At 43.9% G+C, this 118,617-nt stretch overlaps 7 protein-coding genes and 1 long non-coding RNA gene across 13 annotated transcripts; 3 read left to right on the top strand and 5 right to left on the bottom strand.

Moving 5' to 3' along the window:
• Nucleotides 1–17,880: 17,880 nt before the first annotated feature.
• tmem154 (transmembrane protein 154) lies at nt 17,881–22,237 on the bottom strand. 2 transcript variants are annotated; one of them, XR_010878223.1, is made up of 7 exons: nt 22,177–22,237; nt 21,979–22,023; nt 21,690–21,848; nt 21,400–21,454; nt 20,633–20,734; nt 20,275–20,317; nt 17,881–19,078 (listed from the first exon to the last, which is right to left on the bottom strand). XR_010878223.1 is itself a non-coding variant. In XM_067250503.1 (7 exons), exons 1-6 carry the CDS (start codon nt 22,214–22,216, stop codon nt 20,286–20,288), a joined length of 408 nt encoding a protein of 135 aa, XP_067106604.1. In that variant the 5' UTR covers nt 22,217–22,231; the 3' UTR covers nt 17,881–19,078; nt 20,275–20,285. The 2 variants fall into 2 exon arrangements, 1 of the variants encoding a protein (XP_067106604.1); XM_067250503.1 differs by having other exon boundaries at nt 20,658–20,734; nt 22,177–22,231.
• Nucleotides 22,238–24,570: 2,333 nt separating this feature from the next.
• tma16 (translation machinery associated 16 homolog) lies at nt 24,571–26,380 on the top strand. Its single transcript, XM_067250123.1, has 7 exons — nt 24,571–24,646; nt 24,744–24,853; nt 24,942–24,979; nt 25,098–25,182; nt 25,293–25,441; nt 25,538–25,580; nt 25,864–26,380. The coding sequence occupies exons 1-7, from the start codon at nt 24,644–24,646 to the stop codon at nt 26,048–26,050; spliced, it is 615 nt and encodes a 204-aa protein (XP_067106224.1). The 5' UTR covers nt 24,571–24,643; the 3' UTR covers nt 26,051–26,380.
• A 146-nt stretch (nt 26,381–26,526) lies between these two features.
• On the bottom strand, nt 26,527–34,647 carry marchf1 (membrane-associated ring finger (C3HC4) 1). The gene is made up of 7 exons (XM_067250325.1): nt 34,561–34,647; nt 30,902–30,952; nt 30,582–30,661; nt 29,242–30,021; nt 28,956–29,136; nt 28,690–28,843; nt 26,527–27,685 (listed from the first exon to the last, which is right to left on the bottom strand). Exons 1-7 carry the CDS (start codon nt 34,645–34,647, stop codon nt 27,360–27,362), a joined length of 1,659 nt encoding a protein of 552 aa, XP_067106426.1. The 3' UTR covers nt 26,527–27,359.
• Nucleotides 34,648–40,435: 5,788 nt separating this feature from the next.
• On the top strand, nt 40,436–41,496 carry LOC136956919 (uncharacterized). The gene is made up of 2 exons (XR_010878249.1): nt 40,436–40,545; nt 41,160–41,496. It is a non-coding gene; the product is annotated as an uncharacterized lncRNA (long non-coding RNA).
• Nucleotides 41,497–44,400: 2,904 nt separating this feature from the next.
• On the top strand, nt 44,401–47,245 carry apela (apelin receptor early endogenous ligand). The gene is made up of 3 exons (XM_067250806.1): nt 44,401–44,758; nt 45,982–46,068; nt 46,702–47,245. The coding sequence occupies exons 1-2, from the start codon at nt 44,683–44,685 to the stop codon at nt 46,065–46,067; spliced, it is 162 nt and encodes a 53-aa protein (XP_067106907.1). The 5' UTR covers nt 44,401–44,682; the 3' UTR covers nt 46,068; nt 46,702–47,245.
• An 839-nt stretch (nt 47,246–48,084) lies between these two features.
• Nucleotides 48,085–53,535, bottom strand: tmem192 (transmembrane protein 192). The gene is made up of 6 exons (XM_067250853.1): nt 53,368–53,535; nt 52,981–53,130; nt 52,298–52,559; nt 52,023–52,145; nt 48,443–48,548; nt 48,085–48,311 (listed from the first exon to the last, which is right to left on the bottom strand). Exons 1-6 carry the CDS (start codon nt 53,392–53,394, stop codon nt 48,197–48,199), a joined length of 783 nt encoding a protein of 260 aa, XP_067106954.1. The 5' UTR covers nt 53,395–53,535; the 3' UTR covers nt 48,085–48,196.
• Nucleotides 53,536–54,029: 494 nt separating this feature from the next.
• LOC136956296 (LIM and calponin homology domains-containing protein 1-like) lies at nt 54,030–74,246 on the bottom strand. 4 transcript variants are annotated; one of them, XM_067250188.1, is made up of 24 exons: nt 73,966–74,246; nt 70,026–70,096; nt 69,791–69,860; nt 69,495–69,601; nt 69,363–69,393; nt 69,007–69,117; nt 68,188–68,312; nt 67,938–68,008; nt 67,133–67,322; nt 61,078–61,116; nt 60,391–60,520; nt 60,148–60,305; nt 59,269–59,980; nt 58,849–59,160; nt 58,613–58,724; nt 58,449–58,474; nt 58,115–58,228; nt 57,829–57,921; nt 57,453–57,723; nt 57,277–57,370; nt 56,865–56,933; nt 56,424–56,532; nt 56,103–56,205; nt 54,030–55,790 (listed from the first exon to the last, which is right to left on the bottom strand). In XM_067250188.1, exons 1-24 carry the CDS (start codon nt 74,095–74,097, stop codon nt 55,765–55,767), a joined length of 3,276 nt encoding a protein of 1,091 aa, XP_067106289.1. In that variant the 5' UTR covers nt 74,098–74,246; the 3' UTR covers nt 54,030–55,764. The 4 variants fall into 4 exon arrangements, with proteins under 4 accessions (XP_067106289.1, XP_067106288.1, XP_067106290.1 ...); XM_067250187.1 differs by lacking the exons at nt 67,133–67,322; nt 67,938–68,008; nt 68,188–68,312; ... (4 more) ...; nt 70,026–70,096; nt 73,966–74,246 and adding exons at nt 61,633–61,977; nt 62,414–62,755; nt 63,028–63,321; XM_067250189.1 differs by lacking the exons at nt 56,865–56,933; nt 67,133–67,322; nt 67,938–68,008; ... (5 more) ...; nt 70,026–70,096; nt 73,966–74,246 and adding exons at nt 61,633–61,977; nt 62,414–62,755; nt 63,028–63,321.
• Nucleotides 74,247–74,951: 705 nt separating this feature from the next.
• uchl1 (ubiquitin carboxyl-terminal esterase L1 (ubiquitin thiolesterase)) lies at nt 74,952–79,016 on the bottom strand. 2 transcript variants are annotated; one of them, XM_067250103.1, is made up of 9 exons: nt 78,914–79,016; nt 78,774–78,785; nt 78,059–78,187; nt 77,502–77,643; nt 76,991–77,076; nt 76,619–76,666; nt 76,446–76,515; nt 76,307–76,365; nt 74,952–76,166 (listed from the first exon to the last, which is right to left on the bottom strand). In XM_067250103.1, exons 1-9 carry the CDS (start codon nt 78,944–78,946, stop codon nt 76,083–76,085), a joined length of 663 nt encoding a protein of 220 aa, XP_067106204.1. In that variant the 5' UTR covers nt 78,947–79,016; the 3' UTR covers nt 74,952–76,082. The 2 variants fall into 2 exon arrangements, with proteins under 2 accessions (XP_067106204.1, XP_067106205.1); XM_067250104.1 differs by lacking the exons at nt 78,774–78,785; nt 78,914–79,016 and adding an exon at nt 78,727–78,764.
• Nucleotides 79,017–118,617: the final 39,601 nt, after the last annotated feature.

The raw sequence follows: 118,617 nt of genomic DNA, 5'->3' as shown, positions 1-118,617 counted from the left end.
GAGCTCCGGTTACCAAGGAGCTTAGGTAACATAAAGAGGTGCAGGGAGCCTGAGGAGTGCAAGGGCGGGGTCGAGGCGACAAAGAATTGGATGATACACTTGATAAGTGGTTACACAGAAAGAGAAAGAAAGAAAAAGAGCATTCCAGCATATCGTTATTTCTTCACAGAGGTAGATTAGTTTGGTCAAACTGGAGACCTTTGGCAGCGATGGGAGAAAATGATGCAACAACCGTCGTCTGTGTGGGGAAGAGTGGCTCACCTTTAGTAACGTCTGTGTGACATGTGACATGTGCTGTAAAGACTATATTTCTATTGCAAGGGGTGGGGGGGTTAGACAATGGAGCAATTCATGGCACAATGTCCGCCAGGCATATGGCTTCATCCATGTGCAGAAGATGGGTTCCACTTTCTACGTTTTCTTTTGGGAAACTATTTTTCCCTCTCATCTCTTGAATTAATATGGTGTGAACTGAAAAAGAAGATCTAAAACAAACAAAAAACTACATCAGACGGAAATTAGATGAAGGTACAAGTCTAAAAGCGAGAGGTGATCATGTATGTGTCTCCAGTGGTAGCACATCAAAAGAATATAACGTCAAAGTAGAATCCTGAGACATGGGGGAGTAAATGGAGTTTGAAAAGTTGAAAGTGTTCTTGTTTGGCCTAACTCACTCTCACCTCCTAGGCCTGTAAACATTATTTCATGATTGTCCAATCGCAACTTTGACATGAAATATATATAGATTGTATTTATTTATTTTTTACCAAAAGAGACAATAATATTGTACAGCAACATCTGGAATTGTTACAGCTCTTCTCACGACCCAGTCTTCATTCCTCTCCCTCTGCAGTCTTCCAGCAGCTCTAAAGGGCATTTATCTTCATTAGACCAGACAACAAATAAACAGGCACTGGTCATTGTGCCAAGCATTCTCTTAATCACTCTCTGCCCTCTTCTCCTGCACAGACTGCTTTAATCTGTCCCAACTAGTTTAACATGACTTTCAAATAATTGTAAGATTGTTTAGGCCTAGCAATAAAATCTGATATCAGCATATATTGGATCAGATACAGATGCAAGAATCAAGAACAAGCTATAGCCTAGTTGTTTAAGACCTTAAATCAGTTGGGAGTTAGGAACATTTACAATGGTCCGGGTTCAAGCAAAGCAAAAGCACAACAGCACATTGCAACAAAGAACACATCTGTTTAAGCAGCAAGTAACCTTTAAACACTGGGTCTAGAATGTGACTTCATGGGTGGAGAGGTAAAGTCCTAAACCCATCAACAGCTATTCTCAAATTCATTCTCAACACCAGAGGGAAGTGGGAGATAAGTTTTACGCAGGCATCAGGATTCATCTCAGCTGCTAAAATCCAAGACTGTGGTGTTTTAAATTCTGTCGACACAAAAGGGCAGACCTTATTTTTTTTATAAGGTGATTGAGAGCAGGAGCCAGACTGAAGCACACAAAGGGCTTTCTAAATGGAACATTGCCACAGACAAACAAGTTTAAGTAGCCAATTCACCATACAACCAACTATACTTTCGGTTGGCTTCTAGTCACAGGAGTTTAATCGAAATTCAATTCCTCTTGTAAACCCGAACAGCATGCAAGCAAAGCTACAGCTCTAAAAAAGAGAACCTCCCTCAGAGCAGTGATAAAATACCGACAAAGCCAGGATACAACATGTTCCTTTCACAGTAAACTTGGAAGTGATTTGCTCCAGGATGCTATGAGAAATGTGAAGATCCTACATCAAATTCCTATCCCTGCGTTCCTTGATTAGATTGAATTATCATGAACGCAAACTGCAAAATAGCAAGCAGAAACAGAAACTTTTCAGTCAGGAGGTTACTCTGCAGAGGAACATCTGGAAGGAAAGAGACATTGAGCACATGCATGCATGTTGGAACATGTTGTACAGCTGTTAGCCTCCCTTATTTTATTTATCCTGACGGTCACGTCGCAATCCGCCGATATTGACCCAACAATATACCTATAGACGCCTGTAGAAGTAGGCTATTAACACTTAGCAAAAGCTTCTGCCCACTAAGCTACAGACCACGTCATGGCATCTGGTCTTTAGTGGCAAGAGTCAACTTGCAATCGCAGAGGCACTTGCTAGAGACTTGAAGTCAGAGAGTGAACTACCATGTATGTCTTCTCCATGTAATAATTCACATCACCACTGGCTTATTCGTGGAGGGCAACATGACCCTAGGGCCCTAAGAACTCAGAGCACAAGGTGCCTACTGACTAAAGTCAAGAAGGCATCCCAACGGAACATTGAGAGAGCCCTGTCCCCCCAAAAATGCTTAATCACTCAAGAGTCCCTGATGAAAACAGAAGAGCTCTTTCACCTGCTCTGGCCAAAGGAGGAAAAAAAACACAAGGTGAGGGGACTTTTTCAAGAGTGCCTGACAAACAGGCACACTGGTCTTCATTGTCAGGAGCTGAGGGCTGTCATGGCAGCAAATGAGAACTGTGGGAATGGCTGTAGATGGGCTGATGCGGAGGCGACAGAAAGCAAAAGCACTACCCATCTCTTAAGTATCCTTCCTCCATTCTGGACTCACCCATCAAATTACCAGGACTTAATGTCTGCTCATTGTTGATAGAATGTAATGCAAGGATGCCACTGCATTAGCTAGCTTCATGACGTGCAAAAGTACTTTCTTTTTCATTGGCATTGTTGACTGGGTGAACGTTCGTCACCATACGAGAAGACGTAGGGGTCAGTTTACAGTGGTGTGTAATCTGGACCTCCCATGTCAAAACCTCTGTCCTTTCTCATACCATGTTATTCTAGATTGCCTAGCAACACTTAACTGACTCAGGAGAACAAACCATTTTGAGAAACGTTTGCCAACCTCAACCCCCAGTCTGTATATCATAGGCTAATCATAACATGCCTCCCTTTTCCATTAGGTAAAATAATACTTGTTTTCAGAATTCGAAAACAGTGAAAGTTGAGCACAATGTGTGTCCTTCAACAAAACCCAAAATATTCGCATCTGGACTACTCGTAGACTAAAGTGTAGTGCTGCACAGACTGTACCGCAGCTAGCAAAGAGGCATGGCTCGAGCTGAAGAACAATTCCTTGAACCTGAGCCCAAAGAAGCAGTCTAGCTGCGTAGGATATTAGCAGTAAAACAGCTTCACTGACATACAAGCATGAATTAATAACAAAACCTTTAACCTGAAATGAGAAATTAGTAGATGTTCACTCATGGCCATGGTTTACATCTCTCAGCAACATGCAGGCTGACTGTAGCTGTAGAAGGGAAAGGACATCTGGTTGTCGTGGCAGAGCGTGGGCACAGATTCCTTTTTTTATAATAAAGATGCGTATTCCCTGTCCATATTAGTCCAGCTAAACTGGGCAGTCACAGATAGCCTTCTCAGCATGTAAACAAATAAAGTGCTAGCAGGCTACCTTAAACAAAAGCCTCTTTATTCAGCCGTATAAGAACACTAATTAAATTAGATTTCAATGCTTTATAGTGTTCTCTGAGGAGCCAATTGTAATGACAAGCCAGCCTCCTGACCTGCTAGGCCATGGTCAAGAAGCACCTGATAACCTTGCAGTCATTAAACATGTTTATCCTAAGAAACCAGTGGAAAATCCAACCCAAGGAGTTGGGTCACATTCCTACTCATTATACACAAATTGTTCCCTAAAACGGAACAACAAGGTTCTTTTCTCTGGGCCACTTCCATGTCTATGTATTAAGACTATAGGCCTATAGAAAACATCTATTTTAAAAGGTAGACCAGAATAGATAGTTAAAAAAAATCATTGGAACAAAAACATCGGCCCAGTGAACATTTTCATCGCTTGAACGGTGAGACAAATCTCAATCAACTATAAAATTGTGGTGTAAATGTACACAGCCGTTTCTGATCAAAATGTATTGTGCTCATTGTCCCTTTCTCAGAATGCAAGTGGTCTAAGAACACTTTCGCATCCAAGCAACGGCCATGCCAAAGCCAGCCTGTGCACTGAGGTACCCAGAGGTAATACAGGGGGTAAAGATTCCATGAAGACCTAGTTTTTGTACTATTAAAATGCAAGGGCTCACACATAACCTGACCCTACACAGGATTCAGGCTTCCCACATTGTCTAAAGGAATGTCCTTTATTTACTGGTTAAATTGAGTTTAACACTGGTCTGGATAGTGAAGATACGCCACTATGGGTTGATTAAAGATTTAGCATCCTCACACACACACCAGACATGACCTGAATGCCAAATACAGCAACATATTCTTAAGAATACAGCTTTTATTGTCGTGATAGCGTGTGAGCGGCAATCAATCCTCTCCGCTCAGAACATTGGAGGAATAAAAGCCAAAGTCAGAGCAATCGTAAAAAAGCTCCCAGTATCTCTCAAACAATAATCCTACTTGTTATTTTTAATCTGTTGATAAAAAGCGTTTGTCAAGAGGATGAAGTTAATACACACAACCACCATGTGGATCTGGAGACGGCTGCACGTCTGGGCCACATATTTTCATTTACATTTAGCAGACGCTCTTATCCAGAGAGACTTACATCAAGTACAGGGACATTCCCCCGAGGCAAGTAGGGTGAAGTGCCTTACCCAAGGACACAACGTCATTTTGCATGGCTGGGAATCGAACTGTCAGATTACTAGCCCGACTCCCTAACCGCTCAGCCATCTGACTCCTATTTGTGGCTTTATACTGTGGATGAAAGAATTGAGCAAGGTTTATGGCTAAGACCGTAGCTCCTATAGCTCACCAGTTGAGGCTGTGGGTCATCTATTGTATACTGAAGTTTATTCCCTGGTATTGGTACACTGCCATGCATCCCCCATTACAAGTACCAGCCATCCAATTAATGTCCTGCTGAGTGTTTAGTCGCCCAGCCATGAACATACAAAAGGAACAGATTATCTCGCTCAGCAATTAGCAGAGTTTATAACTGGCAAAGGTGAGAGTGTGAGCTATCAATGAGATTATGTTAATACAGCTAATTGGCATCACATTATACCAAAACTATTGGAGGTATTTTAGATGTAATTGAAACTAATTCAACTGTGCCCAATCAAAAGAGTTGATGAACAAGTGACAAAGAGAGTGAGTGACCTGAAATGTTAAACTGTCATGTGTCAGAGTGTATAATTAGTCTAGTGGTGTGTTCAATAATGTCCAAGTGTAATTAATAGCAGAGTCTGGTCCACTGGTTCACAAACACAAAATGCTTGTAGCATCAGCTAAGATACCAAGAGTGGGGTGATCCTGATGGGTCACAGACTTTAGGGTCATGTCTGACCAAGTACAAAACATGACTTCTGTATCTGAGCCTCCTGAATTTAATTCAAGAAGAAACATTTCTAAGAAAAACAATCCTTTTGAATTCAGGCTATGGGTTTGAAAATCGCCATACACATTTGCTATCCACAGGATCCCACTTAATTTCTGAACCCTCCATAAAACGAGTGCTTTCACTCTGCTGTTTAACACCCACACTTGCCATACCCCCAACACTACATCAGACCACTTTGAGAACACAGTTATACAGTACGTTGACCTGCACTGCAGATCTCAAGCACATATGAACAATCCGAATGGATGCACAACAGTGATGTCTCTCACGCAGAGAGCAGAGGTGCCAGATAGAAGCAGCTGTTGGCTGGAGTCAGAGACTGATACAGGAGAAGCCTGAAATGGGGGCTCTTCGAATTCATCAAGGTGCTTCGGTATTGAGCTTAAATATAGAAAGCAACATGTAGGCTGTTGTTGGTTCCATGTTTAAGGTTAGGCCTGGCAGTGGGTTTGCAGTCAAATACTGGCAAAACTTGTATTTTGGTGGTGTGTCGTTTAAAATCAACACAGCAGACAGATTTACTACATTGTATGGTAAAATGGCTCGAAAAGTGGACCAAAAAAAAAAAAAAACTATAAAACACACCCCTCCAAGTTTTGGTGTCTCTCACTTGTACATTACACAGCTCTCCCACGGCTGACCTTGTAGAATACAGGCCAATACAGAATCATGTTTCTAACGGGGAAGTGGTAACCATATTCCTCTGTCAACTACCTTGACATTGCTATCAGTGGGTGTAAGGTGATTGTGTGTTCCTCTGAGAACTGGCTGGCTTGTAGTTCCAGTTTGGCAAAGATGTGTTGGTCCACAGAAGATAATGATTTGTTTACAAAAGGATGCCTGGGGAATACAAAGTAGGGGGAAAATGTTCCCAGAGAGAAGAATGCAACCCAGTAAAGGTGCTACATCCCAGAGGAAATCATGAAGGAAATTGAGAGGAGAAGGACCTGCTACCATGGCAACTGTGATAAGGCAACAGGTGTCATCTGTGAGGCTTGTTTGTCCAAATCTTTGCTAAGGTTTAAGCTAAGGGAGGAAAATAGAGACTGGACAAATATCTGGCTTTTGTGATTAGATTAAGGTAATGCATCATGTAAACAAAAAAGCAATGCCATGTCATCTTAATTTGCTCTGTGGAAATTAGGGGGATATTTCAGTAGAATGGAAGGACAAAGTGAGTGTGTGTGCATGCATGCATGCCTGCAATCATACAATGCATGTGCAGGGTGTCAAGGATAGACAATAGCATGAAGTAATCTCCCCAAACAGGGAGGACATGTTTTTTTGAGCAGTTCAGAGATAAGACACTGTGAGAATACCCCTATTGTGTAGCGGGAATATGAAAAGGACCCATTTCCTTCCAATAACATCAACTTGGCTGCTCATTCCCTGGACTTCTCTAACAGAGGCAACAGAGCGTGTGTTTACTGCACACGAGTTGAGGGAACCTGTCACCAAAATGCATAACAGCTGGAGGTGTGAACACAAACTCGCTAGCAAAACAAGTCAACATACAGACTCCATTTACCTGGCTTGAACTCGACTCTGCAAAAGAGGGTGTTCCCCACTAGAGGAAACAGGGGCCAAACCTGGGCCAGGGGCCCTGGAGAAGCTTAGAAGTTTTGCAGTACAACGAGTTATCTAGAGCACAGCAGAGCGCTCTGCTTTGAAGTGCTGAGCTGCAGACTCTGGACCGGGGAGGTGGAGGAGGGGAGGTGAAGAAGTACACGCAGAAACAGCCACAAAGGAGATGTGAGCCCTTCAGGAATGCCAAAGAGGGTGAAAACTGCTGGGAAAAATCAATTGTTGATTTATGTGTGTCTGTTTCTTTTATAGGTCTACGTTTAGAGATAATCTATCCTACCCCAACTGCTCACACAAGTCCCTTTGTTGCACACAGTGTTTACAGTGGCACGAAAGCTGTGAGTCGAAAACACACACACACACAACTAAAAAGTGAAGACAAAGATTTGCCATTTTGGATGAACTAATCATTAAGATATCTTTAGCTGGCATGTTGCTCCTATGGCTGCTTTTCCTTTGGAGAATAATCTGGAAAGCAGATGGTTGCCATGGGGAGAAAGTTTGGCTGGGCTGAGGAACATGGGATGGGGGGGGGGGGGGGGGGGGGGGTGTAGAGAACCCATCATTGAGAGAGCAAGAGGTATAGGAATGGACAGATTGTGTTGTGCTCGTCTGTCTATCTATCTGTGTATGTCTCCCTACTGCTGTACTCTCCTTGGAGGATTATCCTCACTAATATACCTTAAGGCACTTTGACTGAGCTGCCAGCTGTCCATCTCCACAGCCCTCGGACACCCTAGTACAGCCCTGAGCTGGGGCCGTCCACAGAAGGGCAGCCACAACCTACATCACACTTGGCAACACAACGCCACATTACAGCACGCTCCGTGAATATATTGATACATTGGTGCTCTAGTGTACAAAACAGTTTAACAATGGAACTTTCTGACATTGAAAAGATTGCTGCGTGTCGCAATATATAACGCTATGCTACATTTCGACATAGCAGCCCAGCATCGACAGGGTACGGCACACCAAGCACAACAAGAGCCCCAGCCATGTCCCAGAGCTAGCGGAGATACTACCAAAACGCTGTGCAACATCAGGCCAGGTTACTCGATGACAAGATCTCAGCAGAGAACTGGCAGAGTCCCAGTAATACAGCATGAAAACATGCTGCTGAGCCACTGGGCTGGGAGAGCCTGTTGCGTGGCAGAAGTGTTGAAACACCACAGGCTACTCAGTGTCCCTGACCCTCCATGTAAGTATGTGTGTATTATCGCAGAGCGACTTGTCTGCTCGTGTTGATTAAGGACTAATAAAGGAGTCCCCTCTGAGAATGTGGAGGGGGCGGGGGTATGGCATTGATGGTATGAGAGGGCCTGCTGAGCCTTGTTGAAAACCTTCTCATCAGCTGGATCCGAGGTCCTCTTATCCGCTTGAAGCAGTAAATAATTCAGTATCCACAGGGAGCGGACTGTGGGTAGGGCCCGATGAAATCCAGAATATTTTTGCCATTTCTGGAATTCTCCAGGATTCAGGGCACAGATGTTTTTGTAACTAATGTAACCTGAATGATAAGAGGATACAATGAATTGGAAAATAAAAACTAATTACTGTTTACATTAAACTATTAAATCATCCACTACTTCTAATCTAGTGGAAGTAGTGGCTAATTTCTGTCTTCTAGACAAGGACTTGGTGTGTCCCAAACACTAGATGTTTTAGAAGTCAATTTTTATTTGCATACACACACAAACACCCAGATCAGTATCACAATAGTGAAGGGTAAACTAAACTACAATGGTGGGCCAGACTATTTCTCAGACTCAAATTCTTGAGCAGCAGAAGCGAAGGACGGGGACGGGGGGGAGACTGACCACAACCAGCCCGCTGTGAGGGAGGTCTGCATTCACAAAGACAACCGTTACCATGTCAACACACAACCTCTCCTGGGGGGCCCTGCTTTCGGGGTTGGGGGGTGGTGGGGAGGTCTTGCCATCCTACACCTGCAGTTTAAAGATAGTTTCCGAGGAGAGAAGAGTGGGGGTTAAGGAAGGTATGGGTGTGTAGGGAACGGGGGAGGGTATGATTGTGTTTGGGCAGGGGGTGGAAAGAAAAGGAGCTGTGTAAAAGGAGGGCTGTATGGACAGCAGCATCAGCCTGGCAGCCACTAATAGCCCACCACGGTGTGAACAGAGGGGAGGGGGACTCGCTTAAACAATCACACTTAAGTGGGGACTCCTTCAGAGAGTGGATACAAAAAAAATAAGATTCTCTCTCTCTTCCCTCCCCCTCCTCCAAGGACATCCAGACTGCCACCAGCCAACAGGGCGATATCTGTCCTCAGTGAAGTTTCCTGTCTCAAGGCTCAACGTGAAGGACATGCAAGGGACCATGCAGCTGTGAAAACTTTCAACGAGAGATCAAGGAGACAACACAAAAGCCCCTCAGCGCCCGAGCAGGACAATGCTAGGGTTTCCCTTTCACTCGCCATTTCAGTGTCCCCATTCAAACCGGTTCCAGAAGCTCTCATGGTGGTAATCCTTTTAGATAACTTGGAAAGCAAGAAAGTGAGGGAAGAAGGGATTTTGGAAAGGAGGGAGAGATAAGGGGAGGGTGGGGGGGGGGGATTTAGGACTTTCTTCACCTTTCCATCTACAAAATCACAAGACACCTCGATTACATCAGATCTACGAGATGGTTGTGCGACAGAAGGCTTCTTCCATCAGAAGCCCAACCCTAGCCAGCAGGTGTAGGTCGTCAGACTTATCGTGAGCCAGTGGCCACATGCCGTGCATCAGAAGAACCCCACCGTCCTGTGAGGGAGACTGGCTGGCGGGCAGACTGGGTTACCACAGGCCGGAGGTTCCAGCACCACTCAGCCAGAATCTAAAAGCATGCTAGCCTTTAGGCTGAAACAGTTAATGGCACATGTGTAAACTCCTGGATGGAGTGTATTTCTAGTACTTGACTACATCTTAGTTGGTTATATTGGGCTATTCTGATCATATGTCCCTACCAGAATAAGATACCATGTCATGTTAGGGCTATCATATTGTGATCAGAAGGTCGGCGAAAACTGAACATCAACCGGCTGTCCATATATTGACTTCATGCAGGCTTTCATTACAGCCACAGCCCACGGTCTGTGTGTCGTGCCACGTTCACACTAGCCGCCCACATCAAAGCGGTGGTGTCTGTGAGGCTCCTCCTGAGTGTTCCTAACCCAGCCCAGAACCGCATGGCAGAGCCCCTGAATTATTTACACTGCCCTCGCTCTCTGCAGATAGTGAGACCGCATGGGGTCGTTCACAATGGGAGTGTCGTCTCGGTCTGACTGGGGCCGTGCACGCTGGCTGCGCCTCTAGTTCTCATGACGACACCTTTCCAGATGTCACGCTGGAGTGGGAAGAGGAGAGGAGGAAGTGTCATTTCATCTCCGTCCTGATGCGTGCTCACTGAGTTTGACGCTGAAATAGATTACCTTGTGTACAGACTCGGAGAAAACGCATGTTGTTTTGCGGAGGCAGCTCCGCGTTCCAGGACATGCAGGATGGCAGTTAAATAGCTATAGGCGGCTACACTGGACGGCTCAATGAAAGCAAAGCTGAGGATGACTGATAGTAAACACCGTTGTCTTATACAAAACACTTGGGGTATACAAGGTATCTGGGTTTTCTAGAACACCTGGACATCAAGGCACATCGCCCCATCCCCCTTTCATCTCCCCGTTGTTTTGGCAACATGGACTTCAAAGACAGGAAATGACACCATTGGTGAATGGGAATGCTTTTAGCTGGGCCCAGGGGTCAATATACCAACAGCCACAGGGTGGGGGAATGTGAAGCTTTTTACAAACACTAACTACCAGGCTGCGCCCTGTGTCTGATACTGTGGCTGGGCACACAGTATCAGACTAAACCAATTAGGCTTCCAACAGCTGCATCGCAAATTGACAATGAGCACATATCTTATCCCCAAAAAATGTGTTTTTCTGCCTAAACACATCATAAAAAACAAATGTCTTTATTTAAGTGTGTTTATTGATGTGCACTCAAGGATGCAGATTCTCTTCTGATTATCGGCAGCAAACAGCCGAGCTGCACATGCCGATGAACTACGTGTTAAGCTAAACCACCAAAACAAATTACCATACCAGTACAATCTCAAATATATTTAACCTTACCAAAAACAAGACAACTGTCCCGGCAGACTCACAAGACTAGATTAGTTAAGACAATTAAAGCCCACAATGGCATGAAGCTTCAGCAGAGTGTTTGTATTCAATTGCTGTAACCGTTGAACTATTATCACTTGTCTGACCTGATTTGGGCTGTGAGTGAGGAAATCCCTTGGTGTACCAAGGAATGAAAAGAGATTTTTTTAGCTCATGATTCAGTGGAAATGTAGGTCTTGAAGCTGTGTCAACGCATTAACTTATAATCTGTTTGAAAAGACACAGATGTTGCTGATGATAAATAAACGGTGTCCTTTCCCTTAAACTATGCAAAAACTAATCTCAACAAATCTTGGACTGACCAACAATGAAGTCAGCAGCATGAGATGCAACATCCAACCACAGAACCAGGGAGTTCATGATATCTTTCCCTGGGTGGATCTCATAATGGTGCTGCAGTAGGTTACACTTGTATCATAAAGGATTATTAAGTATTGCTTGCCCGCACACTTGCAATTTTGTATACATGCAGGAGCATGAAGACAGAGACTGAGGGCCCTCCCTTGAAAATCATGCTGGCCCTTGGTGTGGAGTCCAAAAAACAAATGGGTATAGTGAAATAAAAACAGGCGCATGTATATCCCTGCAAAAGAAAACAATTGGCGTGATGTGCGACGTGGTTGACCCTTGACCGAGTGTTACATTTATCCCTCTGCTCGTTACCAATATTTCACAGACTGCTTAGCCATTATAAAAACAGCTCTCAGCAGCTATCTCTACAGCTCTCACTTCCTGCTTTTCAGACAACAGGATTGTGTTGTTTGAGTCCCTCATACCCTTTTCCAACAACATGGAACGGGTTCCATTCCTGATGGTACTTAATTTTGAACCGTTCAGAGCATTTCGACCAAAAATAAAATTGGTGCGGAACCACAAAAGTTGGTTCCCAGCTGGATCCAAAAGGCTGGCGATATTGCGACTGTATGGGGCCGTTCACAAGGGGAGAGTGGCGTCTGGGTCTGACTGTGGCTGTGAGCACTGCAGTTATCCCTCAGGACAATTACGGTCTTCCTTGACCTGAAGTTCGAACTGTGACCACAGCAGTGGGAGTATCATTCTGCAGGTTGGAAAGAAAGGATGGAGAAGGCAACAATGGAGAAGTCAAGTGAGAAATTGTAAAAAAAAAAAAAAAAAGAAAAAGAGGCAATGGCATGCCGACAAAACCCAATGCTTGGTGACTATTTGAGGTCCTGAGCTTCCAGAAATGCTAGAAAGTGGCATGAGAAAGAGTAAGCTGTATGCCAAACTAGTTGTGAGTTGGCCAAGGCTGGGTTCACTTGAAGACAATAAATAATTATTATATTAAAAAAATACCCAACATTGATGGCTGACCATCCTTGATTACAATGGTTCTGCTCAAAAACAGTTCACTAGATAGGACCACGCATACAAAAATATTTAACAGGTTCAAGTACCAGAGTTAATGTGGTGGGAAATGAGCATTACAGACCTATAGGACGCAGTGCTCCATTCTGCTTGTCAGCAGAGACCCTGGTTTCACTGCCTAATCGAGGGCAAAAATGCTCATTGCAGAGCTAGAGGATCCAGTCCTAATTGCAAATAAAGTGAAGGAGAATACAGAGGAGAGTTTATCAAGGAAACGGGTGACAGTGCAGGAGGGGGAAAGTACTCCTTCAGAAAGGAGGAAGGAAAGAGGGAAAGGGAAGGAGGGTGTGGGAGCAGTGTTCAAACAGAGACAATACACTAGAGATATGCTGTCTGTAGTAAGGTACAGTCCTCTCAATTCATGTCCACATTTCCCCAAGAAGATTTAATTTCCTCTGAAGCCATCTCCCTCAAGACAGTTGTATTGTAAAATGTGTAAAACATACAATATGACAAATCCGGTTGCGGTGTACTCTATTTGAAGGTTAAAACTGACGATGACCAAGGTATGGTCCCAAGCAAAAAGTATGACTGTAGACTGAATTGTCAGATTGACTGGTTTAAGACATGGTGTTCACACTTTGCAACTATCAACAGACCAACCAACTAGGCCTAACCTGCCTGTTGGCCAGGTTAGGACAGTAGAATGACTTGCTTTCTTGTCATGCTTTATGTATTGCCACGGCCAAGCTGCCACCAAATTCAGTTTGACTGATATTTAGGCAATCGGACACTTTAATGACAGTGTCTGTATTAAATCACGTTTATTAAACATGGATTGTTATAAATGCTGCAGACAAAAAAAGAATGGTACAATACATTGAACAGTTTAAGTAAGAAAATGCACTCTGTATGACACCCTACACTTTCATAACAAAGGGCGAAAATGAACTTAAGTCATTTACTGAACACAGTCTTTCAACCACTCCCCTCCAACAGGAGGCTGTGGTCCATTAGGACCAAAACCCTGGGGCACAAGAAGATTCTCACCGGCTGCAGCTGGCCTCTTCAACAATGCCCGGGACAACAAGGCCACTGACACGGATAGCAATCCTTGTTCTTATAACACTTGGCAATAAACCTGTTTCTGATTCTGAACTAGGCTAGGCGTCATGAGGTCAATGAGGATACTGATCAGAAATATTTTCAACTTCCAGCTTTGCATTTCATAGGACTTTGTCCACATGTGCATCAGCATTGGGTGAAATATGTATTTGCAGTTGAGAATTAGCGTTCCTGTTAAGGGTCTATAGCCTACAACATTGACAATTGCCTTGGGATTGAGTAACGATGTTTAGGAAAGCATGGTAGTCATCTTATTGGTCAAGCTGTTGCATAATAAACCGTCTCCTCAACCGTAAAAGTATGATTTGACAGACACAAAATATTCAACTAAAATAGTTCATTCATGTTTTATTCATGTTCTAACATATCGAACATGCTTGGTGACAACTTAGGCTAGGCCACACTTCGAACACTACTTGATGCCAGCATGTGCGCCGATCACTACGAATACTAGCGCACTTCTCACGTTGCAGTCTTGCAGCCATCAAAACTTTTTGACTTCACAAAACTTTTACTGCTCTGCCACAACAACACTGTATCGAACAGTGTTATGCTCACAACCACGCCGGTCTTTATTGCTAACTAAAAAAGCACGCACAAACTACAGTAAGTCAAGCTTTAAAGATGTGTTAGCTAGCTAGGTATCAAGCTACTTTAGACAGCTAACTAGCTACGATGAAATGGAATGCTACGATTCAGCACCGAAGAAGAGACTAGTTAGCCAACGCGGACAAGTTTGTTAGCTAACGAGCTATAAAGAGCAAGGTTAAATGTCGTTATCACTGGTTCCTATCTTACCTAACAGCGCATGGATTACATATGAAAGCGAGCCAACATTACAGAACCTAAAGTTGTGTGGACAAGAACAACATTGTTCAATACAACTGATATCTTCCGGTAGTCTGCTAATATTAGCAAGCATAGGGGTCCAGACAGTTTTTGCAAAAGATAGCTTGGCTCAGCTAACGTTACTTAGCTCCAGCTAGCATTTCATCTGTACCAGGGTAATGAACGCAGTTCGCGGTGTTGAAAGGCACACTGTGGTCAATAGACCTTAAACCTACAAATTGCACTGTGCATTGCTTAACATCAAACATGACATTAAAATGCTCATGTTAGCTAGCCAGCTAACTAGCTAACATCAACTAAGGCAGGCTTGCTGACGAATACTCGCGAGCTAGCCACGTTAGCAAGTACGCTAGCTCTGCTACTAGCTAGCCAGAGTACACGGCCCTTCGTTCTGTTGTCTTTCAGCACATTGCTGGCTAAATAATCGTCAGTTTTCATATACCAAATCCGCATTTACCTCAGATATTTGGAGACTTTAGACTGTGAATAGGGAGAAGGTTCCCCTTAGAATATGTCCACGATTGTAGTGCTCCTGCCTCCTCCTCCGGAAAAAAGATGATTTATTTTACTGCTGTGAGGTCCCGGCCACTTCGTAACCCTCCCCAGCTAGCCAACTGCCTGGCTAACTCAGGTGCCGTTCGATGACACTCTCACTTGTTCGGCTTCCGCTTCAATGTACAACGTAAAATAGTTATTTTCTCAGTTGGACGACTAATACGGTTCATCCACCGACAAAATGTATCTCCGATACGGTGCTTGATTGAGACTGCGACTACAAAAGCAGTTTAGAAAATGGGTCTCCTCAAGTCTGTGCTTCTCACGCTCGCTCTACACTGCGATGAAAGCTCGCCCCTTGGAGCGACCGGAGACAGTGAGAGTCGCAGGATAATGATTCCGTTTCCAATTTGAGGACGCTAGACTTTGACGTCATACTCTGATCATGTGTGTGTATAAGTGTGTTATAGCCTCATTGTGGTGTTTGTGCGTGTGCGTGTACGTGTGCGTGTGTGTGTGTGTGTGTGCGTGTATTTATCTACCTAGATATCTATTTATCTACACTACATGAGAGACTCCAAGAGAAGATTAATACCGGTGCATAACAGTGTAGTTGAAGTCTACCTTGGACCAGTGTCTGTGCTGAAGTGAATTGATGTACCATTGATGTAACAATGCATGTGCCATGCATTGTTAAACTTCTTCATAAGGTCATAAGACCTTAAACGTCTTATGTTCATTTCTATGTCCAGTATCTCAATCTGCCAGTGGGAGAGACTCTTAAACCCTGAGATATCACTAAGCACCAAAGAATGTGATTCTGAGAAGCATGGAATTGATACTGGCACTTGGCCAAAGATAGCAAAAAAAATATGCCTTGGAGTGTAAGTGAGGGAGAGCTTTTCTGGGCAGACACATTAACTGAGAATGTATATGTGAAAAGTTGCTAAACCCAACATGATTCCTTATGTGAAAGTGCATCAAAAAGTGTCATATCTGTCCTTCCCTTCAGTGTTAACCTGGATATGAAAATTGTGGATATGGGGATTTTTTATTTATTGAAATGTTTTTGTGTGAGCCATGGGCTATATAGAACTCTTTAATATGAAAGAGGCAGGGGTTCCATTAAATGAAAATTGAACAGGAAATAGCACTTTTCTGGTATTTTCTGGTAAGTCCAGTAAGTCCAAGGAGAGTCCCACATAACTACACACATAACTTAGATTTGCAAGAAGCCATAGTAGGCTGGACTAGAGAGGAACAAAACAACAAATGGTTTCCATCTGTTTCTTCTCTCCAGCATTATCTTTCACATTTGCAAGTATCAAGCTATGTTTGGCTTAAAAGTTAAGCAAGGCATAAAAAACTGTATTCTTTTCTTTTTTTTCTGAGGATAAATTGGAAATAGACAATGTCCCATTCTCTTTACGTTATAGATTTAAAGAAAAGTACGAGTTGTGTTCGGTTCAGTCTGTGGAGTCTGTGTGCCGTCCAGACAAAGTCCATATCCAGTGTGGTCTGCTGTTCAGTTTAAAGAGATGAAAGCCAGGCGGTTGGGCAACCAAAACTGCCTCAGGGAATCCCAGCATGAGACATGGTACTTTTGTGTTATAACTTCAAAGGTGGTTTTCCCACAGAATCAGATGTCAATACGTGTCTTGGCTCCTAGACATTCTGAACAGGCTTAACTTTAGGTTGATCCCAGTCTTGGACAGAGGGAGGAGGCCTGATTTTGAACTCTTGGCTGCCACCACAGCATCCCAGTCCCCATCCCCACCTCAGGGATGAAGTTGGAGACTGGGGATGACAGGGTTATTGACCATGTTGCTAGTTAGGCATAATGTGCTGCACAGCATAGCTAGGCGTTGTGAGGCTTCGCATGCTGGTTCCGACACAGCAGGGACCAAGGCTGGAGGCTTGTATGCTAACACATCACACGCTTTGGTGTGTGCTGTGCGCTCTACTCAATACAAAATGATTATCTTCTTTCTGTGGTTCAGTGTAATAGCAATAATAAGCCGCAGAGATGACAAGATGGGGGAGAAGAGGTCAACCATAGCGTCGCTGCTCCCAAGAAGAAGACAAACATGGCTGATTGTGTGAGAGAAAACTGATAGGGTGTGTGACCATCTTTAATGTCACCTCAGGGGCAGTCAACTATACAGCAGTTTGTGTATTCAGTGCAGGACAGAACTAAGCAGAAAGAAGTAAAGTCTTGTAGTCATGATGCCAGGGCAGGGTGTACAGGATGTACAGGGCAGGTACACATTTTCTTTCCCTCTGAGTAGATGCTATGGTAGGTAATGAATATGAAATGTGTCGAATGTGAGTTACTTTGTCTGATTCACCCAGTGTTTGGTTTATGTTGTTTGTATATATGTTAGATCACCTTGGTTCAGAGGAACTTCATCTACAGCATGTACACATGCAAACCAGTTTGACTAGAATCCGTCCAGCGAACAATACAGTGAACACCCTTCCTTTGCATAAAACACAGGCCACGACACATATAGCTTGGTCAACAACTAAAAAACTTCTACAGCCATCTTGTGTATGGAGTGATGTTGGTGTCTATTCGAATGGTCCAATGGTCTATAACTGTGTTTGATGTGTATACAAACAGAAGCATATTCACACACATGACTGTACAGCACTCACTCACACATGAAAAAGCACACTTGTTCTCTTTGTAACTAGTGACTCAGACAGGGGATGTCAGGGGAATCCAAATATTTAAGAAGTGTTCCTCAACTTACTAATTTATTTGTGACTTGTATTTACAAACAGGATATCTGAGTCTGTACTGTTTTCCTTTTGAAGACAGTACATTCGATGCAACTCCTGACAACCGACCAGGACTAAAACCAAAACCAAATTAAGGCTATGGCAATGATCATACACAAATGTATGTATGTATAGTCATGTCCAGGCATTGTAGGACAAAGTATAAAATATAAATGCTCACTGACAATACTTTTTTATATTTACAATAAAGAATGAACTGAAATACTGACGATTTCGCTCAAACATCTGGATGTGATTTTACACAAAAGATTAAAAAAACTGTGTACAAGAACAAGATTGGTGGAGGATATATTAAACAAACATAAAAAAATATTTTAACAGAACAATTACACAGAAAATACACAAAGTAAGGATCTGTAGGAAATTCCTGAGTACAATAACTGGGCTGGTATTGGCTCTCGGAAAATCCCCTGCAAAGATTATTGCTGTGATTTTTTCCCTCCCATTTCATGCACCAGAGAAAACTATTTCTCCATTTGATCATATATAAACCAGCCGCCCTTATAATGAAAGGCTTCTGCCATAGAGATGGGCCACCACATACAGAAAAGTAGAAGCAGAAGGAAGTGATCTGGGGAAAAGAAGCAAGTCAAAGCATGGTCGCCATTTTAGCTATCGTTAGAGGGGAGAGTCTTTGGGATTGGCAATCTGGTCTACACTGTCAGTTTACAGCTGACTGCTTATCTGTGCAAGGGAGAGAATGCAAACAGAGCATCTGCTATCTCTTGAGATGTAATTATGATAGTAATAGTTTTTTCGATGTAAAAAAAGTAGTGGCAGAAAGCTATTTTATTTATGGGTTTTTCCTGACGATATCCTGAAATCAATTTACATTCAAAGCACCATAAATTACAGTATGACAACTGAAAATAAAAGGCAATCAGCATGATCACAAACTAGAGGGTATGAAACAATGAACAATGCAGGCTCAAGAATGACATAATACAATATTACAAGGGAGAAGCAACCAGAATTCAACTGGTGAAATCTCTATTGCCACATGCTATAAGTAGGGGCGAATGGTACTGATTTTATGTTCCAATAATCTTATTCTCATAATCTTTCATTTGTACAAGTTGAGTTACCCGAGATTTCACATTTGGAATTTAAGAATAGTCCTCCCATTAGTGTCCCATTAGTCTCAGTGGAGTTGTTTCCTGGGAATTGTGGGTGTGTAGTAACATAGCTGTAACATAACACGCCTTGAACGTTCATAGAGCTGATAACAAGCAACTACACACAGCATTGAGGGACACAGGGTCCTTTCCTGTGGCCTGCTCGGACCATGTCCTTAGTCTCAGGCAGTAGGGGCGTGCAGGGTGAGAGAGAGTTGAGTGTCCGTGACTCTAATCCCCTTGAAGGAGGAAGGGGACAAACAGGAAGAGACGTCAGATCCCTGAGCCACAAGTTACAAAGTTTGAAGATCATTTTGGGGGAATGATGAATCATGGAGAATTAATGTCCCTTTCTAATTCTATACATGACCTGCCTGCAAGAAGCCAATTTACTTGTCTTTTTTTTAAAGCATACAAGCCAAAACCACTTCCAAATTAATGATAGTGAATACGGTTGATAGTTTGGTACTTATCATCAAGTCTTCAACACAGATCTGATTGTTTTGACTTCTGGCCTGAGTTCATTGATAACCCTCAACTACTGTGCCACATTCCAAACAAAACTTCCCTGGCAAGTAAATAGCGTGTGAATAATGTGAGCTCATAGTTCATTTCATGGACCACTAACCCCAAACCCATCCATACCACACACACACGGAGAGAGGGCATATTTCTGCTGCCTTACGCCACACTTCCATGCATGCCTGTCGCAATCACTAACAGATGTCTTATGGTTCCTGCCTGAAAGCATTACCAAGGCTGAGAACTCAAGGGTCAGAGTTCGCCAGTTAGAGCTACTCTGTACCTGCTGTACAAAAAAAAAAATAGCTGGATTGGTAAGACTTGTTTACAAAGAGTGGTCCTTTATCCAGGGTCAAAGGTCAACTTGTGTATTGTTGACTCTATTGTGACCAGAAAAACGAACCAAAACCGAAACAATAGGTATCAAGCTACTTCATATTGTTTTTGATGGTCACTATGGTGATTATTTGCGTCCATGAGAGTAGGAAGTTATAGGACTATTGTTTTTACTCATCAAATGGTTTCCCATGCTCAAGTTTCATTTTAGTGCTGGTATCAGGTCATCAGCTTCAGGTACTATTGACAGTTGGCTCTTCCCTCTATGTTAACTGTAAACCACCGTGGGTTTGGGTTTGACTTCTTGTCTTATCTTGCAACATTTCCACATGTTCGCTGCAACACCTTCTGAGAAAATATTTACCCTTTGGCCTAGTTATTATTTATGACTGCATAAAGTAGGTTTAATTTTTTTAGTAATTGTTTGCCAAAGTAATTTGTTAAAACTCACAACTCTAGACAAAAAGTTTTATATGCCATGATGTTAAAGCAGTGTGGGTAAACGTCATGAGCATGTTATTCATCACATACAAATGGATCCAGTAGGTCCACACTAGCTTTGACTTCTTACACTCACCATAAATATGATTACGCTGGCCCAGAGTCCACTCCAGCACCACCTGTAGAGACAAGTAGACATGTATGGTACTGCTACATCATTTTATCACATGAATCAAGAATGTGAACTTTCAGAAGAATCTAGTGAGGCCTAGGTAAATATTTTTGTTCCTGCTGATTTTCAAAAAAACAAACCAAATCTGAATTCCTGTGAGTTGTATTTAAGATTTATGATTGAACAGTTTTTTCACTAAGTAGCCACAGAAGAAACAAATAGAACAACTGCGACCTCTGCTGGAAAAACCTTCAGCCAAATGCTATTGCATGCGGTACAAAATAAATCATCCTCATTATTGATATATTGTTAGAGCGTGTACCTTTTGTTTTATAAGAATGACGTACCATCTTTATTCATCCATTGCTCAAGATCTTCCATCTCTAACTCCAGAACAGAGGGCACATCATCCTCAAACATGGGCCTGGAAGAAAGCAGCAATGCAATTGAATGGTTCGTTTTTTTATAAAAAATAAAATTTTCCAAATAGTCTTCCCTCTTTGGACTTCTATTACAATCTATTGTATCTCCTGTTTCCACTTTTTGTACTTTTTGTAACTCTAATGACTGACACAGGAGCTTAGGCTACGGAATGTCAACTTTGTTGTTGATGCTGAAGAACAGCTTTATCTTTTAACAAAAATCATCTTGAGATGCACCTCAACACGTGACTAGTGATGGTTCCTGCGGTCATTGGGTATTTCAACAATCAGACATCCTCTCACCCAGGCAACCCAACCAGGGTTGAGCAAGCCCCAGCTTGTGTCCATGCAGGTAGGACTACCTCCCCTCCCCCTTTAATGGCCCTTCGCAAAACACACTTGACATTGAATTTATTGCATTGCACGTGATGACAAACCTACCAGTGTGGTTGTATGTGGTTTGCTAGTTGCTGCTAAAATGCATAACCGGCGTATTTGCACAAATCCATCAAACACACAAACATACACAGACACACCTCTTTAAACATGCTTCTTCATGCCCTCTTCCTTAACAGGAAACACAAAACAATCTTTAGGATCAAAAAAAGACTAAACTGATTGGAGATCAAACAAACCAAGTATCCTTTTAAAGCAGAGTAATACTTACATTGGAACTTTCTCAGAACTGTGATCATCCAAATAAGGATCTTGTTTCCCATTTTCTAGAAATATAAACGTACATTTAGGCTCACTTTATACATTTGACTGTAATTCTGAAGAAGAAAAAAAAAGCCAGGCGAAGACATTTACCTTCTAAATCACTTTCTGTATTGGCCGACTGTATAATATATAGCTTTATTGGTAAATATCACATAAACAGCTGTCAATCTACAGTGGAAGTTAGTGGAGGGTTTGTGTTTATTACAAAAACAACATGTTTACGTGTGCCAGACTTACCAGAATCGCTAATTTTCCCATTCAATCTACGATGAATCATTATACCAGCCACAATAAAAAGGATGATCACGACCACCAAGATGACTGGAACCAAAATAATGATGGGATTTAGACCTTCTTCATCCGATGAAGAGCTGGGGGTTTCGTCCCCTAGCATGTCTAAGAGGAGAGGATTCAAGTTAGAGTGCAATATCTTTGATCATAAAACCACAAAAAACATGTTTGAATGAGAAGTGGAAGTATGAAAAGGGAATGGGACCTTCATGTCTTTGGCCTTTTTTTAACATACCTTTACTATTGTCTGTTATGTAGTCTCCAGAACCATGCCCTTCAACTGTGAACAAAAACATCCATAACAACAAAACAAAAACACAATTTTATTTAATGCCCCTTATTAGCAACATATGGATATTTAGTAAGGTAAATGAATAACAAATGACCATGTTACATGAGCCAGGAAAACCCACAGGATCTGGTGCAATCTCACCTAAAGTAGTCTGTGATGAGAGAGTGCTTGGTGTGGTCATCTCATTACCTGTTGGGACCACTGAAGGGTTAGAGCCTAGGATTAATACAAGTGAGGAACATGGACCAAACCATGAGTGTTATTTGACATCACTTTTAAAGTAAAGATGAGTACACATACATAAATACACATTGTTGGAGATAAAAAGGAGTAGATGTTTATTACCATCATAATCTGGTTCTTCATTGTCAGGTGTTTCTGTTGTCACTTCATCAGGTGATTCTTCCTCATCAGTCTGACACAGCGCTACAATACAAGACCCATTGCTTAAATGCTATAATTCATTTTCATTCAATTCAGTCATCCTGACAACCACCACTTAATATCCATTTGTTATCAAAGATATCAGTGTCCAGTCTGAAGACTGAATCTTGGCCGTGTGTAATGTCACTGAATGCCACAGACTGATATAATCTGTTGCTCGTTTGGGCTGAACCCATGATTAAAAATAATAGATTCATTTAGCATATGCTTTTATCCCAAGCACTGTACAGGGGAGGTTTGACTGTGCAAACTCTTCATCTGCAGTCAAATTGTCTATTACAGATGTACCCATCCCCTTTTACTTTGAAAAACTGGATTATGTTCTGTACATCCTATGTGAAAGTTTGTAGCCTGTTTAATGAAAAGGCTAAACTAACCGATAAAGAATATGAGGGGAGTTCTGAAGCGTAATACACAATCAACCATTACGGGATGTTGGCCAACCAAGGTGATGAAAACTGCTGATGCAAGCAATAGTGAAATCTGACTGTGACTATGACTCTAAATTTACAGGAAGTCTGTCTCACTCTTGAGGCAAGTGAAAAGCAGGACCATCTGCATTTCCGCAACAGTATGTGTAGCTGATTCTTATCATGTGTGACTATTTCTCATTCAAAACCAAGCAGCTGAAACTGAATAGACACAAAGACAGTCAAGTAAAAGCTGTTTTAAAAGACTCAAAATACAAAACATTAAAGTCTACTATAAACAATATGTTCACACTAAACAGCAGGTAAATTATGTTGGTAACTCAGATAAAGAGCAATCAAACAGAGCATTCAAATGGCACAACACAGTTCGGCAGCGCGGCATGTACTTGAAAAGAAGACCAATAGAAACTCTGCTGTCACTATTCTCAGTTTCACTGAAAGGCATGTGAGGGCACTTCTTACCAAGCAGGGCAGAAGAAAGTTAGAGGTAGAAACAGAGAGAAAGAGAGACAGAGTGAGAGAGGGAGAGAGAGAGTGAGAGAGAATGAGAGAGTGAAAAAAAGAAAGACAAACAGACCAGAGAAGAGACAGAGACACCTACCATTGCCAGCCAGACAGGCGATGAGTGCCAACACCAGCAGCGGGGTCCTTCCCCACCAGTCTCTCCTCATGTTTCCAAGGGCTGGAGCAGACTTAGAGACATTTTGTACCTGTTTCCTCCTCTCACTGCCTGTCATGGCATCCCACTTCCTGATCTGATAGTTAACTCACCTACCCAGCTCTACAGAGGGAAGAAAGAGAGAAGAGAACACACCCCCCACGCATACACACACATTTACACACATCGTACACACCCAGCCAGTTCACTCTTTCGGATGTGATGCAATCAACTGTGTGCTTGTAGCCACAAGCCTGCCCCTCATCCAAAAGCAGTAGTACATTCTTACCAGCCCAGTATGTGTTCATACCTGGGAGAGTAAAGAGTTGAACAAACTGAGTACAAAAGGGGCAAAGCTGTTGCTAATAGATTCAGTATTGGTATGTGGTAGTTATGTTTGATCTTCAAGGAACTAAAAACAACAACAGTCTGATTACAGTCACCATTCTCTGCTTTTCTACGTTCCGACAGCTTATCGTGTAAAACCTAACGATGTTTGTGACAAGTTTCAACTTGATGTCACAGGTGAATGATTTCTCAGTGCTTGAAACATCACAACAACAGTTTAAACAGTGCTTCTTTATGTTGAGAAGAAAAGAGAAAAGAAAATACAGGAGAAATAATTCAAGACTATTTGGTATTGGGTCTGTGATTCATACATAACCCTAACCCTGTCACAAAAGAATACTAGGCCAAAGGTCACATAAATCAGCTTAATTACACAAGTAAAAGTCAGGTATTTATTCAAGGTTGGAAATGGCCGATCAGTTTTCCTTTTTTCCAATGTCCCAATCCACATTGCTTGTCTTAATCACAATTCACCAAAAGAGGTTTGAGAGAGCCTTAAATGAACTGACCTTCTTCGCCAAAGCGACTCTCCTCAGACTTCAGTTGCAGCAGACGATTTAGTGTCCTACAGCGCCTCTTTGCGGTTTCAAAATGACATTCCATCAACGGAACGATGTCGGCCGAACAACGTTCAACACGGAAGTATTACGACGAAGACCTTTCCGGCAGCACCAAACTACTACACACGTGTAGGCAGTACTTAAACTGGTTTTGAAGAAGCTCAAACATGGTAAAGACGACAGGTCTTCTTGGTAATATATACAGTAATATAGCAATTACTAGTAATGTTTAACGGTGCAATTTACATCCATGTTTCTCTGTTTTAGCCGAAAGCGCAGAAGGGAAAGGCTCCGGAGAAGAAAAAAGTGGTCCACCCGTACAGTCGGAAGGCTGCTTACCTCGCCCGAGAAGAGATCCGATTAGAGAAAAAGGATAAGTGGGTAACTTTATAGTCATTTTAATTCATCTGTATTTTATCTTGTAACGGCTTGTGTCTAACATCTAGGTATTTATTCCCGTGCTAGACAGAAGACTGAGAAAGCTACTCGTCTTAATAGTATTGGTGAGTGACAGCTCCCTCATTGAAACATTTCTAAATTAATTTAGTAAAAGCTTTTTTTTCTAAAGCTACGTCCAGGTCGATGCCACCTCGTTAATGATGTGTGTGTTCATGGCTGTAGGGGAAAAGCTGCTGTGGTTCCAGGGCCAGCTGGACTCTACAAAGACAACCTATAACAAACAAGATGCCTGTGACATTATAGAAAGGTGCGTGTTTGTGTGCTCAGCTCACCACTCCACATCAACGCTACTAACATTCACAAATGAATCCACAGGCTTCATTTTGTTCAGTGTGCCTGTGCGTGTGTGTGTTTCAGGTACCTTCACAGATTTGACTCGGAATTGGAGCAGATCGAGCTTGTTAACGGGATCAAAGGAAGACAAGGTCGTCTACACGGCGCCCGGGAAACCGTTATCATGCAGACTGTCGAACGGGAAAGAGCTCAGTTCGATGGCAACGGTTTTGGTAAGTGATACACGTCCCTTCAAAATTCATACTTTCAGTGTAGTGCCCATCTGTGCTCTCGAAAATAAGTGTTTCGTATTTCCAAACCCTCTTCAGAGATTCCAGATCTCATCAACGCCAAACATCTGAAGACTTTCAGGTGAGCATACATGACTGGGGGCCTATTCAGCCGCATGCTGGCTGCGTCTTGATACTTCCCAAACCATTCAGCCTTCCTCTGGCCTTTTATGTGAACATCTGAATAGTAGAATACATTAGTACAGATAACACAATAGCTTGTTATTGGGGTTGATGGTGAAGTGTTCAGTGGAGTGATGAAGGAAAGGAGACCCAGTACCTGACCTTTATTGGATTGGGCAGGAGGGAATGTATTGTGGTAGGTCCGTATGGAACTGTGAGTTATGATCTGATTGGTTTACCAGCGCATGGAGTGGCGACCTGAAAAAACTTCCCAACATCAAGCTACGGAAGTTCTCCAGCAAAGAGGTGAAGAAAACGAAGGAAGAAGATGAGAAGGCAGCAGACAGAGAAGAGGAGGAGGAGGAGGAGGAGAAAGAGGAAGGTTCAATAGCAGACTCTGATTCAGAAGGACTGCCGGAAGACTTGTAAATACTTTGCATTTCAGAGACTTGAGGACCTCTCAAGACAAGACATCTCAACAGCAAAACAAGAGGTACTCTACAGTTTGAGGAATGAAAAGACTGCAAAATCTTCACCCAGCCTGAAGTTTGATGAGGGGCTGTGTAGGTGAAACTCTATTTTATTATTGGTAACGGTGTTTGTGCTTGTATGGAATATCAATACAACATCGGCAGTGCGGTACTGCAGTACCAAGACTGTCCAGCAGATGACAGCAGTCATCAGCAGTCAGACTAGTTGGATTCCAGTTGTCGGAAAATTAACCGGGATGTGTAAAAAGAAATGTATTGTTGAAATGATGATATACATTCAGTGCTTTATTGCAAACAGGTACATATGCAATTTGAATAATCTTGTATTTTACTCAATTCAGATGATTATAAAATTTTGCAAAACCCAGAAAAACTAAATTGAATTTTCTCAAATCGTTAAGGTAATCAAACACATTATGTATTTCCTTTTTTTAGCTCAGTGAGAGTATTAACTGGTAAAATGTGCCAATTCAACAAATGCATAAAAAAGAGGACATTTGTTCACTGAGAACATCTGGCTGTCAATCTAGAGGCAGAACCCCACTGTGTGTCAATTAATAAACAAGAACATTTGAGCATAATACAAAACACGGAAGACACAAATTTTAACTGAACCATTAAAGTGATTGATAAATGCAAGTTACTTCCAGTATCACTTTAATCAAAAGCTGCATATAGTGAGAGGAAATGATCTTCTTTGGCTACTTAGTACTTCCTGTACTCTTCTAGGAATAATCTACACCCTGGTAGGGATTCTCCTAGTAACACTTGACCTGTCATGTTTTTGGTTTCAGTATTACTACTGGTTGCACTACTAGGAACTTTAGCTACTGTAATCATAGCATAGCCCAGCATACAGGGTCTCTGATTGTATACTTCACATTTGGACTCTGGGGTTTTTAGGCCCTGATTGGCTGGAGAGTGGGGTTAGCATTAGGCTAATGCGCTAGCACCAGCATCGACAGAGTATCAAACTCTGAGCTGCACCCTGTTACCCTGTCCCTCAGTGTGACTGCGAACTGACACCAACGATGGTCCCATTAATAGCACAGTAGCCTTCGAGATACCTGTCTCCCTAACTCCTATCCTCTTCCTCATTCACTCGGGTACATGAGGAGACGTCCGTAACATGTTGCTTCTACCTGTCGGGTCCAAAACGAGTGACCCTATTCTCACCCACTGAAAAGTGCACTAGCTACAACACAGGGTGTGATTTGGGAGTCGGGACAGTTTGAGGGGGAGGAGCCTCAGACAGGGCTCTCCGCCGGCGCCACCGCGTCCTCCGTGGTCAAGTCAGAGTCTGACTGAGACTCCTGGCTGCCTTTGGAGAGTTGGCCCATGGGAACCGCCACAGTGTCGTGCTTCCCATTGGCCAGCGTGGTGATGGGAGGAGGAGCCTGCACAGGATGCTGGGCTCTCTCAGAGCAGTTCTGCACGGTGATGATGCGGTTGAAGGCTTTGAGGCGACGCCACAGCTGGAGGTAGACCTTGCACTGGATGTACATGAAGATGAGTCCGCCGGAGGAACTGATCCCCACCACAATCAGCTTGGTCCAGAACGGCCATTGAAACACTGTTGTGGGCGTCAAATGGGGACACCGTGCATGCACGCACACACACATCATTCACACAAACACATACAACACACACACACACAAAAGGGTTATGCGTGTATTGACGGGGACCATAATAACTGGTATAAACAATACCTGAGCTGCGCTTACCCTCTGTTGTACTGTAGTTCTGTAGATTTAAGCTCCAAAAATAGTCTGAAATCAAGAGTAAGTGGTGGTCTCCTTATTTTTACTGTCTCTAAACAATCTGTCATTAAAGGGCAACAAATTAACTTGAACTTTTAGTAAATATATTTATACATATTAATTAAGCATTTAATAGAAACTTGGATAGACCTCCATTTACACTTGCACTATCATTAGACCTAGTTAATCCCGGAAACTGTTACAAATCACAAAAGATGAAAATGAATAGAACAATACCGTTGCAGTATAATGCAACGGTATAACACATCACAACCTTTTGTGTTAGTGTTTGTATGCCAAGTCATTTTACATGTACGTGCCAATTACACACACAGCAGCAATACACAAAGCTATACATGCATGTCCCATCTGTTTTGTAATTTAGAAAAGAAGCTACATTTTATGTGAGGAAAAGTGGATGTACAGCCGTGGCCAAAAGTATTGGTAGCGGCATACATTTTGTGTTTGCAAAGCTTGCTGGGCCTTGGCATAAAATGACTGCTAACATAATTTCAGTCATATCATCAGCCAGTGCCGGTCCTTCCTGCAGGCGATATAAGCAGCCGTGGCATGAAGAGGGGGCAGCAATTGTCCACGACTGTAAATGTAATATATTCAACCTACGTGTAAATAAAGTAGTCTTATACCCTGGGACATGCTAATTCCATGAGTATGTAATTGATGGGCAGGAAAACGCTTCAAATGTTGAGCGTAGCAGTATTGTAGGCCCCGCAGATTGAGATTCAATTCAATGTTAAAACATTTTCATCAAAAAGCTCTGTGGTCAAACTCTAAACTCCGGGCTATGTCAAGAGACACTGACCATAGCTTTTGCCTAGACTGATCTCGTCGATGGTCCTTTTGACCAGAACCTGGACCGACCACAGCACGCAGATGATCGCAATCAAGTGAAAGACCACCGAGCAGAAGATCTTCCTTCGCTCACTGGTGGACATCTGTAGCTTCTCCCACTGAGACAGGCAGAGCAGAGAGAGAGAAGAGGAAACGTGGATTTGTAGTGGCAGGAAGGAACTGGGGAGAAAAGCTTACCCAAGACAACATGTGATGTGTGTGTGTGTCTACCTTGCCTAGCGGCTTGAGCTGTGTCTCCATGATGAAATCATATTTGCACAGTTCACAGCATCGCGTGTCTGAAGACTTGATCCACTGGTTTAGACAGGCCATGTGGACGAACCTCATACTCCCCGTGCACCGGCACGGCGTTATCAATGAGAACTCCTCGTCCCCCTCACAGTGACAGATTCTATACACAGGATACAGAGGGTTAGGATTGAAATTCCAAGAGGCCAGATTCACACACACACACAACATAAATGGACTCTCACCACACGCATTTGCACACACTGACCTGCAGACCTCCATTTCATCGTCAGACCCAGGTTCCACTGTGCCGTTGACGGCGCAGTCGCTCCGTGTCGTCGGCACCGACATGTCCCCACCCCCAGCCCCCCTCTCTTGGTAGCGCTTGGTGATGTGCTCCTCCCCTTCCTCCACCAGCGAGGAACTCCCGGGGCTGCGAGACTCCCCGTCCAGGCGCTGGGTCCCGCCCCTTTGGGAGGCGCGCCCCTCCCTTCTCGGCGCCCCACCACGTCGGCTCTTCAGTCCCCCTTGCCCGTTTTCCACCGGAGCCTGGTTCTCCTTGTTTTCGCGGCCTTCGTCTGAGCCCACCGACTGGAGCTCCATTATCTCCCCCCCGTCTCCACCCCCCCCTCTCCCCCCGTCCCTGTCTCGGCTGCTCCCGCTCCGACGCCTGCCCCTCCGAGCCTTCTCCTTGCTCCAGCTCCGCGACTGGCGCCAGGTCTCCTCGTCCTCCTCCGAGGACTCGGACTGCGGAGGGATGGAGCCGCGGTGGCGGACGTGCTCCTTCCTCGGCTTGGAGCCCATGTCCCGTTTCTCGGCCCTGTCGGAGCGCTCGCTGCTGGGGCTGCGCTCGCGGTCGGGCGGAGGTTGGGCGATTGTCTCGACGGTGGCGGTGCAGCTGTCTCGCTTGGGTCTCTGCCGCCGTTTCACCTGCTTCTTCTGGGAGGAGCTCTGCTTGGTGCTGGTGGCCGCCATCGCTCCTTTCTGAGGAGGTTTCTGAGTGTGTCCGTCAGAGACATCCTCCTCCAGGCGAGTCAGGGGGCCGGTACTGAGCATGGGCACACGCATACGAGTCAACACAAACATACACACACACACACAGACGGATACACACACACATACACACAGAGATGGATACGCACAAACACACACATTCAGACAGATGCACGCACACACACACATACACCCGGAGACGGATACACACACATGCACACAGGCAGAAACACACAAACAGAAAGGTGGAGAGATGGAAAAGTACAAGGTGAGGTGAAACACAGGCAAGACACATGTGTGATCAAACATACATGTTTACAAGCTGGGATTCAAGTATTTGTACCAGTACAAATCTGCCTATTCTCCTGTAACAAGTCTTGATATTGAAAAGAACAACATTCTTGAGAAGTTTATTGATTTAGGATGTCCTAACATTAATATGGATCAAATAGATCAATGTTTCTGGTGGTTGAAAGCTCTACCGTGCCTCCCTCTATATATATAACCTTGCCGTGTGCTTATGGACACAAGACAAAATGGAGGCACAAACCACAAGTAACCCGTGTCTGGAGGAGAACAGTTAACAGGGGTAATTGTATTGGGCGACTCTCATACCTGCAAATATCTTGAGACGAGGGGGTGACTGACATACGAGTCACGGTGGCCGTGCCCAGTCCCGATGTAGAACTGCTCGCCTGCAACCAATTACAGAATGGATTTACGGGCCTCCTAAATGGACTGGCCTAAAGCCAGGAACCAATATTCGGTGGCCAATGGTCAATAAGACTGAAATAATTGAAAGTTAACCATTTAAACACCAACCTTGAAATCTTGACTGGCTACATTTAATTAGCCTACTGTAATTCTATCTGTGAATGGAGTATAACTGGATAAGAGACATTGACCACAGACCCTTTTATGGGTTCAGTGGTTACCTTGGAGATGTTGCTGGAACGACTCCCTGAGCGTCCAGAGGCCTTCCCTCCCTGTGGAGAGAGAGATGGGGGGGGGGGGGGGGGGGGGGGGCATAGAAAGACCGGAAGGATAATAAAGATCATTTGGGTTGCATTTTACATGGCACTTCTATCCAAAGCAATGTACAAATAGTGAACTCTGCTCCTAGATAAGAGGAAAGGAAAACATACTAAAGTAGCTTGTACAAAGTTGACGTCAACTCAACCACATTCACCCACTTATCTTCTCTTCTCCTCAACCTCAGTCAACTCCTCCACCCCGCTCATTGACAGACATCCTCAAAGCTAAATTGTCTGTCGTCATGTGATTTCAGGCGCTTCGATTGGTCGGTACAGCAGTGTCCTCTGAGATAGTTGGCTGCTTTTTTAACTCCTGGCTGATGCCAGGAGTCAAGAGTCACGCTCTCTCCCATGTGTATCTGTGACCTCAAGTAAGACGACCAATCCTCTTAGAGAGGGCCGGCTGAGCGGAAAAGGAGCTGTGCTTCACCGATAATCTATTTTCAGAAACATTAAAGCGCTTTTGGCAGAACGTGCCGGACTGTTGCTGTCTAAACTTTACTGCTGGACAAATATACAGTACAGTACACACAGCCGACTGCAACCTTTCACTCGGTCAACAGTCACATTTATTATTGATCATCCGTCAGTATCACGAGGGTGACTTCAGATCGCTTGTGTGCCAGTCGTTCCCTTTCCAAAACAACCAGTTGTTTGGTGACCTAGGAGCAGCCTACTTAAGAGCTTCTCTCCTGGAACTGGGTTAGGCTGGTTTGATTGTGATGAGGGGTCAGAGTGATCGAATTATGATAGCACTGGAGTAAGTTTAGTTACTTGTGACGGATTGGTTTACACCTGACGGGAAGAATCTATGGCCCAAAACCAGCAAGGCAGGGACTTCTGTCTGTGTTCTAGTCTGTGTACTAACTAACTCCATTGGCTGAAAGAGTAGGCTTGCTGTAGCACAATGAACAGTGTATTATACTTCTGCTTTTTTAATACTGTAACTAGATCTTGGGGTTTTCAAAATGACATGAGTGTCATAACAGTTGCTTGGTTGTGTGTGTGTACGTGTGTTTTGTCCTCTCCTTCATTCTCGTAAAAACATGCCATGTGCCAGTCCGGACTGGTAGCAGTGCAGTGTTTAGTAAACGGGGTTCAAGTTCAGTATCTTGTATTGGCATCTCTGAGCTCAGGGTAAGACCTAAGGGTCACTTCCTGTCATACCTGACTGTAGCTGAATGTTCATTATATTGTTCTTAGCCAAGCGTAAAACCAGCAGCTAGCAGATCTTATTGTATTTGTGTAGGACTCACCACCTTGACTGATTAAAAATAGACACGAAGTAGATCCAAAATGAAACGTACCCTTTTTCTCACAAACATGCACACACACACACACTTTGCACTGGTTCTAGACACATCACTCAAGTCTTTAGATATTTACTGGTTATGGTTAAATTGTCAACTCTGTACCTGCCCCATCGCTGTCAACTATCAGTAAACACCCACATAGACAACATACTAAAAAATACACACATATGACTACATAATCACACACTGTCAAACAGTGTATAATCATAAGCTGATCAAGGGATTTACTTAGTCAATTTAAAGTCCGTAGTCTATAGTTCAATTAATCCACACCACCTGCAGTCAAAAGTTGCCCATGCGTATATGCTGGTTACATCCCTAATAATGGCTGTGAAGGAAGCTATGTTTAACTGACTTACTACATGGTACAACTGTGACTGCCTGAAATGACCGAAGCACATGAATTTTCCGTCCCAGCAGGGTACACGTTGCGACAACAACTGGTATTTAGAACAATTTGGCCCTAGAGGAGAACCCTCTTGAAACATGTTAATTAATAGAACCCCTTTTTTCTGAGGGCTCCTCTACAAGGACACCGAATTCTACAAAGTCATCTGAGAGTGCAGGCCTGTACGCTACAAAAAACCTACACCCATCTTCTTCATCTTGGAATATGTGAAGTTTCCTGAACAACTTGTCAGACCCTTCAGAACATCTGAATGTCTAGGTAGAGCATAACATATACGGAGGAGGAGGTCAGATGGCTGAGCGGTTAGGGAATTGGGCAATTAATCAGAAGGTTGACGGATCAATTCCCGACCGCGCCAAATGACGTTGTGTCCTTGGGCAAGGCACTTTACCCTACTTGCCTCGGGGGAATGTCCCTGTACTTACTGTAAGTCGCTCTGGATAAGAGTGTCTGCTAAATGACTAAATGTAATATAAATATACCTAGATGCCTCAAGAAAACATAAACCTTCACCAGAACCAATCACAGCCCAGTACACTTCCACCCTCTTAAAGGCTACAAACCCCACACACCTCCTACTCTGCCAATCAGTCATTGAGCCGCTGCAGTTAACCAAAAGAGTAACTTCAATAGCCAGTATCTATTCAGGATTCACTTCACCATCACATACCTGCCTCTCTGCTCTGTCAACCCTACCAGGATCTGTGTGTAAGGGGACATGAGAGCGTGTGTGTAAGTGTGTGTTGATACTGATGGTGACGCAAAGATTAGTTGGTGTATGAGGCTAAGCGATATTTTGAGTTCTGCCCTTGGGATTAGTCATTTATATTCAGCGTGAAGGTTGGACTGATGGCTAGGTAAACTAACTCCACACACACACACACACACACACACCTTCTGCATTTACCCTCATCTCCCACTAGGCCAGACTGGACCATATGTAGACAACAAGAACCCAGCAATCAGAATCAACTTTATTTGCCAAGTAAGTTTGCACAAACAAGGAATTTACTATGGCAGGAAGGTGCATACGGTAAACATAAAAGAGTAAATATAAAATGTAGTATGTATGTATCTATTTCTCTCTCACTCTTTCTCTTTCTCACTCTCTCTATCACACACACACACTTTCTCAGTAAGTGAGTGTGTGAGTAAGGATGGTGCTAAAAGCTTGATGCAGTGACTGTGTGTGTGAGTAAGGATGGTGCTAAAAGCTTGGTGCAGTGTGTGTGAAGGTGCGAACGCCAAGTCGTCAAACAGCACCTTAGCTGAAGCAACACACTCAAGCACACATCTGCTGGGTACAAGCTGCCAACCCTACGTGATAGGAGCTGACACTGCCAGTGGAAACCTAGCAGGATTAGAAACACACACGCACACAGACACCAAGTCACGGAGCGCTCACACGTGAACCTTCCACCCCACCCCACCTCCCTTTCTTCTGCCACAAAGATCAGCCTTCAAGAGAAACATTGAAGATCAACCATGAAGATTAGTCAGGTAGAGCAACCATGAAGCTCAATCGTGACGATTAGTCAACTACAGCAACCATGAAGATCGACCATGAAGATCAGTCATCTAGATCAACCATGAAGATCGACCATGAAGACCAAGCATGAAGATCAGTCATCATAAATATTGAACTATTAAGGGGCACACAGAGCTCTCCTACTCCGTAAAAGTTGTCATCTGAATGTTTTACTGTAGATATCTTTGACCGTACTGTTACTACGGCACAAAATATGCACAAAATATAAAAACACACAAAGTCTCATACTCCTAAATGCCCCCCTGAAGGTCTAAACATCCAAGTGAGAGGTGAATGGTGGGGGGCTTACCTCAGTCTTGTCTTTGGAACGAGAAGCACTTTTGCCGTTACTCGCCGTCTCCTGAACCGGCACCACGGAGATCTGGTGTACTGGCATTCTGCTGTTCAAAGCGTTGTTCCCAGGTTATTCCCACAGCATTCTCAACGCCGCACTCCAGACTGTCCAACTGGTCTGTCTGCTAGGTCCGGGTCCCATCAAGGGCTGTATGAAGAGCACCCGGAATGCCGGAAGTCCTCAGCGCTGGCCCCTGAGCATCGAGAGCCGAGAAGGAATGGGATCAGGTCACCGTGGTAACCCGGCAGAAGGCTCTGGAAACGGCAGGTTGTGAAATTGTCATGACGACTGAGAGAAGCTCAACAACACCCCCTTCCCCCCACCCCCGTTTGCGGTGCGTGTGTGTGAGAGAGACGGATAGATGGAAAGAGAGAGAAAGATGGAGAGAGAGACAGGGAGAGAGATAGAGGAAGAGAGATAGAGAGATAGTTAGGCACAGAGAGAGAGAAACCCTTAAGTTAATCTGTGCTGTTACCGGATTGACCAGGTGAGTTGTTCGCGGGGCGACGGCAGTGTCTGGCTGAGAGGGGTGGAGTCAGGAACAACATGCCTGCTGGGTAATAAGATTAAATTAACCTCAATCCCTTGCAATGGCCAGTGTGGCTTATCAGCTTACACAACATGACTCACACACACGAACACACACACCACATACACAAAAGGCTGGCAGATATGCTAAAAACCAGGAGGATTCACAATATGTTGACATATGCTATGCGATAATCTTCTTTTCATTGCTTCAGTCTAGTTCTCATTAATGATTAGACATGTTGTGTGACTGTATGTGGTCACTTGATCGTTTACTGTCAAACTTCCTGAGAATGCTTCAGCACAAATATAATAATACTGGAGTGTGTTTTACACTGTGTGTGTGTGTGTATGCTAATGCATAGCCAAATCCTTCTCAAAATTGAGTGCCAGCCCTATGGACTAAAACAGACATGAACAGACTGTCTGTAAATAGTGTTACGGTGGTATAACAATAACAGTGTGGGGATGCTAGGGTTAATGTATACTTTTTATACATTTTTTTTTTTTTTTAAGTGTTCAATGTTATATCTATGTTATCAAAGATGGGCAAAAATACATCAAAATGTATTTTGATACAAAATACCCCTCAAATAAATGTATTAAAATGAACTACAAAATACTGGTGCCAGAAAATTTAACAAAATACAATACATGTATTTTGTATTTAAAATATAGGAAATACTTTTTCTGGATTTTCCGTTTTCTAACAATTTGGTATAGCAGAGCATTCAGGTTTGGGCTATATAATGTACATAAAGCTCTGGTGAACCCCCAAAAAAGAAAGAACAGTCACAGAATGTCAGTGTAACTAAGCCAAGCTATTAAAAGACAACAACTTGATTGATTATGTTACATAATCAATACATACACATAATTTGTTTTATTTATTTATTAATGGGACTTAACAGCCCATAAACTTACAAACGTTGATATATTTATTCATTCAATATTGTCTCAAAATGATATGATAATGTTCTTGTGTGATTTTTTTATAATAATAAAAATTCAAAATTGTTGAAAATTCCAAATTCTCTCTCACTCTCAAGCTTTTGTGACGCTTTGACAAATCCATGTGTTTTCCCATAGGCATAGGGGAGTGTGTGTGTGTGTGTGTGTAATCCACACTACCTGCCCCTCCACAGGGATGCTAACACAATAGCAGTGTTGCATAAGTCCTTGATAAAGTCCACTACTGCACCTGGAGAGAGGACCCTCCACCTGACGAGGCACACAGACTCTCCCTCACACACACACAAACACACACACTGAGGCATCAGAGGATGAGTAAGGACTCACTCTCACACACTCACTCACTCAGTCAGTGAACAGGTAACTTAACAAGTGAGTTGAGACCCAACCACTGAGTAGCCAGTTTAGTTGCCTTTAAGAACCACTAACTTTTCCAATATTTCTGGGGTTAACCGCCTCTTGTGCGGATTGAATGTAATTCTTGCAAACGAGAAGTGTCTCAACCGGAGCTGAAGAGCGGAGGGTTGGGCACTGGATTATAAGGCGCACTGTCAATGAATGGTCTATTTTCAATATTTTTTCATATATAAAGCGCACCGGACTATAAGGCGCATTAAGCGAAACAAAACAGTCAGATAAGTCAGTCAGTCAAACTTTATTAAACGTGTTCACAATAACTCTCAACATTGTTGAAACGTTAATGAGCGTATTCACAATAACAGTCTGATACCGCTAAATCGAACGTTAGCGTATTCACAATGTAATATTATGGGGAAGCACAATATGTATTACTCCGCGGCGCTCCTGACTACGGTAGCCGCTCTGGATTATAAGGCGCACTGTCGTTTTTTTTTTGAAAATTAAAGGCTTTTAAGTGCGCCTTATAGTCCGGAAAATGCGGTAATTTCAAAATGGAAACTGGTTGAGAGTCAACTTCTCATTCTGTTCACCACACATACATATATACTCGCAGACAAACCCACATAGACATGCCTATAAACTAGGTTGAACCACAATCAAGGGGGAGGCATACAACCAATCTCAGGGTGTGAATAATACACTTAAAAGTAGCTTCCAAATGACCAGTTACTGGATTTCTTGAGTTTTTTGAAGACAGTTGTGGGATGACAGATGAAACATCTATGTCACATGTCTGGATGGTTCCATTCTACTGACATTCTGAATGCCAACAAAAGGTAAGCCTAGGGTTGGAGCATAATGCTATGTAACTTACATTTACATTTAGTCATTTTGCATTCAATGTTTCCGAGGACCAAAAGGCTCATTGCCGTATTGGTTCAATCAGGGGCGCAACTACCCAGTGTCACAGGGGCATGCAGCAAAAAATAAATAAATAAGTGTGACTGACATTGCTCAACAGAACTTCAAACCAAACTGGACATTTAGTTTTGTGTGGTATAACTAATAGAACTCCTACCTGATGTCATCACTGGTCTCATCTCTACTTGATGCCATCGCCGACCTCATGTCTGTCTCATTTACTCCTTGCTGTGGTCTTCTTCACTGAGACATATTGTCAAACATTATGTATTAGATTTTCCATATTAGTTTTTCCATATTAATAATATTTAAAAAATGAATCTGTTAGTATCAAGTGGCTACCCCTACACTTCCACCTAATGTTAGACCTACCTGTTGCCCTCCCCTGTCTTTCCTGATCCATCATCCTTACACATGAATGAAATGAACTCACTGTTAAATATAGCAGCCTAAATTCAATTTTTGAATCAGCCTAGTGATGGCATCAGATAAGACAACTATTATGCAGTAAGGTTGTGCTGCTGTTGAAATTACATGCACATTTTGGATTTTTAAAGTACAAATATGGAGAGCCACTTAGCACAGACTTTTAAAGAGAGAGATGTGACCCTGTAATTACAGCTTCCATGTCACCCAAAATATGTAACTATAGCCTGGATGTTTTCCAGATTCTTGTCATTTAGGCTATAGGCTACCTTATATTTTCCAGTTTTCAGCTCAGCAACCTCAGTTTAACATATTCTAAGCTAGCCGTAAACCCCCATTTGGCTGCTACATTCCCAGTGTTAACAAACGCTAGCCAGTCTGTTAACCCTTGTGCTGCCTTCGGGTCACATGACCCAAAGGTTCACAACGAACCATCGTTATGTTTACCCAATTTTCCCCAATACAAAAACAAATAAAAATTATTTTCTTTTAACCTTTGCAATGTGGGGGGTCTGAGACAGCCCACGGTTAAAAGAAAATACTTCACTTTGTTTTTGTATGCGGTAAAGTTGTCGCAATACGACGGTGGGTCACAATGACTTATGGGTCAGAATGAACCGAAGATAACACAATATTTGCAAGCCTCCAAGCACAGGCGTCCCACTTCAAATTCTACCTGTTGACTTTCACCACCATGCACTTATTTAACTTCTGTCGCATCCCTTGACATGCCATCTCATTTTCCCTCTTTCTTTTTGTATTTTTAGCCCCCGACAGCTTTTTTTCTTTACCCATCTTTTTCCATAGACAACTCACTACTCCTACCTGCTCGCTCAGCGCTCAAGGCGCTCCCGCTCCCTCTTCTATGTAAAAATGTTATGATGGATTCTTGAGATAGGGCGCCTACTCTAGCCTGTTAATCCTTTAAAATTGTATATAACATCGGGGAAATGCAGAAACGCACAACAGCAGCTATATATAGAAAATACCCCCCCCCCCCCCCCCCAAAGCTCTTATGTAAATTTGGGATATTAAAACCCCCTCCAAAATGAAATAAAGTATTGGATTTTACTCCAATAAATCAATAAATAAAAATAAGGAATTAGAAATGTTTTGAACATCTTTAAATGACTTGTATTTGTGTGTGCATGTGTATCTGTGTGCGTGTGTTTGTGCGTGTGTGTGTATGGCTTGTGTGTATGGCTGTCTTTCAATAGATGGCATATCTGTTTACAGAGCTGGAGCTGCTGACAATTGTCTTCTCACTGTTGGTCTTTGGTCTCTGTACTCTCACTGGCATGATAAGAGAGGAGTGCTCACACACAAAGGGTAAGATTGTTCAAATAAACACACACACAAAGAAGACACGTACCAATGAACATAAATTTGGAGTTGTTGCCAATGTATCAAATATATTTATGAAACCATTTTTGTATTTATTATGCAAATAATAATAACAATTAGTAAAAATACTCATTACTTCTTATGTCCAAGGAACTACATTCTCAAAGAGAGTGGTCATTGTCTGACTCTTGGACAGGAATCTGTCACACAAATCTGCACAAGTCCCCGAAAAAGCTTCAGTGATGTGTACAACTGCACAGCTTCATCCAATCAAAGACAAGCGGAGTGTGGACTTTGCTCAAGGATGTACAAGCCCTCCAGGATCAAACATAGGAGTGGCTGGTGATGTCATAATTTATAATAAACAAACACTTTTTAAAACAACCATTTTGAAACATCAGGTATTTTTTCACCACAAAGCAGGTTATGCAACATACCCAACTCCCCAGCTGATTCCTAACTTTGCCAGTAAATTGTTGCAACATGTTAGCTGGAGAGTTAACTTGCCCAGTTAACTTAACTTACCATGTGTGTCCTTATTCATGTGTGTGGGATCAACCAATCTATTTCTAACAGGTAAGACCTCTTCTGTTATTTGTGGCATCTGTTGGAAATGAGTTAACTGTTTCGTTTCCTGTAATTTTCCATGAAATAATGTGCTGCAATGGAATGTGACGGGTAGCGTAAAATGTGTGTCCTTTTCTACACTTCCTCAGTGAAAATGAAGGACCTTGTTCATCGTTTGGGGGGTATTTCAGAAAGCAGAGTTAACATACTCTGAGGTAGACTGTTTCAGAACAGGTGATAAAAGTTTGTTCATTCAACTCGGAGAAGCCTGAGTAAAGCCCGAGCACCTGGATACAAAAATCCCTCATTAATGGAACACAGATAACACTATTCATCATAAACCAAAAATAATTGTAGCACATTGTATCTCTGACTATCTGCCAATCTCGTTCCGTGTTTGTGTTCCGATCTGAGAGAGCATGTCCACGTCGTCATACAAACAATGTGAGGGCACAAACGGAGATTTGTGCTTCAAAATCAAATAGCTCTTTTGAGATAAGGACATGACTTGAGTGAACTTAAATAACTGTATTTTGATCACTTTCGTAAGTGGGTTCAGTTAGAGCCCAAACCACTCTGAGTCATTAAACATGGTGCGCAGCAGCTGTAGACAATAGCCCTTCTCTGTGGTTGACAATAGTACTGCAACTGAACCTCAGCTGTTGTATATTTCCATATGTATGTAATTGTGTTTTTGTTATGGTTTTCTAGTTGCATGAATGGAGTTGCCGTTCTCTGGCTTTGAGTTAACCTTCATCTTCATCGCCTTCTTCATTGTTTTCATTTATAGCCTGGCCTCAATTTGCACACAGCCAGCTAGAGGTAAGCAGCTGCACACACACATGAGGTCCGTTTAGGAAGTAATACCGACTGTCCTTACACAAACAGATATGAAACATACACATTCACATGAAATGTTCACACATGCATTTATACTACTGAAAACTCAAATCCAGGAGGAGATGAGAGAGGAGGAGAGGGGTGAGAAGAGAAGCCTAAAAAAGAGTATATGAAAGCAGCGAAGAGTACAATAGAGTACAGTAGAGTATAGTAAAGTCCTCATCAAGTACTCATCAATGATGAAAACTTTTGTTTAGAAACATTTTTTGAAATTTTTCTTTCAACCTTTTGAAACTTTTTTTTTCCAAAACGTTTTTCCCACACACATAGTGAAAGGAGGAGATAACCTTTTTTTAGGAAAATATTTCTTTCAACCTTTTGAAACTTTTTTTTCCTGAACTTTTTTTCAACCTTTTGAAACTTTTAAAAATATATTTGTAAAATATATTTTTAATATATTTTACATTTGTGTAAGGACAGTCCTAAGTATCTCCATACACACACATACATATTTATCATTATACTGGGTTTGCTTGTGTAGGCCTGCCTCACATGTATTATTGTGCTTGTGTGCATGGGTGTGTGTTCATTTCTAGAAGAACATCTATGGAAGGCAAAAGAGAAGTTCCAAAGCTTTTCAAAGAGAAAGCAAAAAGTGATCGTCAAACAAGCAACTCGACAAGGGCCTTAAATCATTCACACAGACACAGGAACACACTCTTAACCATGTAAAGACAAATACACCAACGGCTGCCACTCTGCTGTAACAGTTTAAATTCGACACTACGCCTAACTGACTGTTGCAGTGTCATTTGGTAGCCGCTAGGGGCGTTTCTTTACAATAAATGTGTTCATCATGGTTTGATTCCCATGCATGTGGTATTCATGTGAACCTCAGAAGGTTACAATAAATCCCTTGGAATTTGTTGACAATTGAAGCGGTCAAATTACTAAATGTTAGGGTTCCTTCTACCTCTATGCCCCCCCCCCCCCCACACACACACACACACAAACGTACACACACACACAGGGCCAGAGTGGGTGCCTACAAACTTCTTGTGCAGGAATAGTCTGATTTGAATCCAAAAGTCTTCACATAGCGGATCATTGCTCCAGTGGTTTAAGACGAGGCATCAGTATCTGACACGATAACACAACATATGTATCACGTGTTTGCTCGTACACATACTTGTCTGTGGAGGTGTGTGTGCATGTGTATTAGACGTGCAGACTTATTCATGTGCATATGTGTTCATTGGTGTCCATACTGAACAATTGTAGTTGACAGGTCTTAAGACCAATTAGTGCCTGACAGTCCTCAGCACTCATTAGGCTAGACGACCTGGCAGCATGACAAGAGACACACCAGTCTAACGATGGGGAATTTAACTGACTCACTAGGCACAATCAACACACAAGGCACACATGCACGCATAGCACAATTCAGCACACATACACACTGAACACATCCCCGGGCAAATGTCACAATGCGAGCAAGGATGCTGAATTACTAAAGAAACAATAATTATACTGGCTCAATATGGGTTATGTCAGTGTGTGTGTGTTGGTGTGTGTGTGTGAGTGTGTTTGAGTGTATGTATTCATCTTTTGGGATTGGTTGGCAGTGTGCCATTAGGCTTGATGACTGACCTGTTCAATGGAAATGGTTTGGACCACACAAGGGTCAAAGTACATGTGTGTGTGTGCAACCATAGGGAGTATTTGAGGAGCCGAGGTAATCCCTGTTGTAGACATACAATTCATAAGAAGTGCCAACATTACAACACACACACCCATACAGGGGGTCAAAGGGTACAGATGACCACGGGCCCAAGGCACGGGGGGGGCCATGCAAAGGTTGACCTTTCAATATGATTTAGTAAAACAATTTACTTACTGACATATCATTGATAATACATTGTAATGGGGAAAATGTGTGTCAGACAGCCAGTGAGAGAGAGACAGAGAGAAAGAGATAGATAGACAGACAGACACAGACAGAGTCTGGAAGAGATATAGCACCAGTCAGTGTTGTAGTCATGGCTACCAGGTGGCTCTAAATAACAAAGGGTCCACGATTAGCATATTCAAATAAGGAGTATAAAAGTTTTCTAAGACAAAAGCAGCCAGTGAGAAAACTGCAGCTTTGCAATGATGGAAAGAACCTAAGACCTCAGCATGGCCACAAACATATAGAATCCACGTGTGCCTGTGTGTGCGTCCATAAGGAATGTCTGGCACTGTGAGGGACATTTTTGCAAACACCATAAAGCAATAAAAATAACATTTCTAAGGGCACAAACACACACACAGAGAGGCGCACACCACTCAATAACACACCACACCCTACTCCCCTCTTTCTCCTTGTATTTCTCACTTAATGGTACAAGGGAGTTGATGGTCCAGATGCTTGTTCAAAGTCTTGGCGGCCATCTTGTGCTCCTGGTCCATTAGTGTCCTGCTGTTTCTCTAATCCTCATTCACATGTAATGGCGAACATTTCATCTTAATGTGTTAATTCATTAGCAGGCCAACTGAATGTAGAGAGGTGCAGTCCACAGGCCCGGCTGTTAGCACACACGCTAATGAGTCCTGTACTTTGCAAAGCCACTGGGTGACATAGGGTTAACACCGTCAGTCCGTCACACTTGCTCCACCTAATCAACTGTAGACTGTGTTACAAAAAGACACACAATAAGAGAATGCCAAGCTCATCCAATAAAACTATGACAAAAATCAACATATCTACAGTGAACAGTAAGAATTGATTTGATTTGCACGCACACACCCAACCACACACGCACGTGCAGAGACATGGACAGACCTAAAAAGCGGTCCCAGATGCTCTACTGTTCTCATGGGTGGACCCAGACTGTCGTTAGTTAGTTTAATGCAGCGGTTGGACTCTGAGCACCCAAGAGGTGAACAGCCTGCCTTAACCCCCTGGCCTTTCTCTCTCTCCACCCAGCCAAGGCCTCATCCCCTCCAGTCATGAGATGTGGAAGGCCCTGGGGGAGGGGTGTGGGGCAGGGGGGGGGAGGGCAGGGGCAGGTGGGGAGGGCAGCGGTAGGGAGGGTGGGTGCGTGCGTGGGGGGAGGGGCAGGGGCTGGGGGAGAGAAAGATGGAAGGCGAGGTAGAAGAAAAAAGTAACAAGGTCACATGTGTGACTTCTTCACTCCCTCCGGTGTATTCCATGTAGTCCCCCTGTAAGCTTCTCTCTCTCTCTCTCTCTCTCTCTCTCTCTCTCTCTCTCTATCTATCTCTCTCACCCACACCCTCACACACACGTAAAATGAGGCAGTAAAGTGTGTGTTAAGGGGCAGTTGGAGGGGGGTGAGTGGTATAGGGGGGCTTCCTGTCATTTGTATCACCCCTCTACATATGGGGTCAATATGTGCAATGCAGAGTGGGCTGCATGTGTGTGTGTGTGTGTGTGTGTGTTAGAGAGAGACAGAGAGAGTGACTGTGTATATCTTGTCAATTATGGCAATTCACACATTTGGGCCCAGGTATTAAGTCATGTTATGTCTGCAACATATAGATATGGGTACATACATATCTGTGAGTGTGTGAGTGTATGGGGAGACAGAATAAGTGGCAGGTTCATGATAGAATTAATGAAGATGGTTGTGCATGTGGGTGTTGGGATGAAAGAGTTTCTTATGTGACATCATAATTATATTATTTTAATACTAGAGGGCATTGGTGTTTAAATGTGTGTGTTAGAATAGTGTCAGGGGTGGGGGTGTGGGGTTGAGCCAGCCCTCCCTCCGGTGGGTGTATAAAGGGGGGTGTGGGGGTAAGGCAGCTTTGTCACTTTGCTCTCAGTCATCGAGACAATCACTGGACACACACATTCCATTGGGGACAGACTGGTTGTCTACAGAAGAGAAAAGAAGACTGAAGTCTTGTTTGATTGTCCCGCGAAACTCAAAGAAAGACGTGCACAGAGAGAGAAAGAAAGACAAGAGGCCAGGAAGTCTGATCAGCCTACCCAGAAATAGAGACTCATCCCTGGGGAGATTGAGGACCATCCACACCTGAGGACCAAATCCACTTTCAGCTCCTGGATCTTTTTTTCCCCAGTTCTGACCCTGGATCAGGAGCTTTGATCCAACCATGAGGATCCTCAACGTGCTCTACATGCTGCTGCTGCTGGTGGCCGTTCTAGGATCAGCCTCTGCTGCGAGGCCAGGTAAGAAGTGTAAGAAACACGCATTGCCCTTTGAAACAAATTGCATTTACATGTTGTTGCCTATAAGCTACTGAGATGGTCTCTGTATTCTGATGTAAAAGCCTAACCGCAGTAGCTGTGGGGCAGCCCTATCGGATTCTTGTACGTTTGTAAAGGTTATTCGTTGAAGTTCCTTCGTCATGTACGTTTGCTTACTTCATATCAGTTTGTTAAACGGCACACTTATAATGTGTACATTTTCGTACAGAATACGTGTTTAAATGTTGATGCGTTCTAATTCTAACTGGCGTGTATGGACCGCTGCCACCTGTCGAAGTAAACTCTGAAACACGAGCATCAATCCGAGCTTTCACAGTCCGGTTACAACAAACGTGTGCACTATCCACCGCTCCACTGAACTAAGTTTACACAGACATTTTTAACAGGATGGGGGAGAATGTTTTCATTCCAGCCTGTGCACAGATTAGAGTCTATTCAATACCAACTCTGCCAGCTGGCTATCGTTAAGCCTGCTGGTATTGGTATTATTGTCTGTATGTAAGAGAGAGCGTGTGCGTTTGTGCACGCGCCTACTTGTTACTGAGAAAGATTGAGCGAGAGACGGAAAGACCGGGGGACCGCCGTCGACGCTGAGGCTCAGCAGCAGTTCCCACCGGTCCATTGTGCTGTCGACGGTGCTCCAGCGCGCTATTGTTAATCACGGTGTTAAACGCAATGCAAATGCCCCGGGGCTGATTACCATTCATGGAGCGGGAGCGCCCACGACCAAGTGTAAAAAGCTTACCTTCAGGCCTTCTGGGTGATGGTTGTGGTGGTGGAGGAGGGGATGGAAGCACGGACGAAGCCATAAACTTATCCGGGGGGTTTATATCTTCCTGTGTTTGACTGTCCGCGTGAGAACCGGTGGGAGTAACGGTGGGTTTATTACGGAGGTTAAAAATAATAATGTGCTACGGTTCCAGGTTTATTAGAGGAGGTAGCTACTTATCTTAATGACTACAAAGGCCCACTCCAACAATAAGTTATTGTACCTTGTACACGGGTGCACCTGTGTCGTTTATCATCGAGATGTAGCCTACTTGTTAGTTTGTTTGACTTGCATTAATTGTGACATTCTTTAACATTAATCACATAGATAGAAAGGCTGTTATGTGAGGTGTTGTTTCAAATACCATTCAGTCTGACTGAACAAAACAATCTAACTCCAGCTTGTTGTGTTGCAGATTTCCTGAATGTGAGGCGAAAATACAGACATCACTGTCCTCACAGACGCTGCATGCCTCTCCACTCGAGAGTGCCCTTCCCCTGAGGTGAAGCACACGCACAGACACACATGCTCACACGCACATGCGTGCACACACGGGGTGGGTGTGGGGTTGAGGGCACATAAAAACCAGCCTAATTTAAATCAGTCCGCCTGATTACTAATCCCACCTGTGTGTGTGTCTGAAACAGTTTATGAGCTGTCCAAGACTTCTGATACATGGCCTAGAGAAGCGGGTTAAATTGGTGGCAGGTGGCAGTTAGTGAGTGTGTGTGTGATTAGTGCCAGAGGTGTGTATTCACGCACAACAGGAGTCCAAGCAGATATACACTCCAACATAAATCTCACTAACAACAGAAGGGAAAGTATATCATGTGTGAGATGGGGTTCCAGTGTTTTAAACAGAGTGGGGGTGAGCAGTGGTGTGTGTGTGAGAGAGAAAAAAATGGAGAGAAAGGGGAGGGGTGTTCACTTTAACATTCTCTAGGAATCATTGTTTAACAGGGTCACTGCCTTCTCACCCTGGCTCCTCCACACACACACACATTTCTTGAGAACACATTCTGCACTACATCTCAGAAGCAGCCTTCTGTCATTCTGAAATTGTTTACAATTGTTTCACTCAGTCATCTATGATCGAGGCTGCATTTTAAACAATTTTACATTGTTTTCTCTAAAGGTGTGAACATGAAGATGCTAAGCAGAAAGAGAGGTAGGAGTGTCAAGGGCAGTTGGAGATCTTTTCCACCTTCCCTCACACCAAGTCACCGGACCAAGGCGACACCAATAGAAGACTCCCTCAACACCAAAGAAATGGACTCCAACCTGCCTAGTAACTCACAGACTGAGCTTGTATTTGGTTTGTCCCCTCCCAGCTTCTTGATGTGATTGAGCTGGAGACTGGACAAAGAGAGTGACATGGATTCTATAGGCCATCTGGAATGTACTCCTCCTTACCTGCCTTCGTGTCCTTCACTGGTGACAAATAATAGATCTGTGGTCCTGTTCATATTCAAAGTCCACAAAAGTACTACTACTTATGATAGTCCAATTATTCATATAATGTAAATACACCACCAATGTGTATGAATGGACATTTGTATGAATGTATCAAGGCAAATATGTCAACAATATCTCTACAATGTCACCTACAAAGTGTTTATATGTATGTAAGGCACTTCAAATGTTTTAATGAATGAGTTTTAATAAAATTCTGTATTATCTTACTGGCCTTGACTCACTTTGAGGGTGTGTTTAGAAATATGACAAAGGTAAAAGGAGAGGTGGTGTCAGATAACACTGAAGACGTTTCCACAATATTTGATAGTTTTCCACCTCCCAATAGAACAGATTTCCAACATAATTCATATCAACACACAAATTCACATTTATTGAAACTAGTGCTCACAGTTGCAAAATCCATTACTTCACACACATTCCGTTATCAGCATAAGAGTACCCAAAAATACACTATCTTAGCAGGGTTAAACGCTTACACACACACATTAGCATTCTCTTAGTACAATAACCCTTACAGCGTGGTGCTCCAGTAACCAAACCTCATTCCCTTCTTCTGCCAATCCCCCCCCCCCCCCCCTCAGTGCTTTTGGCTTTGTCACATCACAACTCGGCACATGATACCTAGAGCAATTGTCTATTCTTTCTCTCTCACCCTCACACACACAGGTCACTTAGGGTCATCACACAGCAATAAAACTCCTCCTCTCTGATCTGTGACCCACATCCCCTCACCGCCACCACCACCACCTACTCCTCCTCTTCTATCCTCCACTCTCTCCTCCATATTCTTCATCCCCGACCTCTCATCCCTCTCTCCTTTGTTATCTGTCCATCTCTGTCAGCTGATCCAGCTCTTCAAAACACACCCAAAACCCTCTCTCTTTCTCTCTCTCTCCGTGTGTGCACAGGTGTGTGTGTACAGAGCTCCCTTTCTCAGTAAACAGTGGATATCTTCCGTCAGTCTCTAATCCTCCCCCTCAAGTCAGTCCCTTTTCCAGTAGATATCCACCCCCACCCCCGCCCTCCCACCCCCAGCCCCCACCCTCCCCTCATTCTTTGTCTACTCCCTCTAAGCCGAGCCGGCAGGACGGCCAGCGTGCTCACAGGGCCGACCGTGGAGTAGGTGGACGTGAGTGGAGGTTCAGGTGGGCGGCTCAGTGTTGGGCGGTCAGGTTGAGCAGCCTCTTGCTCAGCAGGGTGTTGTGTTGCTTCAAATATTCTATCAGGTCAGCCTGCTTCTCCACCACCTCCTCCAGATTGGAACCTTCCCTGCAGGGACACCACATTTGGGGCATGGACAAACGAGTACAGTGGGTGTGTTAGCACGTGTTTGTTAGCACGTGTGTTTGTTAGCACGTGTGCGGGTTGTAGGTAGAATAGAGCAGTGTGTGTGTGTGTACCTGAAGCCAGTCTCAGTAGGCAGGCTGGTGCGGCTGTAGGGGTGTGATTGTTCCTCCTGACTGATGTCCGGAGCCGCTCTCTCTCTGTTGAACCGCATCACTCTCACTGTGGAGACAACATGCATACTCTTCGTTAACATGTGGCTGAGCGGTTAGGGAATCGGGCTAGTAATCTGAAGGTTGCCAGTTCGATTCCCGGCCATTCCAAATGACGTTGTGTCCTTGGGCAAGGCACTTCACCCTACTTGCCTCGGGGGAATGTCCCTGTACTTACAGTAAGTCGTTCTGGATAAGAGAATCTGCTAAATGACAAAATGTAAACATGCAACTTATTTACTTCCTCCATCTTTTTCACACGTGCACCCACACACACACGCCCACCCTGCTCGACCACACACACACAGTCTGTGGGCCTTTACGAACTAATAAACTATTATCAGGTGTACACAAACACACCTCTGTCGCCTCTCTCCCTCACTCTTTATTTCATTCTCACTCTCTTTGACACACACTCTGTCTCTGCCTCACTCACACACACACACACACACACACTTTCTCACTGCCTCACACACACTTGAGCTGTTGTATCCTGCACTTAAAAGTCCTTACGAGCCCCCGTATCCTGCACTTAGGAGCTTCAGGTCTCACACCCCTTACATCTACTTTTATACAGGGGAGGAGGAGGGGAGTTCTGAGTGTGTGTGTGTGTGTGTGTGTGTGTGTGAAAGGGAGTCAGAGGCTGCTTAGCTGTAGTTGAAGAGGTTCACTGAATTTTAATAAGGCACAGTATACATTATGTGTGTGTGTGTGTGTGTGTGTGTGTGTGTGTGTGTGTGGAGACAGAGAGGAGGTTTGGCTGGATGTCGATGATGAGAGTCATTAACTGGAGGAAAACATCAGGGAGGTTCTAAAGACACTGGCATCTTGACCCTGCTACAGTACTGCAGGTCATCACACACACAATTGAGAAATACCAGGGATTTTTGCATAATGAGCCCTATTTGTGTGTGTGTGTTTGTGTAAATACAGTCTTATGGTGTGTGTGTGGGTGTGTGAGAGAGAGAAAAGAAGAGAGGCACATTCCTGAGGTTGCAGAGAGGAAGTGGTGGAGGAGAGCATCACAGAAAGTTAGAAACAAGGAAAAGCAATCAATTGCCAAACTCAAAAATGAAACGTATTCTCCTTTCATATAAAAGGTATCTCCTGAAAGAAAAATGGATGTTGTACATGTCACAGAGAAAGGGAGAGAAGAGGGGGATGAAGAGAGGTAGAGAAAGGATGAGGAGTGATGGATGGATGGTGCTGTAGTGGGACAGAGGTGATGCATTTCACACGCTGCCGTTAGGGGAGCGCGCACACACACACACGCGCACAGACTAAAGTGTAGAGAGTGGTATCATGGTCCGATTTGATCTGAGGAAGTTGAATCCCTCCGGTTGACGAGGGTGTGTTTTCAGGTGTCAACAAGCTTTGCGGGGTGTTAACGGCTCCCACTGATGTGCGTGCTCACTGCTAAACCCTGCGCTGAGGGCTAGCTGTCCCCATTCATCCTCATACACTCCAACAACGATGCTAATGCTAACCCCTGATGCTTGTCTCTCAGCAGGCCTCTAGAATCATCACAATCGAACCAGCATCTTTGCTTCAAAACATATCTAGGAAAAATGTACGCGTAACAGTACACCTTTTCACCTGTCCTCCAAAAACAATTCTAGTGGGGTCTTTTCCCTGGCCTGGGATCAGATCATTTGACCTTTAATCAGTGGTGAGAGGAAACCCTAACCTGACCCCGGAGCTGCCCACAAGAGGCAACTTGACCCACCCCCCCCCTCCCCGGACACACACACACACACTACAAGGGAGAATGAGAGGTAGTGCATCGCGTGTGTGTGTCAGCATCAGTGTGTTGTCACTGCACCCTGGAGTGCATACAATAAATTCAGACAAAGCCGAGGAGCGGCGTATTCCGAGTTAACCCTTTGAAGGACGGAGCGACACTTTGATGTGTAGGGCACATGCAGGCCTTTAGAGGAGAGTGCATTCATGTTATAATGAGAGAGGCAGATACATACGGCAAACCTCAAAGACACACTCAACTCACTTGGTAACACACACATACGCACACACTCTGTGCCTCACTCCATCAGTACTGCCTCGTGTCTGTAGTGCACTTCAAAGGGAAGGGGTTAAACGAGGCCTTCCCTGTGGGCCCTCATAGCTGCAGGCATCGAATCTCTGACACACACACACATAAAACTGCTTCACTTCTATTTGTTAAATCAAAGCATACAAAAGTGCTTAATCTTTCTTCGTGTAGATTAACACATTATTTCCTGAGTTGGCTGAACTGAAACTGAGCTGATTCGAACCTTTTGGTTGTGTGTGCGCGTGTGGCTGGGCAACAAGGCGTCGCTCTGCTCAGGTCTAGCCTGACTGCACTGATCTGACCTGGAATGCAAGGACGCACACACACACACACCAAATAGCAAATCACCCATACAGTAAACAACAGGACAATGCGGGTGTGTGTTCAAGTGTGTGTGAGGGTGGAGCGGGAGGAAGGCGAGACTGTGGCCGGGCTAAAGCCTAATGCCCACCTCCGCTCTGAATAGGGCCTTCTCTCATTCTCCTAGCCTGCAGTGTCACTGCCCTATCTCTACCTTCAGGCAGCCACAACACGGGCCAATACAGCCCCTTCCACATAGGTTTCCTTCCAATGCTGTATCTTTAATAGCAATATCCTCTGATTGCGTGTGTTTAACGGGAGCTTTCCTCTCGCGATGGAGGTGAAAACGCTGTGCGGATGCACTCACACACGGTGGCCGACGGTGCAATATCATATTTAAATGACAAACACATGAAATGCTTTTCTGTCGTGTTTTATGGTGAGGGAGGGCAGGGGAGTAAGAAAGGTGATGAAAGCAGAGAGGGGGGTAAAGATAAAGTTGGAGATAGAGAGAGCGAGCAAGAGAAAGAGAGAAGAGAGGGGGGAGATAACGAGACAGAGACAAGAGTTAGGAGATGGGCTGAGGGATGAATGGCTAATTGTCATACCGCCGCCTGTGTCTGAATAGGGCAGGGCCCAAGGCATTGTGATGCGGATGTCCCTGGAACAAGGACGGGGGTTAGCTGGGTGTGTGTCGTAGGCAACAGTGTCTTTCCAATGGTAGCTTGTCTAATTGCTACCGTTTTAATTCAGGCATTATCCCCCACCCAGATTGGGTTTGCTTTCGTGCCGATCGTGGCATTTGCCTACCCCCCCCCCCCCCCCCCCCCCCCTTCCATCGTTTCAGACGCCTTTCAAAGTCAAAGAGCGGTGAGGAGTGCATGTCCGAGGGTGTGTGGGGGGCAGATGGCTGAGCGGTTAGGGAATCGGGCTACCAATCAGAAGGTTGCCAGTTCGATTCCCGGCCGTGCGAAATGACGTTGTGTCCCTGGACAAGGCACTTCACCCTACTTGCCTCCGGGGGAATGTCCCTGTACTTACTGTAAGTCGCTCTGGATAACAGCGTCTGCTAAATTACTAAATGTAATTGTGTGTTCCGTACCTGTGTAGATGACGAGGGTGCGTGTTCCGTACCTGTATAGATGACGAGGCATGGCAGAGAAACGAGGAGCTCCAATCCCAGAATGCTGAGCAGCACGTACACTTTCACGGTGGGTTGTAGATCCACACACAGGGCTACTAACACAGCCACGTTCCCTACACACACACACAGACACAAACACACACAAGCTCAATTCTCAAAGGGATGTCTCCACCTTGTGGTAAAAAAAGAAAAGAAACTGCCACTCTGATCTAAACGACTACGTGCCGAGTATGTTTGACGTGTTCTTGAGTAAGGGAAAACATACCTGTGGAGTGCACAGTGACAGGCAGGTGTTTCAGCCCCCGGGTGTCTCTATAGAAACGGAGGTATCCTCGGTTCCTCGCGCTACTGTGATGGTGCTGGACGCAGACGTTGAACAGCAGCACCAGCAGCCACAGTCCCACCTTCCCCAGCACGATTACGTTGTCCCCCTGTGCAGTCCCCAGCAGCCTGATGCACTCGTCCTCTCTGCCCAGTTTCAACATGCAAGCCACCGCCAGAGCCACTGCCAGGGCAACGTACGCCACCTGGAACACGGGGAAAGTGGTAGACACACCTCACATGAAAATGAAACTGTGTGTGTGTTCATCTGTGCGACTATAGCCTACATGTGAGCATTGAAGACAGACAATAATAACAATGCATGTGTAGTTGTGTATTTACAGAAGGTGATAGTTGTGTGTGTGTGTGTGTTTATGTGTGTGTGAGAGAGAAGGAGTGAGCACGTGAAAGAGAAAGGGAGAGTGAGAGAAAGATCTTATCTCACAGGGGGTCATCACATCAGGTGTCAGTATAGATTAATTCCACCCTGTCTTGCTCACACTGGATTCGAACCAAGGGTCCTCTAACACACAACGCAGCAACACCCTCTCATACACTGTGAAAACCTGCTTCACAACCGTCGGTACTGGGGAGTGAGCTTAACCAATTCCGGTCGGTTACACTTACATGTAGCATTGATAGAAGGATGGCAGTGCAAGGTGTAGATATGCTCTGAAATTCTCTACGTATGGCAGAATGGAGAGCATCTGGTGAGATGAGCGGTCCGTCCACCAACGGGTCATCTTCTACACCGGTCACATCTAGTGAAGTGCTGGCCTGATACACATGTGCGCACACGCATAAACACACACCACAGCAGCTAACTAGGTCAATGTGTCAAGTAGGAAACTAGGATAGCATTCCGTACATTTGAGTAGACTACACCTCCAGGGGAAAAATCTAATACGTCACACATTTTTTTAAACAAACAGAACATGTCTATAATAGTGTACAACACAGCGGAAATAGCATGCTAGTTCAAAAATATGATAGCGCTAAGTCAACCAGACATACTCCAAGCGACGCTCCTTTTGAGTCCATTGGGTCTGCCGTCTTCGTCACTTAGCTATCCCTTGTAGTAGTAGCCTGTCGCAAACATAACACGAATCATTTTACATGAATACGATCTTTCAGATCCCTTTTGGTTTTCAAGAACGTAGATCCTGCTAGCTCCTTGAAGACGTTTTCACGTGACAACGGTGACAGCATATAAACTTCCGGTTTGGCGAAGCGGCTCTTGTAGCCTACCTCTGTTCAGTTTATTGGCGGTTTACATGCTCCATTACCGTCTTCTGGTATTTATTTTTCACAAACCTTCAAATTGAAGAATGTTAAGAATATGTATGTTTATGTACACCACTTTCAAACTGTATTACAAAAATATTTCCCAATATCAACTTTCCCAATATGGTTCTAGCATGGATGTGAAATTCTCAAAAAGGCTGTAATATCAGATTCATGAACTGCAGAATAAATACTGCATGCTCATATCATGTTGGCCTAATGTTATTTACTTTTTGGAAAAACATTAGATCATTAAAAGGTTTGTGGCATTAAACATTATTTTCAACAGTTTAGTTGGTCTGTTCTTGTCTTCAAAGTGTGTTTTTCTATTATATTAAATCTGCAAACAAAATAATGAACACAAACCAATACACGGCCAACAGATGGGTGAGATGTTGAAAATATTTTATTAACAAACAAACACTTGCTATAAAAGCCATGAAACCTTCCAGTTCAACAATTCATGTAGTTGTAGTGGTCAATATGGAACTACAGATCTAGAATTAACTCTTGTCTCTAATCCATCTCTGAAGCAGTTGGGAAAGAGAGAGGAATTGTGCCTGGATTCATGGTTTGGAGCAAGCGTCCCCCAACACAACCCTATTCAGTCAAAACAATTATCTTATCTCATAGTAACGTGAATCTCTCCTCTCCGCTCCCCTCATTGGCTCCTCATAGACACTGATGTAAAACCAGTTGTGGAGCAGAGTCAGGAAGTAGCAGTTCTTATTGGTTTCTTGCAAAGGCAGGGTAGAGGAGAACCAATCAGATGAACAAGAGGGGCTGAGATGGCAACTATGCGTCTGGTTGTCTTTCATCTGGCCATGCTGGTGGATACATTTTTGACAAGAGGGATACATCCTTTCTGCTTCTAGTGTAGTGCTGCACTTTGCACACACAATCTCTCTCTCTCTCTCTCTCTCTCTCTCTCTCTCTCTCTCTCTCTCTCTCTCTCTCTCTCACACACACACACACACACACACACACACACGGACAAACTGTGCAGTGCCCAGCTCAGTCCAATTTTTTCCACTCGAAAATATCTAGTAACATTTATGGGGACCACTTATTTAGGATGTTAGAGAGAGAGTAGCTCTTGATTTCCCCTTGTGTGCCAGCTCCCCATTCCTTAAGGCACTGACTTGATTACACTACTATCTAAAGATGCATTAACACAACATGAAATAGGTGTTTTAAAAGAAACAATTCCATGCATTCCCGTTCTTACTATAATACATTACAAAGATTATAAATTCTCCAGCCCTGTTGTGCTAGTGTTTGCTGTCTAAACATTTCAAAATGACGAAGGTGAATCGAATGAAGATGTTAGATAAAACATGTTATCAAGAAGTCAGCGATTCCACAAGGCCGTCAGTTAAGCCCAGCTCTGAGCAACACCAGGTCACCTGACACACAGGTCACACACAAAAACAACAAGTTATATTGGTTTCACATTCATGCATAATTGTAAACAAACAAACAAACAAACAATAAAACAAGTACAGATAAAAGTACGATGATTAAGGCATTACGATGGTCAAGCTACTATTTTGCTTTGCAGAGAGACTGGAGATGGTTTCTGAGCTGGCATGCTAGGGGTTGATGAATAGCCGTACATTCACTTTGTACTCTTGTCAAAGACACTCGTGGGCCATCTAAAGACATCAGCATTAGACAGTAGCATGAAGAGTTAAAGTGTGTGCTCGTCATAGTTCTGTAGATGAGTTTTGATTGTGCTTTAGTATTGCTTAGCATTGTGGACAAACCCACACAGTCAGGTCTGTCAGGTTGGTGCAGTCATATAAAATACTGTGCTACTGGTATAGAAATAACTGTGTGCGTGTGTGTTTGTGCGTGTGTGTTTGTGCATGTGTGTTTGTGCGTGTGTGTTTGTGCATGTGTGTGTGTGTTTTCAACGTTGCCACCCAGCTTCTGTCCCCAGACCTGTGTGCATTTCCATTTGACTTGAAAATTCCAGAAAGTTGAGTATTCCAGAATGTTCCAGGATAATCTTAGGACTACATTTCTGATTGTGGAATAAGTCCAATGCTCCAATCAAAATGGAGATGGTCAGGACTTGTCCAATCAAAGCCATTCTATGTTGCTATAGCTCCATCACCTAGGCTATCATAGCGTGGTGGGATGACCTGCCGCTGAAAGAAAACAGAAAACATTCAGATGTCATGAAGTAAAAGCAACCACTTTACACATGGACAGTTCAATAACATGTGAGAGGATCCAATGTGTCCCATTGGAGTTATATGTACATTTTGAAACATAACTGGCCTAAACAACATAAAGAATCTGGTTTTATGAACATGAGTGCACGACCTTGAGGAAGTCAGAACAAACATGGTAGAAAGATTTACGACAATTATGATGAATGAATGCTGTGGCGTAGCTAAGAACAGTAGTTTGGTGTGTGTGTTTGTGTGTATGAGTGTGTGTGTGTGTGTGTATCATACCACAGGAGGTTATGTAGCACTCATGACAGTTCAGGACCCCATTCCGTATCCTCACGTCTGTCCCAGCCCTGGTCGTCCCCAGCTGTCCTTCACACACCCCACACTGAGAGGGAGAGGGAGGGAGAGAGGTGCAGACAGGGGCGAGAGGGGAGGAAAAGGGGGAGGTAGAAGGGAGAGAAAGGAGGTACAGGGGTGAGAGAGAGAAATGGGGAGAAGGGTGAGGAGAGAGGGAGGGAGATCATTTTATCATGAACAATTACGGTCCAATGTATATATGTGTGTGTGAGTGTGTGTGTGTGTGAGAGTGTGTGTGTTGAGTACCTTAAAGCACTGGATGTGGAAGAAGAGTCCCAGCGTGTCGATGATCATGGCAGCTCCCTTCCCCAGTGTCAGAGAGCAACCAGAGCACAGCTTCTTCCCACTCACACATCTGCACTCACACAAACACACACCACATGCACACACACACACACACACACACACACACACACACACACACACACACACACACACACACACACACACACACACACACAGACAGACACATACGGGTGAGGGAAATTCAAATAATTATCTGTAACCATTTGTTGTTTGCATATTTATCTATATTTAACAGCTCATAGGACACATCCACCCCAATAACAACACAACAGAGACAGTCCATAGCATATTAAATCAGTGTCTGCATGTGTGTGTTGCAAGAGAGTGAAAAATACATTTAAAGCTTGTGTGTGTCCGTGTGTGTGTGTGTCTGTGTCGTACCTGCTTGATAAGGTAGGCTGTGGTGATGACGACGGTGAGTGTGTTCCTACAATGTCATGAGAACCAGACCTGTGGACATACAGCAAGCCCATACAGGACATTCACACTGGCCCTCTGCTACAACTCAAGCAGCGTCAACTCCATGAAGCATGCTACAGGGATATGATCAAGCATGTGGAGTCGATACAATCAGATCATTAATCAAAGTAGTATGTTTCCACATTTTGGCAGTACAAGCAGAGAGACGTGTGTGTGCGTGTGTCAGTGGGGGGAATGTTATACTTCTAATGTAGCTGCATGGGGTAAATCAGTGTTGGGCTGTGGAACACAAGTACATCCACAAATATGCTTGCACACACACACACACACAAATGCATACAAACATGCACACTGCACACACACAGACACACACCTCTTAACTGTACTGGGCTGAATAAGCTGTGCGTTGCGGTCCAGAGATGAGGTTTTCCACAATTCCTGTTTTCTTTCATTTTCCCACGATGCATCTGCAGATATAAAACATGTTTGGTAACTCAAGGAAATCAGTATGTGTGTGTGTGTGTGTGTATGCGAGTGTGTGTATTTTACCTTGGACAAAGCGTAGTTGGGACACCCCATGCTGGTCCTCGCTCATCATTGGAACTCTTTGGTTGTTTTGCTGTGTGATATCTCTTGCTTCTATCTCTAGGTCTGGCTGATCCAGTGTGATCGTCGCCATCTTGTGGCTGACCGCTGTAGCAGCATTTGTTTTTGTCAGAGAGTCCTGCTGAGCAGACGAGATTGCTTCTACCTGACTGGGCTGTTTTGACAGAGTGGACAGATTAAGAGGTGCCGCAGTCTCCTCAAGTATCTGTCGCTCCTGAAAAACAGACATACGCACGTGTAAATATAGTTTGCTTTATCCTACGGATTGCTTTGTACAAGAACAGCCTTGTGCTCGTAATGTGTTCAAGGTTGTGCGTACCTCTTCGTTGTGTCTCCTCTCATCCTCCTCCACCTCCCTCTGCGCTCTCTCCCACTCCTCCTTCAACTTCCCCTGCTCTCGCTGGTACTGCTCCTGGAATGACAGACAGATTACAGACACACACACACGCGCCATGCTCACATACAGACATACATACACACTACGGACACACTAACACGTACGTACACGCAAACACACACGCTCACACATACACACACACACAGCCGCGCTCACAAACATACACACACACACACACACACAATGCTAACACACACTCCCTGAGTACCTGTAGGAGGCGCTCTTGTTCTTGCTGCCACCTCTCCTGGCGTTTGCGCTCCTCATTGGGGTCCCAGACCCAGTGATTAACACGCTTAGCCAAGTTCAACATGGGGGTCTCAATCTACCCAGCCCAGACATAGACACACACACACACAGACACACACACACACACACACACACACAGAGGAGAAGAACACAAAGGGAAAGGACAGAAGGAGAGGAGGGATGAGAGGACAGGTGTTCTACGACTATTGGACAAGTCTGGAAAAGGAAAGGTAAAGTTGTGGCACAAAGGAAACTCCAATCACACAGATGGACTGAGGGATAACAGAGCTACTCACAGTCACGTTGCTTTCCTCAAGTCCTTCTGTGGATTAAACACACACACAGAGAATACTTGTTTTAAATAATAGTAAATAATAAAGTAAATGACAGAAGAAAAGGACATGTTAGGGACTTATGTGAAACAGCCAAAAGATGGGCATTCTGGGTAATGTAGTTTTACCTGTCACTGTGGGTGAATAGGTCTGCTGGTAGCTAAAGGGTGCAGAACCAGATAACACTTCCTTCTGTTCCCCCTCTTGCTGCAGTAACAGCCCCATGGTGCCATTGATCTGCTGAATAGTGAATAGTCAACAGTCAATTGAGAAAATGATAAATGTATTTATGGATCAATCAATAAACATCTATTCATTGGTAAATTATTCAATCGTAAACCATAAACATTGTTATTTATCAAACCTGTGTGTTGCTAGGTAGATTAGAGGGGTATGGCTCCATGTATGTCTGGCTGAGCTCTGTCACAATAGTTGTCGTAACGATGCAGTTCCTCCCACCAATTAGGGAGCTGATGGCCGATGAACCAGAGGTCGTCGTTGCCACCAGTTCTGGTTGCTGTGGAGTCAACGTTTCATTTGCTGTCTGATTGGCTGTAGCTTGTTGAGTGGGAGGAGCTTTGCTCCCCTCAGGTGAGTGAAGAGGAGCGGAGGGGAGGAGGGGCACGGACATGCCCTCCTCAACACTCTTTCCATTCACATGAACCAACCCTTCCACCTGTGACGTACACACAATTAGGCGACAGAATAAAAACAGCGGGAAAAAGTCAGGACATGCAGTTGTGCTGCGTGACAATGAGGTTGTTATGGTTGACGCTGGTCTCACCTTGACTGCTTTATGTCCAGTCTGAATGTGTTTGGGTTGGCTGTAGGGCTTGGCTGTGAGCAGGGGCATGGGTCGAGACGGTGGAGGTCCGGAAGAGGCGGAAGAGAGACGGGTGTGTCCACAGGGCTGAGCGTGCAGTGACGGAGGCTGAGTGTGTTGGGGTTTAGGCTGTGCGTGTTGGGTGTGAGCTTGTGTTGGCTGAGGCTGGGGCTGTGCGTGTTGGGTGTGAGCTTGTGGGGGCTGAGGCTGGTGTTGTACTTCAGGGTGAGCTTGCTTGGGGGTCGGTTCGGGCTTTCGAGGCTCGGTGTGTGCGTGCTGGGTTTGAGGTTCTGCGTTCTGGGTTTGTGTGTGTGGGACAGTGGGAGGGTCACTGGGTGCTGGGGGACTGGGTAAGACGGCAGCTGAGGCACATTCCTGTGTTCTAGGATCGTTCTTCTCTGCTTCCTGCTTTTGTTCCGGTTTGGACTGGTTTTCCTGTCCGTTTCTTGCCACTCTCTGTTCCTGGTCAACAGTTGTGTGAGCTGGCTTGATCTTCGGGTCGGGTTTGGTCGAGTCCGGTTGGTAGTCCAGACCAATTCTAGGGAGTTTCAGGCTGTCCAGTGTCGCGTCACTGATGGTGAACCGCAGAGCGTAGCGCTGCAGAACCATAGCAGCTTCCTCCGGAGTCTCTGCCCTCCTGTACGCCTCACACAACTCTGCCTCCCTACGCTCCCTGCGGAATGCAAATAAGGAAAGAGAGAGAAAGAGAGATAGGAATGACTGTGAGGACAGGTTTAAAGAAACGTTTGAAGGAATAACCAAGAAACAGGACTTAGTATCTAGCTGATGAGCGGCATGCCACGTTCTCTCTCTCTCTTTCTCTCCCTCGTCACTCCGTACTTCTCCTCTACGATCTCCCGGTAGGTCTTGATGCTCTTCCTCTTGTGGGCGTCCATGCCCTCCTCCTTCATCTTCTTCTCCATTCTCTTTCTCTCCTCCTCCTTCCTGATCAGCTCCTGAGAGGCGCTCCGCCTGCGGTTCTTCCAGCGAGCAAGGTCCTGTTCAAGGGGTCATAGTTCAAGAGTCAGGACCAGGGTCAATCAACGTGCAACCACGTGACTCTCTGATGTGTCTCTGTCTTACGTCTCGCCAGTGGTCCTCCTCCTCGAGGTTGTGATTGTACTGCTCCTGCATGCGCTCGTATCGCGATTGGCCCAAAGGCTGAACGTGCTCGCCCTCCTCCTCGCTGCGCATGTCACTCATGCTCATGCTCCTGAAGAGGACACAGGAAACAGGAAGTGTCAACATAGGCTTCCTCATGACCAAACTAGCATGCACTCGCACAATTCTGGTTCTCTGTCTTTCTCCAGACCCCCTTCCATTTACAATCAAAACAATTGAATCAACTTACCCAAATTTGTTCAAGTTTCATTCAGATTAATTAGATAAATTACAAAGCCAATATATAATTAAGGAGGAAGTCGGAATAAAAAGAGCTGTGCATGCAAAAAAACTGTAAACAAGGTTAGTCTGTATCCAAGCGGGCCGTTGTAGCGGTTAGCTGTGAATAGATAAATGCATAGGACGTTAGCGTTGGCATTGGAGCAGACCACAAGGCGAAATGAGGCAAAACAATATGCAAGAGCAATCAGTCAGCATGCAGGTGTTTGGTAGTCCTCCAGTGCACATGTCAAGCATGCGTCTGTTTTGTATGTGTGTGTCTGATTGTTTGTTTATGTAAGCATTGAGGCCAGAGAGTGTGTGTTGCGTCCATGTGTGTGTGCCACAACACAGCAACTTATCAAAGTTTTCACTCAGAGACAGACTTACTCTGAGTCCTCAGTCACATGAGCAACTTGCCGACTCATCCTGTAATCGATACACACATAGGAATGAGAGAGAGAACAAGAGAGGGGAGGGTGAATGTTGGGGACAGTGGTGGTGGGTTGGGTTTCAGCAGATCAGAAGGAAGGATTTCATTGTAACACACGTAGTGTTGCACAACAACTTCTTGTATATTTCCTGTATTGGGAGACCGTATCAAGTCCAGTCAAGGCAGGTTAACATTAACAGTATCTCCCTCCTTTTCTTCTGTCATTCATGCTCCCTTGCAGATCTGACAGACTGTCATAGTATAACAGTCATAGTATAATAGTGGGGGCCTAGTTTTGAACCGATCCACCTGCTTGTCAGATCTGTGAGGAAGAGAGAAGGAGAGGAAGGGGACTGGCAGTCTGGGTGAACAACAATGACATACAGACATGGACAGAAGCTGACTTCACATGATAAAACAAATATACATGATTTTAGTTGAAAGAACCCTTCATGTTTTGAAAGTGTGATTGTGTGTGTTTGTGGGGGGGGGGGCTTCGTGAAGTCTCTCACATCATGGGGGGTAGGTCATCATCCTCCAGCCAGGAGGGTCTTCTCCATGGGAGGTCTCCCCCCTCCCTCCCCCTGTCCTGACTCCTCTCCTTACCCCTCTCCCGGTCTACCTCTTTCAGCCCACAGCTGATCTGGGCAGGGGGAGGAGTGGGAGGAGGAGTGAGGGTGGGGGCCGGGGGCGAGAGGGGGACAGAGGAGTTTGGGGGACCTGAGACAGAGGTTCTGGGGAGGGTCTCTTCTCTCCCTGGTTCCTCCCCCTGGACTCCCCCTTCCATCTCCCTCTCCCCCACCCCGGGACCCTTCCTCAATAGGGCTTGTTGAGGTGCCGTTGCCCCAGAAACAATGCTGCAGAGAGTGAGCCAAGGATGTAAATGAGGGGCGGGGTCAAACTAGGAAGTTAGACACCGACCAGACCAAACCAGGCCAAACACATGAAGCAACGTTAAACTAAACCAGACTGGGACCAGAGCAAGCCAGTCCAGATCAACCAGAACCAAACTAGATCATGCAACCCAATGCAGAGATAAATACAATCATTCCAAGAGTTCTTTTGAAACCAGACCAACAAATAAACAAAGACCACAGTCTGTTAGTCTTTCTAACTGACAAGATGAATAGTGACAAGCCAGAACCACATTTGCACGTCTTCATCGCAACTATGAATTAGTCATTCAGAAATAAACAAGCTTTGCCGTCTGTACACACACAAAGCAAAACTCCTTCAATAGTCAAGTCAACATACACCTTACGACCACGGCACACACATGCCAGAAACCTCTACCTGTCCTTGGAGGCCATGTCTGTGGGGTTACGTTTGCGGGAGAGGTAGTTTTTACCAGACGCAGGGGGTTGTTTGAGTTTGACTGATCCAGGTACAGGCAGAAAGAGGTTAAATGACTGGCCAACCCCCCCCTTCACAGACTTTTGGTTCGCTCTGGTCCTCCGAGCCATCATGTCATCCTTCTCCAGGTCTGGAACTGGCCCATCTTCATCATACTCATCATCCTCATTCTCATCATCGTCCCACTCGCACTGAGGGGTAGCCCTGACGACTGTTGCCGTGTCAACAGGTGGTTGAAGTGTGTCCATGGGGACATTAGGTTGATGTTGTCGTGGTTGGGCTCTGAAGAAAAACCTGTAGCTTTAGAATACCCTCCAGGATACACAGGCACATTGACACAATGTAACAAATGCTAAGATCGACCAGGCAAACCCCATGCAGGGTGTCCTCAGAGATGGCAACAGTAGGAGGGAGTCTAAAAATACCACGAACACAAACATGTATGGACACACACACACCAAATATTGTTAGTGACCTCAACTCACACTTAGTGACAACTGCACGTGCATGTTAGAAACCTCTCCTGACAGCTGGCACACCAAAACTCCGCCCACCTCTCCTTCTGCTTCCTATTCTTCTCCTCATGGACTTCCTTCCTGTTCCGGGGACAGGCATCAGTGACTACTTCCTGAGTGGAGCGTTTGGAAGCAGGCAGAGGCAAGAAGCGGTTAAAGGTTGCTGTGGCAACACCGGACTTATGGAACACCCCAGTCCTCCTTGCCATCATGTCGTCCTTGTGGACATCCGGGACCCTCTCTTCTTCTTCATCATCCTCTTCCTCCTCCTCTTTATCCATCCTTCTCCCGTACTGAGCAAGGCGAGCTTCCATAACTGCAGGAGTGGGAGGGGCTTCTGCGACTCTGGGTGTGGGGCAGGTGCTGGGGGGAGGGGCTTCTGCGACTCTGGGTGTGGGGCAGGCGCTGGGGGGAGGGGCTTCTGCGACTCTGGGTGGGAGGCAGGTGCTGGGGGGAGGGGCCGGGGCGGGGTCAGCTCCACGAAACCGGCTGTGATGTCATCCACCAAAAGTGGGAGAAGAGAGAGTAACCATGACAATGAGACAGCAACACTCCCGGGTCCTTACACACACAGGTGCAGACGCACACACACACAGGTGCAGACGCACACACACAGGTGCAGACACACACACACACACACAGGTGCAGACGCACACACACACAGGTGCAGACGCACACACACAGGTGCAGACACACACACACACACACACACACAGGTGCAGGCAGACCCATGCAGAAAGCTGGAATGTTCATTGAGTGCCTTGTTTGAGTGAGTAAGTGATCAAGTGAGACGATGTGTGAGTGAGTGAGCCTGTGAGTGTGTGTGAGAGAGAGTGTGTGTGTGTGAGTGTAAGTGTGAGAGAGAGTGTGTATGTGTGTGTGCATTTTGCAGTACATCCCACTTTAATCACACATAATCATACGCAACAAGCCAGGTCTAAAACATCTTTACAAATAAATTTGTCCCAAAGTACCAAACAACACCTCAGGTTTTATCCCTGCCAGTACACACAAAGGCAAGGTTGAAAACAGTGAGACATGTCTAAGTTTGACAATCACATATTTAGCCCGGTCAAGCTAAATATAGCCTGGTATGGTCCTGTTCTACAGCTAACCTGGAGCTAACCTGGCTTTTGTTCCGGTTCTGTCCTGGGCCATACCTGTGTGCCCGCTCGGTAAGCGGGGAGCCCATACCAATGGTGGGCATGGCCACCGTAGCCTTGGCCAGCATTCGCTTTAGCAACTCAGACTCCTCCCCCTGCCCTGAAGGGACGGTGCTTATTGTCTGCTGCAGCTCCGTCACACCCCCAAAGGTCACGACCTTACTACGACCCTGCCCCGCCGTCGCTGTGGCAGGGACCGGGCTTCCGGAACCTTTCTCCAGACACGCCTTACACAAAGGGGCGGGGCTAGGTTCACTGCACACATGCAGGCACACACGCATACACACACACCAGACATACACAAACAGGAGAAAGAAAGAGGACATAAAAAAGGAAAAGGAGGGAAATATTTGTTTGGAAACAAGACAAGAGTATGTGAGTCAACTGTAATGATGATCAGAAGGAGATAATGAATATATGTAGCATGAAAAGCTTGATGGAGAGGAAAAATGGAGGAGGATAGATGGATAGAAGGAAGTATGGAGAGAAAGGAGAGAAAAGTAGGAGCGATGACATCTTAACAAAGGAATGCAAGCGCACACACTCGCACACATGCACACGCAAATGCATACACTGTCTCTCTTGAACACAGGTAGCTTAGCGTTTCCTTGGTAACTGCTGCCATGGTAAAAGCTCTCCTACGACCAATGACATCAGAGCAGAGTGGACAAACAAAGCCAACCCAGAGCTCAGAGCCAACACAGGCCACACACAAACTCAAACACACACACACACGCATACTCAAACACACACACACACACGCATACTCAAACACACAGCTCACTTCAGCACCAGTTCCCTTCATTAAACCCAGGCCCATTAGAAAGAAAGAGGGGTAAGTAGAGAGAGAGAGAGAGAGAGAGAGAGAGAGAGAGAGAAAGAGAGAGAAAGAGAGAGAAAGAGAGAGAAAGAGAGATAAAGAGACAAAGCAATAGAAGATGCTAAGTGCCAGATTCACCCAACTTCCTCAGCCTCAAACTAGACCACAGGAATGAGAATACAAAGTTCTTGGTGTGAGAGCGATAGAATATACACTCTTGCAGAGACACATACAACAGCAATGCAAGATACACATCACTCTGAGTGACTGGGCTTGTGTGTGTGTGTGTGTGTGTACGTGACAAGCACCTGGGTTCAGCCATTCTCAGTCTCTCCCACTTCTCCAGATCGGACTGGGTCATGGGGGCGGGAACAAAGCTCATTGGTCCGTCCCTGTGTAGGCGTGCCCTATTTTGGGCCCGCCTATGGGCCAGGTCATCCTTATGCTTATTGGGTATCGTCTTAACATCTCCCCCCTCTCCCTCGCCCTCTTCGTTTTCCTCCTCGCGCCGAGGGGCGGAGTTGAGGAACGGGTTGTCTCTGCGCGTGATGATGTCAGGCACTGCCTCCCTGTCACTGTCCAATCACAGAGTCGGTACGGAGCAAACACGCCCAACACAAACATCGATGCACACGCAACACACACCCCGAAACCCAGAGACGCGCATCAGCAGACCACCCAGAGAGAAAGACAACAGGAGAGAAGGTGAACATCAAAGGAAAAAGGAGGAATGAAAGGATTAAATGTGAAGAAACACACCCCCATAAACATACACCTGAACACTCCTAACCTGATCTCCCTCTCCTGCAGGGCCTGCTGGGACGCCCTGCGGATGTCTTCCCAGCGCTCCCGATCCTTCCTGCTGCACGCTGGCGGCGGGACGAACTGGTGCACCCTGGGAGCTGTGGCGGTCCGGGGGGCGCGGCGCGAGGCCAGGTCGTCCCTTTGCACATCCGGAACCTTCCTCCCCGCTCCTCCTGGCCCCGCCCCCGGCCCCTCCCCCTCACCGTCAGATGAGGAGTCCCAGTCCGCCTTGTGGTTTGTAAGGAACTCGTTGTCGCAACGGAGGATGATGCTCGGCGACTGTGACCTCACTTCCTGTTCCTCCAAGGCAGGCGGTTTAGGGATGCTGGAGACGGGTTGGCATGGTAACACAGGAGTTAACGTTTCCATGGTGCCGTGCTCTTTCGGGAGTGTAGGCAGTGGTTGCCAATTGTGCGGTTAGCGGCCAAACACAAACACACACACCTGTAAGTCTGAACACACACACACACACACTACTGGGGAACCAAGGCCAACTCTAGCCTCCAGTAATAGGCTGCCTCACATTTACAGCTCATCTATGGTATTAGAAACTCTTTGCCTCGATGAACAGCACACAGCATGTCATTCCAAACAAGCTACCTCCAAAGCACTATCTACAAATATTCAGCAACCAATGAAAAAGAAAACACCAAGACTGGTTAACCAATCAGAAGCCACAGTCTTCAAAAAAGGCATTGTGCCCACCGAAAAACAATCATGCCTGTTAGTCGGAAACCAACACAACACAACATCCCTTCTGAAACAACCGAATGCAACTTGTTAAATTGCGTGTACTGCAACGAAGTGATGCCAAAAGTTCTCCGCTGGCCCTGACCTTGAATAGCGGACGGCGGCTGGCAGGACCTTTATCCCCGCCTTCTCAAGCATCTGCAGGCGCCGCTGCTTCCCCCCTGCTTCCTGGTTCCGCCCCTCCTCTTCCTGTGTATGCCCCTCCTCCTCATGTGACCCCGCCCCCTGGTCTACTCCATTTTCTGGAGCCCAGGTGACAGTCTTGAGGGTTTTGGCACGAGGTCCAGCCGGTCTCTTAAATCGCCCCACCCCTAACCCCTGACCACCCTCTACAATTGGGTCAGGGCGGCTGGGGGAGGGGCAAGGTCATGGGGTCGTAGGGGGGAACGCAACGTCAGAAGTCAGAGATGGAAGTTGGATATCGGTCATTTGTAAGTGAATATTGGTTTATGGGAAAGGGTTGTAGTTTGTAGGACAAATCATTATAGGACAAATCATTAATGGTGCCTAGTCTGGTCTGACAAACTAGGCACTGACTGGTTGGTTATGAGTCGGTTCTTGAGCGTGTGTATGTGGGGAGAGGGGCAGTGGAGGGTGTGGTCACTACCTCCTCTGCTCTCCGTCCTCGGCGTGTACTTTACGCCGTGGCGTGGGGACGTAGGCGGTGGCGTTGGCCCGGTTTGGCAGGAACTGGTTGAAGGGGACGGAGCTGCGTGATTCGCCGCCGCCGGCCGTGCGCCGCGCCAACATGTCGTCCCTTCGCACGTCCGGCTTCCTGTTGTCAACTTCCGAGTCACCTGAGATCAGGGAGGAGGAGGGGGAGGGGTTGGAGAGGGGAGGGGGGATAGGCAGAGACAGAGAAATAAGAGAGGGCATGAGATAGAGTTGGAAAAAGGAGAGACTCAAAACAAATTCTATTCATTTTTTCATTTAGCAGACGCTTTTATCCAAAGCATCTGTATCCAAATCTATTCCAATCCAAATCATTGGATCATTGGATCACAAATCGTTGTCTTCAGGGAATGTTAGCATGTCCTTTGGTCCTGACACAAAGCTGCATCCTACTCACAAGTCATTAACACACAAACAGGATGCCTTTGGCCTCTTCTTTCCTCTACCCCACAGACACACACACACACACACAGCAGGATGTTGATCTGAACAGTACTGAAATGCTCTCACACTAAGTTTCAAAGCCCAATATCTTTAGGGACCGTTACTCAGACAGCTGCAACCGTTGCCACTCACTCACACACCCACACACACAGCTGTTGTCTATAACAGATAGTTGGCCGGCCGTGTCATCAGACATCGTTCCCAGTGTCCTTCACAGTCCACACTGTCAACTTATTTAATACAGCACACAGGGTCTTTATACATGGCATGTATGTAAGTTCTCAGAGAAACCTTACCATCACTGTTGCCCCGATTTGCCACATCAGGAGAAGGGCTGTGTTGGGAACGTGAGCCAAAAGAATCCAAGCTGTCAATCAAGAATTGTGAAAAGAATATAACATTTGCTTTTGTTTTATAATTTGTGTTTATGTAACTATAATGATTTATTGTATCTGTATCAGTGGCTCTGTGTTTTTACGGTCTAAGTGTGTGTGTGTGTCAGTGTGTGTGTGCATGCATGTGGATGTATGTGTGTGTGGGTCTCACCTGTCTAGAGAGTCGTCACGGGCGTGACGGGGAGGAGAGAGAGAGTCGCTCCTCTCTGAGTCCCAGCAGTCATAACCACTGTCCCTCACACTGCGTCTGGTGCAGTCTCCTGCTTCCTCACATTCCTGCAACACACACGCACGCACAAACATACACACAGACACAACAGCACAGAAAAAAGAGAAAACGTTTCCATGAACAATAAAAACAGTCAAACTGTTGAACTGTGAACTAAGAACTGTAGGTGTCTACATTGAGAGTGAGAAAGAAAGTCCCTTGAACAATGTAATTTGGATAACCAGGGAAAGGTCATGAGGGAATAAGTTAAGTTACCTCTATTACAAGAATGAGTGAGAGATACCTCCTGTGTGTTCATGGTATCCCCAGAGACTCCAGGAGAGAGAGATGTAGGAAAAAGAGCTACAGCAAATCCAAACAATATCTAGATGGTTAAGTCCCAGATTGATTCTCTCTATCCCCTATTGTTTTCTGAGATTTCCCTGCAGGTCTCTATTTTCCTCTCTCTGTGGTCTCCCAGTCCCAAACGACGACACACATACACAAGCAGACAGTTCCTGTTGTGAAAGCTGAGATGTGTGTGTGTGGTTTAGGTTCTCCCATCCCTTAGTATCTGAGATCTTTCCTGCCCCCCCACCCCAACTCCACCCCCACCCCAGCCACAAACAAAGAGAGGAAGCTGTCTAAGCCCACTCCATGACCGTCTGTGTCTCTATGTGTGTGTGTGTGTGTGTGTGTGTGTGTGTGTGTGTGTGTGTGTGTACACAGTATGTACATTGTCACATATGTGTGTCCACCTACCGTCCTCATGTGTGAAAGCAGTCCCTCAAACTCCTTAATGTTCAGCGTGGGTCCGTTGTAAGTGGCATTGCCACTAGCTGCCTTGCCCAGCCAGAACACTGTAATCAACACCTGGTGGAGGGAGGGAGGGAGGGAGAGAAGGAGGGAGAGAAGGAGGGAGAGAATGAGGGAGAGAATGAGGGAGACAAGGAGTGACAAAGACAGTGACCACAGTGGCCACAAGAATCCCTGCAACCAACACAGTTCTATATACAGTATGTGCATTCCTTGTTGGATTATTTGTTGTTCAGACAGAGAGAGAGAGCAAGAGAGAAAGAAAGGAGAAAGAGAGCAAAGCAGGACACAAAAACACTTACATTCTTCAGTTTTCTGCTGCAGTCTGAGTCCCTGTAGAGAACAAGATGCCAAGATGGCAAGAGAGTGTCCGTATCACTTTCATGTCGAAAAAACACAAGACCACCACGCACACACACACACATACATCTTACTTCAAGTTGGCACGTATGGAGGTGTCCTGCAGGTCTCCAGGGTCAAACAGCTGAGAGCCTTTCAGGCCTAGCTCCTCACAGCCCTTCAGGAACACAGACAGGTTGTCCTGGGGGAGGTAAGGAGAGAGAGGGGTAGAGGGGGGTCCAGCGGTTATGTAATCCAGGTCTTACCTGTGGTCAGTCGTGATAAGGTCTGAAAAGTATTTTCGCATTGCTGTTGTGGTTTTGCGGTGGAATTGCTTGTGAAGTAGTACGATATAGTATTGTGAAAGTACTTTTTTAGTATTGGTACTCACTAGTCCTGCAATAGGTGTGGGAAGTCTGTTGATCTTCTTGACGAGTCCTGGTTTGATAGAACTCAGTAGCCTGGATGGACAAGAGTCAAAGAGAGGAGTCATACTCACTGACTCAGTGAGTCACAGAAAGGATATCAGTCAGGAAATCAGTTAACAATGAGAAATCTATGAATTGGTTCTTATGAATGGTCTGTTTTCTTCAGTGATTGAACTGGAAGTGATGTGTGGGACTCACTCGCACAGCAGGATCCCGTTTTCCAGTCCGCCCCGAAAATCTTTGTCTCCAAAACTCCGCCCAGTCACCGCCTGGAGATGGAAACAACAAACTTCTGGCTCAATCATTTCATCCAGCAGCACTGGGATAATGAGGAGAAAGGGCAGGAGGGAGTAGATGGAGGAATTAATTCAAACAATTCAACAAAATACTACACAGGTAAATAACCCACACCAACATCTTACGCCCTCAAAACTAATCTCCATCTCTAATTTCAACCCACAATTTACTGCGCAAAAACACAAATGCAGATTGTTAGAATTCAAAGATGTCTGTGAGGGCATGTAAACAGTACAGGAAACAAGTATAGCTGTAGATTTCTCCCTCCACAAGTATGTTGTAGAATGTTCCTAAATACTTGAACAATATGCCCCCAAAATACAACCATGTTTGTCCATAAGAAATACTAATTATTAATAAAACAATAATCTCAAAAACATTTAAACCATGTATTTTGCCCTTACAAATTAACAATCTGAATGATATAAAGGAGATGGCAGTGATTATGAAGGCAATAAGATACTGCTAAATCTATGGATGATAAAACATCCCGTTCTATCTTTTCCAAACACAACCCAGACACAGACTCACACACGCACACAAACACACTCTCAGAATGTGTTTGTAGTAGGTGTGTCATCAGCGGTCAGAAACAGAAAGGATGTGAGATTTGATTATTGTCCTTCCTGGACAATAATGGATTAACCAAGATTATTCCCAGATCCTCGTTGTTGCTTTCTGAATACAGACACACACACACATCACTATCTCTCTCACATACACACACACACCTCATCCTACCTCTCTTTTTTTCTCTCCTTCTCACACACACATCCAGACACATAAAGCCGTCCACACACTGCGAACTGTGAGGCATCTGACACTGAACATGAATTTAATGATAATGATGTTATGACAGACAACACAGACCAAATATCACATTTAATCCACGTTTAATATCTCTCCCTACTCACACACTCACCACACACACACACACACACACACCTCCTGGCACAAAGCAAGACTACAGACCCTCTGAAACATTTACTGCGTGGCCATACATAATTTACTAAGGAGAATGCAGCCCAAGAGCAGCAGTCTACAATCTGTGATGCTTGTGTGTGTGAGAAAGAGAGGGAGAGAGGGAGAAACAGAGAAAAGAAGGATGTGGAGTGGAAGCTGTTTCTCTAATCCAAATGTTGCGAAATAGTACAGTACACACACACGACACACACACACATTGGTAGATTTAGAATCCAGTGAAGGATGAGAGACAGCGCCAGATCTCGATGAGCCACGTCTCGAGTGAGGACCTGTAAAAAGTTGTGTGTGTGTGTGTGTGTGTGTGCATGAGTGAGCATTCTAGCGTGTTACATAAAGAAACAACCACAGGCCTTGAGGGTATTTCAGTGACAGTCGCCAGTAATTTGACCGTCTGAACATAGCCCTCCCTAGCCCCACTTCAGTGGATCATTCTGCTCAGTCTGAGAGAATGGCAGCAGCAGATACCATTTAAACCCTGTGGGGCAAGAGGAGGGGGGGGGGGCAGAAGTAGGCCAGAGTACCTTCCACCATTAGAGACACAGACTGAGAGAGAGATTTTGACCTTAAAAATATCTTCATTGGGCAGTCAAAACTGCCAGCCAGCCACCAGTTACATCACAACAACCATTTTGGATCATCAGCAGTCTACACTACGAGCTCTTCTCTCTCTTTCTCTCTCTCTCTCTCTCTCTCTTGATTTGGACCTTTGCAACAGCATGTGTATTTAGTGGGATAAAGTGAAGGATTCGGATTATATACACACCGACACAAACACACACACACTTAACAGCTGGATGTCTTTGGACATCACAGTTAATCTGGCAAAGAGAACTTGACATCTGGCATGACACACACACAAACACACAGGCACACACACACACACATCTGTCAATCTCTACTTGAATACTGAATGCTAGGCTACATCTCAACTACATGTTCTGTGACAAAATAGACTCAGATTCACACACCTCATGGGGTACTTCCTGTTCAGGTCATGTGATGAATGATATATGACTGATTAGTGGACTGGCCCCTAGAGACAGTGAAACATTATAGGTTACCAGTGTTATGTTCCCATGGTGACTAGTGTCACCCTACCTAGGCGTGTCCGAAGAATATTCAAGCAATGTTAAACCGAAATGACACACATGGTAGCGCACATATGCTCTATCATGCTCATGCACACCCCCGCCTGCGTACATACATGCACACACACACACACACACACACACACACACACACACACACACACACACACACACACACACACACACACACACACACACACACACACACACACAGGCATACATCCCTCATGCAGACCACTGATGTCACTTACTCAACTTAAATGATGCAGTCACACAATCTTTCACACACACACACACACATACACACACACACACACACACACACACTAAAGATGTAGCATGGAGCTTGGGGTATATAACCCTGAATCATCCCACCTGTGACTGAGTTTATATATAACTCACTGAAAATAGAGTCAGCTGGACTAGCCTGGAAATAACCAGCCAGAATCAGGAAGGAGGGAGGAAGAATGAAGGAGGGGAGAACAAGAGGAAAATGTAAGGAGACAAGAGGATGAGAAAGGAATTGTGTGAAATGCAGGAAGGTAATAAAGTTGAGAAAGAGAGATTCAGAGAGCAAAAGACAAGACAAAATACAGAAAGGAAAGATGTTGACCATTTATAAAATACAGAGATGGGGTTGTCTCTCTCAGGACAGACAAACTAGAGAAATGTGTGTGTGTCTGTGTGTGCCTTCTAACAGCTGAAGGCTGGGCTGAGAGTGGGTAGTGATTGATTGTTTTCTGTGAAAGCCAAGCACATCTGAAAGAGCTGGTAAAGGGGACCAACTACACTACTGGAACATCAATGTTAGCTGACTGCGCATTAACGTGTAATGGATTTGTAAGACCGTGTCTACACAGCATATGTATGTGTGTGTTGTGTATGTGTGCGTGTTTGAAAGAGAAAGATGGAGAAAGCACGCATTTCAGGACACCATCCCTACTTTAGATTTGAGATGCTACTGTTTAACACGTGCGAAACAGAAAACAAAAATGAGGTCAAATAAGAGCGCTTCACTGATTATCCCACAACGTCCCCACCGTGACCGCGACCCCTTGAAGCTCCCGTTGGAGCGAGCGCAGTTTGGATGCTCTGGGGATATAAAGCTAAACACGATTCTAGTTAATCGTATCACCCGTTCTCAATGTAGCATCTCGTGCGTGAATACTGGCCTCGTTTCATAACCATGGCAACCGGAATTCCCTTCGCCACAATCGCCTGAAAGTGGGCGTTTCTGTGGTGCAGGGGGGAATTAACTGATATATTCGTCGTAAACAGTATTACACAAAAACGGTGCACCTACGCACACGGACGCGCGCCAAGCACTGTAGCTGCAGTTCTAGAACATTCAAGCCCTTCCACGATATGCTGCACTGCACATAACAGACAGAAGGGCATTCGAACCTCCTTGGAACCTTAGGATATCCCATGGTTGGACGCCATGCGCGAATAGAACTAACTCGCAGTACACACACACACACACAGGCTAGGCTTACACACACACACAAACACACACACATTCCACCACGCAGCAGAAACCCTGTCCCGCATTGTCCAGCGGCGCGGAAATCCGACACCCAGAGGCTGCAGTGACAATTGCGTCCCCCAACAGGTGACGATATAATACCTTATTTATAGACCATGTCGATCCATTTCTCGCAGCGTGAACGAAACAACGCGCAGCGATGCTGGCCACTTGGGGCCAAGTAAGCTATCATGTTATCTGTTTCCTAAGTTTTATCTTGAGAGAAGCTATCCAACTCACTCACCTCAATCCATTTCTGCGCCTCTATACAGGCAGGCTCGGGATGGCTCTGTTCGGGATGTTTCGGCGCCGGTGCAGGCTCATGTTCATCCCCGGTGGAATTTGAACCTTCACGCTCCCCTACGGGACTAGCCATATCTGTTTACCCTGACCAGCAAGCGTTGGTTGTGGCTGAAAATCCTAGGTTTATGACAGATGACTGCAATAATACCCGCGTTCGCGTTCGTTCCGCTGTTCAGCAAAATCCGTTATCCTCCTTTCGGTTTACCGTAAATTCGCAGGAGAGCGCGCAGCAAAGTGCGTCTTCGATCTGCTTGAGAGAGGAGAGAACTCTCGCGACTCCCACAACGCAATACGAACCAACCGCTAAAAATAACAACCCGAACCGGCCAGCCCGAGACAGACTGCCACCCAACAGCCGCTAACCGCGTGCCCGCCAGGACACGGGAAAGCGCAGGAAAGAATTCGGACGGGGGAGAGAGTGTGCTTTATTACAAAAGGTGGCCCGTTATTTTAGCTGCGTGACGCGCCTGGCACTGCGCGTAATGCCACCTCTGCTTCACTGTCCGACAGGAGGAAAGGTCGAGCCAGATTCAGTGCGCGTCTGTATCCACAGCGACGCGGAGGGTAAACAACCCTCTGACATCAAGACGAGCGCTCACATTGTTTCCCCCTCCCTCACTCGCCAAACTGTATTGAGAACGGCCTTTTAGCCGGTTCTCGACGACCTAATACAAGTCTCTTCTGAATATCCTTCCCTCCTCATCTTACTGATGAGAACATGTTGACTGACAGGAGAAGAGTGCAGGACAGTGGAGAGGTTGTGCCCAAGGTCAGATACAGTATGTGTATATCTACATACAGTATTTCTCCACCATTACCTGTAGCCTACAGAAGGCATCATCTTTACCTCCACACATCCAAGCTGCCAGTGTCACTTGATATGGATCAACACATTTATTGACAGCTGCCTGGCTCTTATCTGGGGCAGGTCTGCGATGTGCTGACCACTCAACTGTCATGGTTACATGCACATCCAAGAACGATATGTGATGGCTCTTATAGTCAAAGCTAAAGGCTGACATTTATGATGGGAGATAAATTTGAAAAAGCATGCATTCCATCTTGAGTCTCAGACACCCAGTCCCTGTCTTTCCCTTCACTGTTCTTCAGTCTCTCACACATACACACGAGAAAGGCATGCGTTGTTAAGTTTTAAGATTCCTTTTTTTATTGAGAACAGACAGCATGGCCCACATGACTACAACCGCAACATCAGGAAGCTGCAGAAAGGCAAAGTATTGGAACACAGTACGTCAGTCACACGCAGTCGTCATCTGGACACAGCCTAACCTATCACAGTCCCAACTGAACACAACTTTGTCCTAACAAAGGCCTGACATCAGAAGGGAAAGGAAATGGGTTTTACAACGGTCAAAAACTCTTTCCAAAACTACCCATTCTTCCAACTGAGAAAAAGATTCTCTGCGGACAAAAGGGCTATTTTCGACAAACGTCCCGTCAGAGTCAGACTGTGGCCTTTGCAGAAAAAGGTTGGATTCTACACAGACAAGGGCCTACCTCTGTTCCCTGCATACCATCCTATACTCCTCCTCTCTCATTCCCTCCCTCCCACCCTCTGTTCACTCCTCACTTTCTCCCTCTCCTTTTAATTTAATCTTTCATTCCGTTGCCATTGAAGGCACTTGTATATCAGCCCATCTCCAGTCTCAGAGACAGCCCGACACACATTCACACACAATATCACACAGACAGGCAGTGACTGAATCTGGCATTTGAGGAGCTCAAGAGTGTGAAAAAGACAGCAGTATTGTGATAGCAAAGTGACATCACACAAAAGGCTTGGGCAAGCTTGAATAGTATCTATGTGCAGCTGTATGTTCAGATAGTGTGTGTGTGTGTGTGTGAGAGAGAGAGAGACAGAGTTTGCGTGTGCCCTGTTACAGTATAAGTGTGCTTTTTCGTGCAGTGTCTGCAAATTGAAGTGCGTGCCCGTGTGCATTCTGGTATTGTGTGTTCCAGTTGTATGGTGGGTGTGTGTGTGTGCGCTCTACATGGTTTTGGGGGGGAATCCTGGCTGTAGAGGGGGGGGGGGGGTCTCTAGGTGTGACATAGAGCCACAGCAGAGAAACGGAGCTCTCCCTCCTCTCGCTTCATGAAACCACGACACACCGTCGCTGCATCCTAGAGAGAGAGAGAGAAAAAAACATATGACTTAAACTGCATGGACATCACCATGAGCTTAGCTACATGTGAGAACATAGAACTACCGCTACGGTCAGACAATGAAGGTAGCAGTGTAATCATTTTGTGATTGACAGTACCATGATGAAGGAGTCATCTTTAGTGGCTCCATGCTTCACCGGTCCAGCCACCCGTCCATCTTAATCACAACATGACCACGTTAGACTGGTGGAATCCAACACACGTGTACTGTACACAAACACATACACACACACACACCCAGCTCATGAAGTTGTCCATCCACATTAACAAAGGTGATGAAATGGAAGTTCACATTGTCTGCTTCCACCTGAGAGACAAAGAGAGAGAGGGGGAAGCCATGTTAGTTTGAGACAGAGGGAGTGTGTGTGTGTGTGTGTGTGTGTGTGTGTGTGTGTGAGGGGGGATCTTACCCTGCACTGGCCCTGTGCTGCAACTTCCTCATGTGCCTCTTTGATCGCCTGACAGAAAAGGATCCAATTACATGTATGCCCTCAAACCATATTGAACACATTTTACAGACATATTGATGCCATATAAATGCCTGACATATTAGTAACAGCAAGCTTTCAGCTATCACAGCTATCTGTGGGGAAAAAAGTAACTGAGTCATGGTTCATAACATTGGTAAATGGGTGTCTGGCGCCCTTTAGTGGCTAGTATTAAAAGTGCAGGTGTCCAAAATGCATTCGGTTGGTCAATTTTAGGTATGCACACCTGGAGTGGGATTGTTCAGGTATTTGCATTCGAGTTGATTTTTGTACATTTTGTTTGATGTGTGATACCTTATTTTTCTCCAGGTGTTTGGCCCTTTCATCAGCGCTTATCTTAGCCGTCTCATCTAGAAACTTCTTCAGTGCTGAGTCACTGTCTGCAACATGGCAGACAACACCTTTGAGTTTGCTTTCCCCCCCCCTCCTCAAAACCTTGGGTCCCCTGATGCTTGTTTAGAACTATACATGGCTTCATTCACAAGGTGCATCCCAGACAAACTGATACACAATGACAAGATCAATATATTTCCCCTTCCATTGTCTAATGCAGCAACCTCATCTCCATATCAATATCCGTGTGGCAAGCCTGCCACACCCTAGAGAAAAATCCAGTCATACATGAGCTCTCCAATGGACCTAACTAACTCATGCAGACTTTATAAAAGACAGGATTCCAGTTAGCAACATCTGCATCCTTCATAGAATGGCCATTAAGTCAAATTTTCATAAGTTACATGGTCTGATGCCTCCATTGACAGCCATTTTGGCTCTGTGGACCCAGGTGAAGGAGGTTTCCACTCACCAAACTCCATTTTGTCCTGGTTGTTGCCCACAGCATGCAGGAGGGCCACTGTGCCACAGGAGTTGACCACTGTCTGTTTCAAGAAGTACACTTCTGAAGCTCCACCCACCTGCCCCGCCTGCTTCTGCCTGTGAGACTCATGCTGAAACACACACACACACGAATGCAATTTAGTCACTTACCAGGGGTTTTCATCCAAAGTAGGTAAACCGACTGTACATCCTATACCTACATTCACACACACACAAACGGGCTATTACTGAGTGGTGTGTCGCAACATCATGGTCTGCAATGTTTTTCATCAGTTCCTCAGAGACTCTAAAGATCATACGTCATGTATCTGGAGAACAAGGCTGTCTAGGGGATGAAGCAAGATTTCTTGATTGGTAGACACATACTCCTTGCGAAACATCACCAGCAAGGTCACATGACGATGCCCCCTCGCCCCCCCTCACACACACCCCTGACACACACACCCCAAAGCCAACTCACATACAACACACACACACACACACACACACACACACACACACAAACACACCCACGAGTGGCCTTACCTGTTGCGTAAGAGGGAAGAGCAGCATCACAGCACAGCAGGGTGTCGGTACAGAAGACAGCAGCTCGGCCTCCAGACCCAGCACGTCCACGAAACGCCAGCTCCCACCCACACCCAGCTTACCCAACATCTGAAACACGCATTCAAAACATGTCACCATTCCCTCCATAACCTATTTCACAAAGTCGCCATGCAACTACGGTATTCTTTTGGCTCAATTGTGTTTTTGATTCTGAGTAGGATTGGATGTTAATTGTTGGACATTTTTTGTATTCGAGCCTTCAGGACAATATGTAAATAACAAATTATTCAACAGAGTCGCTCAATCATCAAGACTACTTTTGTTTAAGTGAAATATATACAAAAGAAGAGACGCTGCTTTGTTAAGGCGGCGCATGTTCCATCAGTCAGACCACACCCTTCAAGCCAGACACCGGGCAGGGCGCATGGGAGGATACTCGTGTCCAGTTGACAGACACACTGGTCGACTGTACCGCATCAACGTCCAGTCTACGGTGACTCGTTTTCTTCCGGTTATAGCCAACAAATAGTTGACCGAATTGCATAATTTTGTCATCCGACTATGGGGTGAGGTTTTGGCCGCTACAACCTGCTACGCTACCATTCCTCTCGTTGCCGTGTTAGTAATTTGGTCTTTAAGTAACCCACCACAGCTTGAATCATGGTCACTTTAGACAATGACTCAGCGCACGCACCTTGTTGAGCATCTGAAAGACAGGCAGAAAGACGGACACAGAGGGAGACAGCAAAATAACCGTTAATGCCTTCATATACGGCATGTTTATCTACCAAATTATTACATTCTGAGCCCGTGGAGCCCTGGTTGTTTACCTACCTCGGGGTTGATTTCCATTGGGTTCCACTCCATCGCGTCAGTTAAGTTTCGGTCTAGCTGTAGGCCTACGGAAATAACCAGAATGATCCACGAGCTTGCAATCTAAGCTATCAGTCTGTAAGAGCGCATGCACGAGGTTCATATGCCACCGGTCATATTCCATTCGCTGTAGATACACGGGGGTGGTCGCATGCAGAATAACAAACACATACAATAACGCACGTGGCACTTCGTAAAATGTTTGAGTTCAAATATTACTTTAAGATCTCTGTTGCAAATACTACTGTGCAATGAAATCGGTCGGTCTGCTGCACTCTCATATTGTTTAGGAGGCCGTACAGTTTAATACGAAATGGAAGCTTCCAAACCATGCGCAGAGTTAGCATATTCAATCAAATTCAAAACACAAATCGACTGCATTTTCCCATTTAATCCATTCATGCTTTCTGCAATTTAAAACTAATGGCTGAATAATATTGTGTGTGCACAGGGATGAAAAAAGCATCTTTCTCTCACACACACTGTAAACTGTGGGCATTGTGCAGGATATGTTTCTCTGTCTTTATTATTCTAATCTCTCTCTCTCTCTCTCTCTCTCTCTCTCTCTCTCTCTCTCTCTCTCTCTCTCTCTCTCTCTCTCTCTCTCTCTCTCTCTCTCTCTCTCTCTCTCTCTCTCTCTCTCTCTCTCTCTCTCTCTCTCTCTCTCTCTCTCTCTCTCTCATATAGACTCGGACCTGCTGAGTTTAAACTAAAACAAAATGATAAACAATACATTTAGCTGAGGAACAGGTGATTGGATGCTTGTTACTCATCTTGACTTATCCATTTTGCTGCAGCACTTGCAGATTTCATCTGTAAAATGTAAAGGTATTGGTGTGATATACCCGCTACTATTCAAGTGTTTCCTTGCAAGGCCGTAATCATAATACATATGGGGGGGGACACATCCCCCCCAATATTCAAAATGTCCCCCCAAATATATTCATATAAAAATATAAATGTGCTATGCTACGACAGGCAACCACGCACGCTGTCCGCAATTATCATTTTAAAAAAAAGTTCCCCCCCCAATGTTGACTCCATGGCTACGGCCGTGTTTCCTTGAAAAGCTCGGGGTTCAGTTTCACAGAAGAACATTCATTCAGTGGTGGTAGCAGTCTCCATCTTCATGTCTTGGTCATATGAGTTTAGGTTGTGTTAAGAACAAGAGATTTTGACATGGTTGTGCCTTCCATTTCCACTAGAGGACGCACAAAGACAATAAAATGAAACTTGAGCACCTTTACAAAATTAGTTCCTGCAATTGTCCTTGCTTAACCATTGAAATAAAATATCATGGGCAGTAACATACATGAAAAACGTGACAGATACATTCCAAATACATTCTTAATTATTTATGTAGACATTATTTTTATTTTTGTTGTAATCTTTCTTTATTCAGTCTAGTAATTTGAATGGACAATGCCATACATTTTGAAAGATAAATTCTACATACAGCGTCTCTCATTCAAGATGTTTAACGTTTATTTTTTCAGTCAATCACTTTAAAGGCTGAAAATATATATCTAAAACACTTCAAGACCTACAATAATTCGAAGACAACCAATTCAATTCCAATTCCAAGCAACTTGCAGAGTATTTAATCCTGTTGATAGTAGGAAACCCATAGTAATAAAACATAATTCATCACTTTGCTCATCAACAATACTCAAGGGGGCAGGAGAGGTTCACCAGAAGTGATACAATGGACAACAGTGGCATAGACCTGGATAAATGAACAGATCCTAACTGCCTGGGAAAGCATTCATAATTCAAGTACAAGCTGTCCTCAGATGCCTCAAAGCATCCAATAAAACCACACCTTTGAAATATATATAAAGGCAAAAAAGGTGTTTTATTTTCAATACTGTGTGGCTTTAATAACTAGTTTTGTAAGAAAATAGAAGAAAAAGGGAACGATAGAAAAGACAAAGCAATACAGCTTTACTCAAAAAGCAGGAACTTTGAGAGGAAATAATGTGTAATTGCTGTCAGCTGAAACAATGTCTTGGATCTGATACCAGTGATAAAAACATGCTTACGCTGGTCATCTAAGTTAGGAAAGGGCAATAGTAGATAACATCGGTGAATAAGAGATAGAGACCAGTTTTCAATCTGTACAATCAAGGACACAATACTTTTTCCAAAGCTTTGTATGGTCAGTTTCATCCCTGGCAAAATACTTCCACAATCAGTTGTCTTTCAGTGTTTTTGCTGTGTCAAAAATACACATCAAGTCAAGATCTAGGAGATAGATGTTCGACTTACAGAAAGTGTGGAGATACATATTTAGTCTCTCTCTCTTGTTCTGTCTCTGTGTGTGTTTATATTAAACTCACATTAACTGTAATCTCCCTGATACAACCCATTGTCAGTAGAATTAAAACAATATTCTGATGTGTCTGTGGAGGCACAAAGTGAACAATTACAAATATTGGTAATCATTGTCACTGTACATGTTCCAATAATTGATAATTGTAGTAGAATAAAACAAACTGAACAGACATCGATAGTGGTTACATCACAGACTCAATGAAGAACCATCCAACTATCCAAACTATTCAAGAACAATCCAACCAACTGTCTCAACACCAATATACCAACAACCCATTATTTTACTTTATGAATGAATTCCTTGTGCTTCTATATTTAATACCTATGATAGTGTACTGTCCAGAACAGCAAACTAAATGAAAGTGACCTTGGTTGAGAGCAACGTTTTGCAAGAGGTAACGGTGGAATGAAAAGAGAGAGAAGGACAGAAGGGAAGAAGGAGGTTGAGTGTTGTTGCTGTTGAGTCTGATGGTGGCAGGCCAATCACTGGGAACGAACAAAATGACATCATATCGAGCGGTTGTGCACACACATGAGTGCACATGTACACATACACACACCACACACAACACAAACACTCAAACACACACACAATCCACAACCACCCACACACACGGGAGAGGAGTGAACCCACTGTGTGGAAGATCCCAGATAGCTCGTCTGTAACAGGACACCGCTGCTCTGACCGCTCAAGGTACAGCCTCCTACCGACAGATCAATGATGGATTTGTCTTATCTTCTGTAAGGTTTTAAACCTACTGGGATATCACTGGTGATAAAAATACAATATAAACAGTGAGTTTAGAAATGATGCAAACCATATTTGCTAGAGAAGAAATTGAATTGATTGAAATGCTAAGATGCAACAGCATTATAGTCTGCATTATTCCATGTTAAAATGATAAACTGCTAGCTAGGAACTAGGATAATTATGTGATTTTCCAAATTTGTTGTGGTGTACAATAAAAAGACAGACACCCTACAACATAAAAAATGTAGACAATTACATTGTGTGGCGCGTGTAATAAAGAAATACCCAGACTAACTGATGAATTAGTCTCATAAAGTACCTTGTTCGAAATCCTTTTAGAACACTGCCACTAAAATATCCGGTTTGTGCCTGACTATAATTTAAAAAGCGTTGTCTATCACATAATGACAGACAATTGTCTCAGGTTTAGGGGGTTGAAAACAGCATGAAACATACACCCACGAAAGACAGACATAACATTACATTAAAACACAAAAATGTTTAAGATAAGGTGTACAAAGTTGCATAAAAAAAAAACAACCTCACGATTACACTTAGTCTGAAACCACAAGCCGCTCACACAAAAGAGAACAACACCCTGTTCCACAGGCTTTGGTCAAGAGAGCCAAGCTTCGTGGGGTATGGCCTCCTCGCTGTTTAATGTGATAGGGTAATCCAGGACTGGACGGGTTTTGTGACCAAAGGTCTGGCTTCCCTAGATTGGAGTCATTCACGGCACAGAGGGAGCACTCTGGACTCAAGCTGGGTTAAACCTTTGAGAAAGCCTGTCTTTCTCCAGTCTCTCTAGCTAATAACCAGAGCTAATCCTCCCAAATCCCCAAAAATGAAAAGCCATAAAAACAGGCACATTTCTATATTACAGTTTATCTGCTACGTTATGTGTAATAATAGGCCCAGCCTGAGGCTGAGCTGACCTGGCTGCAGTGTCTTTGTGGGCTGTCTTTTCTCTGTTTTAGCATCGTGTTCACTGGCAGACTGTGGGGGGCCAACTGGTGCAGACAGACACAGACAGACACAGACAGACAGACACAGACAGACACAGACAGACACAGACACATATGCACACAGGCAGACTGACAGACACAAACACAGGCAGACAGAGAGAGTAAGACAGAGAGACAAAAAGACACAGACACTGTGATGGAGGCAAGGGAGGAGGTGACGGCAGGTGTGTTAAATATTTAACAAACTGTGCCTCGGGCAGACAGGCTAATGGGGTCTATAGCGTCTCTGTCTCGGATCGTTTGCCTTTACATTTCCACGGAGCAGTACCACAATGCATTGCTCCGGTAGGTTGTGAAGGTTGTGCTATCAAAACATCAAGTTCAATATCAACATCTACTCACCCATGAAGAGAAACCCCAAGACACTTATCTTAGGTTAGTATAGGTTATTAGGTTAGTATAGGTTGATATGTGTATTAGAGGCTTAGTATACCTTATTGTATATTATTTTGTATATTATGAGGTTTATTATGTTATATTTTAGTTCATCATAGGTGTAATCTATGTTCTGAGTACTCATATGCCAGGTTGATTTGCGTTTTCTTGTCCTAAGAATTTCAGTGCCCAGTCTGACCTTGTGTTGTTCTGTGCATCTGACAATAAAAGACTTGAACTTGAACTAAAACAATATGTACAGTCCCAGATCATAACACAGCAATGTATATGTAACTACAACAATGTTTCTACAGGTTGCTATTTACAGTACTTCCTGTGTAAAAAACTTGAAACCGAAGGTAAACTGTTCTCAAAATAGATAATATAGTGTAGAATACAATATTATAGAGTTTTTATTCCAGGAGTTTTCTTTGTTTTTGTGCCCTGCTTTCATAATCTGCCCAGGGGCATCATTTCATGTATTGCCATTCAGTGTGTAATTTTGTGACACAGTATCACAGCATGAAAGACTGGATGGGAAAAGTCTGCATCAATGTATTTTGTCAACCAAGGAGTCCGTTGTCATATCATAAAGAAGGGAATATTTGAGCCAAATGTCATTTCTGGGAAGAAGAAGAGTTGATGGAGCTTGGACACAACATTGTGAATGTTGCACAAACCAAGAACAGAACACCTAATGCCTCTCCAGAAATAGAGAGACAAAGTTTCTAAAAAGGATGTGAGAAAGTACTAACCCATTAGTGCTTGAACTTGTCATACATCACGTGAAGACACTGTCGAGAACCTCCATTAGTGTCAATGTGAAGTATGGGGTGAAGTGTGCATTAATTCATGTAAATGAAAGTGTATGAATAATATTTGAGGTTCATTGACGCCACAGTGTTGGAGGTTGCACAGTTTACCAGAGTTTGTTTTTGTTCATAATTTAGAAACCAATGATAGAGCAGCAAGAGAATCTTATGGCTAAGTAATTCTGCATCACACTCTGCATTAGGTTCCCAACTACAAACACTTTTTAGAATTTCTCTATATTTTGTAACTAATATAACATTAGTGGGCTACCTGTACATGCAACAGGGGTTCAAGAGAGAGAGTGAGTGAGAGTAAGGCCAAACAAGAAAGAAGGCAAAAGAAAAGAAAGTACTCAAGGTACTTAGAAGCTTCTTGCTCTCTTTGAGAAAGCAAAGTCATGGAAATGCACAGGAATGGAGTGGTGGAAAAAATATTTAAAAAACACCCACTGAAGTGGTGATAAAGCCTTCATTTGAGAACGACTGGAAGAAAGGTTTGCTCTACCATTACATGCTGTTACAGAAACCTCTTTACAGCCCCGTCTGTGGTAGACTTAAGCCTGCGATGAGAGAAACATTATGAAACGTTCTTGCACAACACTGTAAATCTGTGACTGGGAAAATGTATGATGACAAATTATTCACATGTATGAATACAGTATTTGTTAAAATACCACAGTGGCCATACAGAGTGCCGCTGACAGACATTAGGAAACACCTGTGCAATGTAGAGAACCACTAGCTAAAGTTATGTTGTGGATGTAGCATAGTGCAAACATGTGGATTGCAACACATAGGTCCGCAGGCCAATACCCAGCGCTATAAGCAGACAAGATTTACATACCCTTCAATGTAATTAACGACTTGTTTAACCACACACCTACATACTTTGAAATAGGACAAAACATAAATGCTGAAAATCTGACAGGTGTGGTCTGGAATGCACAGGGATAGCAAGAAGACAGCCGCAAAATGTATGCGGCACATAACATTAAAATGTTTGACATCAGCAAAAAATATACAAAATCCATAGCTTTTTAGCTGAATGTATGCCTTGAAAGTCAAAAATCATGAGCATGTGACACAGCTGTTCATTTGGAACAGGTGTGTTTTGGTTTATTCAAAGTGGAACACCAGTAAAATCAATAGTTTTAGATGTTTAGATGACCAGTTGAAATATGATATTTGTCTGGGAGAACCTCACAATGTGACACCAGCTGAATGCTACTTTGACACTTGTGTTGAAAGAGAACCCGGTCCTAAGAGATTCTTGTACATGTCTAGCCAGATCAAAGTCTCTATTTTCATAGAAGTGAGGAAGAAGGGAAGACAGTCAATCTGCCAAATGTAGTTGAATCACATGGCTTGATTGTATGTCTGGTTCACACATGCGCTCTCTCTCTTTCCCTCTGTCTCTCTTTCCCTCTCTCTCTCTCTCTGTCTCTTTCTCTCTGTCTCTCTCTCTGAGTCCGTGTGACTCATCTTTCTCCTGTCTCAATCTTGCAGATCGTGCCTCAGGCCAAAATACTATGAGAAAGTAGGGAAAGGAGGGGATGATGAAGAAAGAACGAGTGGGAAAAAGAGAAGAGATAATAAAGGAGAAGGAGATGATGAACACAGAAAGAACAAAAAAATAATTTAATCCAAGGAGGGCGAGAGAAAGATGAGGTCTGATGAGGTCATGTAATCCTCTAAATGTAACGGTCAAAGAAGCAACCGCCGTGGCGCCCAGATAAATAAGACCAATCACAAATTAGCTAGATGCCAGCAACTGTGGATATTTTTCATGTCCCAGAGCTGCTCAATTGAGCATGCAAATCTATAAATATCCTGTAATTAATCCACTGGAAAGGATGGTTACCCTTCATGAATTGCAGCATTTGGCTCAATATATATCAGATGAATATGAAGAAAACAGGGAATATTTGGGGGATGATTGTAGAAAGACTCTGGGAAGCTAATGGAGAAAAAATATAATCTTAGTATGCCTAAAAATAACTTCACATTGCCCACATTTCTAGGAATAGGCTTTACAGATTCAATGAGCGAGTCAAGCTTCATGTATGGATTTCACACACACACACGAACACCACACACAGACACAAACTTCCTTTAAGTACAGAACAGATGTTGAAATAGATGTTTTGACTGATCAGAAGACACAATCATATGGGCCAATCTGAAAACATTAGGATTTCTTTGCCAATTAGATGACATAATTGTCTAGGCCAATCAGAAAACAGATATGTTTATAGATTTTCAGCCAATCAGGATAATAGTGTAATTTCAGTGTCAAGTTTCGCATCGTCTAACACCTAATCTTCGAACAAATTTAGATTTATCATAATTCTATGCTTCTAAATAATAAACATCACCATAGACGTATTTGTTCCACACTTGCTCAGTTCATAATTGCCAATAATGTGAAAATCCATTCCAGTGTTCAGTCTTGCATCTTCTAATGCCAAGCCACTTACACTGTCCTATGATACTCATTCTTTACAAGGCAGTCATTGCACCATGCTTTTATAACTGATTAAGCAGCAGTTGGTGTGAGTAACACTTGTTATCGCAGTGTGTCAGACTCTATTAGGGGCTATTAAAGTGATGGGGAGTGACAAGTTGTGAGAATGTAGTTGTGCCTGTGTCCTTGTGTTCCCCAACCAACTCTTTTGGTTTAGTCCCCTGGTTTTTTCATCGTCCTCTAAACTTTAACACCTGTATAAATTGAAACTGACACTGTGTTGTTGAAACTTCCAACATGGTTTATCAGTGGAATATAATTGTTTTATATATAGAGTTTTTTCAAAATGTTCTAACCCAAACTTAACCCCAACCTTAATTGTTTGGGTTTTAATGCCTCAATGGAGCAGATATAGGAGTTACTCTATCTAAAGCTTCTCACAGCTGGCTTGCAGCAATTGTAGAACAGAGGGATTGTTTGCTTCAGATTCAAAAGTATTTGGGAGTTCAAAGGAATATATTGGTTCCTGTTCCTTGCTTGTAGCATGGGCCTTTCTGACAGAGTTTAGTGGTTTCCAACCAACCTTTGAAAGTCTTGTGGTAAACTCAAATTGTGTTTTAGTTGACTAATTACCAAAGATTTATAGGCAGAACTGTGTGTTTTGGAGCTCTACCAGTGTCCTCAAGGTACCTCCTGCTCCTGGATAGGTTTCAAACCAAAAGCCGGAACAGTCGAGTCTGTGTGTGTGTGTTTGTGCGTGTGTAAAAGAGTACAATGTTAGTGATGGAGAGAAGGAAAGAAAATCATCATCATCATCATCATATCAGGTTTTAACACATGCTCAACTATGTGTCTGGGGATGTGTCTGTGTGGACTCCAGCATGCTTCTCAGAGTCCCTGTAGACCCTGGAGCCCATTCAAGCTGGCCCCCTGATCCAACACCAACTGGGGGAAAGGCCCAGACCGTAGCCCTAACCTCCCAGGCCTTCGCTCCGCACCTAAGTGAGAGTCTGCCTCGTGCTTATCGCTATGATCTACATACCAGCGGGGGAGACGAGAGACAGACAGGCCATCCATCTGCAGCTCCATCTATCCCGAGGATTAGAGAAGGATCTGAAGGGAAGAAAAACAAACATCAGAACGAGAACGAGAGCACGAATTGGAATTGGAAAGTATGGGGATGAAGGACTTGGGTTCAGCCATACCTCGGGTTCGGATGGAACTGGAACTCTGTTGAATACAGTAGGGTCTTGATGACACAGACTTCAGAACTAATTTCATCGACTGAATACTGTGTGTTTGGCTTGGGGACAGGAACTTCTGATGAAACATAACATTGGTTCTGTATCAAATACCAGTGTTATTTTCGGTTTTCATGGTCTGTGCACGGACTACAAAAAATTAACCCTAACCCTAACCCAAACATTTTTACGTATCTACCCAAATCCAAACTATAGACAGTTGTTGGAACTGGAACAGTGCTAGCCTCTTTGCTCACTGACAGCACAACATTACCTGTGTTTTCAACCGATAAATCATGGTCTCTCCTCATTACAGAATACTAAGAGGTTACCATGGTGCAGTGTAATTAATACACCAACAAACACACACAAATGAAAGAGACCAAAAGTAGATTTTTTTGAAGCTGATACAGCCTCTTTACCCAGAGGCCCACCTAAATATGAATTATTGATTTGACAATTGGGGCGCTAATTGAAACTAATGGATCGGCCTCGAGGGTAAGGACAAAAAGGGTTGTCGGCGGTGTGCAAGAATAAAAAAAGCAATGGTTTCTGTGCTGGGGTGGGCTTAGGAAAACCAACTGGCTATCTTCCTCTCTCATTCCTGTAGGATGGGCTGATGGGATTGTGCTTTATTGTCTTGGTTGATTACAGAGAGCTTCTGGCTGTTTAGAATGTGAAAACAGGAGGGATTTCAGGAGAGGGGGACAGTTGGAATGAAGGAGTGGGAGTACAGTACCAACTGGCTTTGGAATTATGTTTAGTGAAGGTGGTTTGAGTCTAAATTGAATTAGAGGACTGGTAAACCGATGAGGAAGAGGAATGTGTGTGTATCTAGTTTTTCATGGGGTGTGAATGAATAGAACTCAACCACTCCTGAATATAATTTTAGAACTACGAAGCAAAAGTCAGCACACTGGAATTGTTGTGTGTGTACACATGCATACCTGTGTACCACACAACCCTAATACCTCCGAAGTTTAATGCCATTCTTAAGTGAAAATGTATATCTAACTTCAGTTCCACTCAATAATTTTTTCTCCAGATCTCAATGAATCTAATTGAACGAACCTTAACGAGCCCTGGCATTTTCACAGTGAAATCTTTAAACCTGAAAAACCATTGTTTTGGTTGGTATAAAGGAAGATACATTTGTGATATTGAAACTCCACATAAAATATTTTATTGGAGAATCAATAGTGTGAATGTTGCAAGAACACTGGACCACTGTTAGTACTTTACTGTTAGGGCATCCAGCGCTGTGTGTACCAGTGAAATAAAATAATTCAGACTCCGACAACGTGCTCTGAATTCAACTGAAACATGCAGCCAAATTGAAACACAGGGAGCTTTCAAACATTTCATGTATTTTCTGTGTCCTTTCTTTGAAAGGTTTTGCCTCAACACATTCAAGTTATTATATTGAAGGGTGGAAATGTTGGCTGGTTTCAGTAGGAGTAAAAGGACATGGTACACTGGTCAAAGTGTATGTTTTATGGATTTAGTCGAGGCAAGCACAGGCATCAAAAGGGGTTGCAGTCGATGCTCCAGAAACGTACTATAGTCGCTGTGAGGTTGGAACAGTTGAAAGTGTTCTTTCCTGGCATTTCCTTCCATGAATGTGATCACAAACAGAAAAATGTGTCATTAAGTACTTTACAGGCAGAATGCACAGCTGCTGGTGATCACAGTTTCTATCCTGCCTTGTAGGCCGACGGCACTGCAATCAGGAACGCAGAAACATTGCTGCATGTTAAAATAAAAAAGTAATTGGACAAAATTCTTCCACTGATATCTGAAACCTCTTTATCCGAGCGTGAGAATCATTTTTCCAATTTAATCTGTTTTCTAATCTGTTTGATTTATCTAAAAACCTGCCAAATTAGACCTCTGTGGTTTCAAACTTCATCAGTCAAATCCATACTAAGTTGTCATGCTATCATTAAAATCTGTATCACCGTGTAATGGGTGTGTGTATTCCATTCCATCGTTTCTATGCACTATGTGACAAAATATTGATATTCATTAGATGGAGGTCAGCAAGATGACAGCTAGGGAATTGATGGAGGTGGCAGGACGTAATGGGTTTGACAGTAATTAGTCTTAACCATGAGCTCAGCTGTGTTACATAAGAAACCGGTTACAGTTATTAAGAACCGGACGGCAGACACATCCGCTCAATGCAGAGACGCACAGGTACGCCCAGTGTCATTCGGTTGAATTAATTGGCCCTAGATATCTACAATTGTGCTGATTAGTGAAGTATAAAAGACGGGAAAAAACGGAACTGTGGTGTTGCTGATGGTGACTGCGTCACTCCACAGTTAGTCTAGACTGGTCTAAGGAGTCACGAGAGAGGGAGAGAGAGGGGGGGAGTGAGAGGGAGGGAGAGAGAGACAACTTCATATATTATAGTCTCCTCACCACTGTCCAAGATACAACTATTGGCAAAATTGCTGTTCTGGCTTTGTATGACCAACAGAAGAAAGATAACTGTCAGGGTAGAAGGTGAATGAGGGACCATTTACTTTAGGTGTTTACTGCCAGCAGTGCTCGCTTGCTGCTGGTAAGACTCACATTAGATCCAATTTTCTCTCAGACCCAGTAATACATTTCTGGCTTTCCTTTACCTGACAACAATGAAAAGAGACTTATCATATAAATTGTTCGAACAAGACTTGTTTACTCACTTTATCTTTTTCATACAGACAAGCAACGCGGTTTTCACAAACTTGTCTCTGTTCAGAGAGCACGAGCCTCTCTTCTGGCTCAGATGAAAGATGAAAACTCTCAGCAAGGAATGCAGGAGGTTCTCAATAGAGGGCAGCAGCCAATGGCAGAGCTTTTAATAACAATACACCTTCCTCATCGTCAGCGCCAAGCATCGCGCGGCGACCGCATATCAGATGGTCGCACACTCAACCCTGTTCTCAGCTCACTGGGCTCTAATATAGTCCTATGTTCAAGCCCAGGCTTATTATCATGAATAAGAGCAGAGAGAGAGCTGGTGACGCACCTGCCATTTGTGTAATGAAGACGCCTAAATCACTCTAATCAGCTGTCTCGGCACCAAAGTGATATAATCCCCCTATCCTCAGTACTCACTCAGACACAGAAGTGTGAGTTCCTGCATCAGACACACACACACACACCCACACACACACACACACACACACACACACACACACACACACACACACACTGCCACCACCCATGGCTCAATTCCTGCTGATTGACGTGGTAAATATTGCCGTGTCATTGCCAGAGGGAAGGTGTTGTTTCACACATCACTTTGTCAGTGTCCCTTTTACTGTACTAATTATTATGTCACTCCGTGGGGGGTTGGAGGGATTAGAGAGATACAAAGTGAGGAAGTGAAAGAGAGTGACAGGAGATAGAGATTGTGTTGTCAGACAACAGGGATCTGTGAAATGTGACCATGAAGTAAAGGGTGACATGTCCATTTGGCTGCTAAGTGTAACATGCCAAAAGAAATTGCAGGGTACAGCTCAGTGGTTGAAGCACTTGACTGCATCATGAGGCCATAAGTTCAAAAACCAATTGAGCTGTATGTTGTATTATTTTAACATGTCTTCTAAATGAATACATTGTCGTCCCGTGAACTTTATTGAAATGTTGTTATGATATATTGGAGGTGGGCAAAGTAAAATAACATATTTCTTACTTTTCATTACTATTTCAAACATTCTTGATACAGTAAAGAACAGTAAAAATGAACAGTGAAATTGCACCGTCAAACACGTATAATGCTACACTGTCCAAAGTTAGCCTAAAACACACAGCATCAGCTTGTTAGTGTAGTTAATAAGAGTCTGGAAGGTCTTCAGTTCTCATGATTCACTGCTTATCTTGCAGGTGTCAGGAATCAAACCAAAAGGTTCAGAAGTGGGGAAAAAACACACACTAAAAACAGCTTTGACCTGTTATTCTGTCAACTGAGAAGCTTAGTTAATCCAATGTGCCGCTTACACAATAATCAAGCATCCTGATAGTTAAGTGACCGATGTTTTAAAATGTCGAGACAGAGAGCATGCCATAATAGCCAGGTGTACTCTGGCATGTCTCCACCCAACACGCTCATTAGTCTTCTTCACTTTCTGTTATGTGAGTGTGATTTTAAAGTTTTCCAAGTACAGGAATGCACGTAGGCTTTTCAACTAGTTTCTGACGTTGTTTGTGTAACAGCACTGGCAAAAATACAATCATAAGTTTTGATTGAGTGTGTGATCAGCCGTGTTTGAAGTATCATTAAGACAGAAGAAGACAAAGTATGTAAGGCTAATGTAACAGGTATGCCTTCAGGACTCGCGGGGGAGGATATCATTAAAGGAAGTGAAGCTTGAAGGCCTTCCTGTTGGTACCAAGCCTGATTGGAGAGAAATACATGGAAGTCACTGTGTTCATGTCTATCCATGCAACATGTCTATCTGCTCCAATGACCTTATAGAGTTTCAAGTGTTAGGTTAATTTGCCACTTCTAACAGGTACAGGTTGGAATTTTCTTTCTGCTCCTCTTGACAGTTTCCTAACAGCTAATCTTAACCTAATACAGTATCCACAGCTGTGAGAAATAAGTCCTAATTGATATGAGCAACTATAATTATCGACAATGCAGAGAATATTAATACCGTTGAAATATTGAATAATACTGAATAAATCAACTAACAGCTGAGAATAACCAAGGCCAAGTAGAACAACAAGACTAACCAAAGCCTATCTGTATGCATAAATAAAATGTCTTGGACTGCTAATGGACTTCTATTCATTGAGTATGCGCAGCACCTGGGGACCTGTTTCTTCATGTTGGACTCAGCAGGTAACTAAAGCTCAAGCAAATTAATATTTGATGAATGAAAGGAAATGAATAAATGTCACTTAGATTCCTCATCTCCCTAGATCAACTCTCGTCTCTCCAATGACCGATGGCTATTCTACAGGCAGGTTGTCGAATAACACTAATCATCTTCAGACATTGTGTTGCCACAGATCTCATTTCTGATTCTTTTATGCTGGTGAAAGGAAAGCGTCGACGGGCCTCTGTTGTTTCTGACAGGGAAGCAGAAAGGCTCTGTAGACAAAAGATGGCGTGATTTCAACGAGCAACAACAATACAGTTACTGTCAACAATCATTTGAACGTGAGACCAGATTCCTGTCCTTGTGAACACAAGAAAGGAATGCTCATTTAGAGAGGCGCAGCGGGGTTGAGATTAGACGTTGTTGATGACCAATCTGCTCCATATTGTGAACATAATTTTCAAATGCTAAATAATTGGGATCTATCATTTTGGGTAGGTTGAGAAGGGGGGGTGTGGTGACACAAACGGTCCTCTTTCTCTGTCACAGATGAATTCAGTCGAACAAAAGACAGAATAGGTAGAAACACCATCAACCTTAAATAACATAAACTACCATCGCTAACTTCCTAAAAAAAAAACAGGTAAAATGCAACAAATCGTTGAGAGCCTCAGTTGAGTTAGGGTGCAGCTCCAGTCGAACCCCCACGCTGCAAATGACATTTCCAGTCATCTCTGTAATGTGATCTGAGAGGAAGGGAATGCTTTGCTGAGGATGAGTTCCCACAAGCTTTGACTTGACCTATGACCTGCCCCCCCCCCCCCCCCCCCCCCCCCCCCAAGTGGGTCACCCAGGCATCCTGTAGGAGTTGGTCCGCCAGGGGACGATGGACAGCTTCAGTGTAAACAAACACCCGAGGCTAACAGTTAGCCTTTCTCCCAGTGAACAGTAGACACCTTAACAAATACAGTGTTGTTGGGAAATGGTCCCTCGGTATAGAATGGGGTGAGCAGGTAGAGGAGTGGAAAATGCTGCCTCCCCAGAGGATGTTACTTTTCACTGATTGCTTGCAAAGAGGATGTGACCAGAATGCAAGAGATAGAGACAGAACATATGAAATATGAACACATGACATTAACTCTTAGGTAGAGCTAGCAGACAGATGGGAAATAATTAGTTCTCGAATATGAAGCATTGGTAGCGTTATGGCCACTGCCTTCACTGTAATCAGGACTGGTAGTTCAAAGGTGGCTGAGCGACAAGACGGGATTTTGGATCCACAGACACATTATTCTTAAACCGAGTTGAAACAAAGCCTTAGCCTCTACAGACAGCACACACAGTATAGGGGCAGGGAGAGGGGGGATTCTCTTTTGGATCACTTGGTGCCTAAGAGATAAAAGCCATCCTGAAAGAAATCCTTTCAAAGTGAGAACGAGACGTTTCGTTTATTAAATTCTTCAACTCCAGTAGCTGCCTGACTCGGTTGATCTCAGACACAGGCCTTGTGCAAACACCTGTTACACCTCAACCCTCATGGTCTTAAGGTGCAGAAGAATTCTGCAGGATACTGCATTTAATTACACACAGTGACTGGGTTTCCTGAGGTGCTTGTTCGACTGTAAAAAGAAAGACCCGCTGTATAACAATGATCTTTAAGAATAAAGAAACATGGTTATACAAAGCCAGATCTAATAAATATTGGAAAATTCAAAGTGTCTAGAATTGCATAAACCATAACAATACTACGCAACATTTTTCACTATCACACATTGCATTTATGTATAACTTTTTTAAATGTTGGAGATGTTTACTTGGTTACTTACAATTATTGTACTCTATTCATCAAACTTTTGTTCCAACTGCCTCTGCAGACACTCAAACTGGAATTGGATCATTTTGTGCCATTAAGCTTATTTGTTTGATGAAGTAACATCACAAGGGTTCCAGCACTCCAAGGGATGCAGGAAGGAGCTCAATAAAACTTTATGTGCCGAAACAAAAGCTGGAAAGTTACAAGTGGCTTGGACCTCTGGTTTGTGTATCTCAAGCCCTGTGGCTTGAATTTTACCATTAATACATTTTTCGTAGGCAGCCCTATCTCCACTGGGAACACCAGCCTCTAACTTCTGAGCCTAAACTCAGCAGGGTATTCAAGGTCACCATGTCACCTGAGTGCAAGGAATCTCAACTTCGATCTCTCGTTGGGATCTGCGGTATTTCATCAATAAAACAGGTGTGATCATACTAAAAAGGCATGCAAATGCCTGCGGGCAGGTTCCATTGGGTTTTCCTGTTTGACACTATGTAATAATTTTTGAATGAGGCTTTGATTACTCTGCACTTCAGACTGTTGCCCATAGCAACCCATCAGTGTCTCTTGTAATCAGTTGTAACTACTTAAACTTCAGGTCAACAACAACTGTCCCCATCATGCTCTCACCACCATCCTCTGACATCATTTCCATAGCCTGCTGTAGGCTTTTCTACTTTAATCATGAAGTGCTCCTCTTTGGACTTAAGATAAATCCAGTCAAAGTCCATGTATGCACAATAATCTTAATCTTGTCACTTGAATAGGTTGAGACACCAAGCTAAAACAAATAAGATGATTTATTAATACCAACATCAGCCCTAATTTAGTTTCAGCAGTGGTCAGAGGGAGTCAAACACAGCTAACGCTCGTCTATACAGTCTCTGTTATGTCTACCTATAGTTTTGAATAATGTGATGGTTGAAGGAAGCTTAACAGAAAATATAAAGTCCCACATTAGTTTGACATTAGAGTTGAACTAAAAAGGATCTAGGACGCTAGCTGCTAAAGGTTTAGGAGTAATTCAGGCTGCAGGCTATCTTGTGTAATGGTCCAATGTTCAGCAAGTCTCATAGACAGGGGAAAAGGAAAGCTCTTTACCACACGTTCTGTGAACGAACATACAACAGTGCCCAATTGTACTAAATCACTGCTCTGTCTTGGTGGAGGAAATGTTATCCCTATGACACACCAGGATGTAAATCAGCTTTTTAATCAGGCACATCAGGACAGCACAGTGGGGTCCTCGCGAGGAGACAGGCCATCTGTCTGTCAGGCATGTCTGAAGAGAGCTGCTGCTTTTGTTGCGGTGTCTTCAGTCTGAAGGCATCCATCGCGTCAGGGGACAAACTGAGAGACAAGCTCAATAAAGCCATCCCAATTGTCCTAAAATATGAATCTTTCTTTCCTCACATCTGACTCATCTGAGTAACTTGGGGGATTACTAAAATATCCCTGTTATTTACATGATTACATGTAAGAGATTCTGCTTGATGATTTTTTGGAAGGACTTGCTAGAAGAGCTTATGTTTGTTAGTCTGTGTACTGAGAGGGTAAGAGAGGTGAATCGTGTGGTGTACTTGGAGGTCTTCTCTTGGCATGCCAGCCCTGTTACATGCTGCTCAAATAGGTTTAGCTTTCTCTGACACATTACAATGTACAGCCTTCCTCAACCTTTCATCTTCATACAGATGTATACCAGTATCTTCTCCCTCTCACACAGATTCAATCACAAACATATACACAACGGTACCCTACATGTCATCCGAGTACAATGTTCCACGCCCTTTTCCATGCATGTAAATAAGCTTCATTCAACACGTCACTTCCTGATATGTTTCACAATCCCTGGGTAACCTGTTTTGAAATCCATTGCAAACCAAGATGCATACAGACATCCCAACCTGCAGAGACTCATTTCAGGGAGGTGGCTTCTCTCCCCGCGACACAATCCGGACGCATGATCTATCAGGGGGTAGATCCCCCCCCGAATGTTGCAGGTTCGATTCCTGGCCGAGCCAAATTACGTTGTGTCCTTGGGCAAGGCACTTCACCCTACATGCCTCAAGGGGATGTCCCTGTACTTACTGTAAGTCGCTCTGGATAAGAGCTTCTACTAAATGTAAGTTTTGTTTTATCCACAAAAAGTTTCGATTTTTTGTTTCAAAAGGTTTAAACAATATTTTCGAAAAAGATTTCGAGAAAAAGGTTTTTAATTTTTTTGGTGTGTTTGGTGTGGAAAAAAGTTTCCCCCCCAAAAGTTTCTAAAGGTTGAAAAACAATACGATAAAAAGTTTACCATATAAAAGTTTCAAAAGGTTGAAAAAATATTTTTTAAAGTCTTGATGTGTGTGACACAAGCATATAGACAGTGCCCACTGTCTGTCCTCTCACTGTCAACTGATCATAGTCTCTCTATTGCCATCTGTTAGAAAGGAGATGTCTCTAGGCTCTCACTCTCTTTCATTTTGCTTGTCCCCATTAATGTGTGCTGACTAAACATCTTGTCTCTGTCCCCCCTGGTCTGTCTCTCTTTGTGACACTGATGACTATCGCTATGGGTCTTTGGCACTAAGTTTCTCACCTCAGTATTATTTACAGACATTGGATTTTACAGTTGTGTGTGTGTGTGTCTGCATGTTTGGGCCTCTGTGTGAGGTTTTGGCAGTGTTTGGCAGGGGCGGTGATGGGGGAGGGTTGTACTAAAGAAGCTCATGCCATCATTAGGGACGTGGGCTGAAGCAGGTTAATTATAGACAGATCATTGGCATGCTAGGAACACTGCTGGGAAGCCAGGAATAGGGCGTGGGATGCGTGAAGTACTCCAATCAGCACCATGTCAACATCAAAGCACCCCAGGTGATTCATATTGCCAGGTATGGGCAAACGCACAGTAAAGTATGTTTATGTGAGATTTGCTGAATCAATCTTGAATCTCACTCTATTGGCAATTACACTCTCTGTTCAATGATGAATCTATGAATCCCGAGGAATGTATGTGCAAGTGTCAGTTACTCATTTGCATCCACTACAATGTGTTTAAAGCACTGCAATGCTGTATCTACTTGTAAGAGGCCAAGAACCATAATGTATTACATTTAGTCATTTAGCAGACGCTCTTATCCAGAGCGATATTAATGGTATTACAAAAAGGCCTACCATTAATTTCATGGTCCTGTTGATTGGCTTAAGATGTTTCAAGCAAAACATACATCTTTCACAATGATCAAACAACAATCAAGAATGGGAACCATGTGAAAACATTAAATGTCTAAAGAACATATGGCTCAAAGCTCAGAAATGCAAACGGCAAAGAGCATCCAGAAAGTTAAACACAAAGACACCATTAAATCTACGCCAAATATATTGTGCAAACTTCCTAAGCTGGCAGAGTAGACGTTAGGGATGATTGAATAGAAGGAGGAACATGGTTGGATGGATTCAATGAAGGAACAGATTGTTTTGGCTTCCTACTGCATTGCTCTCTGCATCAGCTCTGTGGTGAATGCTGGTTAGCACTAACTTGTTCTCCGATTTGACCAGTGGATAGGCTGTCTCTGTGCTTGCGTGCCACTTGAATGAAACGAACTGGAATAATTATACTCCTGAAAATAACTGCCTTTGAATTTGACAAAGCCAAAGCAACAGAGTATCAGAAAGTGCCTTAATGCATGTGAAAAGAAAAATGAAACTCAACTTTCCAACTCGTTGCTATGGATACCACCGTCGCCGCTGAGGATACAACGATAGCCTTAGCGGTCGTTGCTAACTTTTAAACGGAGGCTTGACTCACAGACAATGTGTGCTGTTTCATCGACACCTCCCAACAGAATTTAAATGGTGATGTGAATTCGTCTCCATGAACTTTCAATTTGAAAAGGGCACTTTTGCCCAGAGTGAGACCCCCTTGAGGTGGTTGCCATGACAGCACTTTCCGGTTCCATCTAGGGATGATTTGTGAGTTAAGGCCCGTAATCGTCAGCCTCAAAATTTGCTGGCTCTGAACACCACACTGAACACCACTGCACGCGTACCTGGAAAATGGTGGATACTCCCATAATGCCCTTCGGTTTTCGTAACTGTGACGTCACCTGACAAAGACCGATTGTCAAAAAGCTCTCAAAATGCTGGCTATGGATGCGAAAAACGCAGAAAATCGAACCCGATCTGAACTTTTTTTTTACGAAAGTTTCAGAGGGAGTGTGTTATAGTGATTGATAACGTGAGGTCGTATTTATTTTTTAACGTGCGAACATTTGGGACACAAATTTTGGAATCAGTGTGCAAAGACCTTTATTCTGACACATTTTCTGATGGGTGGCACTGGCATCGCTATTGATTAAGTCAAACATGACCTGTCAAGGTAACGCCTTTTCGTAAATAGCCTACTGGACTTTACCCTTCCATAATTGTGCTCCTATTAAATTAACGACTTCTCTTCTCCGAAAGTACCGGTTTTCAATAGCATGTCAGAACATCATAACACTCGTCCTCAGAGATTTTCTGGGCAAATGCTGCAATGGTTTTACCGGAGGTTGTCTTGGGAGATAAAGTCACAATGTAGAAGAAGCATTCAATTATGTACAGTTCAGGATGGATTAAGGCATTATACAAACTGGGAGATAACATAAGGAATGAATAGAAGAGAAGGCAGAAAGAAACCGAGAGATTGAGAACTCCTTGCCTTCTTATTGCAATAATGAAGCGGTTCAAGCAGGATGCCAGCAAATGTCGTGCTCGTTGTCAGGACCTAATCCAACGGACAGGATGAGGGACTGCAAGCTTAGCATGGCAAAGGGTGTACAAGGTTGTGCGTGTGTATGTGCATGCGGGTGTGTATGTGTGTATGTGACTCACTTCCCTGTGTGCTGTTTACAGATTCTCTCAGATAGATCTCCGCGGTGTCAAACTGACACAACTGCAGGATGTGACATGAATTGCAAAGAGGCTCTGCTTCTTTGCGTCAGAACATTATGCAAAAACACCAAAAGTGCTCTTCGGCATTCATACATCTTCTATGAATGCACGTTAAGCATTTTTTCTTCTTCTTCACAGGGACACTTGGACCACCACAAGTGTGTAAACAGGATGTAAAGTAGGCTAGTTGACTGCACAGCAATATAATATGCAAGATTAAATTATGAGGTGCTACTAAGGTTGTAAAAGCCAGAAACTCATACGTCATACTATAAACTCAGCACTGACCATATACAATAAGTACTTGAGATCTCGGTGTGTCCTCATCATGCTCCTCACCTGAGTTCTTTCGCTTGATGAAGTGACTCGTTCGAGGGTTGAGGACTTGGAGCATTGGATCCCGGTGTGTTTGCGGTTGCTCAACAGTATTGAGAGCAGATCAGGGAGGTCCATAAGGTTTGAGCCAAGTGCCATGTAGCCTCCTTTCGGAGAGCCACGGAATCAAACAATGATGACTATGCTGGGATGGCAAGCCAAAAATGGTTTCATGTAGTTCTCAGCCTCATGTTAGTCATCATGAATCCCCCAAACACATGTGGCCCCAATTAGCAGCTAAGTAGTTGTTGAGTGTATTATAACCCCCCCCCCATCAACACATGCTCTCAAGCCACCCCCATTCATGTCACTGTAATGTACATGCATTATGTGCAATATTGTGGGATTGTGCCTTGAGCATGTTCGCATCTTGAAAGTGATTGTTTATTTTCCGATTAGGGTCCGCATCGTGTACGATGCAGCTAAAAAACTAGTTTTGAGGATTTAGTGGGCACAAAAAGCTTGAGCACATTTGGTGGTCAAAATTACGACCAATAACCAGCTGAAGGTGAGCAATCACCCTGTATTACGTACATTAGTCTCAAACACACCATAATGGTCATTGGAGCTAAGAGTGATAGGAGGCTGCACCATTTTAAATCAACATAAGTGCCGGAAATCAATCCATGGCCTGCAGAGGCATTGCGTTAATGAGTGCAGACATGCAGAGATGGCTCTCTTCATCTGACACCAGTCAGATCGACATAAATTGATTTTCATATCAGTTTCTTAATTCTTGTGTTCTGTTTTTGTCTGACCTCTTTTTTTCCCCGTTCTTAGGGGGTGATTTTTTTGTGCCTGTGTGTGAGGCATCACTGACAGGCGGATAACATTTCAGGGGAACACAATATTGTGACAATGACAGTTCATCTTCATTCCAATATGCAAAACGATTATAAGTCATTTAAACATCCTGGTTCAGAGGAAGTTGTGCCCGTATATGGAATACATTTACTCCCAATTGCTGGAAACCTATTGAGAGTTGTAATGAGACATGGTTCATTTTCCAGAGAGGGCTCTCAAGGCAGTCTGCTTCTCTGTCCACAAAGTTGTGAGGTATGGATGGCCCTGCTCTCCTTGTCAACTGACACACTCACAGCCCTTTTTGAAAAAGATTAGCACACACTGTAACACTGTCAACTGGCACCTACAGAGCTACCAATAAACAGAACCATAACAAGCCCCAATGGGTCAGTTCTCTTGGGCGATGATGGAAGTGTTGCGGGTCACTTTGAGAAAGGCAGCCTATGTGGGCTGAGTGGCCATAGCAACAGAAAATAAAAAGGACCGACTTCATGGCTAAATAAATGAGATAGGGTATTTCCAATGTAAACAGTTAAGGATCCAACAGGAAGGAAAAACAAGGTTTGTGTAATGGGATTAGTTTTACAAGATCAAATTAAATCAGAGGATTCCAGAAATAATCCAATTGAGAAAAGATAATATATGCCCTTTTTCATTTTATATATATATATATTGTATTTCATACAGTGCGTGGAGCACAGCATGCAACTGTGTGAACAAAATCCTCCTTAGTTGCTTTTGTGTTTTGACAGGGCACATATTTCCCTTTGTCCCAGTGTGTGTTGCTGCGAACTATTGATTTGTTCTCTTACATTTGGAAGAGAAATTGGGGTTGATATATTTACACGATGCATGATATATACTCAAGTATAATAGCTGAAAGCACTCAATCCATCTTCAATGTCAAACCAATCATTGATTTGATTACATGGTTAAGGAACATACTCATAAGTCAACATTTTATTATAAAAACAGCTGTTGTTTTGGAGAGCATTTCACCAAAGCCAGCTGCTAAGACTTAGTGTTTGATGTCTGATGTTCACAGTGCATGTGGACTGAAAAAAATAAATCTGTATGCTCATTAAGGTAATTGTGGACTCAGGTTTCTCGCCATTCCAGACTTCTAAAGTCCTTTAGTGACTACTCTATTACCAAGAAGAAACATGAAAATCACAGGGTACTGAGAAGGATGATCAGAATCCTCTGCCGTTGACAAGCCATTGGGTCCTGCCTACCGTTCAATGGTTCCAAAGTTGACTTTTTTCCAGCCCTAACCCTAACACTTTTGATATATATATATGCATAGTGCTCCTCCCAACCCCATAGTTTTAGGGAATGTCCCTAAAAACATTGTCCTTACTTTCAAATATGCATCAATGTGTATTAAGTGTTCGCAAAAGTAATGAAAACGCTGGCTAGTGTTCCAACTTGCAATTTACTTGTATTATCAAGATAGGAATAATCTACAGTAGAATGGCTGTTGAATTATTCACAAGGCTGTGGAAGTACTCAGTTTTCGGTTAGTTCAATTTCTTCAGAAATACAGCCAAAGTAATGGGATGATGGTGTGCATGTTTTCAAAGCATTCACCGACATACATTGTGTAGCTCACAGAAAAAGGTAACTTGCAAGTGTGGGCACAAATTGCGGACTCATACTATAGAATGTGCATTGTTCCAGACAGCAAAAATGTGCTTGGGTTGCTTTCATGTCCAGTTGATGTCCAGTGAGATTATTAGTTGCTGTGTCACAGAAAGCTTTGACTGGCTTCAGACATTCTTTAAAGATGTTCTGTCCAAGGTGCCAAAAATGACAGATGGTCGTCAGACATCCAGGGCATCCAATATTTCGGAGCACAAACATATCTCTCAAAGAGGCATGAATGCTTAGTACAGACACATATAAACTGTAGTCAATAAGTATGTCAGTATCACTTCCTCCCTCTCTTACCCACACAGGGGTGTGAACTATGGTACTCTGACACATACATGCAGCTATCACCTTTCATGAACACCACTTTAGCCAGCTGTGCCACAGACAAGCGAGTAATTTGAAAGTGCGGGTGGGCAGTATACAGAGGAAGGAGTTTAATTAATTCCACTCGGTTACATCTGTTCTGGTCCTCAGCACATTCCTTACTGCGACCATCAGTGACATGCATGTTATGGCGTAAATACACAGTAGTTGTTGATAAGTGTATAATATTGTGCTAGATGCACCATTGACCTTTATCTAATTACTTTAGATTTTTTATAAAAAATCTATCATTAGCCTGGCAGAGATGTCTTCAAAATTAACTGACCCCTAAAGCGCCATTATTTAAACTGACGTGAAGGAAATCTATCATTCTAATCACATATTCAGCGTCTCTCTGTGTCACGTCCCCGGCCTAGGCCAGGCTGGGTTCTAGTCTGTTCCGTCTGTTTATTCCAGGTCCAGTCATCCATTCCATTTCTTCACTCCCTCCCGGTAACTCAACTCAATTCAGTTTGGATTTCCAAGGGACGTTATCAACGTGTGTAGACTCAACTGCCTCTGGAAGCAAATGGATGGAATTGGATAGATCCAACCAATAAAAGTAACAAAACGTAATGTTGGTTCGTTCATCGTTGACTTCTCTGCAGTCATCATATTAAACCCACCCCATATCAGATACATGGTTGTGAATGGCTCGACCAGATTCTGGTCGGAGGGAAATATGTTTGAATGGGAGGGTGGCCAGATACATCTGCCAGAGCAAATAAAACACGATCTGGCAGATTGTTCTGGTTCCCAGGCTACAAATAAACAGCATAAACAATTGATTTTAGTCTTTTGTGAAAAAGCATTCTGAAATAATATATTTGCCCAGACAGCAGCCTAATTCTGGATCAGGTAATCACCTTGACTTAGCATGGATAACCATGAAATACACTGTGACTGCCTGCACATTCTTCCTTCCTCGTTCCAATCCTGAGGACCATATTTTAGAAGACTTAATTCCTTTTACAGACACATAGTTGTCTGACAGGGACAACTATTTCTGGGAACGCTTATTTAGGAAAACCACAATGCCTTGTCGAGCATTAACAATCTCACAGACGGTACGGTGTCAAATTATGCAGGGACTCCTGTTTCAAACATCTTAGGACTCGACTGTGTGTAAAGGATGAACCGCGATGAAATTGCGACTCTTTCTCAGGTCTCTTTTTAGCCATTGAAAAGACAGAAATCATGTACTAATCATTACTGTTCGTGAAGGCATGAGGTTTGCCAAGCTAAAGATGGCTGTCATTGGGCAACCGGCAAAGGGACTAGACAACCGGAAGCAATCTGAAGTCATGGTAACATCGCTCTGCCATAAACAAGGTTGTGAGGATTAGCAGTTGGTAGAGCATCGGGTTCCTGGCAGATCATGTGTCATGTGAGTACATACAGTTAAGATTCATCACACTAGCCGAGCCCCTCCACTCCTTAAGCCCCAGAGTTGTCCAAATATTTGTGGGAGATGGATGCTGTAAGCCACGGGCTGCTGGAGCTTATGGAAAACTCTTCACAAGCAGCAAAAAGGAGCACTTTTGCAAAGACATGAAACGCTTGAGTTTGGTACAACTGTTATGACTTGTCTCGTGTTAGAACTGAACTTGTTATTCTATGCACTCATATTCATTTTAAAGGGCCCTTCAATTTACTGGAAGCCAGACTCCGCAAATGAGCAGCAATTACCTTATGTGTTTGGTCTATGGAGGAAGGCTAAGCCACAGCCTGTGTATATGCAATGGAAATGAAAGTCAAGACAGAAGCGACAATACCTTATTTGCCTGGAGGTGGTTAAGAGACAAGATTGTCTTTCTCACCTTTTTTTTTTCTTCTCTTTTTGACATCCTCTCCTCTCCCAACACGAAGCTCCAGTGATCTCACACATACTCCTCGTTTTTCCTGAGTGCTGCTCATCTCTCATGTCCTCCCCAGTTGTATTCAATCCAAATCTGAAATGTGAGTGTTCAAAACAAGAGGAGAAAAGGATGAACCAGTCGACACCTCCTTCCGTTTGTTTATTTGTACTCGCTTCTCATTCCTTTTTAATGAAAGTCATTATTTCTGGTCTTATCGAAAAGCCACACTTTTAATTTGATTTTTATTCCAGACATGCTGACACATTAGGTTAGCACAACACCCACTGCCAAGAGAAGGCATGAAACCTTTCCCTGTGTCTCCATGTCTAATTCATAAAGAGGATGGCTGTAAACCATACAAATCGCATTGGTAATCAGTTAAAGAATGGAAGTATGTCAGTTGTATATCTTTGTGTCAGAGTTGAATTGCTTGGGTTAGGGCTAGTAGGTTGTAGATGGCCTTGTCAATGAGGTTCAGTAGCTGATATTTATCTTGATTTAGTGGAATGCTACTTGTTGCAATTAGAAGTTTTTCAGTCGACAAAATCGATAAATGGCTTTTGCAAGGTATCTATGGAAACTGTACTTTTGAACTTTTGAATGTCAAATATCACAGAAGAAAAAACAATTTTCATCTTCCAGTCCTCCTGGCCTTATAAACACGATTAAAAAAGGACATACTTATTTAATTTCCCTAAAGGACCTTAAATGATAATGTCACAGCTGCTTAGATAAAACCATATGTTTGCCTTAGGAGACTAAAGTGTCCGATCTGATGCCCAAACCATTCACAGAACAAAGAGTGGTGCTACATGCAAGACGCTCGTCCAAGGATACTGCATTTTATGCATGCATGAACTCCACTACTTAATCATACATCCTTCCCACACATTTCGATACATTGGTTAAACCATTCCCACATTTCCTGTAGAGGTAGGGACTTCTTTATTGAACATTTTCCATGTTTCTGGCCAAGGATAACATAGACATGGACTACACCACTGTAAACATCCTCAACATTTTTATTGAAGGCATGATGTAGGGAGATTGTTAATTTAAATTCAACCTTTTGGCACAGAAGTCCAATGAGATCCAAGAGATCAACTTCTGCATGTGTTTTTCCCCCAAGATATACAGAATGTATCATGTAGCTAAAATAAAGTACAAGTTACTTTGTTAGTAATATTTAGGAGGAATTGTGAACACAGAGTAATTACTTAACATGTTAATTACTAACATAAAGCCTTTTTTCGTACTCTGACTCACCTGTCCAAACAAAACAAAAATTATGTTAAACTAGCTCAAAGGTCTCATTGCAACTAATTTTACATTTAGCAGATGCTCTTATCCTGTGCGACTAACAGTAAATACATGGACATTCTCCCCGAGGCAAGTAGGGTGAAGTGCCTTGCCCAGGGACACAACGTCATGTTTGCACGGCTGAGAATCGAACCAGCAACCTTCTGATTGGTAGCCTGATTCCCTAACCGGTCAGCCATCTGACCCCCCATCATTGGAGCCCAGATGTCATCAGTACTGAAGCTTTGAAGCCATTTAAAATGAACGGTCCTCCAACAAGAAAGGGAGACGGTTTCTCACAAGAACCATCCAGAAGAAAAGGCTGACCATGAGAGAGAACATTGCAAAAAGTTAAAATCCAACAAAGCTGTGTTTTGCTTGGCCACAAACGTTCGCAAACTTCTTTGAACAGGATTACTAGAGAACACAGACTGTAGTGGCAAAAGAGGTGGAAAAAAAGCGAGTGATACAGTATCTACCTTCTAATGTCAACTGTGATGGATTGTATAAATGGTGTACATGGACTCGCATTACTCTTTAGAGCAAGTGCCACTGCTCTGGTCAGTGTTGAATACTACTTCTCCTCTGGCAAACTGTACTCTCTCTCTCCGTCTGTTTGACGTCCATCACCAAGTCATCAGTGCATCTTTCCTTTGGCAGGCATCTGTCTCGAGTTGTTATCCTTCTATTTTATGGCTAAGGCCTCCTCTGCATTAACCTGATGCTTTGAGGCAAAGCCCCTAAACTCTGGGGATGTTTATTATCTTGGCTGACACTGTCTGTCCGAGGCGGAACCAAAGGTTGCGCCCCTGTTGACGTCTCAAGTATTTTCCCACAGATGAAGGGTTGCGGTTGGGAGAGGGATGTCCCCAACCCAGTTAGCAAATCTACCATCTGAAGAAGCTGCAGAGGTTGGATGAGGAAGAGGGGAAGGAGGAAGAGGAGAAGGAGGAGTAGGTATGTAGGATGGTGTGCGCTACCAACTCCCATCAACTTCCTCGAAGTCCTCTTGTTTTCACTAGGCAGATACTTTATGGGTCCGTGGACAGGAGTGGCAACAACCCCAGTTCAAGAGAGGCAATGTTGTTACTAAGGAGCGTGAGGTCACTCTTTGATAGATTGTACTCTGTACTCTTGAAAGGTTGTGTTTCAGTTTCCCCTTTCTGAGGCTGTATCCACTTTGAAATAATGTTCACGTGAGACCCCCACCCCCTCCACACACCCACACACACACTGCACAGCGGGGAATGAAATCTCTAGTTAAGACTTTAAGACTCAAACATTTCCTGCAATTGAATGACAAGATAGAGTAAACTGTATTTGTGTAATATACATAATCAGAGATGAGCTTACCTTTTTCTAAAGATAAGCTGGCAAAGATAAGAAAAATTAAATGTAAGAACAGAGTTGTCCCCAGACGTGAGGCTACAGTACTTTAAACCAGATTAACACTTCAAGTCATAATGAATTGTCATGCTGAAAGCATAATAAATGATCATTTACAAGCCAAAATGGCTGGAAAGGTTTAAGCTATGCAGTGTGGGAACATGATCTGTGTTGTTTGATATTTGGAGAGCAGTTATCGTGTCTGTGTCTCCAGGTGATTGCAAGGCCTAGAAAACTTTCTCCAGATGAATGGGGTCTAAGCAAGGCCAGCAAATCCAGGTTTCAAACTTTTTGGCATCTGAGATGGAGGCAGTGTTTTGGTTTCTCGGAGCCTCTGTGGTAAGGCTGGTATGTCTCTGTCTCTGTGTGTGTGTGTATGTGTGTGTCTGTCTGTCTGATCAGGCTTTGTCTCCCCTTGCCTGGTTTCTGTCTGATAAGAGTTAAGTTGGAAACCATAGCAACTTCACATAACAAGTTTCTTGTTTGGGGTTAACGGTCATGTGTAGGCCTTACACTAGAATGATATTAGTCTGCCAGGATTCCAAAACCCCCAATGGAATCAGCCTTTGTCACATCTAAATTACACAGCATAAACATTAACAAATGTACTGTAGCACAACCATAACAAAAATGCACTTTTTCTTATGCTGTGAATGGTTTGCTTTGGCACATTACCAATGTTTTCAAATTCTTCACCCTTGTGTCCGAACGAGTAGTAGCGTTTCAGAACTGCACTGCAATCGCATCCCTTCCCTTCACACCACATCCCAAGAAAGTCGATGGAAGACTTTTTCTCAGTCCCATCATTTCCACCCACTGCTGAGGTGGCACTGACTGCATGTCATATCAGCTTTGCTAAGCACCAATCCTCCCACTCCACAGGTTCTTCAATCTCCAGGCAGTAGTGTACCGTAGCAACACATTCCTGCATTCTTTCATTCAGTACACCTCCCACCAAAACCCACCCTATATTATTTTTGTTTTGCGTTGGCATTTCTACCACCAAAGCAGTGATGCCTCTGTTCTCTGTTCCTGCACCTTAAACCAAAGAGTACTGGAAAGACAGGATTAGACAAGATGCCAGCATGCAGCGTTCCTTTTGGTTCCACAGTCATTTCCTAAGCTTCATCCCCAGGAGAAAAGCTATCTCTGCCTTTTTTTTGTTCTGTGAATTCCCCCCCTCTCTCTCTCTCTCTCTCTCTCTCTCTCTCTCTCTCTCTCTCTCTCTCTCTCTCTCTCTCTCTCTCTCTCTCTCTCTCTCTCTCTCTCTCTCTCTCTTTCCTGTCATCCACAAATGTGCCCATGTGTTTCTCAACATTCCGTTTGCTCTGCGTTGAAGATTTTTTTTTTGTTTTCCTATTTATTTCATTTAAAGCTGTTGGTTTTGTGATGTGCGAAATCTGTCTGGATTCTGGGTATAGCCAGGGTCGTGTGGGTCTGCACAATCTAGCTGGAATTTGTACCGGGGGCGTGCAACCCAATCGGAGCTAATTCCCTTCACCTGAGCTGGCCGAGACATATTTCAGGGCTCTCAAGTCTCACGCATTTGCCGTGAGACTTGAGACATTTTAACCATCACGGTCTTACGCAACACCTTGTATTTCTCACTCTGAGAAGTAAGGGATACCTTGTCCCGCTATATACAATTAATGGACCAGGCACAGTCCTTTTTCTTTATCCCTCCTAATTTGCTCTTCTACCATCTCCATTTCTCCCTCAACGTCACCCTGGCACTTATCTATTCACATCTCATCACCCACAGCAACTTGAATCAATGTCATTATATCATTTTTAGGATTGTTGTGCTAATTCTGGCCAATATGATAATTTGTATCTGCTCTGTGAGAGGTCATCTGGACTGGAACATAGGAAAACAGAGCAGAGACTGATTGAACATCAAAATGTCTCTGCCTTACAGTTTATTAGGCCAAAGTATAACAGAAAAGCCTTCTTATGCCTAAGACAACAGCCAAACAAATTTAAATGAAAGGCAGAATCATTTTGATTAGACATATTTTCTCATCGATTTGGTCACTGAAAAAAAAATTGAAGCGGGGAATGGGTCGTACTGGCTACCAGAGGTCAACCTCAAACAGAACCTTTAAAGACTTCCCTTTGCTGCTTTACCTGTGTACAAAATCATGACACAAGCTGAAGCCAAAAATATTTGACACAGCTGTTATGTATGACAATCTGAGGATGATGGTGTCGGTCAGATCAGAAATGGTACTGGGACCAAATTTGCAGCACGGGGTGGTCTAAATACAGTGGCCAGTACATTCATCATCTCCTCTTGTACTAATGCCTGAATGAATCTTGCAAAGGCTGTCAAGTGCAATGTAGTAAAAGTCTTCTGAATAAGTAAGATTTGTTATTGCTGTGGAGGGATTTATTGGTTTTGATAGTATTTTCTGCTTACTTTTTGATTGTATTGCTTAATTAAACATGGTCTGGAATTCAATTGTGGAAATACAGAGTTTAGTGGAAACAAATGTTACCGAATATAATTGCCTTCTTTCTTTTCCAGATTCTGAACATTGTCATTTTAAAGACTGTAATTGTTTTAAAAGAGACAGGGTAGAGTGAGATAAGTTTGTAATATTGTATGCAATCGCTGCCTGATTGGACAGAATCTTTTGTTCATTGAAACAGATTGCACAAACAGCACAAAGCAAGCCTTGAGACATTTATTGTGAAGACAATAAGTGCCTGTCACTCTTCATTCATGTCACTGGTGTTTAATTACGCTGCCTGCTTCTGTTGTTTTTAATGTTGTTGTATTCTTTGTTTTTGCTGTTTTTAAATGTATTTTATATCCTGTACGGTGTCCTCGAGTGCCGAGAAAGGCGCCTTTAAATTACATGTATTATTATTATTATTATTAAGACACTGTAGCAGCTGACTGAACACTGGGAAAGACTGGTGAGAACTTGTACAGAGTGCTGTTTGGTTTTCTCCCTTCCTCTCAACACAAGCAGACACGTTTCCTCAAGATATATTGTTTTGTTTGTTTTTTACATCACATTACTTGCTTTCAAGAAAAATGTTTCTGCATTTATAATGCCATGACTGCAGTACCAAAAACATTTACAGTAATCAGAAACACTTTGGACATTCCTTGGTCTAGATTAGTATTTTGAGACTCGACTTGGCAAGGATCATCCATTTGTTTTGCTACCTGACAACCCATGAGTGGTGAAGGTTTATTTATGATTCTCACTTAAATAAGATTTACCCTCTGGTGTACCTCTACAATGGGATTGAGAGTGTGTGTGTGTGTGTGGTGTGTGTGTAGGAGGATGTATGTGTTACAGGCTTGAAGTTGTTTCTGTGATAGAAAAGCGCAGCCTGTGGTAGACCTTGAAGTGAGTAATTGCACAAATATTTCAGTTTTATGTTTCAGCGTGGACCTAAACATCGAGTTTGCAGTTGTTGGTTTTATGAGAATAGCAGAGGCAAATGTGTGTGTGTTTGAGACAGCATGCATGTCTGTGTGTTTGTGTGTGTTTGAGACAGCATGCATGTCTGTGTGTTTGTGTGTGTTTGAGACAGCATGCATGTCTGTGTGTTTGTGTGTGTTTGAGACAGCATGCATGTCTGTGTTTGTGTGTGTTTGAGACAGCATGCATGTCTGTGTTTGTGTGTGTTTGAGACAGCATGCATGTCTGTGTGTTTGTGTGTGTTTGAGACAGTATGCATGTCTGTGTGTGTGTGTGTGTGTGTTTGAGACAGCATGCATGTCTGTGTTTGTGTGTGTTTGAGACAGCATGCATGTCTGTGTGTTTGTGTGTGTTTGAGACAGTATGCATGTCTGTGTGTGTGTGTGTGTGTGTGTTTGAGACAGCATGCATGTCTGTGTTTGTGTGTGTTTGAGACAGCATGCATGTCTGTGTTTGTGTGTGTTTGAGACAGCATGCATGTCTGTGTGTGTGTGTTTGAGACAGCATGCATGTCTGTGTTTGTGTGTGTTTGAGACAGCATGCATGTCTGTGTGTTTGTGTGTGTTCACATTGGCTTCCTCAACACACCCCTTTCCGTTATCCACAGCTCAGCATGTGGGCGCGCTTAGACCATGCCTCTGGGAGTCCTCTGTCCCAAATAGCTGGGTTGTGGATCCTGGCACTGCGCCAGGGCTTCCAGTGGCCTCCTCCAAATTCAAACGCAGACCACAGACAGGTGTTGCTGTCCCTTGATCAGTCACACAGAGGATCATTAGCAAGGGCTGTCTTTGGTTCAGGCCAATTCACATGTCTGATCAGCTGACTTTCCTCTGCAAGAGAAGCCAGGCGTAGCCGACAGGGGAGGGAATGGGTTCCAAAATGACACGCACACACACACCCACGTCATTAGCTTCTGTAAACTGTGGGCAGTGTGCAGGATCTGTCTGTTTTTCTGTCTTTATTATTATTCTTACCTCTCTCTCTCTCTCAGTCTCTCAGTCAATCAGTCTCTCCAACTCTTTTCCTCTCTTTCAATTTAGTTTCCCCATACCGCACCTGCTGTGCGTCGCAGGCATGTAGAATCAATGATTTCACCATTCAGTTGACTGCACTCCGGACAAAGCTGTGATGTCAATCCCTGTGAAAAGACTGTGGGTGCTTCCAATCAGTGGGGCAGTGATGGAGTATGGACGATATTCAGCCCCAAGAATGTTTGGATCTTTTTTTGGAAAGCGAGGACAAAATTGCTGAATCGAAGCAATTTTCTAATCAGCCTGCAATTAGTCAACTGGGCTCCCATTAAAATTAAGCTCAATTATGTTAATATTGTTTTCTGCTTACACCCCCATCTTATGAGGAAGAGAGGTTGCACAGGTGACATCTGCACCACATTTCAAGACTTGACGACAGATGCTTTGCATTCAAGCTGCCCCTACAGTCAACGGCCCAAACTAAGAATTTGAATGATTGTTTCACTACATACCTAAGAGGGCCATTTTACAAATCAGTGAAATATTTCTCATTATGGAGGGTAGTATGTGCTTATGAAACATAACTTTAAGTAAAATTCCATAGACTCACGGTGGCACAATTACAATGACGTTGCCCCGAAAATTAATACATGGATGAACATTAAATATAAGCATGATGGAAGACTTCTGGCATTCTCTTTCAAGTGATGTGAAAATAAACCCCACATGTGGTGCACGAAGCCTGAATCAGATGTTCAAAGGAAAAAGTGAGAACAAACATCTCATTTGTCAAGAAGGCACGAACTTGTGCATTGAACAGAGTGTGGAAATGATGCTCCAAGTACTGCCCCAAGACAAATATTTGAGCAGACAGGCAGGCAGGAAGACAGGTAGACAGGCAGACAGGCAGACAGGCAGGCAGGAAGACAGACAGGCAGGCAGGTAACAGGCAGACAGGCAGACAGAGCAAGCACCACAGGCACATAAATCCTAATTAGAGATATACAACAAAGTTGTATTTCATGAGCTGTCACACTGTAAGTTGAGAGGGAAAATTGATTAAATGAAAGAAACAAAGAGAAGAAGATTAATGATGTTTTGGACAATATAGGATAGACCTCAGCGATTCAGTATAGTACTGTAGTCTTCTTAGTCAGCTGTTGTGAAGGCTGTTGGTGTACATCTGTAAAGCTCTAAACAGTTTCTTGCTCACAGCAGGATATATACGTATCATTTTTTAGTCACTGCATTAAACGATGGTGTTCTGACCGTGGCATAATGTTTTGTGCCAAAACACTGCTGCTAGAGTTTGTCTCACTGAAGGAGAGATGATCAATTCACCTTGTCTCTTCCTCTCTCTCTTTTACGCTCTAAATCTCCCTCGCTCTCTGTCTCATTTTCTAATGTACACCCACTCTATCTCACTTTCTCTCACACATCCTACTTTCTTGCTCGTTCTCTCTCTCTTTCTTTCAAATATTCACACTCTCACAGATCTCTTTCTTACACACATAGAAACTTTCATTCTCCCTTTCTCATAAATCGGTCATCATTGAAGCCTCTGGCTTTTTAAAGAACTAGTTAGGGAGTCCAGTCAGACTTCTATGGACCGCATTACGTCTTTCTAAGAGGCCTCAGGATGTGGACTACTCAAACAGGGAGTCAGGTGGCTGAGCGGTGAGGGAGTCGGACTAGTAATCCGAAGGTTGCCAGTTCGATTCCCGGTCATGCCAACTAACGTTGTGTCCTTGGGCAAGGCACTTCACCCTACTTGCCTCGGGGGAATGTCCCTGTACTTACTGTAAGTCGCTCTGGATAAGAGCGTCTGCTAAATGACTAAATGTAAATGTAAACACGAGGACTCTCCCTGGTCATTCAGCTCAACTCAAAGATACAGCAGTCCCTGGCAGGAACAATCACCACACTTTTGTATCATTCCATTGTTGTCCTTTGACATTCAGCCTGCATCAATATTCTGCTCAGAACTCAGAGTTGGTGCTTCTGTCTGAGCCTGTCATTTTTTATTTAACACACAAAGAATCTACTGAGGAATTAGCATTTAGCTATTGTTTTTGATGGTAACACAACTATCGGGCAATGGCCTAATCTCCACTGTAAAATGTGCATAGGTGGCAGGGTGCCTTTTCAGAAATTGAATTTCAATGAGTGTCTTGTCTATTTTTAGAATTATGAGATTGGACTGACAGTGCCCGGTTCCTGGCTTTGGCAGACTGGACGGTCGGCAGGGATGCCATCAATCCAAAGGGAGAAAGGAGTCGGGGCAAGCAAGCAATCGGTACTCTTTGACCCCTGATATTGCAAGAATGTTCCTCGTCTCCGGAGGCCTTGAGGTGAGACTGAGGTGAGGTGTTAACATTCAACCCACCTGTGTCAGTTTGGAGGGAAAGCAAGTTGTTAGCCATGGGAGAACCGTACAGCCTGCATGGATGGGCTGTCAAAAATCGATACACACATAGAAAAACACACATGGGGGGGGGGGGGTCCTATACAGACACCAAAACAGCACACACATACAGATACAAACACACATGCTGACACACACACACACACCTTTGAATCTTCTCCCAGGCACCTGCCAGCCTACCTTCCTGCCTGTCACTGCCAGGCTGCATTAGTAATTACCTGTTGCTCCAGATGGAGCCAAATCCTCTGAAGCAGACGGAGACGTAGCCCCCTCAGGGACGTGTCTAACACCTCCTTCTGTCCTGCCTCTCTCCCCTCTCCCTCTCTTCCCTCCTCTTCTCACTCCATCGGAGGCATGCCAGCTTAAGCAGAGGAGACATGCTATTGTACTTGCTTCTCGTTTATACCAACCTTTTTTTGGGGGGGGAGGGGCACCGCAGGGGGGATTGGTATATTGTTGGGGTATGTTAAAGGCTTAATCATTTCCCAAAGTCAGTGTACTGATAGCAGAGTGAACAGTTGAAAGTGGTTGTGAGACTAGGTTTCTTTGTCACCAACAGCAGTTCTGAAGTTGAGTCACTCTGACGTGAAGCCTACCTTGTCTTTGTCATTGCGGTCTGTTATGGAAATCTGGAGATGTCTCTAGCCCCCCCCCCACACACACAAACACCCCTCCCCCAAACCACACATCCGCACACACACACCCCAGCCTGAAGGTCCCCATGCTGTATCATCAAGAAGACAATGAGTGCACTTGAGCCCCATGCGGTTGGGAACGACAAAGTAGATTATCTAACAGCAGGGTTATGTGAACTGACCTGGAACACCATCATCTCGGAGGACAAAACAAAGACAACAAAGGCTTTTTCCTGGTTGTGTGCATGTGCAGGCCGAGGTCAGGACAGGGTAATTAGCATGTTTGTGGTTGTCGTTTGTGTCGTCCAGCAGAAGAAAACAAGTTGAGTGCGGGAAAACTGAGGAGAGGGACATGTATTTCCCACAACAGCTGGAGGAGGAGGAGAGGACGGGGGAAGTCGTTCAGTACAGACGGCTGACATGCGTTCTAGAACGTCCGCAGTCCAAGACAAATTATGCAGACATCTTGGTGAACTTAGGAATCGAGAACAGTCTTTTGTATGAGGGGCCTTGAAGGAAATAATTCAGACTGTCCTTACACAAACATGTGAAACACATTCACACACTCATATGCAACGCTCAAGTCTTACTGTATTAGGATGAGTAAGAAGCTTTGAGAATGTAAGAGTGTGAGAAAATTTTGACTATATCCAGAAGGCATTTCAGTATATCCGGAAGTCAGTTCAATAAAATGATTCTGAAGCGAGGAAAACAGAATAGACAACAGCATTACCGCACCTCTGAAATCCACAATGTGTGATGTTGGGATGAATACGTATGTAGTTGAAGTTGTTTGGAAAGCTTGGACGCACGGTTCAGCAGTGTGCACGGTAGTTGCATTCCTTAGTGTGACTGGAAACCATGGGTCATATTTAGAAAAGTCTGTCATTGGTACTTTGCAGCTTAAACCCAAGGAAAGTTGGCAATGCTTGGTTCTGGCTGCAGGCTTGTGTGGACGTTTCATCTTCACCCGTCCAAATCCCAGTCCAATAACTGCTGAAGCGTCGCACACGTGCAGTCACACTCTCTCACACACACTCTCTCACACACACACACACACACACACACATTGAATGGGTGCACACAGAGACTCACACACAGAGGAGAGGTATCAGATTGGGTCACTCCACTGCCCAGTTATGATACCTTGAAGGTTTGAAAGGCTGAAGGATTCACAGAGCCAAGACAAACCCCAGCAGAGCATGGGAGGATGCCCATTCAGTCCCATGGAAGCAGGACACTTTTCAATCACTGGCTTAGCTTAGGTTGGCCAGACCAAATATCACAGTCCCACAGCGTGGCTCTACTGTCACTTGGTATATTTTCAAGTGTTATTGATCTGGTCTGTGGTGCATCGACATGGGCATCTGAAGGATGGCTCATCTTAGAGAGGATTAGAGAGGTTTAGCCTGGGACTCGGTCAACCAGTTATTATTTACATTTTACATTTAGTCATTTAGCAGACGCTCTTATCCAGAGCGACTTACAGTAAGTACAGGGACATTCCCCCGAGGCAAGTAGGGTGAAGTGCCTTGCCCAAGGACACAACGTCAGTTGGCATGACCGGTGACTCCCTCACCGCTCAGCCATCTGACTCCAATTATATAGTTGATTACTTCCGATTGCCTTTCTCTGAAACATGACAGCAAAGTGGTGTAATTATATCTCAAATAGGTCTTTGACACTTTCAACCACCTATTGTAGGGGGTGGACCCAAAGGCAGGGAAAAGCAGGAAGACACGATCAAAAGGGACAGAAGAATTTATTTTTAAAATATCAGGAGCACTGAGGAGATACTCCCAAGATACTCCCATGTCCGACAACAACTGGCAATCATAACAATCATCACAACAGGCAACAGCTGAGTGATTGGTACGAAACTGTAGCGCAGGGGACCAGGAACCAAGGGAGAGAGACAAAACAAGGACCAGAATACACACACCCAGGGAGACAGACACAAAACACAGGGAAGGTTTCTTCTCCTTCTATCTCTCTCTCTCGCCGGCCACCCGGTTGGTAAAACATTTGACTGAAAACCACCACAGCACCATTTAATTCTCCCTGCCTTCAGTAACTCTCCCCCAAACAGACTTACTGCACTGCGACGCTCACTACCCTTTTCCCCAGTGTTCTTTTACTAACACATAGTACCTGGATCTCATCAGGATTTAGATTGTCTGCATCATGATGCAGGCCTGTTCTTTTTTCTTCTGCATCACGCTATCTTCCTCTCCCGTCTTCCTCTCCCTCCCTCTTTTCGCTACCTTTCCCACCCCCCAAACTAAATCCCTTGCTTCCCACTTTGCAGATGTGCCATCTGTTCCTGGTGGTTCACATCCAGGTTCCGACAGAGCCTGTCATCTTGTTCAGAACGCTGAACCTGACGCTCAACTGTGAAGTATGAAGCTTTTTCGCTCAAGCTGTACAAACAGGGAAATACTGTCACTGTCAGACTAATATTTCTTCCTGTCCAGTTAGTATCAGAATATGTTGCTGTGCTTCTCCCATCTTGGCAAACAGTACTGGTGGATGTCCCGGAGATATATACGACGGCAGTCATTTTACAAATTGAAATGCCACGGGAATTAAATGAATCAATTGAATTAGGAGCAGCGAAGCAGTTAGGGCGAGCGGATAGACAAGAGTCTGGGGAGCTCTTCTCTGATGATCCGTTGTTCCATCTTCACTCAGACAGGCTTTCATAGGCTGCAGACTAGAGAGCTTCACTGCGGAGCTACACACCACATTACTTATTCATCATGAAAATGAACGAGCGAATCAACGAATTAGTTCAAGAATGAACAAGTCCACAAACTGATTGAATGGATGAACGCTTAAGTGAATGATCGAAGTTAATTAAATCGTGAATTCCATTGATGTTGTGGTACTTCACTGAAACTGCACTCGATGGTGTATGGTCACTCTAAACAAGATGGATGTGGCCTTGCATTGAAAAAATTGTGAAACACATTTGGCCACTCTTTCACTCTTCACAAAACATGATTCCTTCCTTTTTCTAAAGCACTCCCTGAAACATATCTGCAGTGCTCTGCAAAATGCAAAAGTTTACAGTGAGACTGCAAGCACTGAATTTCTTTTGTACTACACATGTCTCCATTAAATGACTGTCAACATGAATACAAATGTATTTTGATTCATATCCCCGCACACCACAATAAGCATCAGCCTTGAGGTGGTCGTAAGTTTTCATGTTCACACTCTGTCAGACAAAGTATTCATTATACAGGCGTCTACTTGGCACCATGTGGTGAAATTTGGAATAGGCGCTTGGAATGTTGATAAACTGTCAGTACTACTCAGCAACAGTTTCTGACTGAACCTTTGGTCATGATAAGTAAAAACTTGACCACTGATCTCTGAGCCACACATTTACGGTTGATAGCCTTAAAAGGAGCTTTGATTCCTGGGCATTGTTAGTTCAAATAAAGCTATTATTACTGTTCTCAACTTTTGCCATTAGCATCAGTCTAAGCAATTTGTCCAGCAATTAAGAGTTTTGGAAACGTTTGGGTTATGTAATAACATAAAACCCTTGGGTGAACTGTTGCATGTGGTTCCCCGGGTCTCCCCTGTGCAGCCAAAGTCAACAAATTCTTTTGTGGTCTGTCTTGCTCCGGGAAAACAAAGAAGGTCCTGTGCCTACCCTTTTTCTGATTAACCGAAAAACAAAACAACACAATTTTAGGCTCTGCCATTTATTGTTTCCCTACAGTGTAGCTTTAATACGCTTAATGAGTGTAATTACATTGAAAGACTAATTAGAGCATTAAGAGCTTGTGCTCCTAACAGAGTGTAACAGACCACCGTGGTAGCCTACGGAGAGTGTGTTGTGGCACCCAGGGAGTTCGCTCGGGGTTTGACCTCTTAGAATTACGACACACCCAC

Source organism: Osmerus mordax, chromosome 14, assembly GCF_038355195.1.
Source record: "Osmerus mordax isolate fOsmMor3 chromosome 14, fOsmMor3.pri, whole genome shotgun sequence".
NCBI lineage: Eukaryota > Metazoa > Chordata > Actinopteri > Osmeriformes > Osmeridae > Osmerus > Osmerus mordax.
This window is presented reverse-complemented; position numbering and strand designations above follow the sequence as displayed.

Excerpts from the sequence above, each read along its gene's own strand:
- tmem154 (XM_067250503.1), bottom strand. The coding sequence starts at position 22,216 with ATGACCACACCAAGCACTCTCTCATCACAGACTACTTTAG. Across the intron at positions 22,024-22,176 it reads CTCATCACAGACTACTTTAG|TTGAAGGGCATGGTTCTGGA; the intron begins GTGAGATTGCAC and ends TTTTGTTCACAG. Across the intron at positions 20,318-20,657 it reads GCAATGGATGAATAAAGATG|GTGGTGCTGGAGTGGACTCT; the intron begins GTACGTCATTCT and ends TTGTCTCTACAG.
- tma16 (XM_067250123.1), top strand. Across the intron at positions 24,854-24,941 it reads CGATTAGAGAAAAAGGATAA|ACAGAAGACTGAGAAAGCTA; the intron begins GTGGGTAACTTT and ends TTCCCGTGCTAG. Across the intron at positions 25,581-25,863 it reads AAACATCTGAAGACTTTCAG|CGCATGGAGTGGCGACCTGA; the intron begins GTGAGCATACAT and ends TTGGTTTACCAG.
- marchf1 (XM_067250325.1), bottom strand. The coding sequence starts at position 34,647 with ATGCCAGTACACCAGATCTCCGTGGTGCCGGTTCAGGAGACGGCGAGT. Across the intron at positions 30,662-30,901 it reads GTTCCAGCAACATCTCCAAG|GCGAGCAGTTCTACATCGGG; the intron begins GTAACCACTGAA and ends AATTGGTTGCAG. Across the intron at positions 27,686-28,689 it reads AGGCAAAAGCTATGGTCAGT|TGTTTCAATGGCCGTTCTGG; the intron begins GTCTCTTGACAT and ends CGCCCACAACAG.
- apela (XM_067250806.1), top strand. The coding sequence starts at position 44,683 with ATGAGGATCCTCAACGTGCTCTACATGCTGCTGCTGCTGGTGGCCGTT. Across the intron at positions 44,759-45,981 it reads AGCCTCTGCTGCGAGGCCAG|ATTTCCTGAATGTGAGGCGA; the intron begins GTAAGAAGTGTA and ends GTTGTGTTGCAG.
- tmem192 (XM_067250853.1), bottom strand. The coding sequence starts at position 53,394 with ATGGACTCAAAAGGAGCGTCGCTTGGA. Across the intron at positions 53,131-53,367 it reads CAAAAGGAGCGTCGCTTGGA|GCCAGCACTTCACTAGATGT; the intron begins GTATGTCTGGTT and ends CATGTGTATCAG. Across the intron at positions 52,146-52,297 it reads TGTCACTGTGCACTCCACAG|GGAACGTGGCTGTGTTAGTA; the intron begins GTATGTTTTCCC and ends GTGTGTGTGTAG.
- LOC136956296 (XM_067250187.1), bottom strand. The coding sequence starts at position 63,302 with ATGGAAGCTCGCCTTGCTCAGTACGGGAGAAGGATGGATAAAGAGGAG. Across the intron at positions 61,117-61,632 it reads GATGACCTACCCCCCATGAT|GATGAGTCGGCAAGTTGCTC; the intron begins GTGAGAGACTTC and ends TATCGATTACAG. Across the intron at positions 60,306-60,390 it reads AGGAGGACCACTGGCGAGAC|GACCTTGCTCGCTGGAAGAA; the intron begins GTAAGACAGAGA and ends CCCCTTGAACAG.
- uchl1 (XM_067250103.1), bottom strand. The coding sequence starts at position 78,946 with ATGGAGTGGAACCCAATGGAAATCAACCCCGAG. Across the intron at positions 76,667-76,990 it reads AACACCTGGAGAAAAATAAG|GCGATCAAAGAGGCACATGA; the intron begins GTATCACACATC and ends CTTTTCTGTCAG. Across the intron at positions 76,366-76,445 it reads TGGACAACTTCATGAGCTGG|ATGGACGGGTGGCTGGACCG; the intron begins GTGTGTGTGTGT and ends GTTGTGATTAAG.